This window comes from Cryptomeria japonica, chromosome 7 (genome assembly GCF_030272615.1).
Source record: "Cryptomeria japonica chromosome 7, Sugi_1.0, whole genome shotgun sequence".
Classification (NCBI taxonomy): Eukaryota; Viridiplantae; Streptophyta; class Pinopsida; order Cupressales; family Cupressaceae; genus Cryptomeria; species Cryptomeria japonica.
The window spans coordinates 503,811,560-503,955,738 of record NC_081411.1 but is presented as its reverse complement, the minus strand read 5'-3'; the positions used below and the strand labels follow the sequence as shown (position 1 = coordinate 503,955,738).

The 144,179-nt window shown below is 36.0% G+C and overlaps 1 protein-coding gene and 2 pseudogenes across 1 annotated transcript; all 3 read right to left on the bottom strand.

The window, feature by feature from the left end:
- Window positions 1-57,391: 57,391 nt before the first annotated feature.
- LOC131060166 (mitochondrial adenine nucleotide transporter ADNT1) lies at window positions 57,392-130,811 on the bottom strand. The gene is made up of 8 exons (XM_057993296.2): window positions 130,431-130,811; window positions 107,824-107,872; window positions 106,807-106,970; window positions 88,688-88,725; window positions 73,550-73,662; window positions 73,252-73,365; window positions 70,611-70,955; window positions 57,392-57,865 (listed from the first exon to the last, which is right to left on the bottom strand). The coding sequence occupies exons 1-8, from the start codon at window positions 130,574-130,576 to the stop codon at window positions 57,782-57,784; spliced, it is 1,053 nt and encodes a 350-aa protein (XP_057849279.1). The 5' UTR covers window positions 130,577-130,811; the 3' UTR covers window positions 57,392-57,781.
- Window positions 115,065-116,481, bottom strand: LOC131060165 (ribulose bisphosphate carboxylase large chain-like; annotated as a pseudogene).
- Window positions 117,264-118,929, bottom strand: LOC131060167 (ATP synthase subunit beta, chloroplastic-like; annotated as a pseudogene).
- Window positions 130,812-144,179: the final 13,368 nt, after the last annotated feature.

Genomic DNA, 144,179 nt, shown 5'->3' with positions numbered 1-144,179 from the left:
TGTGTCTACATGAATGGTTCAAATGTTTTGCAATATTTTGTATCGGCTATGCATCTACAAATCCTTTATTAATAAAATATACCTATTGCCGACCCCCAAAAAAAAATATTTAGTATAAAATTTTATATCAAAATTTAATATTACATAGTTGTTATATTTGCATGAATAAATAGTATTTCAATTAAATTTATGTTACGTTCTTAAAAGTGTACCTTATTATTCAACATAAAATAGATTCACCAAATACATAGTTGAATCTAGTATATCTTATATAAGATACACCTAAACTATCTTGGCATAAAAAACTACTAGAAATGATATTATCATGAAAGAACTCGCATGTATCATATCTCATGTAATGCCCCGCCAGGAAACCCCAAAGGGATTAAGCAAAAACACAAGAATAGAGTGCAAATATATATATATTTTTAAAATCAAGCACAAAACAATGTCACGACGAGTTATCATAAGTTCAAATACTACAACGAAAAATTAAATAACACCTAAAGAGTTTCCCAACGTGATTACTTAATTCAACATTTAACTCAACTCACGCTAATTAATTTCATTAAGTTGATTAACTTAATGACAAGATAATACTTAAACAAGGATAATTTATTTCGGTAAGATAAAAATATAGATCGCATGATAAGGTTCATCCATTGAGGTTAAAAGTATAGGTGACATGATTAAGTTCATCCAATAAAATTTAACCAAGCATTACGTACAATCTTACATTAAACATATGCCATGCATCTAATTTCATAACGTACTTTAATTTTATCATAAACTAATGAATAATTTCCATGCATACTTAATTGTATAATCAATAACTAAATACATTTCATTATTCAAATCTACATTCTTCTTGATCCAATTTACTATATTTAATAAGATGACTACATACATACATTTAAGATTAACTTTATCTAATCCACATTATACATACTAACGTAATGCCATCCATACATGCTAAATTAAAAGGAAACATAAGAATGTAAAACACCACATAACACCGAAATGATCTCGGAGTTCACCCCTAATGGGCTACATCTCCGGGTCTGCTCAACTACAAGACCCCTCTGATAATTAAATAATAGAGAAGAATACATAAGGTTCACATCATTTACAATCCTACCATCAAGTCAAACATAACAAATAATACATACGACTCCATTGGTCAAATAAATACATGAATGATCCCTCAATAGGAAAGGATCCAACTGAACATAATAAGAAGCAATTACAAAAGATCAACTGGAGCATCAGTGAAACTAAATCTTTGCAACCCAAGGTCTAACATGATATCAGGTTCTCATGAGGGCATAAACATCAGGACAACTCCTCAATAATGCTCCTATCAAGACAACAAAACAACACACTAGCGAACATAAGGGACAAGTGTCATCACATAACCTGGTATGGTTACCATGGCAGGTCTTCATAGGTTCCTACCCCATCCACTGGTTTACCCTGACAACCTATTCCAAACCTCTTGCCCATCCAAGCCTCATGTGGACCCAACACAACCTTTCGTGAAGACTAGGATGATGGTTTGCCATTTCAGTCCTTCTCACTGCATGCTGAGTCTGTGCTAGCACTCATCCCATGCGTGAGGCACAAATATATTACTTAGTGATTCGTTAACTAACTCTCTAATATTCTATTAGATTATCACTTATTTAGACACACTTTCGATGGGTTACCCAGCAACCACTTTGGGTGTGGCCCCCAATCGAAATCCACTTTCCCAAATGACACTAGACTATACTCAAACGAACTTCTAAACCAAGGAATACACAAGGTCAAGTAAACAGAGTTCAACATGGTAGGAATACCTACTTGGTCAAACAAGACTTCATACGAGGTGTACTGGTTGACGGTACTCTAACTAGAGACCTGACCAGCTAAGGGACATGACCGGTTACAACACCACCACAAGACAACAGTCAAAACTCAAGATCGAGGACAGAAACAGGTACCCAATTCAAACTTACGACAGGATCCAACAAACAAAATCAAAGACTTGCCATTTCTTAAGCAAATGTGAATACAAAAAATTAAACATGCATAGGCATAGATTGAAAAAGACAATCTTCTTTCCTATTGTTTTCACACAACAATCGATCCAATTTTCTAAAGGATCTAAGTTTTCAAAAAATAATAACAGAAAATCAAGATACAAGATAAATTCAATACCACAATTGGAATAGTACAATTTTGCCTATTTCCCAATACAAAGAGAAATATAAATTAAATAATTTATTTTACTAGATGAAAATATCATTTACTTGCCAATTTTCCAAACAACACATTACTAAATTTCCAATGTTTCCAAATAATACATTATTTTATCCTTTTCCAAAAAAAAAGATACTACCTGCGTACATAAAGACAAATACCAAAATTAAATATTAATTAATAAATATTTATTAACCCGCGATTAATAAAATATAAACAATTAATAATTAATAATAAAAATTTACCAATTAAATATTAATTTATATATATATATTAATTCTCATTAATAAAATGTATATTAAATAATTATTAATAAATAAATAAAAACTTTTTAATAAAATAAAATTAAAAAACCTTTTTTTTTTTAACAAAAATTTCACTTCCCAGTACACAAAGCAAAACTCAGAAATTTATGAGTTTTCCAGCAAACTCATAAATTTCTTGACTTAATATTTTAAAAGTCAATTTGATTTTTTTTTATTTTTTTATTTTTTTGTATATATTTTCACGAATTTCTTGACTTAATATGTTAAAAGTCAATTTGATTTTTTTATTTTTACTTTTTTATATATATTTTCACCGGTTATGATTTTTTTATTTCTTTTTCTTTTTGTGAAAATCAAACTCCCATTGCCAAGTTTATTTGGAAAATTTTCTGAGTGAAATAAGCAGGAAATGATTTTTTTTATTATTATTATTTTAAATTAATTAAAACTAATAAATTCAATACCCAAACTCTAGGTATACACAGACCCAACAAAACATATCTTTTATTTATTTATTTTAATCAGAGTTTATAAAAATATCTTTTCCCAAAGATTATAAAAAAATCTCTTTTCCCAGCATTTTGAGCAAACAGAGTTCAATAAAATCACAAACAAATTTATTTTTGTTTAAATAAAACTGTTTAATAAACTGCAGCCATCCATAAAATTAGTTTTTGAAAGAGAATTTATACCAGGAACCAAAAAAATGTCTGTGACAGAACAAAGATTTGAGAAAAACATAAAGTTTTCTAAATCTTTCTTTCACAAAGCCTTAAGGGAAATTTATTAAACCAAAAATCTCTAATCTAAAAAACAACCCTCTTCGCATTTTGACAAACTAATTCAGGAAGATTATAACCAACCAATATTTATTCAATTTCTCAAATTTAAACAAATTTTAAAACTCTCCAAACAAAGATCTTTCAGAAAAATCAACACATAGAGAGGTATTTTCCAAAGCTAAATTTAAAACTTTCAAACAAAAAGAAGAGTGAAAAACACCCAACCTGTGATAGCAATCCTGGATGAATACTCTGCAAACTATCTGAATCAAACCTCCAAGCTCCAGTTCTAGTTTCTAATCTGACCTCCAAATATTTCTCCAAAAATATGCTTTTTTTTTTTCCCGTGAACTCACAGGCATAATATAGAAAAACATTCAACCTAAACTTTTAGGTTGAAAAATGTTTTCTAATGAATCATAATATTTAATAATAAAAGAAATTATTTTTCTAATTTCCAAAAAGTAAATGGGAAAGTTATTTGTAAAAATCATTTCTTTTATTTCTCTTTTCTCATGACATTTAATTAACTTTTCTAAAAGTAATTAAGGCAATAGTTTTAACTCTATTTTATTTTATTTTAAAGGGAAAAAAAATTAAATTAATTCTATTTCAAATAAATTTAAATCTTTCCTTTCCAAAAGCATAAACAAAATAAATTTATCATTTAAAATTAACCATTTAATCGAACTTGCTACCAACTTGAATTGAGCAATTCTAATTAACGATTAATCGCATAAAGGGAACCTATTTAATTTAGTCCCTTAATTACTAATGCATAAACACACATTAAATCAATTTAAATATTAAGGATTAATTACTCAATTTAACCACACACAAAACACGCAACCCAAGAAAGCCAAACATGCAGACGACCTGCATACCCCATCAAAGGGGATACCGATGGACGACTGACGACGCTCACTTGAGAACGACTAAGGTCAAACAAAGGTCTCACAACCACCTAATCCAATTTCTAAAGGCCAATGAGGAACACTCAAACCTGTGAATCCAGGTGGAGACAAACCTCGCACCCATGCGGTACTGTACCTGCAATCTCCTGCAACCATGAATCACACACACACACACACACACACACACACACACATATTTAATAAAAGTGTTAGCCCAAGATTAATAACATGAATCATGAGGACTAATAAGCTTACATACAAATTGATGTGAAAACCACATTAACCGGTACCCACAATAATCAAAACATCTGACTATAACATTATAACATGATAAACTAACCAAGGTCAAACTGAAATTAGAATCTGATTAGGGCAGGGGTACTACATCTCACACTTCACTTCAGCTAAAATAAAATCTCATATGACATATCACTTCATCAATAATATTCATATAAATCATTTGAACAATTTTTTTTGATAAGTTAATAGCTGGGTAGGGCCAACACCCATTATAATAAGATAAGATTACAAATAAAGATATACATCAATATTTGGCTTGTAGTTAAAAATATATTCCCTGTAGTGTTTCCAATGATCACACTACATCATATGTCTAGTTGTGACAAAAAAGATGTCACAAGTACTTAACAAAAAAACTTAAAAACCCATAACCCACAATACAAAATTCAAAACAAAATGAAGCAATTGCACCATACTTCAGGACTTGGAGACATTATGAGCCTGTCTTTCCACCTCCACAACTTCACATTTTGCCTTCATTCTATCATTCCTGAATTTATTGGCTTGTAAGATGAGTGGGCAGTCTTGTCCACAATTAGCATGAGTTTCACTTGCTGCAATTTCCTCCATACTATGCCTGCCATCCTTAATCCATTCCTCTTCTCTCCCCAGATCTAACACCCCTACCACCTCATCATATTCATCTTCATCTAGGAACCCATCAGTGGTAAAGTTTTCCCAATGCTAATCGTCCTCCTCAGGTTCCTTGATTTTGGCTACATACATGAAGAAATTGATACTGCATAGTATATCACTCCTTCGAGCCTACGGCAACTCCACATTTTGTGTTTACACAATTGGAAATTTACACACCTCACCCCTCCTAATGTAATAGTTATGTGGGAGGGTAATGAGAAAGTTTTCATCCACATTGTCGATCACTGCATCAATGTCACACAAATATGCATGCTTGAACACCATCTTGGTGAGTTTTTTTGCCCACTTCTTGGAAACCCTCATATACAACACCATGGCAAGAAAAAAGGTCGGAATGTTTAAATTGATCATATGCCTATGATACGCCATCAGAAACTCCAACCCCAATATTGTCTTGACCGCATGCATTATGTACAAGTGGCCATTCGCCAAGACCCCCCTAACCGTTTATCAGTGACTTCACCTACAAATGTTGTCTATGGTTTCCTTGCACTAAGGATAATTGGTGTGTCCATCACTCTCACCTCTACATTTCTAACTCGAACATGTAATGTGGAAATATGGTAATACCCTAATATCCAATATAAAGGCATTTGGTCAACTTCATCATAAATGTCTCATTAAATGCACACTTACCATAAGTTGCCTTGTGCAATATAAATTAATGGTATATATATCTTGTTTTTTATTTTTCTAATTTTTTATACAAGTTCATTAACCCGTTGTAATACGTGTGTAGAAATTTAATATCTTCCTTGAAAAGAGCCCACAAAAAAATTACACTTTTACAAGAGATTTGCAAAGACAAATAACAAAGTCCTTGATATTATTATTCATGTGAGATCAAGAAGTACATTATGGAGACAATATCTGTAGTAATTGTCATGACAGATCATAAACTAATTAATATTGCTGAAGAAATATTTACATTCTTCTTTGTGAAATAATCCACATTCTAACTTAGATACTGCTACTCTACCCTTTTCCAATGAGACCAAGATTCCCTCCAAAAAAACTCTCTTAATTATGGCTTTGGAATTCCTTTTTTTCCATTGAGATCAATATTCCCTCCAAAAAAACTCTCTTAATTATAGCTTTGGAATTCCTTTTACAAGAGTAAGGAATGCAACAAGCTTCAGGTTGTTTACAATTGCCATGTTCTCATTTGACATATGTTTGTTTTATATGCATGGAAATGAAATATTCCCAATATGAAACCTAAAACATAAAAGGATAAATTATCAAACCATATGCACAAAAACTATTATTAAAATGTCATGGACCATGGTGAAGAATAAAATACTGTTGAAATTCAACTTCTTGATCCGCACCACCATCGCATTGTTGATAACTTTATGGATGCAAGATTCTAACTATAAAAACTACAAGGGGAGCTTTACAAATGAAAGATTCTAGCTATAAAAACTAGAGGAGGAGCTCACGGATGCATCTTGTCTTTATAAGAAATAGAGGATCTCGATGGATGAATCAGAATAGGTAGGAAGCCAGGGAAAGGCTATCTACAACTGCAATGGCGTTTCAATACTCCTTTAACTACCTCCTTCAATTTCAATTCCCCTTTAACTACAAAACAATTTGTTGTGCTACTATAAACATGGCCATCCTGAAATATTCTCCACCCAGTGTTATTAAACCTATATCTTATGAACACACATGATACATATACATATGGGTGTTCCATTTCCAATACTGTTCTCAAACAAGTGTAGAGGGAAATATTTATAATTCTCCTTGATCAACTCAACAACTACTGATTTATGAAAAACCTCGAAGCTCTAAATTTAGAAGTTCAAAATATTCCTTTTCGCCTTTCTACCTTTTCAAATAATCAGAACTTATCTGTCATAATCATTTTTAACTACCATTTCAATTTATTATTCGGAAACAAACTAACATTTGTACACATGCTGGCATGCAACTCTTCATGCCATGTATTGAAAGGATTAGAACTTATCAGTATGCTATAATCATTTAACCACCAATTCAATATTTTTTCAAGAAAAAGCTAACATTTGTATCCATGCAACTCTTCATTCCATTGACACACATAAAGTCCTTTTGCAAGAGGAGTGTTTTCCATGCGAAAGGATCGCTTATAATCTTAGATCAAGATTTTATACGAGTGGAAAAGTAAGTTTCTAATTCCAACAGATATGTAGTTTACTTACAACAAAGATGTCACGTGTTTTCTATATTGCTTTTTTTCCCAAAAAATAATGAAAGATTAGCCTTAATTATTCTACATTCAATTGCACTTTGGTTTTGATGTATTTCTTAAACAAAGGAAATCACACTTTGATTTTGATGTATTTCTGAAATAGATCCCAAATAGCTTCAACATATCAGTGCTTATGTCCAGGGTACAAAGTCAAATCTGAGATCAAGAATGCAAACCCAAGCAACAGATCATTTCAAAGTAGTGAGCTACTCGAGCATTAATGCCTAACATTAACACAACTTCATGTGTAGTTGCACAAATTATTCTTATAGATCCATTACATTACTCTAGACTTACTGTAACTTGTAAATAGACTTAAATTCCTTCCTTGAAGGAAACTTGCATACACACTACACAGTCACACTTTGACAAGGAAATTGCCAAGACAAATCAAAATATCCTTAATATTATGATTCATGTAACATTTGAAAGTACAAATGGAGGCAATATTAGCAACAATATAGTAGTCTATTCATAAACTAATTGAAAAACTACTGAGAGAAAGTATACATTTTTTCACCATGAAACCACCCTACACACTAGACAAGACAAAGCCCTACTTCTACTCTCCCCAGAGATAAGAAAGTTTTATAATCCTTCTTTACGGCCTTGGTATTCCTTTTATAAAAATAAGAAATGCAACAAGCTATTGTCTGTTTACATGTGACCCCCTTTTTACCCACCATTGGTCCATTTACAAGAGAATATTCTCTCAACAAAACTTATTGCCTCTATTTTGTCTTGAAGTAAAACTGCCAGGCTAGTATACATGAAAGCTTTGGTATCGAGGCATAGAAAGATTTCATTAATGTTGACTATCTTATGAGCCATGCCACGATTTCACATTTTTTGTTGTTGATGTAGAGAATACCAGGATGAAAGATTCTCATTGCATTTCTTGGTAGAGGAGAACCTTGAGTTTTGATCAAGCAAGGATGCTTGACTCCAAAACAGCATCTCTTGTGTCTTCAGTTAACTTTCTATATGCATTCTACCCATTATAAGGGGGAGATGGTGGTTGACAGAGACATCGAGATTATTTGCAACTGTAGTTGAAGTCTGTAGTTGCACTCAAGCCTTTCAATAACCCTCTGCTTACCTTTGGGAATTTCAATACCCCTCTGGCTACAAGGTAAGTCATCAATCTACTTTACTTCATGGCATCTGCAAGAATTTGGCAACGTAGTCCTCTTTAGCCAAATCTCTTTATGCTAGAATTCAGCTACAACTTCTATGCACTCCATTTTACAACCTCTGCAAGCAAGGCAAGAACACTTGCTAATAGTTTATCTCTACAAATATGTCTATCTTCTAAATTCTAATATGCAACGTACAAGTAATGTAACTAATTTGCTAAGTGTTAATTGGAAATGACTAATGACCATATTTCTTGATTTACAAAGTGGTGACAAGTGGCGGTTAGGTCTATACATTTGGATTATTCCACATACCATATTAATCTGTGTTAGATGTACTTTTTTCCATTTCCTGATATAAAATATACATGACAGTGCTCACCGACCTCGACATCTCTCATATTGGCAGCTTCTCATTGAATGAATGAATGAAGGAATGAAGGAATGAAGGAGTTTTAATAATGTCCACGATACGCATTGAATATTAAATCTGTGATATCCTTCATATTTTTCTTTCTCTGATAGGCAGAGTGTTTTCTATGCGAAAGGATCACTTAGAATCCTAGATCAAGATTTCATATGTGTGAAAAAGATGGTTTCCAATTCAAATAGATATGTAGTATAGTTACAAAAAAGATGTGATGTGTTTTCTATATTGGTTTTTTCTCCAAAACTAATGTAAGATTCATTTTAATTTTTTTACAATTTTAACGCAATAGGTAGATATTTGCCAATGTAATTATTATTTTCCCCAAAAATAATGTAATATTCGCCTTAATTTTTCTTCAATTTTCCTGCAATAAGTAAAAATTTGCCAATGTAATTATTATTTTTCCCCAAAAATAATGAAAGATTTTTTGGCATATGATGAACCAGCATGTTGATATGATGATAATGTTTGTTGTCATTGATGTCAATAAGTGTAAGTGAACCGGTATGCAGATTGGAAGAAGTTAGTGAACCGGTATGAAGAAATGTAGTGAACCAGTGTCGGGGTTTCACTAAGTGTGACTACCGGTTGGTAGTCTCAGCTCTAGGGTTTCCAGTTTGGAAATCTCGCTTGTGCGATGCAACCGATGACATTCTATGTTAAGTTAGCTAAGAGATGAAGATGGGATCATGATGCCACATCATCTTTGTGCACGTGAAGGATTTCCTTGAGGATCTTGCATGAGAAGATCGACTACATTAAATGTCTACCTCGGGAATGAACATTCTTCTTAGCGGTATGAGAAGAAAGCATGATGAGTTACTGATTTCTATGTGTGGTGAAGAATGGACGATGCAGATTGTCTTGTGATCTATTTGAAATTGTATTTCTCTATGCAAAGTGTTTGGACGGTTAGGATTGGACCACTTGTATTGTAAACCTAAAATGATTAGGGTTTAAGGTTTACGCTACCGACCTAATTGTTGTCTATAAGTAAGTTGTTGGAAAATGTTTTGTGTGTATCCAAGTGATGAGATACTTGCCAGACCAGTAAGAGAAAACTGCAGAGTGTGATTGTAGAAGTAGAGGAACTAAAAAGGATCTGCCTTAGCATATAGTGTTATTATCAGATCAAATCTTTACTTGTTGTCTTCTAACTATTTCAACAGAAGAAAAATTCCTTGGCCGGGTAGCTTTAACAGGCTTATTGTAAATCCTCTAACCAGGTGACTCGAGTTCATTGAGTTCTTCAAATCCTCTAGCAAGGTGACCTCTAACACGGTATATAGCCATCCCTTAACTGGGTGATCTTTAACAAGATCGGTTCCTAGCAGAACCTTATTGTAAAGTCTTTAACCGGACTAGGCTCCTAACAGAGTGAGCTTCAAAAGAGTTCAAAGAAAAGCTTGTGGGTATTCATCCCCATCGTGGTTTTTCCCATTTGGGTTTCCACGTGAAAAATCTGTGTGTCATGTGTTGTGCATTTTTCATGTGATGATTAAGTGTTCTTTGTTTAAGTGTTTATGCATGCAGAGCTAATGGTTATGGTATTGGTGACACACCACATGCATATGTTTATGGGTAAAGTAGCTATCAAGTATTAAATGTATTTGAAGTGTTCGACTTATCGGTCTATGTTGTCTAGAGTCTTAATGTGTTTAATCGGTATTGCCATGGTTAAGTTCAGTGATGAAGACAACTGGTTAGTGTTTTTTTAGCTTGAAAAGATTGTCAGAAAGTCTTTGACTATACTGATTCACCCCCCCCCCCCCAGTACCAATTAGGGTATCCGTTGTTCATCATTATTCGTCAATTGGTATGAGAGCAACTCCAGGTCCTCGGTGATATAAGCTTAATCACTTGAGGTAAAAGATCCCGCCTTAATGATGAAGAGGGAAGGTCCTAAGTTCAATAGAGATAACTTCAAAATATGGAAGGACAAAATGAAGATCTATATCAAGAGTTTGGGTGCTCAACACTGAAGCCATGTTGAAAATGTTTATGTAATTCCCACTGGCACTTTAATTGATGATCAGAAAAGAGAGATTCAAGAAAATGGGCAAGTCATGGAAGCCCTTATTAGCAATTTAACTGATATTGAGTTCATTGATGTACAAGATAAGGACACTCTTAAAGATATATGGGACACATTGGAAACTATTTATGGGGGTGATGAGCATGTAAAGAAAGCTAAGGAAGAGAGCCTTAGAGGAAAATTTGAAGACATGAGGATGGTTGAAGGTGAGACCATTCAACAATATGGCATAAGAATCAAGACTATTGTTGGAGATATCAAGAGCACTGGTGGAACAATTGATGATGCCACCGTTGTCAGTAAAATCTTGAGATCATTGTTACCGGTCTATGTAATCAGAGTTGCTGCTATTCAGTAACTAAGGTCTATTGACAAAACCAAGGTATTCTTAGACTCTATCATTGCAAAGTTAACTGCATATGAGTTGAATAGCTATGATGGCAGTGTTCAAAAGATTGAGTCAGCTTTTAGAGCATCCGTTGCACCAACCAAAAAAGGAAAAGAATCAAGTACAAGTTATGAATCCATGCAAAGTAGAGGTATGGATGATGAATAAATTATGATGGAGTTTGAAGCTTTTCTTGCCAAGAGACTTCCAAAAGGTACTAAAAAATACAGAGGTAAGCTTCCTTTAAAATATTTTTCTTGCAATAAGATAGGACATATAGTTGTTAACTATCCTAACAATGAGAATAAGGATAAACCGGAGAGGTTTAGAAAGTATAAAGGAGGAAATAGAAGAAATTGTCTTGTTGCAGTGGATGAAGGTGTTACTGATGAAGAATCTGAGGATGAAGAAAATGAAGACAGAGTATTTGTAGTTGTAAAGGAAGAAGTGTCTAACAAGAAAGAACTTGTCTCTCACATTGACAAATCTAATGAGTGGATAATTGATAGTGGTTGTTCTCACCACATGACTACTGATAGCAGAAAGTTTATGTCTCTAGAAGAATATGATGGAGGTGTTGTCAGATTTGGCAAAGATGCACCATGTTTGGTGAAAGATAAAGGATCTATCTCATTAAATGGAAAGAGCAGTGCAGATGATGTCTACTGCGTAGAAGGTCTTAAGCATAACATGTTGAGTGTTGCTCAGCTAAATGATAAAGGACTTGTTCTGGAGTTTAAAGGTGGAGTCTACAGTATAAATGGTAAAAGTGGTGAACTTATTGCCACCAGTAAGCAGACCAGAGGTAACCTATTTCAGTTGAATGCCAAGATAAGTCGGTGTTTGATGGTGAAGTTTGATGATAGTTGGATATGGCATAGGAGACTTTTTCATACGAACTTTTATAATATTGTAAAGCCTAGTAAGATCAAGGCAGTAAGAGGATTGCCTTTGGTGAACAAACTGGAGAATTCTTTGTGCAGAGAATGTCAACTTGGGAAGATGTCTTCCTCAAATTTCAAAGGTAAGTCTTTTTTAGCAAAAAACTTACTTGATCTTGTGCATACTGATTTGTGTGGTCCTATAAAAACTAGAAGTATTCAGGGAGATAAGTATTTCATGATTCTTACTGATGACTGCTCAAGAATGATGTGGGTCACATTCTTGAAAGACAAGTCTGAGGCGTTTGGAAAGTTCAAAGCCTTTAGAGCATTAGTAGGGAAGGAAAGTGGTCAAAAGATAAAATGCCTAAGAACTGATCAAAGAGGTGAATTCACTTCTGATGAATTCAACAAGTATTGTGAAGATAGCGGTATCAAGAGGCAGTTGTCTGCCCCAAGGACACCACAATAGAATGGCATAGCAGAAAGGAATAATAGGACTGTAGTTGAAGTGGCTAGAACAATGTTGATCCAAGGAAAGGTTGCTCACACTTTTTGGAGAGAAGCGCTGAGCACTGTAGTCTATACTATGAACCTAGTACTCATCAAGAAAGGTAGAGTTAAAACCCCTTATGAGTATTAGACTGGGAAAAATCCCACTATGAGTTATTTTAAAGTGTTTGGTAGTAAGTGTTATATCAAGAGAGGTGAGCATCTGAGCAAGTTTGATGCTAAAAGTGATGAAGGAATATTTATGGGATATTCCACTAAGAGCAAAGCTCTCAAGTGCTACAACAATAAAACACAAAAAATTGTTGAGAGTATCAATGTTAGGGTTGATGAATCCCCTGAGGAACCTGAGGAAACCTGCAATGAAGAAGTGGAAGATGAACTGCGTATAGCCTTTTGGGAACCGGTTAAGAAAGAAACAAGTAAAGATCTCAATGTTCCTGTACCAGTAGAAACTGCAGTAGGAGAAGAAGAAGAGGTCAGTGAAGAAGAAGAGGAAAAACTAGAAGAACAAGCTAGAGTCATTCCTAGGTATGTGAAACTACATCATGATCTAAAGCAAATCATAGGAGATAAAGATGTAGGGATACTCACAAGAAGAAAGGTGAAAGAAAACTCTTGCCCGATTTCTGAATTAGATCCCAAGACTTCCAGAGAAGCACTTACAGATGAAGACTGGATTAAAGCAATGGAAGAGGAGCTAGACCAAATAGAAAAGAATGCAACATGGTCCTTAGTACCCAGACCAGAACACAAGAATGTCATAGGTACCAAATGGGTCTTCAGGATTAAGCTAAATTAAGAAGGCATAGTTGTGAAGAACAGGGCAAGACTTGTATGCAAAGGATATGCTCAAGAGGAGGGAGAAGACTATGGAGAAACCTTTGCTCCTGTGGCTAGACTGGAAGGTGTCTAAATGCTACTTGCATTTGCAGCATTTAAGGGATTTAAGGTTTATCAGATGGATTTGAAGTCTGTGTTTTTTAATGGAATCCTAAAAGAGGAAGTGTATATTGAGCAACCGGAAGGGTTTTCCTTATCAGAAGATAGTAACATGGTGTGTAGATTACACAAAGCCCTGTATGGATTAAAACAAGCATCTAGGACATGGTATGAATGGTTACACTCTCATCTTGTGAATATTGGATTTCAGAGAACAAGTGAGGATAGCAACATCTATCTAAAATCTGAATTTGATCAGATTTTGATCTGTGAAGTATTTGTAGATGACATAATCTTTGGAGGAGATGATAAAATGAGTCATGCTTTTGCAGATGAAATGAAGAAAGAGTTTGAGATGTCTCTGATAGGAGAGATAAAGTTCTTCATTGGTTTATAGATTCAGCAAATGAAAGAGGGTATCTTTATTACCCAGTCCAAGTATGTCAAAGAGGTATTGAAGATCTTTGGCATGGAGGAGAGAAAACCGGTTGGTACACCGATGGTGACCGGCTGTAAACTGACTAAGGAAGATGATTCAGCATTGGTGAATGAGAAGGAGTACTGGTCAATGATTGGTAAGCTACACTATGTGGTGCACAACATACCAGATATTGCTCATGCAGTGGGTATAGTAGCTCATTTTCAGAAAAGTCCAAGAGAATCCCACTTAGTAGTTGTCAAGCGGATTCTTAGATATCTGAAAGGAACAGTTGACTATGGATTGTGGTATCCATATAATAGTGACTTTAACCTCAAATTATATACTGATGCCAATTGGGCAAGTAATGTGGATGACCAAAAGAGAACAACCGGTGGAGCATTCTTTCTTGGTGGAAGACTAGTCTCGTGGATGAGTAAGAAGCAGAGTTGTATTTCTCAGTGTACAGCTAAAGCAGAATATGTGGCAGCATTTATGAACTGCACTCAAGCAATCTGGATGAAACATGTATTGGAAGGTTTCAAAGTAACTATATCTAAACCAGTGAATATATTTTGTGACAACACAAATGCAATAAATATTTCCAAGAATCTGGTATTGCATGCTAGAACTAAGCACATTGAGCTTAAGTATCACTTCTTGAGAGAAAAGGTTCAGAATAAGGAGGTTGTACTAGAACATGTTTCCAGTAAGGAGCGGCTAGCAGATATATTCACTAAGCCCTTACCGATGATTACATTTACCTATTTGAGAGGTGAATTAGGGGTTCTGCCCCTTCATGAAGTCAACTAAAGTTGTGTGCTCCATATCAGTCAGGTACTACAGTGTCAAATATTTCACGATTGATGTGTTGAAGGATGCTACTCCATAGGGGGAGCAACATAGTGGATAATGGAAGCTTGTGCCTCCACTTTGGCATTGTTTTCAAAGGGGGAGAAGATATATGATGTATGGGGATAAGATATATGATGATGCAGAATACACTAGTCTATGATGGCTATAGTTGCAATGCTACACTGAGTATTGCCATCAATGCCAAAGGGGGAGATTGTTCGCATATGATGAACCGACATGTTGATATGATGATAATGTATGTTGTCATTGATGTCTGTAAGTGTAAGTGAGCCGGTATGCAGATTGGAAGAAGTTGGTGAACCAGTATGAAGAAATGAAGTGAACCATTGTCGAGGTTTCACTGAGTGTAACTACCAGTTGGTAGTCTCAGCTCTAGGGTTTTCGGTTTGGCAATCTCACTTGTGCAATGAAACCAATGACATTCTGTGTTAAGTTAGCTAAGAGATGAAGATGAGATCATGATGCCATGTTAGCTTTGTCTGCATGAAGGATTTTCTTGAGGATCTTGCATGAGAAGATCGACTGCATTAAATGTCTACCTCAGGAATGAACATTCTTCTTAGCGGTATGAGAAGAAAGCGTGATGAGTTACTGATTTCTATGTGTGGTGAAGAATGGATGATACAGATTGTCTTGTGATCTATTTGAAATTGTATTGCTCTATGCAAAGTGTTTGGACGGTCAGGATTGGACCGCTTGTATTGTAAACCTAAAATGCTTAGGGTTTAGGGTTTACGCTACCGACCTAATTGTTGTCTATAAGGTCGATGATGTTTGTTATTGTAAGTTGTTGGAAAATGTTGTGTGTGTATCCAAGTGATGAGACACTTTCCAGACCAGTAAGAGAAAACTGCAGAGTGTGATTGTAGAAGTAGAAGAACTGAAAAGGATCTGCATTAGCATATAGTGTTGTTATCAGATCAAAGCTTTACCTGTTGTCTTCTAAACATTTCAACAAAAGGAAAATCCCTTTTCTGGGTAGCTTTAACAGGCTTACTATAAATCCTCTAACCAGGTGACTCAAGTTCATTGAGTTCTTCAAATCCTCTAGCAAGGTAACCTTTAACAGGGTTTCAACTTTTAACAGGGTATATAGCTATCCCTTAACCAGGTGATCTTTAATAGGATTGGTTCCTAGCAGAACCTTATTGTAAAGTCTTTAACCAGACTAGGCTCCTAATAGAGCGAGCTTCAAAAGAGTTCAATTACAAGCTTGTGGGTATTCATCCCCACCGTGGTTTTTCCCATTTGGGTTTCCACATGAAAAACTGTGTGTCATGTGTTGTGCATTTTTCATGTGATGATTAAGTTTTCTTTGTTTAAGTGTTTATGCATGAAAAGCTAATGGTTATGGTATTGGTGACACACCACATGCATATGTTTATGGGTAAAGTAGCTATCAAGTATTAAATGTATTTGAAGTGTTTAGACTTACCGGTCTATGTTGTCTGAAGTCTTACTGTGTTTAACAGGTATTGCCATGGTTAAGTTCAATGATGAAGACAACCGGTTTAGTGTTGTTTTAGCTTGAAAATATTGTCAAAAAGTCTTTGATTGTACTGATTCACACCCCCCCCCCCCCTCTCAGTGCCAGTTAGGGTATCTGCTGCTCATCATTATTCATCAAGATTCACCTTATTTTTCAACAATTCTTATGCAACTGAAAAAAATTCACTAACAAAATTTAATATATTTTCCTTAATAAAAAAAATCACCAAAAAAATTAATATTGCCCCCCCCCCCACAAAATAATAAAAGATTCGCCAGGATTTTACACCTCTACCTAGGGAGGGTTTCTTAAAGTTATCTTGGTATTGGACCTTGATCTCTCTTAAAACATTCTTCTTAGTTGTTAATGGATTCATGTGATGAAATTCATCCCATCCATGTACCACCAATGCTTAAAATTCCTCTAAAATGGAGCTAAAATAAAAATACGAGGTGACCTCATTTCTTTCCAATTTTGTAGTAACATGAAAGAGACTACTGAGTCTCAAGTGCCAATTAATCAAGAAACTTCATCAACCACTACATCTGCCTACATTGGTCCCTCTTCATTATCCAAATCTTCCACTCCATCTACCCCTTTCCTCGATATCAAGGTCTAAGTCAATGATAAGAGGTGTGGCAAATATAGCATAGATGACTAAATTTGAATTGGCAAGTTGCCCACCTCATCTAAGTCTTATTTCAAAAGGACTCTAAAGTCATCATATAGTACCAACATTCTAATACCTTTACAAAATTTTGATAACTAAACAAGGATTACATAGAGAAATACACCTCTCATCGGCTTTACAAGGATGAAGAGGACACAAAAAATTTTAAGTTACCAGTTGAAATATATGGAAAAGGATTTGCAATCATGAAAAAACAAGGTTATGATAGCCACAATGGCCTAGGACTTTAAAAGAAAGGAATCAAGCGACCTATCCAGCCTAAATATTTGCCTAATAAAAAATGGCTTGGGTGTTAACCATTAAGATTGAGTGCTCCTAGTACTAAGTAACTTTTACATAAAGACATTAACTCTACTAACGATTTCAAGACTTTTGATAAAGCTAATGATACTAACTCTAATGATTATCTCCAAACCTTTTATAGGAACAAATATACAAACATCTATACCTATATTGAGTCATGTTGGGATGCTAACGATTCATCTCTATTTAACCTAACCACTAAATACTTAGCCTTCATTCAAATTAATGATAACATTTCCCTAGTCCATCCACAACTTATAGATTGGGACCAAGTTTTAGACCTATTCAAAAATATTGAAGAAATCACTAAGTTAATGAAAATTTGAGAGGGTATACCCTTGGGAGATCATAAAGTTGGATTTTCTATATATCTCAATGCTATTGGCTATTTGGTGAGGGTACTTAACCTTTTAGTCACAAAAATCTAAAATAAAAAAGGAGCCTCTAGATGAAAATTGAAAGTCATCTTTAGACAATAAAATAGTAAAAACAAAGGACGTATCCAAGGGTGAAAACTTTTCTAAGGCGCCCAAGGATGGAATGTTGGATACACCTCCCATAAATCAAGAGAGATCACCACTTTTGGTGGAAAAATTAGAGGAAATCAACCTTGGTATAATTGAGAGTTTGAATATCATATAGTTTGCATCTTTCTTATCAAAGACAAAATATATATATATATATATATATTATCAATTATTTATTCAAATATAGAGCAACTTTGCTTTCTCTTTGTCTATACCATCAAATAACAACCTTCAAGGACATAACAATTGAGTAAAGGTTTGATTTGATTTTTCCAAGCCCACAAATTGACTCTATGCCCAATGGATCATAAAGGCTATAGGTTTTTCATGTTTAGAAAGAAAACACCCCTGGGAGGTTACCAGAATGTTACCTATTTTCTACTCTTTAAGTCAAAAATAACAAAAATAGCCTTAAGTCTTGTATAAAAGAAGAATACGTTGTTAAAATTTTAGACAAAAAGTGAAAGTTTAGTTCAAAAACCTTTTATTTCTCCATATCTATGTTGTATGGAAGATGTAATCCTTATTTGTCAAGATAAAATTATATCTTTAATATGGAAGGAGCCCAAAGTAAAAAAGAGAAAATGTGTCTTTTGTTTCCATGAGAAAAGTTCCAACAAAGCCCTCTTTCAAGTAAACGATATCAAGTTAAAGGAAAAAGTGGTTTCCTCCACCTTGCATGTAAAGTAAAAGTTTTGAAGACATATATGGCACATAGGACTCTTTCTTGTGAAGCTTTTCCACATAACATAGGTTGAGTTAGGGTTTGAGAATAAAGTCTTAAGTTATTACATGAAGAAAGCCCTATCTTTCTACAAGTTCTTGGGCAAATCTAGAAAAGGCGACCAAGCCCTCTATATACCTCTCATATAAAATCCATGCAAAGATATTTTAGTCATCTTTAGGTTTCTTAAGAAGGGGGATCTTTCTATGTATTGTTCCAGTTATCATGGTGACTGGCTAGACGTGAAGCATGCCTATATGGTAGAAGAAAGGATGTGCCAAAGGTTGAACAAACTATGAAAATTATTGTAAGAAAGCCATGCAAAGAATATTCATACAAAGAGATCCAAGAGGTTGGCTTATTTTGAAACCCTCCCCTTACTATACAAGAAAGCTGAGCTCCTTAGATAAGAATATTGCCATAAAGAACCAAATATTTTTATACCTATTGCATGAGAAATGAATAAAGAAATCATGGTTCATAGTCATGAGATATTATTGAATGCATTTTTTTATATATATTATCACTATGTGGGATTCTCTAAATGGAATGATATATATTCTTCACATATTATTGTAGTTTTCCTTGTTAGAGCTCTTGTACTAGTTACACATTTATTTTATTCATGTCCCTGGGTAGCAAGCTACAGTCATAATACCAAAGGTGAATATTGAATTTGAATAGTAATGAGCAAAAAGAAAACATTTGTGTTGATTTTGTTGTCTCCTATCAATAAAGAGCAATGCCTATGAAGAGAAGTGACAAGGATAGAATACATTATGAGGTCAAACGCTTGATCTAAGACAGTGATTCAAGGAACTGTGAAGGTTATATAGGATGATGTATGATGCTATCTATGCCATTGAATAACAACCTTCAAGGACATAACATTCACTTTTCAAAGTTGGCAGCATCTATAGAAATACAGTTGAATGGCATTTGAAAGGTTTTAACCCTGAGTTATCACAACACACCATAGAGCTGGAACCCAATGCAAAACCAATATGACAAAGGCAAAGACCTTTGAATCTAAATCTGGAACATCTCATGAAAGTGGAGTTAACTAAGTTTATCCAAGGTAACATTATTTTTCCTATTAAGCACACATCTTGGGTTTCCAATTTAGTACATGTAAGGAAAAAGACTGGAGAAATTAGACTATGTGTTGATTTCAGTGACCTTAACAGAGCTTAACTGGAGGATAACTATCTGCTACCCTCAATGGAATTAATGTTTCAAGTTGTTTCAAGTTTTGACAGGTTTTCATTGTTCGACTGTTATTCAGGATATAATCAAATTTTGGTGAAGGAAGAAGATCAATACAAGACAACCTTCACAACCAAATGAGGAACTATGGCCTACATGAAGATGCCATTTGGATTGTCAAATGTTGGTGCAACTTTCCAAAGAGTCATGGATATGGCATTTCAGGGTCTCATGAACAAGTTTGTATTGGTTTACCTTGATGATATTACGGTTTTATCTTGAGCACTTAAGGAAAATCTTTGAAAGATGCATAGAATATTATGTATCACTAAATCCTAAGAAATTCATCTTCACTGTCCATGAAGGTAAATTACTTGGTCATATTGTTTCAAAACATGGTATCACCATAGATCCTAAAAGAGTAAGTGCAATTTTGGCCTTACCATTACCTGCTCATAAGAAAGGCTTACAAAGAATTCTAGGTAGAATAAATATTGTTATATGGTTCATTCCTAATATTGCATATCTATTGAAGCCTATCACAGAAAAGCTCAAAAAGGATGTAAGTTTTAGGTCATCAAGAGAAGCCAAGCAAAGTTTTGAAGAGATAAAACAAGCCATGGCAACTACACCTACCCTTTTAAATCCAAATTTTGATAAATATTTCATTCTTTATGCATTTGGTAGTATTGATACAATCTCAACTATGTTGGTGCAGTAGAATGATAAAGTAATAGAATAGCCAATAGCCTTTTTCAGTCAAGGCTTGGAAGGGTATGAGCAAAGGTACACATTTGTTGAAAAGTGTGATTTAGCTGTGATTAGAAGCCTTAACAAATTCAAACATTTATTTTCAAATAATAAGATTAAGCTTATGGTTGCTCACCCAAGTATCAAAGCATTTTTTTCTGAGTATGGATCTAAATTAAAAAAGGGTTGGTTGGATCACCAAAGTCATGGAGTATGGCATAGAAATGAAAGTTACCAAGATGGTAAGAGGTAAAGGATTGTGCGAACAACTGGCTAGAAATGAATATAACAGAAAATAAGTCAAATAAGAAGCTAGCCTAGTGCTTAATGATGAATATAAAGATGTTGAAGCAACCCCTCCTTCAAGTTGTATACAAGATATGATGTATTATCTTGAAACTGGTGAGTGTTCTCAAGACCTAAACAATGCAAATAAAGGTATTTCAGACTTCAAGCAATTCCTTATGTTGTTTTGGATGGATTTTTGTATAGAAAGAATTTTCATGGAGTTTTGTTAAGATGCATTGAAGCTAATTAGATTGATATTCTTTTTTAAGAATTCCATGATGGGATAGTCGGTGGCTATTTTGCACCAAGAATCGTAGCTCTTAAGATCATGAGAGCTGGTTATTATTGGCCTAATTTGTACAAGGATACATATGTATTGGTAATAAAATCCAAACAATGTTCTTTATTTATAGCAAAACAAAATCTTGAAGCCTTACCATTGCATCCTATTCAAGTGGAGCAGCCATTCATGAAGTGGGGTCTTGACTTCATTGGACCTATAAATCCACCTTTCAGTTCAGGACACAAGTGGATATTAACAACCATAAATTATTTCACAAAATGGATAGAGGCAGTAGCATTGAAAGAGGTAAATGAGAGTGTTGTCCTAAACATTTATGAAGATAATGTAGCAAGGTTTGGTACTCCTGATTCCATCATTTCTGATAATGCATTGGCTTTTGTTTGTATGAGAGTAACTGAATGGGCTATTAAGAATGATATATTTTTTAATACTTTGTCCAATTACTATCATCAAGTTAATGGATAAGCTGGGTCTACTAACAAAAATCTGATTAGGATCATCAAAAGAACCATTGAAGACAATTAGAGAACTTGGCATAGCAAGCTGATAGAATTACTCCCAAGAGGTCTATAGGAAATTCTCCTTATGTTATTGTGTATGGAAAAGAAGAAGGGCTACCTATTTTGGCAGAGCATCCAACTCTAAGTCTGATTAAAGAGCTATAAATGATTGAAGAAGAGCCAATGGAAATCAGATTGGTTGAGTTAATGGAGTTGGAAGAAACATTCAATGAAGGAGATTTAGTCCTTAAATGGGATGAGCTCAAAAGTAGACCCAAAAAGCATACCAATTTTGATACTATGTGGAGTGGACCATTTGTGATCGCATCTTGTAAGCCACACAATGCTTTCTAGTTGTCCAATCTTGATGGAGAAGAGCTTCCAATTCCAGTCGATGGGATTCATCTTAACCTTTTCTATTGATGTGATGATCTACTTTGTACATAGTAGAATAGGATTTCTCATTTCAATAAGTGGTGTTGCCCATTTTTTTCTGAGTTTGTTTACCCTCCAAGTGTTGTAGCACATGCTTTTATGTTTTGTTTCACTTTTTGCCCTTCCCTAATTGTTGATTTACACAAGTTTTAGTTTAGTTTTTTAGGTTCATGTTGTTGTTCAACTCAAGACCCCACATGGATAATGCATAAGTCAAGAAGAAGTTTGGGCCTACGTACACTCAATTTTCAATAATTATACCACTTTTCTTGCATGCCTCTTCTCCAAACTCAACCCATCAAGCAAAGATCATGCAAATTTGAAGATAAAGAAAAGAAAAGAAGCTTCAGTTGGCAACTAGCTCCAGGAGGCACAACCAGTCCATCTTCACTTCTTCTCAAGACTTTTCCTATAAGTATTTTATTTTCTTCTTTTTCAGTTCAATTCTTTCTTTTTTGCTTACACATAGCAGTAAAACATTGTAACTCGATTTTTTTATTTTTAGAAGCATTGTAATAGCCTTTTTTAGTATTCAATAAAAATACAACATATTCCTTCTCATTACATCTTGTTTCTTTATTGTCAATTGAATGATTTGATAGAAATATTATGATTTGTTGTCTGAATCCTTTATTTTTCTCTCATTTATGCTTTGTGAATCAAGAATTTCATTTTTAAGTTTAGGTCATATGTTGTGTTTATCAGGTTCTCAATTAGTTTTATCTATGAAAACTTAGTTTTCCTTCTACAAACATTTAAACTTCAAACCTTCATGTGAAATACTTATGAAATTTATAATCTAAACTAAATTGTGAAATAAATTAAGTCATTTGAATCTGATTATAGGTTTAGGGAAGCAAGTAATATCATTCATTTTGGTGCAATCACCTCCTGTTAGATTAGGATTTTCAATTCCAGCAAGCTTCTTTTCCCTTTTCCCAAAGTATCATTAGTTTTAGGAGGTGTTTTCATAGGGAACCAGCCCTTCATCTGAGGTTGATTTCCATTATAGGAAACCCACAAGCCTCAAGATCATCTTATGTTTCACAAGATTGTTGAACTTTCAGCTTAAGCATTATTGGTGCAATCTTCATGACAACAATTTTATGTTGACATGCCTGGGATTGATCCAAACTTATTCCTATATCATCTACCAATACATCTGGGTGCCAAGTATGTAAAGAAAAAACCTAGAAAAATGCACCCCCAAACTACTTTATTGTTCAAAGATGAGTTGAAAAATTTGCTAGATGTTGGCTTCATCCAACCATAGACTATGTTGTGTAGATATCAAATCTAGTCCTAGTCACCAAGCTAGTTGGGGGCATCCAAATTTGCATGAACTTCAAAAATTTAACAAAGAATGTCCTAAGGATGTCTTTCCCTTTCCAAACATTCATATCGTGGTGGAACTAACAATTGGATATAACACATTATCACTAATGAATAGATTTTATAGCTATAACAAAATTAGAACAGCTCTTGAGGATCAACAGAAGATGAATTTCACCTATCCTCGGTGTATATATTATTGGAACGTTATGCCTTTATATCTCAAAAAATTTGGGGCAACATATCAGTGAACTAGGATGACCATCTTTCATGACATGAAGAATACATTGATGGAGGATTATGTAGATAATCTACTAGGTAAATCAATCTCACGAGACATTCACCTTGATATTTTAGCAGTGATCTTCACCATATTGGAACAATACAAAGTTAGATTAAATCCAAAGAAATGTTTTTTTGAAGTCATTTCTGAAAAACTCCTTGGGTACATTGTCTCTCGCAGAGGTATTGAAGAGGACCTAACAAAAGTAAAATAAATCATAGACATGTCTCCACCTACTAATCTAACTCAACTATGTAGTCCCCAAGGTAAATTGCAATCCATCCATAGATTCATTGCACAATTAGTAGACAAACTTCACCATTTTCAGCATCTACTTCAAAAGGGTGTCCTCTTTAAATGAACCAATAAATGTTAGCAACCTTTCAAGAAGCTTAAGGATTATCCACTATCACCACTAGTATTAATGCCACCCATACAAGGAAAACCTTTAATCCAATACATATCATCTACAACATCAACACTAGGGGCTCTCCTAGCACAACACAACATGGAAGGAAAAGAGATAACTATTTACTATATTATATGCACTTTAGTGGGGTATGATCTAAACCACACACCTATTGAGCGTGCATATCTTTCTATCATTTTTTCTTCATAAAATATTTAACTCTACATGCCAAATCATCAAACAAAGCTCATAGTAAAAATAGATCCCCTAAAATATCTCCTGAACAAAGTGGTACTCACTAATAGATTGGAAAAGTGGGTGATGATACTCAATGAATTTGATATTGAATATGTTGATTGAAAAGAAATAGAAGGAAAAGTGATAGTGTATCAACTAGAAGACACTCCTACAATAATAGAGAATCTCTTAGTATTAGACTTTCCTAATGAAGCAGTGTTTGTAGTAACATCAACGACTCAATTGAAACTATATTTTGATGGATTCTTCAAATAGCATGGTTTAGGAGCTAGAATAATTTTTATTACAACACAAGAGAATTGAATCCCTAAATACTATAGAATAGCATTTCCCTATACAAAAAATATTGCCAAATATGAAGCTCTCATCATAGGACTTAAGACAACTATCAAAAGAGAAATTAAGAACCTTCATATCTATAAATATGTTTAGTTGGTTGTGAGGCAAATCAATGATGAGTACTTATCAAAGGATAAAAATATTATGTCCTACAAGAGGATGGTCAATATATTTAAAGAGTATTTTGATGTCATTATATTTGAGAAAATTCCTAGAGTACATAATAAAGCAATTGACACTATGCCTACCATCAACTCTAGAGAACAATTTTTGATACTCGCTTTCGATATTCTCAAATCTGAACTTGTGTGCAAAATTATTGGTCTCGATTTCCCTTGTTACAAGGGCATTTACGATTAACTTCATGACCAAATATTACCACTTGACCTATCAAACAACTAATGCAAGACCTTCATATGACAATCCTCCCCTCATGTTATCATCAGAAACACACCATACCAACAAATTTTGGATAGTACTCTTCTTAGATTTCTCAACTCAATAGAATCGTAAATGGCTTTACACAAAGTACACGATGGTATATGTGGAGCTCATTCCAATGGTCTTACTCTAGCAAAGAAGCTTATCAGAGTTGGATATTACTATCCCACTATGGAATGGAATGCTTAAAGATTTTTCAATAAATATTGTCAATGTCAGAATCAAGGAGATCATATATGTACCAACAAAAGAAATTTAGCCAGATACATCTACATGGCCCTTCTCCCAATGGGGACTCGACCTCGTAGGAAAGATCCTTTCTAATTCCTCTAATGGACATAAATTTATAAACATTGTCACTAAATTTTTCATGAAGTGGATTGAAGCCATTCCCCTTAAATACATCACTGGAAAATAATTATCAAAGTTTATGCTTAAATATATCATATGTTGGTATAGTATGTCGCTTTCCATAGTCATAAACAATGGTAATCCCTTCAGGAATGAGTATGACTATGAGATTTCTAACAAAGTTCATATCTAGCATAATTTCTTCACTCCCACTTTCCACAAAGTAATGGTCAACCTGAGCCATCGAACAAGACCATATTGAAAATCCTAAAAAATGTAATCAATGATGTTGGCCACAATAGTAATATCCAACTCAACCTAGCCTTATGGGCTTATCACACTAGAATTTTCACTCCCACATGTGCAACATCATTACTCCCTAGTCTTTGGATCCAAATAAATCCTTCCTATTGAGGTTGAGTTACCATCTTTGACGAGCTCAATGTAGCACTTTATTGATGATGGAGAATACCATGTGTTTGAACTATATGAGCTAGAATTACTAGATTAGAGATGTTAGATTGCCCTAAACCACTTGCAAGCTTATAAAAACCATCTATATCGCAACTATAATAAAAGAGTCTAAGTTCGAAGCTTTGATATTGGTGACTTAGTCCTAAAAGAGAATTAAAAAAATCATCTTGACAGAGCTAAGCCAAGAAAATTTGAGCCTAACTAGTTGGTTCCTTATATAGTCATAGTGGCATATGGATTTGATGTATATCAACTTGCTACTCTCAATGGTGAACCACTTGTAGAGCCTATCAATATCATGAACCGTTGTAATTTATATACATGGCCCTCAAGGTATCCATTCAAAAAATACAAAAATAAATATGACCTTGATGAAAAGCTGGCAAATAGGCATCTTGTGTGACACCAAAAAAAATAGAAATTTGTCACATGGTGAAAACGACTTTAGTGTTTCCATGGGCAAGTACAAAGCCTCTTACAATCACCATTTATATTAGGTCATGATCTTCCACTTATCATCATTTTATCTGATTTTCCACCCCAACCATTATAAAGTGATCATGCATACTTCTATAATAAAATCCCATATCCATCCATCCATAATAAACTTTTCCACACCTATAATGGCCTAAAGTTTTCTAATATTTAGTGCCTCATTATTTCATCCCATCTCATAATAAAGTGAACCCATCTTACCCTTTTGTAATAAATGATATTATACCTAATCAGGGGCATTCTTTGACGTAGACTCTTAGGATAGGGTCTTTGAAATTACATCAAAGAATACACCACATTTATACCATTACATCACTTTCACAAGACATCTTCCATGATAAATTGTTCACATCCCATAATAAACTTTTACATCCATCACCATCCATCTTCCATAATAAACTATGTGTTGCAAACACACTAACACTTTGAGTAAAAATTTCAAGATATCATATAAAACATTGATCATAACATATCACTAATCAACAAACAAGCTACCATGTTATCTTACACTACCTGTAAGGAGGCTATATCACCTCGAAGTTGATCTCTCTCTCTATCTATTGTTTTTTAGAGAGTAAAAGAATTATGATCATACTTTTTATTCTCTCACTCGTACAATGGATTACATACTTATAGGAGTTTTAGTTCCTACATTATAGGAACAACTCTCTAATTATTACAGTTGTTTCAACAACTCAACAAACAAAAAAATATTAACAAATAATAACACCTATAATAGATACGTGAGTTGTGTTAACAACTCATATTATGTGAACACACAATATATTTTCCAAAACTCTCAGGCAATAACATCTCTCTTAGACAAGACTATAGCAAACTAAATCTAACAAGCCTTCTCCTAATCACCACCTCGACCTTGCCCACCATCATCTTAACCAACCCTAATGTCTTGCATCCCCTCATCTTGTGGTTTCTCCTCACCTCTATCATGTTTTCATTCAACCAATGGCTATCTCTTTATAGCTATGTAAATCACTAGAACCATCAAAATCCCCCTACCTCAACCTCGCCATTACTACAAACAACTGATATCCTTGTTGCACACACCACTTCAACTGCATAATGAAAATCATACAAAGAGAAATAGTTCGTTGCACACCCACAATCTCCATTCTCTCACCAAGATCATTAAGGCACTACACCCTCTTACAACAACAATCAATCTTAGCCCGATGTGCCTCAAGCCAATCCATACCCAACACAACTCCATACAACCACAAAGAAAGAACACGAAGGTCCATAGTGGTGGAACAAACTCCTAAATCCAACACACAACTTTGAACAAAAGAATCCATTGTCACCTTGGAACCTATAGCTAACTCAACCTACCACTTATTGGCTTGCTTTGCAACCGAGATCCCACATCGCTCTACTATAGATGGAGAAATAAAATAATTTGAATCTCCTAAATCAAACAACATTGAGAAATTAATACCACTTACCCCACATGTAGTCTCCAAGATTATGCCCTGGTTCTCAACCTAACAGTTATCAACCACCACAAAGACCCAATCTCCCTACATCACTAACTGTAGGCTCTAAATTTGTTGGCCTCTAATCGTACATCTATGTTTATCTTTGAGGGTAATGCACTATAATAGGACCTTGTTGACCACAAGTGAATCAACCACCTCTGCTAAAACTTGTGCTTGCCGAAGGTGCACTGGACTACGGGAAACTACCTCTACAAGAATTTTGTTGAGAACTTTGTACTGACTGAGTAGTATGATAGCGCTTATGGCATATCCAGTTATGATCCTTTCCTACCTGAGATCCACCACCACGAGCATAATGTTGGCCCCGGAATGTCTTCTTCCAGTGTTGTCCACCCTTGAACGATGGAGGGTGACTCCTAGTAGATCTCACTGCCTACGACTGCATACCTCTCACAACTAAACCTGAAGTTGGTGCACTACCAATCTGCACTCCTATCTATCCACCTAAATCCATAGCCAAATTCTCCTCAACCAATTGCGCCTTCTCCATGGCTACCTCCATAGTCTTGAGTTCAAAAACCCAACTCCTCTTATACGGGCATTAATACCCCTAACAAAGTGCTACACAAGCATGGCCCAATCATCTGCTCTCCCCACACACTGCTTAAGTTAAAAGAACTTATACTCATACTTCTCAGCTAACATAGCCATCTGCCTCATGTCATGAAACTCATCTACCTTCCTATGTTTCTAAAGATTTGATAAGAAATGAACACGAAACCGCTCCAGAAACATCTCCCATGAGATCGATGCAATATCCAAATGAAGTTTTTACTCCTCCATACACCACCAAGTGTAAGCAAATCCATGAATATGCATAGAAAAACACCTACCCAAATCCACGAGCCAAGTATTTGCCTCTATCCCACTGCTAGATCCATCAAAAGAAGGAGGTCGAGACATAAGAAGATCCCTCATATGACCTGGTAGAATTGTATCATGATCTAGAACAACATCATCTCTCCTCTGAGGTGATCACTCCCTATCTCTATCCTAATATGTAGCTCCATCTTGATGACCAAAATGACAAGACTCTTCATACTGATTCTCCTCCTGTCTTGGTCCCAAATGACCAAGAAGCTCTTGAAAAATATTAATCAACTGAGGAACTTCCTCATTACCCTATTGGTTCTCACCCTAGGTTTCCTCTTCTTGGCATTCTTGTTGTTGTTCCTCCTACTGAGTCTCTTTTGAATCGTCCAGATGAGGGTTCCGTGGAGTACCCATATGGTTACCATGCCTGCGGCCTCTACCCCTAATAGGCATCCTATCCAAACAAGGCACAAAGCAACTATAAGATAAAATCTAGGGTAGCTACTACAAAAGAAAAAACTAGCAAGGATAACCTCAAGGTTAACCCAAGTTACTCTATTTCTACACACAATGGACTCAGCTAACTAACTACAACTCAAAGATAAAAGAATATTTAAAAGAGCTAGTGTACAACACATATATCTCAAGAGAAATACATACATACATTCTCTAAACATGATTTCATAACAATATTTCATTAAACATAAATGCACAAGAGGAAATAATTCTCATCATACAACTATACACTTCTTACCATTCCCTGGGGTAACTCAACATCATTGCTTGACATAACATTTACATAAGAACGTCAATAATGACACTAATGCATGCTTTCCTCTCATTAAATTCAATGATAATTTCATCTACAAATACTTAAGAAAATAACCATCTGCCCTATTCATTTCTTATCCATGAATCATAACATTTAGCTCCTCTAATGCAATAGGTTCATATTAAAGCACCAAATCCAAATGTTCCTAATCAATATGTCCATCAATTTAGTATTCCATACAACTCATAATCAAACCATTTCTAAATAGAAGAATCCATATAACATATCATCACATATTACACTTAACTACTCATACAAGATAATCATTACAACATACATCATCTAATCCATCAAGGAAATACAAACTCTATCTACAAGGATAGTTATCCAAATCTCATAACATGTCTTTCACAAAATAATCAACACTTATATACAATATCTACTCAAATAATGAATCATAGTTCCTGGCTACAGATATAATTATCCAAAGTTAGATATACAATGATATTCCTCAATCACAAAGAATAATCCATAATTGCTCCAAGTGTCCATAGCAGGAAGAACTGAAGAGATAAAGAATCATTAATCATGCACACGAGCATCCAACAAAGGAAAATCCCCAATGGAAGAAGGCATCAAACCACTTGACCATGTGGAACCAAAAAGGTCCACCCCCCATGTTCCAGAGAATGGCATAAGGTCCCACACACACTCTAAACCTAGGCTGACACCTAACATCCAAGGAAACATAAAACATAGATAACCACTTCACTAGCAACATAAGATGTACCATAATAGTCCAATACAAGGCTCAACTAAAAAGTACAAAACACAAGAGATTACCATCAACATACATGGCTAAGGTAGTAGGACACATATAGGGAAGAGTGTCATCGCATGCTATCAACAAGGGTTTCATTAGTGGTCTCTAGACTCCAACACCCATCAACAAGGGTTTCACTGACAATATCTCCCTAGACCTCGACACCCAAGTGATACCCATGTAGGCCCATCTCAACCTTTCATGAAGACAAGGGAGTATGGTAGTGCCAACGAGGCCTTTCTCAATCTCATCCTATGCCTGAACTAGCATGCTAGATCATGAGTGGGGCACCATGAAATTATCTTGTTCAATGTAAGAACTAACCAACCCCTAAATTAATTTATTTAAAATTATCACTTGATTACCAAAAACTCCCAATGAGATTCCTTGGTAGCCACTTGAGGGCCCCAACACCCACTTGGAAGCCACCATGAAGCCACTCCCCCTATCATGTTCCTAAAACCTAGGGTACAAATATCATCACAAAAAATCTCAAAATATTCATATAATAGATCATAGTAAGGTTCCATAATAAATTAAACCATAAGCTCATACGATTCACAAAGCCAATATTCCCATATTTTCATGTAATAATCCAAAACATGGAACCAATAATCACAGCATGATACATCCAAAATGTGATCCTAATCTTTCAATCAACAAAATATATCAATCTCTCTCTCAAGCCATATATACAATCATATGCCAAAAATCTCAGAATTAGTCAAATCGAAATCTGGAAATCAACACAGGGGATCACAAAAATCCCCAAAACAAGCCTCTAACCTAACAGACTGCAAAATCGACACAGAAAAATAACTAGAAAAACAAAATGACAAATCAGCGCCTTTATATAATTATCTGGTCCATCTACAGAAAACTCTGGCACTTATACAAAATCTATTAGGGCATATACTATATAGAATAGCGCTTTCGACAAACAGAACAGTGCATATATCACATAAGTTGGCACATACATAGATCAGAGTAGCACTTCTAGTAATAACCAAACTGGTGCATATAGCAAATACAATAGCGCATATGTAAACCAGATTAGTGCATATATAAACCAAAATAGCAAATATATATAAGAGAACAATGCATACGACAATTGGAGTAGCACATTTGTTAATCAGATTAGCGCATTTGCCACAGAGGGCGCAAAAAGACCTGAACACAAGATAAAAATTTATGACTAAGTCCAGAAAAATACTATGAACATAATCTATGTCTTCCATCAAAATAAAAAGGCGATAAACAACAAGTAATAACTTAATCCAAGGTAGGACAAGAAGCCAAAACTCTATAATCATCCAATCTCAACACATGCTCAAAAAAAGAGATTCAAAGATCATAATCCGACAACAGGTAAAAGAATCTCTACATAGGAAAATCAAGGCTAGCACAACCTACAAAATGTAATAGAAATTGATCATTTCCACAACAATAAAATGAAAGGAGAAAAGACATAGATCCTCATTTACAGTCACAGTAAAGTGAAACTCAAAATTCCATAAACTAGTAACCCCAAAACAAGGTAATAAAAATCCTAGCATAACATATGCATAGAAAACATCCTCCCAACACACAGCTATGTAATTCTCCTCTTACAAAAGATTTAAGGAGTATACAATCTTTCTCCAAATTAAAATGCAAAGAATGGGATTCAAACCACCGACCTAGACATTGAAGTAATGGACAAGGAAAAATTAAAAAAGAATTCTGAAGTCACCAATCAATCCAAATTCTAGCAACAATACAAATCCAAAAGCCAAGGATCCAATCCTCAAGCGTTCACAAAAAAATCCATTCCCAAGCCAAATTCAAAAAATGCAATAATTGTTCAACCAAAAGAACCCCACGACAATCTCAAAACTCCATATTTAAAATTACTCCTCAAAAATCATACCTCATCATAGCGAAAAACCAAAATAATGAAAATAATAATAAAATTTACCAACCATTCCCAAAATTGAGATAAAATATTAAAATATTATTCTCCAAATTTAATCAATAGAAGAAAAGGATAAGTAAATAAACAATCAAACAAATAAGTAAAAGACTAAACAATAAAAATAAACCAATAACCAATAAATAAAATCCACAAATAATATTAAAGCTCAACTAAAGATAATGCCACAAACTAAATATTAAATTATTATAACTCTCAATAATTAAATATATTTAATATTTATATTAATACCAACCACTATAATCATTTAACACCAATAAACTATATACATTAATTAATAAATTAATTAATTAATAGTCACAACTCCACAATATAACCCAAAATAGGATTAAATAAAATACCACATAACACCTAGCAAGGCAACTCTAGCCAAGACACTAGAACTGACAAGATACTAGCTAAGCCTAGAGTGCGATAAGACCTCATGTTACCTCTGATCAACTTGCCATTGGGATTACAAATACGCTTAGACCTGTGAAACTAGGTGGAGTCGATGTCTAGTACCTACATCTTGCATAACTCCAACATCTATACAACATATTCATTTGAATATATCATAAATAACCAAACAAGTGAAAGAGAATCATGGCATCGCACCATGCTCATAATGAGTGGTATAACATCCCTTTCACATCCATAGTAGTAGTACAACTATGACAAACACAACATTATCAATAACCTCATCCTATCCAATATAATCATAAAATAAGGTTAGCGCACAACATAATATCAACATGAGCAATATAAACCACCACGTGCATAAAATGAGTGCACATAAATACCCAAACATATGTCCAACCATCATAATAGAGTATATCATCATCCACATAAAACCATAATGTATCGTTTGTTAGTAAGCAAAGTTCAACATCAAACTAAAGCATCAGAAACATAAATAATATCATTAGTATCATAAAAGAGTGCGATATGGAAGGGAACTACAAACCAGATACTATGATAGATGAAATTGGAATAAATTAGATAAAAAGGCTTGCAACACTATTAATTTTTGTTTAACTATTTTTATTCCATTGAATGTTTCAAATGAGATTACTACACATAAATTATGGAATAGAATAGGAGAGGTTTACCAAACTATGAATCTCAATAACATTTTTTTTTTAAAAGAAAGTTATATTCTCTTAAAATGAATGATGGAGACTCAATAGCAAAACACTTGAATTCATTTAGTCTAATCTTGAGTCAATTGAAATCAACTAATATAAAGATAGAGGATGGGGATAAATGTATTTTGTTATTATGAATCTTGAGATAATCTTATTCTTGCAATTAATGGTTCTTTTTAAGATGATTTGAAGTCGGATGCCTTTCTTGCCACTCTACTTCCAGAGGAAAAGAGGAAAAATAATTCAAAGGGGTCTAAAGATGCATTGCATGTATGAAGTAGAAATATGGAGGAAGGTAAGGACATGAAGAAAGATGAAAAGAACAAGTCTAAGGATTGTTCTAAGTCCAAGGGAAGGTCTAAATCATCTGGTAAGAGTATATTGAGGTGTTGGAACTATGGTAAGTGGGGAAATCTCAAAAAAGAATGTAAGAATAAAAAGAAAATTAATGATGATTCTTCTACAAATAAATCCTCTGATGATGAAGTTGTTTATGCTTTTATTATTTCTGCTAAAATGACTTATGATGACTCTTCGTTAGTAAATTCATGTGCATCCTACCACAAGTCCTCATAAGGAGTGGTTTTCAACATATTCACCTTATGATGGTGGGGAAGTTTTCGTCGGGGATAATAGCACATGGAAAATTGTAGGTCGGGGGGACATAAAATTGATTTTTAGTGATGAAAGGGTTAAAACCCTTAAATATGTATTGCACAGTCTTGGTTTAGCTAGAAGCTTAATTTTTAGAAGTAATAATCCTCTGATAATGAAGTTGTTCATGCTTTAATTTTGAAAAGAATGAAGCTTGAAATTAATGATGATTCTTCTACAAATAAATCCTCTACATGTTACTTTTGAAAAGAGTGGTTGCAAGTAAAGCAGAGGGAACTTTATTTTAGCTAAGGGTAATAGGTGGGGCACCCTATTTAGACTTGATGCTTCTACTTTATGTAACTCTATTAATATAATTGATAACTCTATATCATGTAAGCTATGACACCATAGGATGGACCATATTGGTGAAAGGGTCTTAAAACCCTCATAAATAAAATGATGGTTGATGGTTTGTCTAGTTACTATTTTGATTTTGATTTTGATTTATGCAAGCACTATGTATGGAAAACAACATAGAGTATCTTTTAAATTTGGAAGTACTAGAGCTAAACAAGTTTTCGAGGTAATTAATAGTGATGTTTTTTGTCTTGTCAATGTACAATCTATTGGAAAGTCGCACTTATATGTTTCTTTTATTGATGAATATTCCAAATATTCATGGATTTACTCTTTGAAGGAAAAATCTACATTTTTTTCTATATTTAAATAATTTAAAGCACTTGTTCAGAAACAAACAAATAAAAAAGTAAAGGTTTTAAGACCATATTATGGTGGTGAGTTTTGTACTAAAGTTTGTGATGACTATTGTAAGCATGCAAGAATTATTAGGCAAAAAACAACTCTATATACCCCACAACAAAATGGATTAGCAAAGAGGATGAATAGGATTTTAATGGATAGAGATAGAAGCATGTTGAGTAGTGCAAATCTTGAACAACATTTTTGGGATAAAGCAGTTTACAGTGCTTATTATCTGGTTAACAGATCGTCTACTTCTACTCTTGTTGATAAAACTCCCTATGAGGTATGGATAGGTAATTTACCATCGATTTGTCATTTTAGAGTTTTTGGCAATGAGTCATATGTTCATGTTCCTAAAGAAAAACATTTCTAAGCTTGATTTTAGAGCTAACAAGTGTGTTTTTATGGGTTATGGCAAAAACATTAAGCGTTATAAGCTTTGGGATCCTATAGAAATGAAAATGGTATATTATAAGGATGTGATTTTCAGAGAGCTAAAAGAATTTAAAAATGATGAAAAACCACAAGTGAAGCCTGATAAAATACGATATTTTGATATTAAGGTTGAACTACAAAAAGATACACCAGTAGAACAACTTCAAGAAGATGCACATGTAGAACAACTTGATGAACATGAAGGTGAAGAAGAAGGATTAGAAGATAATCTTGAAGATGAATAATCAGAGCATCTTGTGACACCTCAAAGAAGATCCACTAGACAACATAATCTCATTGATATGTATGGATATAGTCCATCTGATTTTCATTGTGTTTTTGCTTTATCTTGTATTGACAATGAGCCTAAATCTATGAAAGAGACCTTATCTTCAAATGAGCATGAGTCTTGGTTAGAGGCAATGAGAAATAAAGGCTTTGAAAAAATGTGACACATAGGATCTAGTTGAGCTACCTAAGGGGAGAAAAGCCATTGGATGCAAATGGGTATTTAAGAAGAAATTTAGAGAAGATGGTAAGTTGGAACGATACAAGGCTTGGTTAGTGGCAAAAGGTTACTCATAGGTTGAGGGAGTATATTTTGGTGAGATTTTTTCTCTTGTAGTTAAACTAACCTCCATTAGATTCATTTTATCTATTGTTGCTTCTTTTGATTTAGAAGTAGAGAAAATGAATGTTAAAACAACTTTCTTACTTGAGGATCTTGATGAGGAAATATTTATGAAATAGCCTGATAATTTTATTGTGAAGGGACAAGAACACTTGGTTTGCAAATTAAAGAGATCTTTGTATAGTTTGAAGCAATCACCAAGAATGTGGTATTAGAAATTTGATTCTTTTGCATTGAATCATGACTTTCTTAGAAGTGATGAAGATCATTGTGTCTATTTTAAATTAACTAATGATTGATTACAAGTCATTGTCCTTTATGTTGATGATATATTTTTTATTATGATAGCAACTTGAACAAAGGCGTTGACCCAAAACATAGCCAAAAGGCTAACAATAAGAATACAATAGCTCATGGGCAGCAAAAGAGAGACAAACTAAACAAGGGTTCAAACCTCAAACAAACAAGGTCAAATAGGCCAAACACAGCAAGGCCAAAGGCCTCAATGAAAACATGTCAAACCAACAACCCAAACCCAACTCAAGGAGTGGTAGAAGAACCTAGGCCTTCACAAGGAGGGGTCTGGGGGAGGGGGGAAGACTTCCCCTTCTTTCTATGGCAAACTATCATCTAGGTGATATTGCCATTAGGACCATCAAGAGAGAGATCAATTGGGAGGGACCCTGCAAGGTTACAATCAATAGTGTTGGCAGAGTGCTATTGCAGAATAGGAGGAGGTTGTTGTAGAATAACAACATGTTGTTGCAGAGGAACAACATCAGGAGTAGAATTTCTAGGAGTAGGTTGTGAAATAGGGGAAATGGGAGTTGCAACCCTAAGGACAGACAAAGTCACAACAACGGCATCGACTACAACATCAGCAGCAATAAGAGGCACCTCATTCTCTTAAGAGCAGTCAATTGATTTTGAATCAAAAGCATAGATAGTTAAATGATCAGCTATACCATCCTTTCATCAGTTATAAGCACCTCTATGATGTGAAATAGATCATTCTGAAGCTAAGTGACCCATAGAGAATCATTTTAGGCAGCGGAAGGAAAGACCCTCAAAATCCAACGGTTGTGTCCAAGGCCTATCCCCAACCATGAGAACCACATCCCCTGGGAGAGATGAAGAGATGTCAATGTTGACTAAGATGCAATAAAAGGTGGAGTGGCTCATTGAATATGTAGCATCATCCACCTTCAAGATACAGCCAATAGAGTTACCAATGGCCTCATAGCAAGAATTATCCCAAAAATGGAGCGGAAGATTCAGAAAGCGAACCCAAATCGGCCACACATTAAGTGGTTCAATAAGAGGGTTAAAGGAAGTTGTCCAAGGCTTAACAGAGAGGGAATTATATGTTATTTATTGGAAATGATAGGGGAATTATTGATGATGTTATTTAGTGAAAATGATAAGGGAATTATTGATGATGTTATTTATTGGAAATGATAAGGCAATTATTAGGGAAATTAAGAGTTAATTATCTGGTACATTTTATATGAAAGATTTAGGGGCTGCAAAATATATAGTGGGTATGAAAATATACAAGGATTGAGTTAACAAAAATAATGGTTAAGTCAAAAGAAGTATGTTAGCTATTTTGCAACGGTTTTCCATGTATGATTGTAAACCAGTTAATATTCCCTTTCCAGTTGGCATTAAGCTATCTCTAGAACAATGTCCTAAAATAGATGATGAACTTGAAGAGATGTGTAAATTTTCATATGCTAGTGTTTTAGGAAGCCTTATGTATGCTATGGTTTGTACAATTTTTACTAAATTTATGACAAATCTTGGTTAAAAACATTAGACTTATGCAAAAAGGGTTTTCGTATGTTTACGTGGGACTTTGAATCATTACATTTGTTGTCATGGATATAATGATATGAGTAGGGTGATTTTTTTGTAGGGCTTTGTTGATTTAGATTTTGTTGTTGATCTAGATTGCAGAAGATCAACAAGTGACTATGTTTTTACTTTGTTTGGAGGAGCAATTAGTTGGACGACCAAAAGATAGCCTACAGTTGCATTGTCCACTATAGAATCAAAGTACATGGCTTCAACACATACTTGTAAAGAGGCAACGTGGTTAGAGAGTTTGTGTTCAAGTATTGTCTTTCAATGTTAAGAAATAAGAATTAGATGTGATAGGGAAAGTGTCATTTGTTTGGCTAAAAACCCATTGTATCATGCTTGCACAAAGAACGTAGATGTTTAGTATCACTTTGTTTGAGATATGGTTGAGGGCAGTAGAGCCATGTTATGTAAAGTAGACACTTCAGATAATGTTGTAGATTCTCTCACTAAACCAGTGAGCACAAAAAAGGTTAGTTGGTGTAGAGAGGCCATTGGTCTTGCCTCTTCTAAAGCTTGATTTGTTCAGTTTTCCTTTATGCTTTCTGCAAAGTGTTCAACAAGTGGGAGAATGTTGAAAAAAGGTCTTAAACTTGTGGCTATTTTAAAATAAATTATTAATCAGAAAATTGTAATTATCTTTTAGTTGTCATGAAAGTTTCTAAATGCAATTGTGACAACTTTTCAGATGTTTTCTAAATGTCAAAATGGTAAAAGCATAAAAAAGGGGAGAGATAAATGAAAGCTTGCTAAGATAAGGGAAAAAGGCAGATAAAAACACAAGTTGAAAGAGGAAGCTTTCAGTTTTTTTGTGATTTGTGCCTAAGTGGTTTTTGAAACCATTTGTGATTTATAGTTTCTCTCATGCCTATTTATTGAGTTGAAAGAAACATATGTTATCCACAAGTTGTTGAAGCAAAGAAGTGTTGTAGAAATTCTGAGAGGGAAGTTGTATTGATGTAACTCGGTTGAAGGATTAATACAAGTCTTGAATCTTTTTTGGTGGATTTTTTTCTTAGAAGGGTTTCTCTATGTAATTTTTGAATTATGGTTTTCATTTATTTTGTTATCCATTTCCATCAATGATTTCTTACTTTTTGTTTATTTGGATGCATGATTATCATCATAATTTTATTGTATATTTTTATCATGTTTTCAACATCTATGAACTTGAAACCAAACATTAAAGTCTAGTGTGGTCCCTGCAATCTCACGACACCCCATTGTCTGGGCTCTAGCAAGTTTAAATGGACAAAATAAAGTAGGAAATCAAAGCAGAGTGTCTAAAATCAATAGATTTTTCCCAAAGAAGGATATGCAATGTTCTTATAGATGGGGTAAAAACTTGTACAAGAGGTCTAAAGCAAAGCAGAGTAACTTGGAAGCCCACACAAACTAGAATAAATAGAAACAAACGAAAAACAAAGGTGAAGCCGAGCATAAAAGACAAGAAAGGTAGTAAAATATGAGTTATAAGCTACAATAAAGGATAAAAGTGCACAAACTAATTATAAACAACAAATAATGAAATAAGCACAATCCAACCTACAAACCACCTATTGACAGAATTGGATCATATTGAAGGAATAAAACCGATGTTGGTCTTCAATGAAACACATTTCTTCAATCGTTAGATGTAATTGGTCCCAAAAATTGATCGTAAGTATGGATAGTTTCTCATATGAGGCAAAAAGGTTGAGCAATGGCTTGTTGGAGTTTATAGACGTAAAATAGTGGAAATGGCAAAATTTTAACATGCTATGTGATGTGACATTTGTGAAAATGATAAAAATTTGTATTTATGAATAGCTAGGTGTCACAGAAATGATTCAAAGAATCTTAAGGTGGAAATGAACCTTACAAACCTTAAAAGTTTAAAGAGAGCTAATTGAATATTTCATTTTCCATCCACATCGAGTGAAATTGTTGTTTGTTGCAAATAGCATGTTTCAAAACTACAATGTTGGTCACAAGATTGTTGTGTTGAAACCAAACCCTCGGGGGAATTCTAAAAGATGCCACGGTGATTTCACAAAGGCCACCTATGGTAAGGTGTAGTTTCGTCACCAACAAAATTTGAAGCAAAAAATTTTATAAATGAACACTCTGAGGTATAAGGGGCTTAGAGGCATTATATGAAGGCTAAAGAGGTGGTCTAGGTGCATAAAAAATTAGGGGAATTAAATGACCAATTTCCACAAGAAGGTGCATATTAGGATTTGTTGGTATTATGGATATGTTGCATTGGTTTTATCATTGATGTCAACACTTATCAACACTTATCCTTCTGGAGATCTTTGATTATGTTCACCGGCAAGTTCAGTGACTTATGCACAGTCACCAGTATTTGGTTCACCGGCAGGTTATATTGTTCACCAGCACTAAGGATGACTTGTTATCATCTGGAGATCACTTGGTTATGTCGAAGACATGGTTTGGACACTTGGTTTTGGAGATTTGTTTATTGTTCTAACTGGGTTGATATATTTGCTATGATCGGAAAATTGGTCTAGGTTATGGATCGGCATGTGTTATCTATTCTAGATCAGCGCTACACATTATGGAGATGGTTTAATCAATTAATATTTTTGTTGATACAACATGATGCATCGCATCTTGACTTGTTGTAATTTATTTTATTGTATTATTGTTAGTAATTCGACCTACACATTTGGTCTTAGGTTTTGGTATATATGTAAGATCTCAATTGTGAGATTTATATAGAGGTGGTATGTAATAAGGTATTATAAGGTTGTGATATTCGGTATATGTGAATATAAGTAGAGCTACTCATGCAGACATCATTTGAAAATTCAAGACAAGTTTGAAGAAGACAATCAGAGCCTAGCCAGTACTAAATCTAGCATTGGAGATGCTACTTTGAGTAGTACATCATCATTGGATTTAATCATCCAACTATAGTCAGTGTGACTCCTATTTTGTGATTGAGCAGTGAGCTCTAGGCAGATGGTCTTTCTGCATGTGCAGACCCCATTTGTAAACACATACTATCTGTAGTAGTATCATCTGATTGTGGGTAAGGTTTCCCACCATGGTTTTTCCCCTTACAGGGTTTCCATGTACAAATATTTGTGTTATGTGTTGTGAATATTGTTTCTCTTTCTGTTTCATGCATTAAGTTTCACTAGTATTGTTATTAATTGTTAATCTGTTTACCGGCATTAAGTTTTGTTTACCGGTATTAAGTATCAAGTTTGGTTAAGTTGTATTTGAGATAAAAAATTATTAGACAACTGATTCACCCCCCCCCCTCACTCTCAGTTGCCTCTAGGTCCTAACAATTGGTATTAGAGCTAAGTCCTCTTTTGCAGAAGTTTAACAACTTGAGGAGATTCTATGGCAACTAACTATTTTAGGAAGGACAGTCTGAATCTTGATGGAACTAACTATGGTATATGGAAGATCAGAATGGAGAAAGAGACATATGGGATGTTACACAAATGGTTATGTTGGTCCTACACCAGGTCAACCTAATCCACCTACATTGGCTAAGGATCAAGAAAATGATTGCAAAGCAAGAGAAGCACTCTTGAGCGCCTTGTCAGATCAACAAATCATGGGATTATCAGACCGATCTACTGCTAAAGCTATTTGGGACAAGTTGGAAACATTGAATGAAGGAGATACCACTGTCAAAATTGCAAAACTAGAATGCTTCCGGGTCAGGTATAAAAATTTGAAAATGGAAGAAGATGAAAGAAATTTTGCTTTTATAGAAAGGGTTAATGAAATTGTTTTGGGAATACAATGTTGTGGAGGTTCCTTAAGTGAAGATGAAATTGTTTCTAAAGTTTTAAGAGCATTGCCACCGGCATACAAAATGAAAGTAACTGCTATAAATGAGTTGAGAACCATGTCTAATACATCAGTGTCTAGAGATACCTTGGTTGGAAAACTTTTAGCATTTGAGCTTGAGGAATTTGGTCTTGTTGCTACAATTAAGATAGATTTAGCTTTCAAAGCATCATCATCTGCAGCGTCTTCATCATCAGCTAATAAATTTGATTGGAAAGCACTTTATGCAAGAGAACTTGAAGACATCAGGAGGGAAAATGAAGAGCTTGAAGAGCTTGAAGCACTATTTGCAAGGAAAATGCCTAAAGGTCCTATTGGAAGTAAGTATGAAGGTAAAACACCTTTTAAATGTTCTAACTGCAATAAAATTGGTCATATGGCATCTAGATGTCCGGACATACATGCAAGATTGAGAGAAGAAGTTAAAAGAACATATAAGCCTAACCCTGAATATCAGAGATACAGATTTAAGAAGAATAGAGACAAATCATGTTACTATGCGGATAAAGGAGTTACTAATGATTCTAATGAAGAACCAGGAGACAATGGATGGGCTTTTGTTGCAATAACAAAAGATAAACCGACACCTACTGTTCCACCGGTAGAGCAGGCCCTGGCGGCTAAAATAGAAGAAAAGGATGAATGGATTATAGATTCCAGATGTTCACATCATATGACTGGTGATAAAAGTAAATTCTTATCTTTTCAGGAATACAATGGAGGTCTAGTAAGATTTGGAGATGACAAAGCTTGTTTGATCAGAGGAAAAGGCACTATACCTTTTGATGGTAAGCACAATGCTGACAATGTTTATTATGTTGAAGGTTTGAAGCACAATCTTTTAACTGTTGGTCAATTAGTTGAAAAAGGATTTCAGTTACAATTCAAGAATGGTAAATGCAAAATCATGAATAGAACTGGTTTGGAAATTGCAACCGGTAATCAGACTAGAGGTAATATCTTTCATTTGAATAACATTGAAAAGACATGTTTGATTGCACACATTGATGAAAGTTGGTTATGGCATAAAAGACTCTGTCATGTGAATTTTGATTGCATTGTGAAGATTAGTTCATTTAAGGTAGTAAGGGATTTACCTAAGGTTGTAAAACCTCATAATCCGGTATGTAAGGAATGTCAAATGGGAAAGCAAGTTAGAACAACTTTCAAAAGTATTTCTGAGAAAACCAATGATGTTCTTAATTTAATTCATACTGACTTACGTGGTCCGACAAGAACAAGAAGTCTATAGGGAGATAAATACTTTATGCTAATCATTGATGATTATTCTAGAATGTGTTGGGTTACTTTTATCAGGGAGAAATCAGAAGCTTTTGGGAAATTCAAATTATTCAAGGCACTTGTAGAGAATGAAACCGGCAAGAAAATCAAATGTTTAAGATCAGATCAAGGAGGTGAATTTACATCTAAGGAGTTCAATACATTTTGTGAAGTGAATGGAATCAGAAGACAACTATCAGCACCCCAGACACCTCAGCAAAATGGAGTTGTGGAAAGGAAGAACAGAACTATTCTGGATGCAGCCAGAAGCATGATATCAGAAGCAAATCTACCTCATGTGTATTGGAGAAAAGTAGTGAATACAGTGGTTTACACTTTCAACAAAGTTCACATCAAAGGTGAAACTGGTAAGACACCCTATGAATTATGGTCTGGTAATATTCCTACTCTTAAGTACTTCAGAATATTTGGAAGCAAATGTTACATTAGGAGAGATGAGTATATTGGTAAATTTGATCCTAGAAGTGATGAAGGAATATTTCTTGGGTATTCATCTAAAAGAAAAGCATATAGATGTTTTAATAAGAGATTACATAAAATCATTAAGAGGGCAAATGTGAAGATTGATGAACACTTTAGAAGAAATTCAAGGTCTATGGATTTTGAACCGGCAATTGAGATAATCACAAATGAACCTATACAGAGTGCACCGATACAGAATGTTGATCCAGTCACACCGGCATCATCAGAGAATTCCACAGTGATTGAAGAATAGCAGCAAGTGAACACACCCAGGTATGTAAGATTGAATCACTCTGAAAGTCAGATAATTGGGAATAAGTATCAAGGAGTTATGACTAGAGGAAGACTGACGAATGAAGAGGTATGTTTAATTTTTCAAATTGAACCAGCATTTGTCATTGAGGCATGTGAAGATAAACATTGGATTAAGGCTATGGAAGATGAATTGGAACAAATTGAAAAGAACAATACATGGACATTGGTTCCCCGGCCTAAAAATAAAAATATAATTGGAACTAAATGGGTATTCAGAAATAAACTTAATGAAGATGGTAAGGTAATCAAAAACAAAGCAAGATTAGTGTGTAAGGGATATTCACATAAAGAAGGAATTTATTACAATGAAACCTTTGCATTGGTAGCTAGAATTGAGGCAGTCGGATTATTTCTTGCATTTGCAGCACACAAAAACTATAAAGTTTATCAAATGGATGTTAAATGTGCATTTCTGAATGGTGATCTTGAAGAGGAAGTTTACGTTGAACAACCTAATGGATTTTCATTAATAAATGATAAAGATATGGTTTGCAGATTAAGGAAAGCTTTATATGGATTGAAGCAAGCTCCTAGAGCTTGGTATACTTGATTGGACAAATATCTTATGAAGTTCGGTTACACTAAAGGTAATGCTGGCAGCAACTTATATTTCAAAGTGACTAATGAAGAAATTTTGGTTATTGAATTTTTTGTTGATGACATCATTTTTGGAGGAGAAGATGGATTGTGTAAAGTCTTTTCTAACAAGATGCAAGAAGAATTTGAAATGTCTATGATTGGGGAGATAAAATTCTATTTAGGATTGCAGATTTCACAAACTGATAAAGGTATATTCTTATGTCAATCAAAGCATTTGAAGGAATTACTGAAGAAATTTGATATGGAAAACTCTAAACTGGTAAGTACTCCTATGACTACAACTGATAAACTATCATTGAAGGATGATTCGGCTCTTGTTAAATTCGACAAGATACAAATCTATGATTGGAGGTTTACTGTATTTGACAAAAACAAAACCTGATATAATGAATGCAGTGTGTATTGTTTCAAGATTTCAGAGTAATCCTAGAGAAAATCATGAATCAGCAATAAAAAGGATTTTCCGGTATTTGCAAGGCACAACAATTCTTGGTTTATGGTATCCTAAAGATGAAAATTTTGAGTTATGTGCATACACCGATGCTAATTGGGCAGGAGATGTAGATGACAGAAAGAGCACCACCGGCGGGGCATTCTTTCTTGGTAGCAAATTGATTTCATGGTTGAGCAAGAAACATAGTTGTACATCATTATCAATAGCAGAATCAAAATATGTTGCAGCAGCAACCAATTGTACTCAGGTATTATGGATTAAGCAAATGTTGAAGGACATAAAGGTAAAATGAAAATAACCTATAATCATCAATTGTGATAATATAGCAGCAATTGATATATCTAAGAATCTGGTATTTCACTCTAAAACTAAACATGTTTCTATCAAATACAATTTTCTGAAAGAGAATGTTGAAGCAAAAGAAGTGAGATTGGTTTATGTGAATACTAAAGAGCAGATTGCAGACAACTTTACTAAGTCTTTGCCTAAGGAAACTTTTGAATATCTCAGAGAGCAGCATGGGGTCATACCCTCACTGGTAGAGACTTAGACAGTTGATGCTTGGCATCAAACCGACGGAATTTACAAAGAAACCTTTTCTAGCCTTGATGGAGGAGAGCTACTTCTCAAGGGGAGTAGTTGGTTGAGTTGGTATTTTGGTTCTATGAACTGATTTTATCTAGTATTTGTATTACTTTGGCATTTGATGTCAAAGGGGGAGAGATATCTATGGATAAACATTAAACACGCTATCATTTGGGGAGAGATTATTCATTGAGGGAGAGATTGTTACTCTCTGCATTTGTATTTTGATTTCTGGTATCGATCTATTCTGGAGATTGTTGGTTTTTAGTCTATTGGCATTTCTACTTTAATGGTTTTTCCATCTTGTGTTGCCATCAATGCCGAAGGGGGAGATTGTTGGTATTATGGATATGTTGCATTGGTTTTGTCTTTGATGTCAACACTTATCAACACTTATCCTTCTGGAGATCTTTGATTATGTTCACCGGCAAGTTCAGTGACTTATGCACAGTCACCAGTATTTGGTTCACCGACAGGTTATATTGTTCACCGACATTGAGGATGACTTGTTATCATCTGGAGATCACTTGGTTATGTCTAACACATGGTTTGGACACTTGGTTTTGGAGATTTGGTTATTGGTTTAACCGTGTTGACATATTTGCTATTACTAGCAAATTGGTCTAGGTTATGGACCGACATGCGTTATCTATTCCAGATCAGCACGACACGTTATGGAGATGGTTTAATCAATTAATATCAATGTTGAGCCGACATGATGCATCGCATCTTGACTTGTTGTAATTGATTTTATTGTATTATTCTTAGTAAGCCGACCTACACATTTGGTCTTAGGTTTTGGTATATATGTAAGATCTCAATCGTGAGATTTATATAGAGGTGGTATGTAATAAGGTATTATAAGGTTGTGATATTTAGTATATGCGAATATAAGCAAAGCTACTCACGCAGACATCATTTGAAGATTCAAGAAAGGTTTGAAGAAGACAATCAGAGCCTAACCGGTACTGAATCCAACATTGAAGATGCTACTTTGAGCAGTACATCATCATTGGATTTAATTATCCAATTGTAGTCAATGTGACTCCTATTTTGTGATTGAGTAGTGAGCTCTAGGTAGCTAGCCTTTATGCATGTGCAGACCCCATTTGTAAACACATACTATCTGCAACAGTATCATCTGATTGTGGGTAAGGTTTCCCACCATGGTTTTTCCCCTTACAGGGTTCAAACGTACAAATCTTTGTGTTATGTGTTGTGGATATTGTTTCTCTTTCTATTTTATGCATTAAGTTTCACCGGTACTATTATTAACTATTAATCTGTTTACCGAGATTAAGTTTGGTTTACTGGTATTAAGTATTAAGTTTGGTTAAGTTGTATTTGAGATAAAAGTTAGATATCGACATGAGCAAAGTCATTCATTGATCGAGCTTAGATAATGTTGAGTATCAAGAGATGTGCCTGAATCATTTACATTCACACACCTATGATGAGTTACAAAGATCGAGCAAGCTAAGGTGGTGCCCAGTCATCACTTATCCAATCACATTTAATCAACATAAGGCATCTAGATTCAATGAACCCTACTTATCCTTCAAAGAAGATAACTACCACATGTGGGCACAAAGTTCAATGTACCTATCATTAGCATCTATTGGTCGAATTTTCAAAGATGGACATTTGTCCCATCAAATGTGAATATATCATTAGTCAAGCATTAAATGCTTTGGAATGGTTGTAGCAAGCCCTAATTAGGGTTTCTATCCTTCAATATTGGCCATTGATTGCAAACCAATCTGAGCCATTGAATTGTAATGAGAGTACTATATAAGGCTCCACTTCTCCATTTGTAAATATAAGAATAGAAAATAGAGGATAAGGAATAGTAATAGTTCAATAGCAATTAGAGTAGAGTACAAATATTATTGCCAAGACATTGTTGTAAGAAGCATGTAAACTTCATTGAAGGTATGGTGAATTATATATGTTGATTCAGCAATTTGCATGGTCTCTACTTCTCAATTTCATTTTCAAGTTATTTAGGTGAATGGAATACTTTGTGTATGATCAATGGTGAAATTTGTATATACATACTACTAATATCTTGTTGATGGTAAAGTGCCCTACATAGTCAATCGGATTTGTCTTAGCCAAAGCTTAATTTCAATTATCATTCCTTCATTGATATGCATAAACTTGATGGTGTCTATGCTTGTAGTGGTGGTTTGAAAATCATAAAGCTATCATTAGAAGATCGCACTAGCTTTGTGGAGATGTTTGTTGTAGGTCAAAGCAAAACATAGTTGAATTTCATCAAAGATTGTCCTTTGCTCTTACATTCTTAGAGTTAGAATAACCTGCTAAATCCTACCCTTTTTCTTTTTTTTTTTTTTTCAAATCAAGTGAAATCTCACGTTCCAGCATCATTCAAGCATTCAAGTATTCAGCGTAAGTCCACCTTGTGATTTCAACAATATCACATCATATACAACTGAGTCTATTTAAGAGCACATCAACACCTAACATTCGAGAACCTTGGAGCCATCCCACTTGATCACGTACCTTAGCATTTGGGAGTCTTTATTCAAGAGAGGATGGAATACTTAGTATTTTATTATGTGTCGCATAGTGCGTAAACCCACCATCAACACGACCCATTCCAATCATGTGCAAAAATGAGTACATATAAAGGCTCCATCTAAAGTTGTATTTGACCATCTTGCTTAACTCCTAAGAGAATTCTTAGGGGCCAATGGCAACATTCAGTGGTTTTCACAAGTTCACTTGGGAAATATCTTGCTTGCCACAAGATAAAGGTAGCATCGACATTATTGACATTTACAAGAATCAATCTCTTTGTACTAATGGGTGCCTCTCAAACCTAAAAGATTTTTCAAAAAGCTCCCCTCATGACTAAGTAGTGTTGAAAGGGTATTGACTTCTATTCTCTTCTCATCACTTTTACTTTAATAGTGAAATCTAAAGACTAATAAGTAGAAGATTTTTTCCACTACAAGTCAAATTATGATATTGTTATTAGGATTCAACTATGTAGTTTTCGAGTCAAACTCGTTGACCCATGTTTTATGAGTAGTGAATTTACAACAACCCATCTCTCATGAAAATGAATGGTCCACTTAGCACTTATTGCATTTAGGTGATGCTCACAGAGGTGAAGCATTGGGCCTTCCTAGGAAATCACCAACTCAAACGTGCTTAATGATAGAGTTTCCTCCAAGGTTAAACCCACTTAGTGCACAAAACTTGATAAAGGTTTTGCAAATGGGGTTGCAAGCTAAGTGGGTTTAACCTTGGAGGAAACTTTGTGCTTGAGCGCGCTTAGGTTGAAGTAGTACTGAGATGGGTGAACTCCCGAGAAGGCCAAATGCTTCACCTCTGTGAGCATCACCTAGAAGCAATGAGTGCAAAATGGACCATTCATTCTCATGAAAAATGGGGTCTCATAAACCACTAGTCATGAAACATGGGTCAATGAGTTTGAATCAAAAACTATGTGATTGAATCTCAATGGCAAAATTAAGGGCAAAAACACACACATATATATATATAACATACAGATATTAAGGAGAGTTAAATGCTTATAGACATATTTATAATGTCATCGACTTGTCAACACATTTTTTCGAGCATAGCCTTTCCATTAGTCAAATTAAATCCTCTTTTTTGGCAGCATACCCAGAGCCGATGATGTGACCTTCCTTGCTGCATGCGCCAGCTATAACTAAGTAGCTTGCTCGACTAACAGCGGTGGTATTAATAACCTGGATCTTGGACATCGTCTATCTATACTTTCCTTGCATCGTGACCCTTTATTCTTGCTCCTCGGACACTCTTAAGCAATCAAATCAGTCCTTTTCCGAGATAGTTGAGTTGCATCTTACGATGCCTTTCAAAACATAATTAGTATAAGTAATGGCTTTGTTTGTAAAGTAGCTGGTTATCTGAGAAAGTTAAGCTCATTATGGATACTCCACTAAGGCTTGTAGGGCTTAAGCGTCAAATGGCTTTTACAGGGGACATCAAAGAAGACAGACTGAAAGGCATTCTGGTCTTCCCAAATGTCCTAGTTATTCGGGCGGTCAAGAAAATTCTTGGGGAGGAGTATATTAAGAATGAGGACCACACTAGGGCCAATTCTGATATAGCGATAATGTTCTTAGCGGTAGCCTTGCACTATGAGAGGGACAAGGAGGTGGTGATGAAATTATGTACAAGCATCTTTAAGAAGGAACTGTTGGGTGAACTGGAGAGGGTGGTCTTCAACGTGGACGAGGAGTTAATTGTTCCTAAGCCTTGCAACTATGGCAGACTCATATGGAAAAACAACCCGATGCCTAGATTTCCAATCCTGGAAATTGAAGACAACGCCGCCTTTGCGGCCTACAATCCGATAAGGCAGAGAATTTTTTCCTTTCTTATGTGGTTTTTGCATGTCAGAAAACCATCGTGTAATAGGTGGTTGGCCAACTATCTAGAGGCAGAAAACATTGAAGTTGTTCCTGATGATATGGAGATCCCTCTCGGCCCTGCCTGTAGCCCAAATGATCTCCCTGCTATCTCAAGAATGGAGGAAAGTAAGGCACAGTTGAGAAGGTGTCGAGCCTCTCCCAAATCCTAAGAAGTGATCCCTAACGACAAGATAGTTGTTGTGTTTCTTTTTGAATGGTTTACCGTGATACTTAAAACTGTTTAAACTTTTATTTCAAACATAAGTTACACAAACTTTTGGGTGAATAGGTTAATATTTATCTAGCTTAGATATGTTATTTCGGTTTCTAGCTCGGTGTCTTCTTTATTTTTCTGTCTGCTTTGGATTGATTGCATCTTTAGAAATCTGCATGATTTAATAGGTCCTACTTGTGGGGAAAACGGATAAATTTGTGAAAACAAAGCCCCTACAGTAATTTTCAAATTTTGGCTTTCTACGGTGAGTCATAGCTCATTTTTGGTATATACTATACATATATGCATACATAATACATATGTATGTATGAATGTATGTATGTATACAAAGGCATAGATGATAGATACAAATGTATCTAAATGTATAGGCAGAGGTAGGCGAGGTTGGCAGCTTCTATCATTAATTCTCTGAGAATGGTTTGAAAAGCTTGGGACTGAAACTCTTTTTTTTTTAAATAGCAGACATATCTCACAATGAATCTATGGCTAATTTTGAATATCAATTCATATAATTATCTTTCCTGTTTTCGATTAAGCTTGGTTCTGGTATAAGGGTGAATAGTTGTTTTATAATTGTTCCTGTTGATTCAAATAGGCTAGTGGGAAGGAAATGGAATCTATTTATGAAAATAAAATAGGATTGGTATTTGTTGTGGGGTATGATATGAATTTAAGCTCTTTTAGGAGGATTGAGTATCCTCTCCTCTTAGATCTATGTGTTGGTTCCCAAAACCACAGATTGGAAAACTTAAGGGTTTGCCAAATCCTCAACTAATCCAACTAGCCTTGGCCAACGAACGGGGATGGTTGAAGACCAAATCCCTCTGCACTTAAGGCTCCACTGAACCTAGGTGGGTATACCTCCTCCTCTCAAGCACAAAAGAGATTGTTTAAAGTGGATTTAAGCCTTTTAGCAAATTACAAAAACTGGCAAATTGTTGTCTGCAGTTATGCTTTATTATGTGCTTTAAATAAATGTCTTTGAAAAGAAATGAAAATGATTATAATAGTATATTGAGAATAAGTATTCTTTCAGGACTTAAAAGGAATATGTAAAGGTCAATCCATATAGAATTCAGGAAGAATGTTTCTTTATCAAGGACCTTGAATGCATGACCAACCAAAAGCTTAACAGATAAATAGCAGACCAGTACCTCTATCCAGGGGTATTTATGATACTTTGTGGACAAAAAATCCTATCAACTCCTGAGACAATATTAATCATCAACTATGATGGTTTCAGTATGTGTTACATAACAGTGAAGAACCCAATATCACAATTGATGTAACAGCATGTGATAGCACATCATAGCAAATCATATGACAGATTTATCAAGAGGACAAAATAACTCATCACCACAGAAGTATGCACAATACTTAGGAAAAGAAACAATGAACCTTCATATATTAATCCTTAAGAGATGATTGTATACACAAGCTGCACTTGAAAATACTCCATTACAGTCTGTTTGCATAAAAAGATACCCCTCTATCTCTATAAATTTATTTACTCTATGCTCAGTAGCTCAGAATATTTTCTCAACGAACACCTGATATCTTTTGCAATAGCTCTGTGTGAAATGTTGTTATGCAATACTGGTTATATATTCCAGGAAGTCCAATCTTGTACTTAATTACCACAATCTTGATGGATTTGCTTCGTGTGGCAACAGACCTACCCAATAGATGCATTTAATGGAAACCATTATGTCAATTTTTCACATCAGGACCTCCAACGGCTAATCGGCGAGACTTTTCCCGATGATTCAATTGCTTGGCGCCATTTGTTATGACTTTACCGCTTTTCACCTTCTGATCGGCACAAGTTATCCCGACCAACTTATTGGGTCTCAGGATAACAATTTTCTTTCTATCCCGATGGTTCACTTTATCCCGATGAGCACTCCTTCAGCTTCGGCTATGCCTTTTGATTTAATACTTCGTCGGCATAACTTTCTCTGATGCTATCGCCTTCAGTTTTATTTTACTTAACCTATCGGGTATCGACATATCTCATCTTATGTCTCTCCGATGCCCCGATGATCTTAGTATACCACTCCGCATTCTGACTAAGGCCCCCGCATTATCAGCATAACTCACTCCGAAGGACTCCTAACAACTCACCATCCGCCTTAACAGTCCTATCGGGACTCGACACAGCATAAAATTTCTTCTTCCGATGTCTCGATGAGTCCCCACTTAATGTTGTTTTATCGGTATAGCCTATGTCGATATCTCCGTAGGCGCTTCTATCTTCATCGGGGGTCATAATAGCCTTTTTCTATTCCTCCTGAAGTCCCGATAAGTCTCTGATGCACCTTTATACTTTATACCTCCAGGTCTTCTTTATCGGTATAGGTAATACCAATAGTTCCGCCCTCTGATTCCTTAAGTCATCGGGGATCGACCTAACCATTTTTGGACTACTCCGATATGGTCCTTTTTTCCAATGGGCCCGCCTTCAGTTCCCTCAGTCATCGAGTATCGGGATAGACTTTTCTCATTACTTCCGATCTCCCGATACTATAAGTCCATGATCTGCTTTGCCTCATCGTCACAAGTTACACTGATGGCTTCATAGGTTATCGGTATAACAATTTCTACATTTTGCCGATAAGCCGACAGAAAACAACCGCCTTCTACTTCATCGGTATAAGTTATGCCGATAATTGAAATTTTGTAATCCAGCACAAATGAGCCATCCACCCTGAATATTGGTGATCCCAACTTTTCCCTTTCGGATTCTTAGTAAATTACTTATACGAGATATACATATATTTATTTTAAAAGGGCAAGCAATAAAAGCTGTAATGATAATAGCATTACCATTACTTTTCTATTTTTTAAATACTCGAACTTTAATTGAAAGAGACAAATCATCATATAATTTGATGAAGATATTTCCATCTGTACAACATTTTGGAGCTAGAAAGAAAAATTTGTTGCTTGCTCCGCATCTTTTTATGTCTTTGCCAAAAGGCAAAAGGAGATATCAACGTTGTTTGCTCAATCCAAAAGAACATGTTTGGATTTTAGGGCCTAATATATACCCAAAGGCAATTCTAGATCATACCACAATGACTTCTTTGGTGACAAACATTTCCATAATGGGTTCCTTGTGCAGTCTATACTTAGTGCATACCTTTAGTGTGCCCAAGTGATACCTTGATACTCATGAGACAGATGATCCTTTTAGAGAACCTTTACCTGTGCTGATAAAGCTCCTGCACATACAAACCAGCAATAAATGCTCATATGATAAAAGAAAAAGGCTTCCATATAGCATAAAATATTTTGTAAAAATGTGTGCTAACACTATGCTTTGTTATTTCTCTGTTTGACTAAATTATATGAAAAGACGATAGCCTGGAGCTTATAGGTTGTGTTAATGACCTGGGTAGGGTTACTTCCCTCAGTGCTATTGTAACGTAGGTAATCTTTTATCTTGTAGTCAACATCAAAAGGTCTTTGGTGTTGTCTCAATATAAAAGATACCATGGTTGTAGCAGGAGTTGTGGAAAATGATAGGCAAGCTAGGTTATCTGAAAATTGTATATTTATTGGCTAACAATTCATGAACTGGTTTTTTGTAGGGCAGTGTTGAGAGTTTCTTGCAAATATCAGAGATAGCAGAAAGTCTGGGTGTCCAGATAACTGAGGACAGGCATCAACGAAAGGGTTGGTAGAATGTTGATAGAAGCAATCCTTCGAGGGAGGGCCATCGCTACAATATGTGTTGAGCATTTGGGCCTGCACGTGTATGCTTAGTTCAGGATGATAGATTCAAATGGCCATGATGTAATCATAAATGCTAAGTTGTCATAATGTAATCATAAATGGTCATTATCTAACTAGACTTAATGTCCCGAGCAAGGTCGGATGTTTCTCATCTCCGCTCTTTCCTATCGACACCCGCACTAAGCGAAGAATGTAATGTAATGTAATTTTGTTTATAATCTAATAAAATATTTTGGCTTCGGCCTTTTACCAATCAAAAAAAAAATATCATAATTAAGGGCTAGTTTGTTGGCATTTGTAAATATTTTGAATGCACGAGATTGTTCCTCAAATCAAATGGTGATGGTTTTAGGATTGGTTTGTCCTTTCAATGATTAAGGTATTTGGTAGTTTACCATTATTAATTTCTATAGCTTGTCTTTGTTTGAAACCTTAGGATCAAAGCCATAACTTTTCAAGAAAACAATTTATATAATAGAATCTAATCTCTTCTAAAGAATGGATTCCTTGCCCAACTTTACAACAAAAAATCATACTCATTAATTCAAATTTACCTCTCAAAAAAATCAAGAACTCAACTCAATGATTGTTGCACAAGCTTGAGTTGTTAACCCCATGAGTTGTTGGGTGAATATTTTGTAATCAAATAATGAATTTAACCACAGTTGTGATGAGATTACATCTCTCCTCACAAAGAGGAGGTTGCCTTCTTATTACTAACTATTACAAGTAGTATCTAAACTAAAACTATATACACTAATCTATTCTTGAGGGTATTGCATTCATCATATTCTCTTCTTTCAAAACATATTTCATTTTTCTTACAATATCACCTTGATCACAACCTTGTGACAATTACAAAAATTATCTCTACAAGATACTAACTGAAGCAATAATAGCCAATAAATAATCAAGTTACACAAAAGAGTAACTAAGAATGTACCAGCGATTCCTAAATAACAAAGAAACTCATGCAAGCCCAAAGCCTTTTGTTGCTTCTCCAAGTTGATCATAAGACTAAAATTATGATATATGAGTAGCTCAAGTCTCTCACATACACCACAATTTAAACTACTCTAAGTAAATAATAGAATATAGCACGAAGTCTATAAACTATTATTATTTCACAGATGCCAAGAACTTCAAATATAATGATGTAGCACAAAGTTTACAAAACCAGATTTGATTACCTTTAAAAAAATTGCCCCTCCAAAATACACAATTGAATCAATATAAGACAATGCAATGAGAAGGACGTAAGAACAGTCTCATCACATAAGCACACTAAATCCATGACAAAAATCGAATGCCAATTTGTTTTCTTTATTGACTGAAACTTGATTTACAACTTAAGCACAAAGTCTTAAAATGCTCTTCAAGCTAGCAAAATTTCAATGCATAAGTTAAAGATCCTATTTACAAAGAAGCCCCTCATATCTATAGAGGAGAGCTTATGAGCAAAAAGTGGGAAAGTTGCAACTAACTTTAACTTATTCATTAGGAGAGTCCTATTTGACTTTGACTTTGTTGTTGTTACATGTACTTACAATTTTACAAATTACATGAAAAATGTCATAAACAAATTACATAATGCATAACTGACAATATGAAAATAAACGAAGTGTCTAGAGACATGTCTTCATTATCATCACTCTTATCCAGAAAATCTTCATATCATTGCACAGTAACTTGTGCTTCAGAGTCATCTGGTCTTAGTGTGTAGGAATGAGCAACTAGAATGAAATTACAGTATTGAGTTTGATCATTTCTTAAAGTTTGGCAAATTTTGTATACGTTACATGTAATGTTGGAGAAATTCTATGTTTTTGCATGACGTGTGCAGTGGCGAAGGAAAACCCCAAAATTGCATGAGAAGAGAAATTGGCTAAATTGCATGAGAGAAATTGGCCAAGTGCAAAGGGAGTTGCGGTTCGGATTGTAAAACCCAAACTTTATGTGAGAATGCAGTGAAGGATATGTCAATCAGGTTTTAAAACTCAAATGACAAGTATGAATGATGCAAGGATAAAAAAGTTGCAAGTCGGGTTTTAAAACCCGACCTATAAAAAAGTTGCAGGTCAGGTTTTAAAACCCGACCTACATGTACGTATGCAACATTATGCAAATCAGTCTTTAAAACTCTACCTACAACTGGGCCTTATGCAATGGAGTTTAACATGTCCATCGAGTTTTGAAACCCAATCAACATGTGTGAAAGGAAATGCAGAGAAGGTGCACATCAGATTTTAAAACTCGAGGTGCATGTGGAACAAGGAAATATGCAAATCAGGGTTTACAACCCAATTCACACTTTGTGGTTTAAAACCCAAACTACATATTTTCAGTTAAGAGACATGCAATGTCGAAGAAAAAACCCGATCCTACGTGAAAAGGAATTTTTCTAACTCCCGAAAAACAAAGACTTGCTAAAAATGACAAGACAAGGGGATCCAATCGAAAGGACTTTTTGAGGGATCGAAATATGTGCGAGGGCACTTGAAAAAGGCCTCGATATATGTATGTGTTTAGAAGGTGTGAGATAAGACAAATTTCGAAGGGTTATCCCTCGATTTGAATGAGCTACTCATGTATCATAATTTTTAATTGTGATGTCAAGACTGTATCAAGCCATGAAAGAGGAGATTTAATTGTAGTGTCAAGACTGTATCAAGCCATGAAAGAGGAGACCAAATCTAAGGACTGTTTCGATGCATTGATGCATGAGGCATTTCTCGAGACAAGAGGGAACAACCAGTATGGTACAGTATGCTTTTTAAAATGCATTAATTTAAAAAACTAAATATAGTTATGCTGAGAACATTGGAATTTATATGTACGCAATGTCTCGTTGCAGATCATAACTAGATCAAAATATCAAGATGTGAACTTCCACAACCCAGTTGTGTGGCCATTGCAAGTTTTTAACATTATAAACCTGAATAAAATTAAAATGGAAAATTTAATACTAAAACAATCAATCAAACGGAGATTTCTGCAACAAAAAATTCACATATCACTTATCAAGAAATAAAAAACAGTGTTATGTGAGATGGGGACTATAATGACCCCTCAGGTCCATGGACTTAATTTTAGCACTAATAACAATTGTGTTAGATTATATTCAAGGATTTTCTTTTGAGTAACTACAAGCTAAGCACACCACCAAGACTGCATATTGTAGACTCATGTATAATACCCGAAAAAATCACCAATTAGCAAAAAAATAGATATTATTCCAGATCCTGACGTATATTCAGTTTCTTAACCAGCAAGTGATACAATTCAGCAATATGTAATCTCCTATACATTTTTTAATATTGTTAAGAAATACCTAGATGCATAGGTATTGGAACAGCACATTGAGAACACATCATAATGGTGTGAGCTACCAATGGAATTGCTTCCGATTAAGATATGAATACCATGAACAGACAGCTACAAAAAAAAAATGATTTACTAATATGCAAAGAGAGAGAGAGAGAGAGTACCACTGTGTAAACATCAGTGAGACATGTGTAGATGGACTAACTCTAGAATAGGCTCGAGGCCCAAACTGAATTGCATTATGATCAATTGAAACATTCTGAATGTAAATTTAAGCAACGGAGCAAATCTTGCCCTCCTTACACATACTGCCTGAAGGCAATATAATTGGCAAATAACCTCAATATTAACTAGATACTTGTTTCCTCAGCTTAACAAAACCGCTGGAATGTGCAAAGTCCAATTTCTCCGTTACAAATTTTATTTGTCTTCAACAGTGGTCACCTGCCTTTAAAGATTTATATCTAGCCATCAAGAAAACATCTGCTCTACATCATGTTGAATACTAGAAAAACCTGAAGAGGATTAATTCCTTCTAATTAAATTGAAGAACTTTCTCCAGATGCTACCAAATAAAAAGTTTGAATTTCTTTAATCGGAAATTCTCATGTCCACACCGAGGAGATCCTTAATAACTTCATATGTCACAAAGGCAATTGCTATAGATGGCACTACCTGCAAGATCAGTACGCACAATGAATTTTTTGTCTATCAGATAACATGAATTTAGCAACGACGAACTACTGATCTCATTCTGCAAATATTCTAATCTAAAAGGACAAGAATATATAGACTTTTGCTTTTAAGATTAAACAGTATTAAAGGGCATAAGCAAATGTATTTAAACAGAAATTTATTTTTCCATAAACACATTAGCACTTGAATGAGGTGCATCAAGTGTTCATAAATGCTGAAAAAAACTGTTACACAACTTCCACCAAGTTACTAGTCCGTGGTGTGGTTTCTCTAGGGCACTTTCCACTATCATTTTGGAATTAATTTCTTAAAAGGTTTGATTAATCTCCGATATTCTATTTATGTTTACATCTTGGATGTCACAGAAGCAAATAATTCCCACCGTCATTGAATCATCCATCTACAACCAGCAGTGTTCTTCAATAAGAATAGAAATCTCAAATTTCTGGGACTGTATTCATACCGTACATTTGCAACTTATAATTTCGGAGTCTAAAAAATTGATGGCTAATACACTATAAATAACACAAACTGTTTGAAGTCAATTGCTGTCTCATATGGGAGTGATCAATCAGTATCTTAAGCTTTAATTACAACAACCTATTATTTCTTTTAGGATATTTTCCTACAGACTAGACATGAATGCATCATTGGCATTTGTGATGTGATGTGAATATCTCATCTAAGAAAATACATAAAATTAAATAAATGCTAATAAAAGGAAAAAATACTGTCGCCAATGGCACAACCCTAGAAATTTATTATATGTAAGTAATTTTTATTCTTAAAGATCCAGCTAAATTTTCAAAACAAAATAAAAACACTAGATAGCTAATTTTTTGTCTTTGAGATGAAAGCTTTCCTTATGTTGGTATACTTCTTGTCTCCAGTATAAAGACGTCTTAACAAAAATTTCAACAGCCATTTAGCATATCTGCATAGCTTTCACAAAGTTGATATAAATGGTGATCTTACTGACTCTACCCAGTTACAAAGATCAAATAGACAAGGTTGTCCTGTTGCTCCTGCTCTTTTTATTTTACCTGCTAATGCTTTTTATCCAGTCAGTCATGTTCATGGAATTAGCCTATCTATTAATGATGAGCAATTACTAAATGCCCAATTTGCAGATGATACAACTCTTTTTGTTGAGACGAGTAAAGCTAATTTTGAAAATGTTATGCATAGACTAGAGATTTTTTGTCTGCAATCTGGTGCAAAAATCTCTAGTGTGAAATCCTCTATCCTTAGTTGGGATAAGGATCGACCTGAGTGGTTGAGAGACCATGGGTGGCAGTGGCTGGGTCCTAACAGGGTTGTGAGGCATCTTAGTTCCTTTTCCTACATCTCCTAATTTGAAGGAAATGTGGGAATGGTTATTTCTAAAAATTGAGAAAAAGCATCACAAATAGCAGATCCGTCTTCATTCTTTGACTGGCAGGAATCAGGTGGTTCAAAAAGTTTTGGCCTCTCATGCTGGTTTTTTCTCTTCCAGTCGCCTGTTTGCTAACTGTCATTTTTTAAAGTTGCAGATGATTCTCTGGTCAGATGATTTGGGCAAGGGTAGGAGACATGCAGTCAATTGGGCTTGGTGATGCTTGCCCAAATGCTTGGGTGGCCCGGGGCTTAAGGACCTTATGATCCAGTGGGTTTCTTTGGCAATTAAGTGGATTGTGAAAGCCTCTGTACGTAAAGAACCCTGGAGGATTCTTATCAGAAATAATTTGGCTCTGTCCAAACCAAAAAGTGGTAACTCCAGAGATGAATTGCATATGAATGATGTTTTGTTTAGTAACTTTGATGTTAAAGTCTTTGGATCGCCAGTGTTTAACAGCATCTGGAAAACTTGGAAAAAAGTCAGACATCTTATTCGAATCATGAGGCCTTCTCCTCTCTAAAATACTATGCTGAACATAGATCTATTTGGTGGAACTTGGTATGGAAGGATAAACTGCTTGCACTCACTTAAGGGTGCTCAGAAAAAGTTTGGGCTAACAAAGGGATTCTTGCTTTTTTGAGATTTTTGTGAATAATGAACCAATAAAATGGGAGCAATTGGGAAGGAAACAATAAACATGACCTCCTTGAGTTTAAAAAAAGGACTTATTCTATGCTGAAAATTGCTTTGATATACATGGGCCTGTTGTGACGTTTTCAAACATTGCCCCATTGCAAATGGGGTCCCCCAACTTTTTTTGCTTTTTAGGGTTTTAAGCTACCAATCTTCACAAGTATAGAGTTAGGGGTTTTCAGAGAGTTTTCTAAAAGTCCTCGGGTCAATTGGACTAATTGTGATCAAATGAGCATTTTAACATCTCAGAAGTGCTAAGGTAAGCCAAAGGACGAAAAACACAACTGCTTAGGGCCAACTCTGACAACTTCCTATTTTTGTGGGACTCTGCTTTTTTGTTTTTTCATTTTCCAAGAAGCAGCTTTTTCGCCTACTTTTTTTATTTTTGCTTTTTGGTTTTTTCAGCTTTTTTGAAAGTTGACCTAGGATTTGGTCATTCAGATCATGACAACAAGGTTCCTGTCTTCAAAATGAAAAGTTTGTATTTCCAAGTATGAAAAGCAAGGGAAAAATCTCCAGACAAAGCGTTGATCCAGAAGTTCCAGACAAACATGACAATGAGCAAGAAAATCCTTTTAAGTGTTTATGACAAAGAGAAATTTTCTAAATGGAGAAGGCAACGTCATGTGCCATGCTCAAGTCCACCGTCATGGAGAAGGAAGTGTCTTGTGCAATACCTAAGTCCGCCTTGACACATAGCAAAAATGGCGTGAGAACAACTAAACTCCTACCAACACAAAACGAAAACGGTGTGACAACAAGCAAACTCCTATCAACACAATGAAAACAGCGTGACAACAAGCAAACTCCTACCAACACAGCGAAAACGGCGTGACAAGAAACAAACTCCTACCAACACATTGTGAAAACAGCATGACAACAAGAAAACTCCTACCAACAAATAGTGAAAACAATGTGACAACAAGCAAACTCCTACCAACACATAGTGAAAATTGCGTGACAACAAGCAAAGTCTGCCCAACACTTGAGGAAATTCCTTGTCCAAGTAGCAAATCCACCCAAGGAGAGGATAAGAAAATTGGTTAAGTGTTGATACCTTGGGGAGAAAAAAATTCAGAATATTGGCTAAGTGTTGATACTTTGGAGAAAATAAAATTTGAAAATTTGGTCAGTGTCGCCCAACACAATGCAAGACATGACTTGCTAATGCATCAACTCCGGCATGGCTAGAAAGGAGATGTTTTAGGACATGCAAAGTCCGCCCAGCACAAAAAAGTCTTGACCACACCTCAACTCTGCCCAAGGTATGATGAGCATGGCATGAAAACACTCCAACTTCGCCTAAACATGATAAAGAAATGACCCAACACTATGAAGTCCACCCTAGGTGGATAAGTGAAAAATTTGGCTTAGTGTGAAATCCAAGGTGAAGTTTGCCCAAGAAGAGAAAAGGTTGGAGAGTTTCTTGGCCACACATGAAGGCATAAACTTCCTCAACCACATGCAAAGTCTGCCCAAGGAATGGATAAAGAAAGTGGTTAAGTGTTGGAAATTTTGAAGGGAAAAGTCAGAATTTTGGCTAAGTATAAAGAGATGAGAAAAATTCTAAGGTCGAGATGAAGTCTGCCTTGGGACATTAAAAAGTTCCTTATCCACCCATGAAGTCTGCCCTAGGTGGATAAATGAGAAGTTTGGCTAAGGGTGAAAGCAAATGTGGAAAGCAAAGAGAAATTCGCCCAAGTTGAGAAGGAAAGATTTGGAAAACAAAGGTTGAAATCAAAAGGGAATTTGCCTAGGTAAAGAAAGGAAAGTGAAAACGGTAAAACAAAATCAAAGGCAAATGATAAAATTCGCCCAACTATTGAAAGGAAAATGGAAAGATGATTAAAACAAAAGTGAAAAGCATGAGGGAATTCACCTATGGGAAAGAATTTGAGAAAAATTTGGTGTTGAAAATGTTCAAAATTGCAAATTATCAAGACATCTTCTAAGAGAGTTTCAAAGCCAATTTCCATACTTGAGGTCAAAATTGGAGTGATTTAATAAAGAATTTTCCCAAACTTACAAAACAGTTTTCACTTCAAATCATCTTGCTTTTTTATGCTTTTTAGGGGCAAATGCTTCAATTTCTAAAATTTTCATTAGTTAAAATTAACCTTTGAAAATTTCTTTAAACTTTACACAAACATCCAACCCCCTTGTTGTTTTTTAACTTAGAAATTTTTCATGATTTTCAGGAGGTAGATGACAGCTCGGAAAGGGATTTCCAGAAAGGTGCAAATGAAGTTTGCTAGCAAGGAAGCACAGCCAAAATCTAAAATCACTTCAAAGTGGAAGAGGGTTGGTGATACCAACCTTGGTTATGTTGACTTCAAAAACCATCAAGGAAAGATTGAAGAGAGAAGTAGAAAATAAAGAAGAATTAAAGAAAGAAAATGAGCAGCTGAGAAATTATCTCCAGCACTTGATCAATCCTATTGCTCTAATAAATGCAGCAGTCCCTCCACCTTTGGTTCTTCCACAGGAAACAGTTGAAGAAATGATGGTGACAGCTAGAGAAACTAAGGAATTGATGGCAAACATCAATAATGAAGTTGTCACGTTCGTGGAAGAATTGACATCAGCATATTGGCAAACTTCTTTGTTCCTATCTAGAATTCAAGACATGGCAGATTGTGGCACTTGATGGAAGGATACTGGCCTACCTCGGAGAAGTTGCTATCAAAGAGACAATTCAAGAAAATGAAATGAACATGGAAAATCTGAAGGTCAAAGCTCAAGAATTTCTTCACCTTCACAGGACCAATCCAAGCAGTACAAGACAAGGACATGGACATAGAAAGCCAAAGTTCAAAGCAACTTCTTCACTTTTACAAATCCAATCTAGAAGTAGCAAGGCATCCTCATTTCCATCCATTTGTTAAGGAATCTAGATCAGAGATAGAGAAACAATAGTCTGAAAATTATATATAGAAGAACAGAATTTTGATGAGATTTCCGATATGAATAAATTATGTCAGTTAATCTTTGATATTATTGACTGCTTACTAGATCACAAGATTTCCACTATAATTGATATCGATCACCAGCAAGCATTGAAGTCAGGTATATGTATGGATGTGAAAAGTCATGTCCACGTAGAGGCATGACTTCTATGTGGCTTATGCCACGTGGAGTCATGACCCTACATGAACATGACTCTTCGTATTGCAAGAGTCACCGTTTTAGTTATGCATTAAAACACTTAACGATGCTCGGGTTTAACGATGCTTAGACTTCGACAATCACTATATGTTGTCTACTTTAATCCGAATGAGGCTACATTCTTAACACTCCCTCTTAGCAAAAGAAGATTGAATTAAGTTTAAGGAACAACACACACACACACACACACACATATATATATATTCATTTGGCATGATCATATACATTCAATCAATAATGTTTACTAGTGAAATTTTTCATATCTTAGAGAGATATGAATTATCTGATATCCAGCACTCTGGGACAACAACTACATGAAGTCTTATCAGATAACATCCTTGATCCTAGTGACAACTGTAAAATTGTCATTATCACAAATGCAATAATTTTAGTTTCATGATATCTGGCACATTCCGGGACAGCAAATTAATGTAGTCAATCATGATATGATTGTTATCATAATTTTCGACACATTTCGGAACAACACTTAATGACAACAAATTAATAACTCAACATAACAAATTTAGTATCAAGATTTCCGGCACATTCCGGGACAGCAACTTAATGTAGTCAATCTTGATAACAGATCAGGCTATTGTGAAGGTCGTCACCTTACAATAGTGATCTAACACATACATCTCATGGAAGATCGTCACCTTTCATGACATAACACATACATGCAATATTGCATACAAAATATTCATGAATATATCAAATTACATATGATTACGACTCAATTTCAATTATAATTTAGTCAAACCAAGTTTACCTCTAAAGTACTCCACTTTCAACTTTGCAAGAGGTTTGGTGAATATGTTGGCACTTTGCTCTTCAGTGCTGATGTAGGTCAATTTGATAACATCTCTTTCTACCATATCTCTTATGTAATGGTAAGGGATTTCTATATGCTTGGATCGATTGTGAAAAACTGGATTTACAGAAAGTTTGATGCAGCTATGATTATCACAATGAATCACAGTGGGGTTCAGGGGCTTCCCAAATAGTCCAACTAGCAATTTCCTTAACCACATTGCTTCACGAGCTCCCATGGAGGCAGCCATATATTCGGCTTCAGTGGAACTCTGAGCAACTGTTGACTGTTTTCTGCTAAACCAAGATATCATAGCTGATCCAAGACTAAAACAACACCCCATTGTACTTTTACGATCAATGGAACTGCCTGCCCAGTCGAAATCAGAGTACCCTTGGAGTTGTATCTCAACATTTTTATACTTTAGCCCAAGTTCAATAGTACCACGCAAGTATCTCAGAATATGCTTAGCAACCATTAGGTGAATCTTCTTGGGTTCGCACATGAATTGACTTAACACATTAGTAGCATAACAAATATCAGGGCGAGTGTTTACCAGGTACATAAGGGATCCAATAATTTGTCTATAGTATGTAGGATCTGTAGATTCTAAATCTACTGCTTCACTTTTGAGCTTATGAAGATTTGTTTCCATTGGAATAGATAGAGGTTTACAATCTATCATACCAAATTTGGTCAGGATATCAGTGGTGTATTTTCCTTGATTTAGGAAAATATAATTCTCTTTTTGCCATACTTCTAGACCCAAAAAAGTGTAGTAGACCTAGATCCTTCATATTGAATTCAGCCACAAGATCTTGTTTGCATTTTGCAATGAGATGATCTTCTCCTGTTATCAACAAGTCATCAACATAGAGAACAAGTATTAACATGTCACCATTCGATATTTTGAAGTATATGTTAGAATCTGCTTCATTTTTGGAATATCCTAGCTTAAAGAGATAACTATCTATCCTTTCGTACCATGCCCTGGGAGCTTGCTTAAGGCCGTAGAGGGTTTTTTTTAGTCTGCACACAGAGATTTCTATTGTGTGTAGCAAAGCCTTCAGGTTGTTCTATATATACTTCTTCCTCAATAACACCATTCAAAAATGCGGTCTTTACATCCATTTGATGTACCTTCCACCCTTTAGACGCTGCAATGGCAATAATGGTTCTTACAGAACTATATCGGGCAACTGGAGCAAATGTCTCTTCGTAGTCAAATCCAGCCTTTTGAGAAAACCCCCTGGCAACGAATCTGGCTTTGTGTTTATCAATACTACCATCTGGTGCATATTTGATTTTGAATAACCACTTTGAAGAGAGAATTGATTTGTCTTTTGGTCTAGGTACAATGTCCTAGACATCATTTTTTAAGATAGACTGGTATTCCTCAATCATTGCATCTTTCCAAGCTTGACATGTTAAAGCCTCTTCAACATTTGATGGTTCAGAATCTCAGATTTTGTAAGCTCGTTCATGAGTGCAAAATAGCATGACTGACTTCTTGTTTTCTTTTTCTCTTTGAAGATTTCATCAGGTTCCACATTATTTTCCTCAATCATCTTTCTAGTGCATAGTGGTCTTTTCTTGTTGTTAGGATTTTCAGCATTCTCAAAATTAGATGATTGAGGTTCGTGATCTTCTATGCTATTCTCCCTCTGATTCTCAATTGTAAGATTTTCATCTGATTTTGTGGTTTGATCATCTTCTGCACTTAGAGAGAGTTTATAAGCAGCATCTTCTTCAAATTTGACATCTCTACTGATTTCAATAGATCTTTGTCCTGGAATATAGACTCTATATCCTTTAGCGTTTCACTGTAGCCAACAAATATGCCTTTCTTCTCGAAGGGTTCTAGTTTGGTTCTCTTTTCTTTAGGAACGTGAATATACACGTGGCAACCAAAGATTCTTAGATGGCTTAAATCTGGTTTATTCCCTGTAAAGGCTTCTTCAGGTGTTATATTCTCTAGGATTGAATTAGGGCATCTGTTTTGAATGTACACAGTTGTATTTGATGCTTCAGCCCAGAATGAGATATGTAGATTTTGATCATGCATCATGGCTTTAGCGGCTTCAATGATGGCTTTGTTTTTCCTTTTTGCAACTCCATTCTGTTGAGGATTATAAGGTACTGTACACTCCCTTTTAATCCCAACAGAACTGCAGAATTCTTTAAAATTTTCAGAGATATATTCACCCCCCTTATCTTATCTTAGAGTTTTTATTTTCTTCCCAGTTTGATTTTCCACTAAGGCTTTAAATTCTTGGAATTTTAATAAAACTTCATTTGATTCTTTGAGTTTTATGAAATAGATCCAAGTTTTCCTAGAGTAGTCATCAACAAATATCACGTAATACAAAAATCCCCCCAGTGATGGTAATGACATTGGACCACACAAATCAGTGTGGACAAGTTCTAGTACAAATTTTGATTTGTGTTCATTTGATGGAAAAGACCCTTTTGAGTTCTTCCCTAGAGCACATCCTTTACAAGTTCCAACATGATCAGATTTTAGATTGGCTAATCCTGTGGTGATCTTTCCTATGGAAGGTAGGGCACTAAATCGAAGATGTCCTAATCTTCTATGCCAAATTTCATTAAAATTAGATACTTCATGATGTAGTGCTTGTTTTTGAGTATTACATAGTTTGTATAAACTACCATCTCTAGATCCTATAGGAATAGCATTCTTTATGTTAGAATTTTTAGGCCAGAGTAGAACTTTATCTTCATGGAAGGTGACACGATATCCTTGATCAGCTAGTCTTGATATAGAGACCAAATTCCTTTTAATACCCGGTACAAAAAGAACATCTTCCAATTGTAATGTACCTCATGTTCTTAATTGAATTGAGCAGGTCCCAATTCCTTTCACTGGATAGGTAGAATTGTCTCGTATTGTAACTTCTTCAGTTGAGTGCCCTTCAAAGCTTTCGAATTGATCTCTAAATCCGGTTATGTGTCGTGACGCTCCACTATCGATTATCCACATGTTTGTTTGAGTTTAGTTCGCTTGATAAGGCTAAGAAGAATAGAGGATTCTCTACTTCCTTGACTTCAGCTATGGTTGCTTGAGCTTTCTTTCTTTCTGGGCAGGTGAGTGTGTCCAAATTTATCACCTGTAGCATTGAATCTTGGAGAAGTCTATGCTTTTCTGATTATTTTCTCTCTTCCGTTTGAAGTTCCTTTTCTTCCCTTTGTTGCTTGAGTTAGCATTTAGTGCTTGAATTTATCCTTCTTTGTTTGGACCCATCCCTCTTGTAATTAGTCAAGATTCTTCTTGAGTGCAATCATTCTTGAGTTGAACGAATTTCGGTAGTGTCGGTCGAGCACTAATGTCTTGAATAAAGGATTCCCAACTGGAAGGTAATCCCTTAAGTGCTATTAGAGATAGCTCCATATCATCTACATTATTACCAATGGTTGACAATTGATCTTTCAACTCTGAAATCCTCATGAAATAGGATGTGATTGTTTCTCCTTTGTTCATGTAGATATGCATTAATTGCTGTTTTAAGGTGAGCAATCTGCTTGCATTATTTATTTCAAATGAATTTTGAATGGTCTTGAACATATCATAAGCTGTAGTTAGTTTTGATATGGTTGGAAGAATGTGAACTTTAATAGCATCGATTATTATTTTCTTAGCCTCCTTGTTGTGTCTTTTCCAAGTTATTTTCTTTGGTTTGTCTTCGGGCATCTTTGTATCTTCTTCTATGTATGCATCTAGTTCGAGTTCTTGAAGAATTGCTATTATTCCGATTCTCCATGAGACAAAGTTGGATGCACCTTCGAGTCTATCCTCCACTCTAACACTGTTCACCATGATTGTTTGTTCTTCCTTTGATTCTGAATGCGAGTCTGAATTTTAATTTAAAAGTGTCACTATCTTTTATTTATTTCTCTACCAACTTGGCTTTGATGCCATGTTAAGGAATCTAGATCAGAGATAGAGAAACAATAGTCTGAAAATTATATATAGAAGAACAGAATTTTGATGAGATTTCCGATATGAATAAATTTTGTCAGTTAATCTTTGATATTATCGACTGCTTACTGGATCACGAGATTTCCACTATAATTAATATCGATCACCAGCAAGCATCGAAGTCGGGTATATGTATGGATTTGAAAGTCATGTCCACGTAGAGGCATGACTTCTACGTGGCTTATGCCACGTAGAGTCATGACCCTACGTGAACATGACTCTTTGTATTGCAAGAGTCACCGTTTTAGTTATGCATTAAAACACTTAACGGTGCTCGGGTTTAATGATGCTTAGACTTCGACAGTCACTATATGTTGTTTGCTTTAATCCGAATGCGGCTACATTCTTAACACCATTGAGGATGGTTTTCAAAAAACTATAAATGATTGGATAACCACTTTTGCCACATGTCAAGATGAGGTGGATATTTTGCCAAATGTCACGATGGAAGAGGTTAATCCTCGTGTCCAAGTTCATTGAATATGCTGTCACGGGAAAGGGGTAAGGATGCATTCTTCTAGAAGAAAGCTCCCTGCACCACATGTCTTTCTTTTGTCTACTCTTATTGGATAACTCTTGTAAACACTATTCAGGGTGTATGTGTTTTGATCTCGGTCATTGAACTCTGTTTGATTTGGGCCTTTCGCTCATTTTCAAAACTCTATATAAACCCCACTACTCTCATTTGTATGGGAGAGATTTGTGAAATTGTTGCTAAGAACTACTTTGATAATAAAAGTTCATTTGCATTGCTTTGAATCCCTATTGTTATCATATGGTTGCATGGTTTCATATTTTCTTCAACTTAGAGTAGAATTTGCTTTACAAAGTTGTTAAATGAATGCAAGATTTGATAGTATTGGATGGTTAAATTGTTGCTCATACTTTTGATGAACAGATGATTTTTGTTCATTGTGTAAAGTTACCCTGAGTGTATTTTGTGGATGTTTAAATCTGCTTTGGATAAATATTGTTCATTTTGATTTTGAGGTGTTTAATCTGATTACTTGGAATAATGGTACAGTTTTTTATGAAATTTCTCTCAATAAAATTTACTATAAGTTAACTGATACGAGTTATGTTCTTGATTGGTTAAATAAATGTTGGAATTTATCTTGGTCTAAGAATGTCTGGTCTACTAGGTTAGGACATATTTGGGCCAAATCGGGGGAGTCAAAAAAAAAGCTAGATTTAGATGGTTGCTACTACTTAAAAAGTTAGCTGTTGGTCATGAGTTAAATGCTGTTGATATCCTTGCTAGATTTTGTGATCTGCATAATGCTACAAAGACTTTTGAGCACTTGTTTTTTGAGTGTCAATAAGCTTTCTCTCTTTGGTTTACATTTTTGGGTCATCTTATTGGTTGGGATTGTAAGGATGGTTTTAATTGGTCTGAAATTCTTGCTAGATATGTTAAACCCTTCTCTGTTGTACTTAATGCTTTTTGGCTAGTCTTGACTAATGAAAGTTTTTGGTTTATTTGAAAAAAGACTCAATTAACTATAAATCAGAGGAGATCTTAGAAGGGACATTACAAACCCAGTTGAACAGCAGCAATTTATACATTGAGGCATATATTTCAAATATACAGATCAGAGGGAACTAGCAAGATAAGTTCTATCTTTAAAACTACTCTTACTATTATAAATTAAATATTACAATAAAATGTCTTTAGAATTGATGAAATTATATTTTACAATTCTCACATTGAGTTAGAATTGTTGCCTCAGGACCAAATTAAGGTAAATCCTAAAAGGGGAGATTACAAGTGGTATCAGAGCAACTTTCCTGCCATCCTGTAGGAGGCAGTTAATGCATATAAGAGGAAGAAAATAATGGAGAAAAGGAATACGCACGAGTCCAAAGGAAAGGTAAACAACTACCAATATTATTTCTAGTATATTCTCTAACCTGCACTTATACGGAAACCACATTTCAAAATACATATTTGATATTGATAACCAAAAACATATATAGAAACTTATTAGTATGCACTTAATATTATCCCAGGGAAGTAAAAGAGATCTGTAGTGGGGAGACGTTGCCCACCCAAGTGAGTCACCTACTGAATGTTAATGAAGCAATAGGCCAGGAGGGCACGTGACTGCTTCCGGGCTTGGGTTTGGCAGAATTCAGCCACCACTCCCATCCACTTACTCCCTGGCATAAGGAAACTGTAATCATGGGACAAAGTATGAGCTAGGGGGACAAGACCCACGCCATAGGGGGCCAGAAGGGCATGTGATTGCTTTTGGTTCAATATGGGACGGTTGGGCAAACCATCAAGCCACCCCCCCTCCCCCAACCCAAAAGGGGTTGATGGATCAATCTCATGTTGATCCTTATTTGAGTATCCCAGACAGCATAAACCTTACCATTAGCTACACTAATATAAACCCAGAACTAAATCATGCTAGTGTAACCTTGAAACCAAGATGCGCGATTGTGTTTTCATACTATATATAGAATCTATTGGAAGAAAAACTGTAATATTGATTTCATGGGAGCCTTATATTTCAACACATAGTTTTAATCAGCACTTAAATTCTACAATCTCTAGTCTAGGTCACCTAACCCCTTCAAACTATTAAAAAATTAGTTTAGTTTGACATAAATAAGAGTGTCTTAGAAGGAAAAGGTTTGAACAGAAAAAAATGGAGAAATATTTTTGGAAGCTCACCTTCACTGAATTTGGGACCAAACCTCTGTATAGTGCACCAAAACCTTCATTCCTCACAGTTTGCCTGAAGGTATCAATCATACCCGAATATTGAAGAGGAGCTTTGCTTCTTCCATCTCCCGTTACAATAGAAGAAGCATCTTTCCACCCAACCATTTGCATTCTCCTCCTTATCACATCAAGTGGATAAGCTACAGTTTGCCCAACAGTTCCTGCAGCAGCTCCACAGGCCAATTTTGTTACAACACTCAGCTCTGAGCCTTCATCTGAACCAAAGGGTCGGGATTTGAGCAACCATTCTTTCAGAGACTCATAAACAGCAAAGTTAAGACCAACGTATGGAATCTGAAAACAGAAACGAAACTTCAGATAACTCAATTGAGTTGCTCAATAAGACACATAAAAAAAAAAGATAAAATATCCCTGTGAGATTAATCCAAGGAAAATGAACACATATCTAAGCTCACATGAAGACAATACTGTATTAGCCAAACACATGTTATTAGTTCATAGAACAGAAAGAGCCATAAGCAAAGGGAAATAGAAAATGAAAGGTTGCACATACAAGAAGACAATTACTGTTGCTTAACGAGTTAGATGCCAACATCCAAAATAATTATCTTTCTGAAGCTCTCTACAACAACCTGGAAAAGGTGGCAATTCAATTTTTCCTCATTAAAAAATCCTGGGGACAAGAGTTTATGAGCATGCAAATAATTAGAAAGCTAATTCAAAATTTGATAAACTGCTATGGTTAAGGCTTGGGCAACAGCAATTGATGTTATTTCCGATGTGCCTCAGATGAGTACTATTGCAACTTCTTGTCTCTTGGGGTGTAAGAAGCACTTACTATGCAGGAAGAAGGTTATTTACTTGAGCTGTTTGAAACAATCATCTAGATATTCATTTGTTACAGAGATAAATAAACTAAAACGCTAGAGTTTTCAGGCTGAAGCCTTTTATTCATGGCCACTGCCAGAGAAATTACTCCCCAACTTGCCATTTGGAGAAAAAATGGAGGTGTAATTTTTTGAATAGCAGATTAACTATTCCCCACAATCATATTCGGAGGTGAAGATACATTTTATGACGAAGCCATGATTTGTATGTTCTCAAAAGTTCTTTTCTTTCTGTGGAAAATGAAAAATAATCATGTTTTTAGGGGGGATATTAAAGCCCCTACTAACTTAAATGGTGATGTCAGGGTTTACTTTCTTGATTTGCAAGTAGAAAAGTTGATTATTGTGCCTGAATCAGAATTTGGGAATTTTATTAATGGGGATGCTTTGAACTACAGGCCATCGTCTATGGTTATCTTCTAAATATTTCCTACGAAAGACCCAGTTCTAGATTGGTCTATCAGTATTAAACACTCATAGAAAGATTAATAGGATTGGTACCTAAGAAGAGAAAAACGGTGGCACAGTTTGGATATAGCAACTAGTGAACAAAGATGACTAACAGGTGAGGAAATGGGGAACAAAATTTTTTAGGGGAATGTGCATAACAGCCAAGGTTTGTAGAAAATGGGAGCAGTGTGAATAAACACATGACAGGCAATGAAGAACTTATGTAAATACAATCATTGAGGCAATAGAGAATATGGAAAGGATGTCGAGGTTATAGTAGGTGGTGGTCGGAGAGGTGTCTTCAAATCAGAGCATTGTCGCAGCTCCTTAAACTAGTTGTTCACTTCATCAGACTCACAGATGGCTCTTGCCAATAGACCCCTTCCTGTCACTAGTTATGGTCTTCCAAGGAAAAAAGAGTTTATGATAGAGAGAAGACTTACAGACATAATTGATGAGGTCACTAGTACCAGCAATAACCTAGAGGAGCCCCAGCCTATGGTGATCCCTCAGAGAGCAGACAGAGAGACCTATTGGAGAGGCACAGGGGCCTGGTAATTTTTATTATCACTGCTATTTTGGATGACAAGGAGGAGGAGTTCAGTCCTCGTCAATGACTTTTCTATTATGCTGTTTTAACACATATTACCCTAGCTCAAGTTTTGTAGTATTTGGTGTGTTCTATGGACCTTAAAAATTCAGTACTATCAGTAGTATCTATTATTTGGTGATATGTTTTGTCTAACTCTGTAATACTTTTGTTAATATCCACATGAGATACTCTCTAAAAAAATTACCTCGATATAAAAAAAAGCAAAAAAAATGCAAGCAAATAATGACTATACTATTAAACAACAAGAATTCCTACTAAAAACTGAAAGAAGCATGTCAGAAGCCTGTCCATGCTTTAAGAAGCTTACTTCCTATGCCCATGTTCCAGTCCAAAATGAGCAAACAATTCTTCATAAAATACATGTTTTGGAATGGAAGCACAAGAAATGCCTGTGAGTGGTTTTCAATTTGCAGCCCAGAAAAATGTGTATAACTCGTCCTTAAATACAACGATGCAATTGGTTAAAAACTTAAATGTACTATACATTTGATAAATCCTTTTGTAATATATGAGTACAGATCAACCGTAAAAGTCCAAAAGAATTCACTTCTTTCACACCAATCATTAGCAAATAAACAATGCTTCATTCATTTTAAAATAATTAGGAGGCAAGTCTCCTTCAAGCAAGAATCCTGTATTAAATGTTCAATGGCAATGAATGCAAAACATTCTCACTCACCACTCCAATTACAGATGGCAACCAGCCTTTATACAACGCTCTTGGACCTTCTTCACGGAATACAGTTGACAATGCATGGAACATTCCTCGGTACTGATAAGGTGACTTTTCTGTCTGCAAATAAAACAACACAATCCAATTTCATAGATGTGCATAAAGATACCAGTAGTAATCTTAACTGTAACAATGCACCTCACATGCACAAAGATGGCCACCAGTCTAGGAAAACAAATTGTAAAAAGATTTAACTAAGATCCATGCAGAGTAACAAGAATATTTAATTTCAGCTGTAGCAAACCTGAACAGTTAACCTTCCCCGAACCATGTCCATTGGGTACGTTGCAGACATTGCAATTATTCCTGCACAAGCTCCTGCTCCTAGACGTAGAACGGGTGTAAGTTGTGCTTCTTCTGCAATATAGTGAACCAAAAGATAAATGTTATTTCATGAAAGTACACGTGCATCTCAATCTTCTAACACCTTTGTGTTGAGTCAAGCAGACTAAGCAGTTATATTGCTATAGTTCCAAGGAAAAATGTCACATGGGGTTGGATTTATACACAATTAATTACAGTGAACCAAGGTAAATCAACTACAAGACTAAAAATAAGGTATCCAGTTAACACCAGAACAATAAAGCAAATTGACAAGCAGAGAGAGGAAATGTGAAACATATCAACCTAAGGACTACAACCCATGGACCTGCTTCCAGGTAAAAGGTCTCCAGCTGACAGAAGAATCATAGACCTATTTTAGCAGCAACGAGAGGAAATGTCTATTAGATCAAACTGAGGACCAGACCTATAGACATGCTTCCAGACTTGTGAAGTCCTAGGCATGCAAATTACAGAAATAATAAGGGCAAATATCTAAAGATACAAGTTCCAGTATGGGTGCAGGTACAGATATAACAATATGGCAAAAACAATTCCTTGGGTACAAAAGGGTTCAGCTATATATGTGCGTCTGTGTGTTCAAAATTATAAATTATGAATTATAAAATATAAAAAGAGTGATACTTATAATTGCAATAAATAGGATATTTATATACCTCATCCATAATTTGCAAAAATTTGAATATTCATAAATTCATAATTCAATCATTTGTCAAATCAAAATCAAAATGTCATTACACAATGAAAATAGCAACCTTCAAATCCCTATATGGTGGCACCCTCCTCGGAAAGGAAAGTATCTCTTTACTATAATGCTTTGGTGACAAAGCAAACACTAAGAGATTAAGGGGGCAGTCATCTTGTTCAAACAAACAATGATGATCTTTTGCACATTTTTGAAAAATGTTTCCATTGGGTCATGTTCCTTGGCTTCTATTATATTTCTTATTTTCTCAACCATGGAGTTCATTTCATTATAAATTTCACCCAAACATAGGTAATATGTATCAGCACACCTGATCATGCTAATGATGGGATCAATGAAACTCAGAACATAATCCACACGAGCCACCACTCATCATATAGGATCAATGCTTTTACTTTTTGGGCTCTTTTTGTGCTTGACTACCTCCATACAACACTCCACAAGCTGTTGATGGCCATAGAACTAAATTCCTCTCACACATTCACAAGTCATCTTAAGATGATCGTGTGAGAGGCAAAACGAGTTTTGAAACCTAACATGGTGTAAAATAATACATGTCACATATTAACAACTCAAATTTAAATTTTAAAAAACTAAAAATAAAATCTAAATTCGTAAAATTACCTTCACCAACTCCAACTTGAAGGTCTTGAAGATGCCTTGTGACATATAATGATTGGTCACAAACATTTGGATCACCTCGCCCTCTATGTAGATTGCAGTGACCCACTCAATTTGTGTGCCCATCTTTTGCAATATTAAATTGAGTGAGTGGACTACACATGTTATCATATGTACCCTCCAATATAGACCCAACTGCCCTAAAAAATTAGCATTGTCTGATACGTGACTTGGACAATGTTTTCAAGGCCAACCATTTCAATGGATTCTAGAAGGATATTGGCAATGAAAGTTGCATCTCTTCCTTGCCCTTCAAAATCCACTACCTTAGAAAACATCCCCCTTTTAGGAGACAATTATAATATTGATCACTGGTCTATTTTTGCAATTTTTGCATCCATCATAAATGATGGACACATTTGTTCTGGGCCATGTACCTTGATTGCTCTCAATGATGCCTCTACGGAAGCTTTCTCCTTCACTGATAAGGTGGTTCACACCTTTTCATATCCAAGACTAACATAATCAAAAAGTGCATTGGAAATGGTCATCAACATATCCCGCCAATAAGGTGATTTAACAAGGTTGAAAGGAAAACCATTGCCATAAAAGCAATGAGCAATGCTTTGATCTACACTCCCCATCACTTCATTCTTGAAGGACTTCTCCAATGGACCTCTTTTACACAAAGCCAAAACATTCTCATCTCCAAAAGATGGTGGCATTGGCATGAAAGGATGAGGGCCAGCTAGTTGTGATAAATCACTAAGGATTTTGCAAACTTTTTTTGCAAGAGGATGTACAAGAGTCTTGAATTTATTACTTGCTACATCAACATCCTCTTGCTCTTTTTAATATATACCAATATTTGATGCTTTAGCAACCCTTTTTTGTTAGGCCCGGGACAAACTCTTATTCCCTATAATGGAATAACGCAAAAGTCAGCTTTCAGTCAAGAGCACAAGCTCTTATACTCTCTTGCGCAATGGCTACAATGCCAAAGATAACCCCCACCACCAAGAAATTCAATCATTGTTGTATGTCCCCAAAGAGGTGACGATGAATCAAATCTAAATGAACTCTACATTTGGGGCAACTGAACTAGATTACCAACCATTTTGTATGAACCCAAAACAAAAACAATTACAAATTAACAACCCTACAACTTCTAAAATAATTAAAGTTGGCATTCTAACCCCTTATTAAGCATAAAATGTTCAAAAAAATATTGAAAACTTAGCAAACAAAAAGAATTTAAATTTGAAAAAAACTTTAGAACTTGAAAAATCTTCCAAACAAGAGTAACTCAAAACTTGAAAAAATGGAAGATTTACTCACCTTTGATGGTTAAATCTTATTTGTGCAACTATTTCTCCCCTTTTGGTGTAGCTCTAACTCTCTCATAGCCCTCACCTTTGAAAAATAAGAATCAACCTTCAAAATCTTCGCTAAGTGGGTCTTTTTTGAAATGAGCGGAGTAGGTTCATCTAAAACCCTAAGCGAGGGCAGCAATGCAAATGATGAGGACAATGGTGGTGGTGATGTTGCAACTAAGGGCTGGTGGGTGAGTTGGCTCTTCTGTGGCTGGCTCTTTTCATCTATTGTGGCCTCTTCGTGGCCACTTTTCCTTGGCAAACCAAGATCTTTCTTGTGCTTTGGGTTGGGGAAGTTGTTCCTCCATTTGGTTCTTGACCTACTTTGCATTGAGTGTATTTTCTTAGTGGTGAGTTCTAGGATCATTGTTCTTCCTTGGCTGGTCCCCTTTCTTTGGTTAGAGGTTGTGGCCACAGGTAGTTCCTCTATCCCCTGTGGTTTCTAGTTTGTTGGTGCCATTTTTGGGAGCGATGTTTGTCCAGGATGTAGTGTTTCGTTTGAAGGGGTCAGTGGCTTTGTGGCGAGCTGCATGGTTGTTGTCTTTTTGATGGCTCCGACTGTGGCTTCCATTGCTATTTCTTGGAGCTTTTTCTCTCAGCCTGTTGCTCTATTTGGTGGTGCTAGGGTTTTATTCCTATCTCGTGGGGTTGAGGCCCTTTCTACCTCCTCTGGGGGTTGTGTTTGGTGTTTCTTGTGGGATTTGTTCTCTCTCTGTGCTTTTATCTTTAGCCCCTATTCTGTTGCTTTTGGAGGCAGCATTTTTGTTTGCCCTCTTTGTGTTTTGTTGGTTTCCATCTCTCTTGGAGCCATTTTTCTGGATTAGCTTTATTTTTGGTTGAAGCTTCTCTCAAATTTTGAGGTGTTGTTTGGCCTTGCGAGCTTTTTTGGAGCCCTATGGTCTCTGGTTTGCAAGTTTCGTTTATGGGGTTGTGTTGTCCTTTCCTTGGTCTTTTTCTTTGTTATTCCTATTGAGGTGGAGTCCTCTCCTATTGAGATGGAGAGTCTTCAGGTGGGAAAGACCAAGGCTTGGTTGTCTCAGCTACTTTCTTCCTAAACTATTGACCCTTCCACGGTGGTGGAGTCTCCTATTGAGGTGGAGATTGGTTACGTGGGAAAGGTTGGAAGCTCTTATTTGGAGGCATTTGCTACCTGGTTTTGAATCTGTGGCTGCGTGGGAGCTAGGGAGGCTTGGTTACGGCTCTTATTGTTGTTGGGTTCTTCCTCTGCTTTCCATGTTGAGGTGGGTCCATCTTCTATGGAGGTGGACATGGTCTATGCTGGAGAGGTGGGGAACTGCTGTAAGGGGGCCTATATTGTTCTTTTGTTGATGGTTATGGAAGCCATTCCAAAACCCATGGTGTTGGTTTGGGGAGCCTACAAAAACCCCTTATTGCTGCCCTTCTTCATGGCCCTTGCTTTTTGGGAGGTGCAAGTGCTATCTATTTCTTATAGGATTATGGGAGCCTTTATAAAACCTACTATTCCAGTATATTTTTTATGTAATATCTTTTTGTTACTGGAAATGAAGGTTATGGGAGTCTTGCCAAAACCCATGTTTCAGGTTATGGGAGCCTTGCAAAACCCTTCGCTAATGTGTATCTGATATCTCTTGTTTGATGGCTTTGGACTTGTGGGTGTATCAGCCAGATCTTTGATGCCTAGTTGCTAATGTTTGGTTGTTAGTAGGTTGCTGGTAGTCTTTGGTGTATATTTTAGCAGTGCTCTGTTTATGGGTTTTGGATTCCCACTAAGTCCACAGGGTTTTGGGTCTCCTCAAAAACCTGTTTGACCTTTAATCAAAACCAGTGGTAGCTTGGAGGGAAAAAAATGCAATTTTGACCTTTTGTGTTTATCAAATGAGGTGAAAAGTTTGTTATGCCCTCATAGGAGTCTTTTTTAAACATTTTTTTAAGTTTTTAAGACACCAAAGGCCATGGGCATGCCTAGGCAGCCAGCTTGAGGCACATGGGCATACTTGAGGGCATACTCGGGCCAAATCAAGACACTTTTCAAACCCATACAAGGATGGCAAAGTAAATACAAGCACCCGGAACACACCCACACAAATATATATATATTTTGGGGATGATAGGCAGGAAATGTCCTCACCCCATCCCCTTTTTTTCTAAAATTTTTGAAACACCCCTAGCAAGTCAAAAAAATTGTTGGGTATGTTAGAGGGCATCAAAACATTCTCCATCTATCTCAAGTATGGCCAACATATCCAGGCACATTAATTATTATTTTTTTTAAACTTACAACCTTTCAATCCATATTTGGTTTAACCGTTTATGACATGCCATCTAAGATTTATAAATAATAACAAAAATAATTTGCGCCATGAAGATTTGTGTGGTTTTTAAAGTCTTCAGCCTCGACCCCCATGAAAGGTCCTGCCCCTCAACCCAATTGGGGACATTGCCCCGAAACCCACACCAAACTATAAGTCTAACCAGGTAATAGACCAATGATTAATCATGATCACAAAATCTACAAAATGAATATAACATGTTGCAAATCTCTACATCTTCATAATTGAAGTCACAATCAAGGATGATCTTGTTTCATACATTGGACAGCCTATCAGTATACAAGGACTATCATAGAGCAAGTTGGCATGCTACAATCATTATATTTCTAAATAAGACTTAATTCATAATTGGTAGGAAATACTACTTTCGTAACGCAAAAACATATCAATCATGCCCCACACAGACAACTCATAGAACAATCCCAAGGTAAGGACAAATTGGAACATAACCAATTACCTTTTTGCTTAACCATTCATCTTTGTTAATGAGTTTAACAACAAAAAGGGCAGTTGTGAAGGCTTCAAGAAAACTTCAATAATAAATCCTTCACCTGAATATACACACCAAGAAAATCATAATTCCTATTCAATTATCCATGGTCACAAAAGTTCTATAGTGTCTATGATGAATGCTTTATCAATGTTTATCATAGGAACAATTGAAATTTCCTTAAATTTTAAAAAATTTCCCTGTTTTTTAATAGCTATCCCTTGTCATCCCCTAAAAAGTGGCCAAAAAGAAACCCATACCAAAAGCAAGGAGAGTAAGTGAGACTAATGCAAAAGCAAAGAATGCTATTTTATGTGGGTTATCTAACTCTGAGTTTGTGAAGATACTGCATTGGAGGACTAAAAGGAGATTTGGGACAAGCCTTATAAAATCTGTGAAGGTGATAATAAAGCGAAGGAAGCAAAACTTCGAATCTATTGAGGACTATTAGAAAGTCTGAAGATGAAGGAGGAACAAAATATTGTTGCATAACTACTTTGGGTTGCTGAAGTTGTCAATACCATCAAAGGACTTGGTGAAGAAGTGAAAGAATCGACGATTTTCAAAAAGGTTCTCAAACCCCTTCCCTCTAAGTTTGATTCAAAAGTCTCTACAATTGAAGAAGCCAAGAATTTGAATAGCTTGACAAAAGATGAGTCACGTGTGATTCTAACCACATATGAGATGAGGATTGTGAATGATATAATCAGACTGTGGAGAAGATTCAAATCCAGAAGAAGCAAATTTTGTGAGGAGAATAAAAAGAGGTTCTGACAAGTATAAAGGTAAGTTACCATTCAAATGTTTCAATTGTGGTAAAATTGGGCACATTACTTCAAATTGTTCCTTTAGAATAGGTAGTGACCAGATGCCACAACATAAGAGGAGAAATGGCTTCTATGCTAGGGAAGATGGCTACTCATCTAATGAGTATGATCAGCCACACCTCCAAAAGTGAAAAAAATGCTCTATTCATGGCAATGGAAACCCTAGATTGTGATGAAGAAAAATTATTTTTCAAAAATGAAGAAGAAGATGCTGAAATAGTTTTTGAAGAACTTCATTGTGCTCACAGAGTGATCAAGAATCTTAAGAAAAGAATTGCGGAGAACAATACAGCTAAAGATAAAATGTCAAGAGTCTTGAGAAATCAGAAAAGTTGATCCTAGATCTAAAAGTTTAGATGGAAGCAAAAAGGAGAGGAGGTCATAACAAATTATTTAAAGGCCAAAAAGAAGGATTGTGAAAGACTTGAAGTAAAAGTGGTATCCTTCAGAAAGGATATGGAGAAAGCAAACACTCAAGTAAGCAAGAATTTAAAGTTTGAAAAGAGTACTGAGATCCTAGATGAGATTATATGCAGTCAGAGAGCATCGCACGTCAAGACCGATATTGGTTTCAATGAAAAGCAAATCAGTAAGAATTCTAAGCATTCCATGAGGGCACGAACAGGCTCCAGAAGTTCAGAATCTGATCAGTCCAAGGTGATTGAGGACAGAAAGAAGATGAAGGGTTCATCCATGTTCACAAACAAACAAGGAAATCCGGAAGACAAAATATAGGACTAGTGTACAATACCAAGTTCAATCATTCTTTCTTTGGTTACTATTTTAACTGCAATCATTATGGGCATAAGGCAATAGATTGTAAAAAGTTTCCTACAAGGAAGAATAATTTTGTGAACAGAAATGCATTTGCTCCTTTAGTTGATTTCAATATTGTATGTTACAAAGGCAACAACTTTGGACACATTGCAAGACATTGTCAAAGTGGTTTTGTAAAGGCTTCTAAACCAAATAAAAAGGAAAGTATTTCCACAAATCAGAGGAATGGATTTGTGAAGTTGTGTTAAAGAGAACAAGTGGAATAGAACCCTGAATGATCAATAATCGCTCATACCGCAATTCATGCACAAACTGATAAGAGTCAAGGATCCAGTGATGAAGGCTATAATGATTCCTCTAGTACAAAGAATATAAAACCATAGAAGAAAGTACCGGCAAGCCTATTGTGCACAGTTGTAGGACAGGATGTGATGACCTCAATGAAATCAAGGAAATAGAATGCCTTTTGGGACAAAAAGATGAAGGTTGGCCATGGTACAAAAAGTGATTCTAAGATTCCAATTTCCAAGTCAATCTTAAGAAAGAACCATCACACTGACGCTATGCCACTCTGATTTCAACAATTTGATTATCATACCCAAATCGCATCTTCCTCTCCAAATCCACACTGAACATAGGAAAATCCCAATTGCTCCAACCTATTGCAACCATCATAGTGTTATAGTCAGAAGTGTAAAGCAATATCCTAGAATGTTGGCATAGATCACTATTCACTATAATGGAGGCAAGAATTTGAATTAAAAATGTAGGATCTCTCACAATTAGCTGCAATAAAGCTACTAATGGTTCAACAACCACTTGATCACAAACTGAGGGCATTAACTTCGAGAAACAAGGGTAGTGGTAATCCTCACGTAACCTCATAGGAGACATGTGCATAGATATAGTTGTAGAGACACCTTTTCTTTCAGCTAAAGCTTAAACATTCAATATTTGGTTGTCAATCGAAAGAGTGAATCCAACTCATTAACCTGTTGTGAATTGCAATCTCTTGCAATTTGTTTGGAGAGTGGTTTGTCGTGCAATCCCCATCTTGACTCAATACTTCACTGATGGAAAATGCACCGGGGTCCCAAGTTTCATGTTCATTTTCAATCTTATCATATGATTCCAGGATAGCTTCTTTATCCAATTCGAAAAGCAGATTATCATAAGTCACATTAGCTTCAATCTCAAACAAGGGATTATTAACAAGCTGAAAGTTATCCTCGTTTCCAAAACCAAACCTATTGTTTACCATTTACCAAACCTTCATTATCTGATTTCTCCGGACAACATTTCGAGTCATAGGGCATCTATGTTGTCCAATTCCTTAATCTCATCATTTCTTCCTTTGCCTTATGGCTCCTTGAGTGTTTAGTTACTACATCTTGAGTTTTTGTTTCTTGTAATGATTGTTGACCATATATTAATTTAATTTTCCTTTGTTTGTATAAATCTAAGGCATCATGACTACAAGCTGCCAATCTCTTCAAACTCGCATCCTTTGGTGATCATCTACTAAGGCCTTCAATGCTATTGGTTGAGATTCTTGACAAGATGAGCATGTGTGTGAAATTCTCGATGCATTATTTGAATCAAAATTCTGAGTTTGGAAACTCATCTCTGGTTCATCTAAAGTGTCCATGCCTTTGCTTGATTATCTGCAAGTTTTTTCTTGCTTGAGAAGCTATCATCTTGGCATGTTCAGCTTTCTCATTCCACCATTCACACAGTCGTAGAGTCCTCTACACATCTTCAGCACTATCAATTAGTTTTATTGGTTCTTTACCTACCATTGCTTCCTCAAAGAGTTTTCTCATTTGCTTGTCTCTATCCTTCTCTGGTTTTGTGCTTTTGTTGATTCATTTCTTTCCATTCTCTCCTGTGACCCATAACTGTCTTTTCTAATCTTCCAATGTCACAATTCCTTGTTTATTTTACTCAAGGTGACTTAAACTGTTGTATAACATCTCTTTTGATTCACTTCCATTAGGAGTACTCTTCTCATCAACAATCACTGACTGATTGGAGGAGACCATGTCCTCCTCAAAAGGTGAGAAAGAACAATGATCAAAATCCTTGTCCCTAAGTGACTGCACACAATCTGTTACATGATCAATGGATTCAATCTCTTCAATGCAAGATTCTTGGAATGAAGAATTAGAATTACAAATGTCAGTCTTATATAGACTTGATCTGAATGTCAAACCAAAAGCCTCTCGCCTCATTGAAATGAATGGATTCATAACCTATAGCGAGTTTGAAGCCATTATCCTTTTTGCTTTCAGCCTGCCCAATATAAAGAGGTGTATTCAATGTTCTTGTTTTAGCTTATTCCTCATGTAGAGTCTCAACATTAGATGCTCCTTGATGCTCAGTCTCATAGCCCTTCTGAAATGAGGTACCTATTTCCTTTGCAGTAGAAAAAGCATATGAAGGTTTGATTATTTCCTTGTTTTTAGAAATGTTAGAAACCATATCCTCCTTTTGAACCTCCTCAAATGAGGGTAAAAGATTTTGAAAAGTAGGCTTATTATTAGCAGAGTCTTCAGTTGTGATGTTTGGATAGGTGTTTGGGCAACCTGTCTATTTCACCTTTCCAATCCACTCCTGTGACTTTTTGTCTTTCTCTTGTGCATAGTTCATTCTTACTACTATCATGATCCCTTGCACTAGAAGATCTTCTTTCATTTTTTTTGCTCTTCTTTTTAGCTCAACACTTAACTCAACCCATTTAGCTAAATTTCTGTAACTCCTTTGGAGTGTTTGTTTTAATTTCAACATCAGTTCCTAAATCGTCTTCATCTTCTACACTCCCACAACTGATTTGAAATCAATTTTGAAGACTCCCCAACAGGCTTGCAGGTTAACTTGGTTCTGATACCACTGTAATGTCCCTTGTGGATTCTCTTAGGGTTTTGGCTATTATTGAAAAGATTCTTTGATCTACTAGTTGGCACCCAAGGGTAAATTGTGTTTATACTCTTTAAGGTCTTGCTTGAAATAGTGTGATTGAGAGATAAATGTGTAAGACTTCTACAATCCTCAGAAGCTTGTGGTAATCCTCATGTAACCATTAAATGTGTAAGACTTCTACAATCCAGAGATAAGGTTGTAGAGACTGACCAAACTGTATTATTCTCTCCAATTATCATCAATGCTATAATCCTTCTAAACACTATTATGACTGAGTTTATGATCTCCTTCTTTCTATAGATTAGTTTTCTAAGTGGTTTACGTAAATGACCTAGTTGCGGTTGTAAGTTCAGAGATTTGGTATGCACAAGTAAGAGGTTGTGTGAATAGAAATTAAAGATGTCATTGTCTATAATGCCAAAAAAAAAATAAGGTTCAAATCTGAGCAAATGTTATGATATAGAAGGGTTAGAACTGAAGGGTTAGAACTGATCCAAATGAGCAAATGCAGACAGATGAATATCAGATTTGATGTTAAGATATTGTTTCAATAATAATGGTGCCAACTCTGCTTATATGTGGAATGATAATGTCTGATATAACTTCTGATGCTCAGTCCCGAAAGATGCCTGATCTAAATTTAGATATAGATTCAGAATACCTGTGTAAGAAAGAATATAATTCTGATTTTTACATTGATCTGATTGCTACCTCTGATTATTGTCTTCATAAGCCATTGAATGAATGGCACTACGCGATCACTGTTACAGAATATAAGCCTGCTGATCAGGCGGTCTGCATATGTCTTCGCATATAAAAGATATGAAATAGATGCTATATAAAATGGACCTGCCAATACATTAATATAAATGTAAATTAGTGGTTTGACAATCCTTGTTTGCTGTCCCAGATTTTATACATTGTATTTTTTGCAGCTTAGAATGCCTTCCCAGTTCACAATTGTCTTTTATTAATGCATCCAAGTTTCCATAGGTCTGTGGCTCTCCTAGCCTTTGAAATCTGAATTCATTATTCAATAATAAATTCCTCTCCATTTGTGGAGTCCCACGTTTACCTTTTAATATCCATTGAATGGATATACACCAAAGGTTGTGCCTCTTCCATGGAGCGGGTTTCTCCAATAGCCATGTCCTTTACCTTGAGCACTCCACTTGGATTTATTCCTTTGCAATGTTTATTTATTATAATTTTAAATTTGACTTACGTTTATTCTCCCTTTGAGCAGACCCTCCCTTCATATTCATTTCATGCAATTAACTAAAACTATAACATGATTTTATTGATTATTCTTTTGAGCAGGGTTATCTTACAATAAGTTATTGTTTATGCATACTGGGAGGGTTTAATACATTGAATTTTTCAGGCAGAAGATAAGGGATACCTCTCTCCTTTTTAATGTTTTAAGAGGAAGTACAGGTTCAGGGAGAGTGTTGACTCCCTACTGTAAGATGGCATTGTGACCTTGCAGTGATGTACATAATGTATCTGTGCATGGATTATTTCAAACACGAGGGATAGTATGTCTCAAAGGAAGGATTCAAGTGTCCCTTTGCCATTGATGTCAAAGGGGGAGGGAGATAGACAAAATGCTTGTAAGACAAAGCTTGTTGACAAAGAAGAGTATAAGTCACAGGGGGAACATTTTTGTAGTTTGCCATCAATGACAAAGGGGTAGATTGTTGAACACTATGTTGTCATTGATGTCAAAAGTGCTGTCAATAATATTATGTTCCCCTTGATGTCAAGGTATCCAAAAAGTTGTAATTTTAATTACTTTTGTCATACCATACCAAGGCATCTGAGTTCCAGGAGGATACAGTCGAGCCATGTTGGACATCTCTCTTGCAGAATGTTATTAGCATCATTATGTAGCAGTCTCAGTTGTTTACTGAGGTCCGGAAATGCCTGTTGTATGTTTTTACGGACTGTTGCTTAGAAAATATATGTGCACTGGCATGATGTTTGGCAACACATTTTACCGCAGTGAGATTTGATGTCTTGCAGCTCGAAAGTAAAGTTGCATATGAAGATTGATATTCCAAAGTTTCAGAGGATTTGGTCGAGCAGACAGAAAGTTAGGAGTGACCGAGTGTTCACTATGCTAGTTGACCGACTGTGTCGATGTTCTTAATGGATGCACCAGAGAAGGATAATGTGTGCCAACTGGAAGCATGTGAAGGTTATTTAAAACCAAATGAGTTCATGTTTGAGAAATTTATGAGGCAAAATAAGGTGAAATTGAGAACTTCCTTGTAAAACAAAGAAATTAAAATCTTCCTTGCGTGGTTCAATTTTCCACTCTTCAAGCAAATTGATGAACCATGCAAATAAAATAGAATAAACTTCCTTGTAAAACAAGGAAATTAAAGCCTTCCTTCCACCTCGCATTTTTTCACTCCTTCCTTGTAAAACAAGGAAATTAAGCCTTCCTTCCACCTCGCATTTTTTCACTCCTTCCTTGTGTGTGTCGATTTTCCACCCTTGTCCAATTTGCATAATGAAAGAAGAAAGTGAAATTTTAATGCAATAGAAGTGGAATCTTCCTTGTGAAGTTCAATTCTCCACCTTTCCTTCTAAATCAAGCATTTAGTGAAATTTGAGAACTTCCTTGTAATACAAGAAAAACAAAACCTTCCTTGTCATGTGCAAATTTCCAATCCAAATTGTAATAAATTTTCAAGAGCTAAACAAAACCTTCCTTGTAAACCAAGGAAATTAAATCTTCCTCTTCCTAGTGGGGTTTGAATTTCCACTCATAAATGACAAGTAAAACATGAGTTAATTATTGAGCGCTTGACATTGATTAATGATTATTCAAATGCAAAATCGCACAAGGAAGAATGAGGTCGACATAACAATCAATTGCAAAATCGAATTTTGTTAGCAAATGAAAACATGTTAAGGCAAAGTCGGCTTGTTAAGGAAGGGTGCAACTCTTTGTTGAAATCTGTATAAAGCAAAGGAGACTTTGGAGAATTGTTCCTATAATGCTGCCTAAATTGATATAAATCATTGAAGTTTGGTAATTTCATATGCTATCTAGGAGTATTTGCATGGTTTTCTATCTTCTCAAGTAATTTAGATTTGTTAAGTTATTTTAGTCAAATGGAAGTTATTGTGGATGATTCATAGTGAAACTCGCATGTTCATACTATTTACAATTTGTTGATTATAAGTTGTAGTGCATGGTTAGCCTGAACTCTTGAAACAGGCTTAACTTTGACTGCTGCTCACTCATTGATATGCATACGTTTGATGGTGTTGATGATTGTTAGTAGTGATTTGAACATCATTTGCTTCCCTTAGAAGATCGCACCATCTTTGCCTAGTTGTTCATTGCATGGCAAAACAAAACATGGTTGAGTTTCACCAAGTCATTCATTGTCTCTTGCATTCTCGCAAGCCCTATTCCTTTTTCACTATTTTTATAAGTCGTTAGTAGTAGTAATCAAAGAACTCTATTGCAAATCATTCAAAATTAGACTCGTTGGGCATTTTCTTTACTTTGAAGTGATCATCTCCTAGAACAATTACGTAAGCCCCCTTGGATAACCAGCATATACATTTCCAACGAAGTCTATCTACACATCAATACCTGACAGTATAAACCTTGGAGTCATCTCAATTGATCACCTAGCTCAGCATTTGAGGAGATTCTGTTCAAGAGAGGATAGAGTACTCAATACTTTATTCTGCATTGTACAGTGTCACAAAGCGCACATCAACAGGAATCAAGTTGCAAATCCTATACACACTGAGAGAGTGTTCTGATGCAGATCACATCAGATTGAAGGTTGAATTGTGAAGGTCCATGTAATATCTCTTGTATCTCTTGCTTGTATATTGGGGTTGGTGCCTCATCATCATTTGAGTTGGTGCTTAATTGGTTACATTAGAAAATTGGTGTCTCCTATAGGTTGGTGCCAGCAAATCCAATTGGGGATTGGTGTCTCCATCTGAGGTTGTAATTCTTGTGGGTTGGTGCCTACAAAATATTGCAAGTTCTTTATTAACATTGTGAGGATTGATTTGGGCAGTAGATCCAAGCAGCTATTCTCACTATGGTTTTTCTCTTCTAGGTTTCCACATATATCTGGTGTTCTCGTGTATTGATATGTGATTGTGTTTGTCATTTGCATACCTGCTTTAATGTTAAAGTGAGATGGAATGAAGATAAATTTGGTACATACTGATTCAACAACCTCCCCCTCCCCCAACTCTCAGTATATCTGTGTCTAACACTTCCCTCCTTTTATTTGACTTCCTATGTCTGCAATCCATTCCTTATACTGCTCTTTTCATCCTGGTGATGAAACATACTGCATGATCCGAAACGTTGATTCTTAAAAAAAAAACAGTTTAATCCAGGAACACTCAGATTCAATGGTAAAAGAGATCCACATATTTTTCAAGATTCCCAACCATTTTTTACTTATTATTCCACTACAAATGTTCTCGGGAAATAGAAAAATATCATAGAAGAAAAGAAAAGTTGAAGTAGTTACACTTAGACCTTTATTATCTCTTACCAATTTATCTTTTAATAACTTTTAATAAGAAATGATAGCTATAAAAACATGATTCCTACCTTCAAACTTTTGAATGCAAGGTTGCATGGTACAACTGAATCAACAGAAATCGGGCAGAACATAAGTCCGAAGTGAATGAAATTTCTATCAAATAACCATTAAAGATGAAATCAACAACGCTTGGAAACTCTTAGATTCAAGTGAAAATAAATAACAGTCAGAATACTCTTATGTGAGAAAGTAAAAGGATGACAAGCATTACTTGAAAGCAGGAAAACCAATGATATTGAAATGCAGAATTTTTTATCATCCATCTCAAAGACTCAACACAATAGACAAAATATGATAAAATCTTTAAAGATCTGATTTCAGAAAGAAAACTTTTAACAAAGAAAATCAACAGCCAACAAAACGAGAGCACGGAGCATTCTCGATGAATTTTTGCTCAGTATAAATTTATCTCACCATTCCCTGTTTGCTGTCTATATAACCAGAGGATTGCACTGCACAAAATAAACAAAGAATGGTCAGAGAGACTTGCCAAATGATTTTGCTTTAAATATTTTCAGAAGGCTATACAAAAGAAATACACAATACTCTGCACAGTATCAAACATAACATAAGCCATAGACTGTAGCAAATTAAAAACGATGTTCAGATATGAAACGCAACACACAACACAAACAAAGAATGAATCATATCCAATAAGCAAGCAAATGATCTAGAGAAAAAAAAGAGTCAGATTTCAGACATGTAATTGAATCATTTTACTCGCACTTAAGATATGTGAGGTCTTTTTTAAAAAAGTAGAATATAAAGTTTGTAGAGAGTCATGTGTAGACTGTACTATTATACCTTGTCCTAAGTATAAATGTTACATGTATACAAAGACTCTTAGTCCCCTTTTTATGTTTTGCAATTTTTTGTCCATTGGGAGTGATGATACACATTGTCCATTGGGAGTGATGATGCACACTTGGACTTCTTGAGCCCATTTTTGGCATTTTGAAATTCTGTCTGAATTCCTCTTAGACACACTTCAGGACCCTTTTGACCACCCTTTTTTTGTTTTGAAATTTAGTCAGAAACGTAGTTAGCATTACTTATGTTTTTCTTTGGATTGTTGTTAATAAATAGTTAAATGATTACCAATGGTCATGGCATAACTGACAACTATTGGACCCTCTAAATAGAATTGTCATAGTCAAGGATGGATTCTGATTTGTCCCTATCTGCTCTATAGTCAATGTAATCAAACACTACCTTCAATAAAGCAATTATTATGTTGTTCATCTACAATCAATCTGATATAAACTTTTCTTAACTATGTATTTGTGATATTGGAAGCGTAACATTGTAGCAGTAATCATTTGGTGTTGTTGCATTGCAAAGTTGGGTCAGATTTAAATAGAATCAAAGTCAAACAATAATAAATATTGACAACAATGTTGGAACGATGGCAACATAAGTGGATCGGCCAATTGAAGAAGCCATTGAAGCAAACCAAGAACAAACAAACAATCTCTAAAAAATTAATGTATCTATGGGTTATGTCTATATGAGAACATATTCAAGAAAAATCCAAAAGAATTCAACCATCACAAAATACAACCTAGAACTATTTGGCAATTACAAAAAGACATGAACGCATTACTTGGTTGCCTACCCTAAAACCTTGCCAAGCACTCTATTATACTACAAAACCTTTGTATCAAACATGACTATGAAGCATATAGACAACAATAGTATAGTAGTGAAAAGAAGGTGTCATTAGGAGGAAGAGGAGTGAGTGAAGTACAATACTGTACCACACAAAATTAATGCTATTAAGCCCAAACAAAGGTAAGAAAAGGTCACAACAAGGTCAAGGGATAGATCAGGAAATCAGCTGATTTCTTCAACTAGTGAAACATCAAGAACAAAGGAGAATGTGAGAAGTGGCCAAGGAAAATTCCACCACCACATTGTTGGAGCTGAAAGGTAAGTCAAAACTGAAGTAGAAGCATAGGTTGATTTCATAGCTATGAGTAAGGAAATCGAGGCATTTAACCGACTTTGAAGAATAAGCTACATCCAATGGAAGAAGAGTGAACAGAGGTTACCAAGCAACCCTTTCTTGAAGAAGGAAGCATTGGTCTTTCCAACCAAGTTATGTCAGATGTACCAATAGAAGATTCAACCGAACCATCAAAAAAGGACGAGCTCCCTCTTAGCAAGGGAGGTTTCAATTCTAAGATGGAATTTGAGAACCAACAAGGTCAAGGGATAGATCAGGAAATCAGCTGATTTCTTCAACTAGTGAAACATCAAGAACAAAGGAGAATGTGAGAAGTGGCCAAGGAAAATTCCACCACCACATTGTTGGAGCTGAAAGGTAAGTCAAAACTGAAGTAGAAGCACAGGTTGATTTCATAGCTATGAGCAAGGAAATCGAGGCATTTAACCGACTTTGAAGAATAAGCTACATCCAATGGAAGAAGAGTGAACAGAGGTTACCAAGCAACCCCTTCTTGAAGAAGGAAGCATTGGTCTTTCCAACCAAGTCATGTCAGATGTACGAATAGAAGATTCAACCGAATCATCAAAAAAGGACGAGCTCCCTCTTAGCAAGGGACGTTTCAATTCTAAGATGGAATTTGAGAACTTCTTTGAAGGAGATGAAAGAGTAACAAACAAAAGTAACATTAAAGGTATTGAAAATTTGTTAATTGAGAACTCTAAGCAGAAGATGGATTGGATTGGAGAGATGGAGTTTGAAGGCAACACTAGAAGTACACAAATCACCAAGGTCTCTAAAAGGGTTGAGGATTCGGATGTGTTGCAGGACCAAAGGAATGTCCATATCAAAACTTCTTGAGAAGGTGTAGATCACCACAGTTGCATCTAGGGCAGCCAACAAAGGTCACTACACCAACCAACCCAAGTGTGGAAAGGCAAAATCTACCTAAATTCATTATCAAAGGATCTGATGAGCCAATGCAGCAATGTAAAACTTGTAAAACCATTTGGGCTGCTAAAGGGAAAACTCACCACATTTCTTGGTTGTATTCATTTCCAACCACATTTAGGGAAGTGGTAATTCTATAGTACACAACAGTCCTGCCAACTAATGTAAACGCATGGAGGAAGCTACACAAAGCCTTTGAGCAAGAACTCAAACTTCTTCATGATGACAATGAGATTGTCATACAAATATACGACACCAAGCAAGGCATGAGAATGTGCAAGCATTAAGTGTAGGCTCAAAGAACTACTGAGGAAATGAGAAAAAGAATTGACAAATCAACCAAAGAAATGCAGATTCATGCCAGTCTGATACCTTCATTCCAAAGAAAAAAGAGGTTCATTCCACCTCTATCACACAAAAGAGGCATATAACAGAGCCACAGATATTTAAAGTGAAGATATAAGATTCCCTCACACTCTAGATGAAAAACTAAAACAGGATGGTGACTCAAAGGAACATAATAATAGTAAAACAAAACTATTTCGAGCATTAAGAAGGGACATGCTTGTATGGATTGTAAGACAAAGGGCTGCACCAAGGCTAACTACTCCAGAAAAGATGTTCTATCAGGTAATGAACCATTTGACCAAGGACTAGTCGTATAATTGAAGCCAGCAAATACTCTTTACCCAAAGAGAGCAATCAACTCGACCCACTACACCTCTAAAGTTGTGGAACGAAAAAAAACACATCTTCAAGCAGCTATTATAAGCAAAGGATAATAATAATAATACAAGACAAAATAATAATAGTGGGGAAGGTCATAGTTGGATAAAAAGCCATTGAAACATAGAAGATTGTACATGACCCAAAATGCCATTAGACTTTTTTAAATTTATGCTCAGGTCGTTGATGGTGAACTATGAACAAACACTTCCTATGATTCGTCCTTGCCATCAACTTTTCGATGTAAATCACTTGGAAAGCAATTCGTTGACATGCAATCAAAATAAAGCTTCAAATGATGGTCATACTACAACAAACAAGAGAAAAACAATAGTTGCAGACCTTCAATTTGAAGAGGAGTTGGCCAATGAAGAGGAAGAGAGTGAATGGGAGAAAGAATTGGAGAAGGCTGAACGAAGTCTAGCACCAATTCTTTCCTATATTCCTGTAAAACTTGTTCTTCAACTTGGAGATTCAAGGCCCACCACATAGAGGGGTAGGTTGATCAATTGCAAGCTCCTATTGATGCATTGGAGATCCCTCCAGTAAGTCTCATGCATTGTGAATCCATATTTCAACCAATAGTTGGATCATTGGAGCTTTCAAAACCAGCTTAGAATAGTCAATTAGTTGTAGAGCAATCCCAATCACAAGAAAGATTTACTTTCATCCTCTACAAATACGCTTTCCAACTACCCACACTGCTTCATTAGGGCACCCAAAGTTGCAATCGATAGAATTTCAATGACCAAACCCTTCTAATCTCGTTGGTATGGTGCAATATTTCATACAAAGTTTGGATCCTATGATATGCTAGAGGTGGCTGATATAGCAAGGAGCCCCACATTCTCTGCAGGTTTTATAGGAGGCTTTGCACATATTTCTAGACCAAAAATGGTCAAAAGATGCAAATTGGAATTGCTACTAGTTCAAGTTCCTCCTTTTGGACAGTTGAATGGATAAATTTTGGCTGGCTTGTGTTCTATTGAGAACCACTTTCAGTATCACCATTTAATGCTCTAGATTGAAATATATGCCCAAAGAAAGGCCTCAAAGGAAGCAGACCAAATGGTTTTCATTACTGCTACTCTAAGTAGAGAATTGGAGGAACAAAAATGAAGTTCTAGACATAGTTGGTCTAGCAAACCGAACTTATTGATGCACTTAAGGTTGAATTGGAGCAGCTGAAGAGGCTGTGGTTCAACTCAAAACAAAGGTCACTGAAATTACTGTGCCACAAGAGCAAGCTCAAAAGAAACTTGTGGAGGTAGCACACACGGTTAAGAGCCCCTAGGAACACGAAATCATAGCCACCCATCACCTGAAACACAGTAATGAAATTCACAAACTTGAGCTGCAGTACAACAATTACAAACTACTAGCAAAGCGTATTCCATTTAAACAAGACCCACTATAATTCCACGGATATTTCATTGGGTTAAGCATTCAGGGGCAGTTGAATGGCAAGCAAATGTGGCAGCACATGAGGAGGTAAAAGGCGAGGGGCAGGTTCCTCACATACACAGCTTGATCCTATCATGGATAGGACACTATTGAGGTTCCCGTTGGTTCCCAAATCAACAGATCCCCAAACCCTAAGGATTTAGCCACATTCCTATCAATAAGTCCAAGGCTAGATTTGGCCAACAAACAAGATTCAGTCATTAAGACTGCAATAATCTGCACTTTTGGCTCTGCAACACCAAGGCGGGTAGACCTTAACAGTGCCTAATGATTTTCAGATCTACTCATGGATTGACACTGTTATATAAAGCAGATATCTCAATGAAAATATACCAAGGAAAGGAAGATAAACCTTCGGCTTTGGCTACAACCTCAGTTTATACCTTAGGTGCTTGCATTGAGATTGGCTATCTAAGCTAAAACTACTCCTATTGCAGAAATATAAAAGGTTAAATAAGAATATAAAAGGTGAAATAAGAATGGTTTTGAAAACTTAAACTTGATCGATGCCTGCCCAGGGTAAACAGAGTCCAATCTACATAATATCATCGCTTGCTATGAAACACGCTTTATGCACATTTGAACATATTATAACTTGCATAATTTGTTCAGAAAACCATAACAGAATGACCAATACTTCCAATCAAACAAATATTGCAGTAGTTCAGAAAATAGATTTTAACTCTCTTCTTGAAAGAGACCCACATTCAAACTACACATTCCTACTGGAGGAAGACAAACTCATATATCATTAATACAGAAGTTCATACAACATGTGTACAGAATGTATAAGGCAATCAAAAAAAATGATCTTCATTTCATTAATCATCAAAAACATCAGTTCACATTTCAAGGGGACATTTGTAGAAAGGAAATATTTGACAGTCTTTGCATTCCTCTTGGCCTATTACATACTACTTAACAAAATTCTTCAGAATCCAATCTCGTCACAATGGCCCTGAATTCCCTTTTATAACACTAAGGGAGCAAAACATGTGTCAGGGCGATTGTGACACTTGTCAAAATCCTAACTACTACATTTTACAAAAAACGCTACCAAGTAGCTCAAAATCTTTTTACGTATAGATCTTCAAAACTCATTTATTGTAGCTATCTGTAAGGATGTCCAGTGGAGCCTGGAGCCGCACCTTTGATGAAATCTATCAGATAACACGCTCTCCACTTGCATTGACCACATTAATGATCTAGATCTCGAAGCTGAATCTGATACACCTTGATTGGTAGGACGTGGTTGGGCATTTATATCAGCTCACCAAAAATACCAATCTGCAAGGGGAGAAACAAAAAGGAGGATACCAAAAAGAGATACAATCCCACCTACTCATCTTCCTCGGGCACATCTTCCTCCAAGGAGCAATATTTTTTATGCCAAATGTCAACATCATTTGTTGGCCAAGCAAAAGATTTCAGGCCCTGTAGTTTATTCATTGCTTCTCTCACCCTTTGAGAGGGCATGGTTACAGTCTCCAATGAAAATTTAAGATTAAGAGAATCCGCATCAATAATTTTATCAATAATCATGTGGTAGGCATTCTCTTGGTTAGGGCATCCAAAACCTTATTAACTGCAGCTGTACAATCCTCTCTCCATCTGGCAAGATCTTTCATCTATCCTTCATCTGTCAAAATTGGGGGAATCTCCCACTTCTGCAGGCCTCTGAATGATCTGATCATCTCTATCAAGGCCTTCTTTTCTTCCTCCACGTAGGGGAGTTCTTTAATCAACAAATTGAAATTCTTCCATGTGGTTCCCACAATTTGGGGTGCTTTGGGGTCATTTTTTATTGCTAAAAGAATTTCTTTTAATTGTTGACCCTTAGTAAACCAAACATTCCTAATTGGTTGAAAAAATGAAAGAATGTTATCAACTTGATCACATAATTGTGATACCAAAGAATAAGAAGCATGGACTTCATCCAAGTGGCCTAGGACACTGTTTGAAATCTGCAATATTGTCGATTTCCTTATGTTCAAATATTTCTTCTCAGCCTCTTCTTTTATCTTTTGTAATTCCTCTTTCATTTTTCAAGCTCCTCAGGCTTGGGACCCACTGCAGATGTTGAGTTCCTTTCAGCCAAGTCGTTCTTTAGCTTAGCATTTTCAATGAAAAGCCTTATATGGTCGACATTCAAGGCCACATGTAAAACTCTAAGCCTCTCATGTTGCTTTTCCTACTCTTCTACGACAAGCTTAGCAAAATGTGTAGCATGCATTGTCACAATGGCTACCTCTAATGTAGTTGTATCAACAAGAGTCCTCACCATTGCATCACCCTTTTTATGCTCCATCCCCCTCAAAACCACAAGCTTGTCTGTGCTAGGAGCCTTAGACCACATAGCAAAGGCCGTTATACTTGGGTTGACTCCAAACCCATGCTCTCTGAATTCTTGTGCATATATGGGGTCTTCTTGCCTCATTACTTGATCAAGAACAAAAATCTCCTCAAGGTCCCATCCTGGTACCAAAAGGATTCCACTCTTCTTAACTAACTCCCTTCCTTCCTCAGGAGTGCACCTAATGCTATTCTTATCAAAAAAAATTAATTTCTTCTTCAGATAAATCTTTAAGCCTCTCTCAACCAAAAAGATTTGAATTCATCTAAATTAACAAAATTGTCATCCGACAAGAAAATTTTAGAGGCAATTACCCTCTCATCAGTGACTTCATCCTCAAGGATGACACTTGGGATGATTGCCCTATCCATATCTGTTAATACTTCAGCAGCCTCATCCTCTTTGAACGCATCATGGGGAGGGGAAGGTGGAGGTACACTAGTGTCAATTTCTTCTATAGTAATGGCAGCAAAGTCCGACATCTTTGCCTTTCCCTTCTCTACCTTACTTACTGCCATGGGACTTGGTTGTCTTGCTCCTTGAGTTTCCTTCCCCTTATACTTTACCAAGGGGTCAAATGTAGGCCTTTCCTCCTCCATCCTACTAGGTTGTTTGGCCTGCCTCCAGGCCAACTCATCTTCAATCAATTTATCAAAACTTCTGACCTTGCAAGACATCCTAGCAAAGTCATTGTGGATATTAGCACAAAATCCCTGGAATTTAGGGTCCTCTTCTTTCCTCTCCCTCTCCAACTTACTCAAGTAATTCCATTTTCTTCTCCTTTGCAAGGGCTCAGAGGGGTATGCATTTCTAATCAGGTCTTCTCTTTCATCAAAATGGTGGATAAAACCCCTCACCCTCAATTTATTTGTTCTAACATCATTTATGTAAACCCTCTGGGTCATAATGCCTTGCTTGGCCCACTTTGAACCTATAGTTATTTACAAAGAATTCTTGTACTTTATCAAGGGTGTCACACCCTACATTGAATTCATTATATTTTACCATTTGGGGAAGATGTTGCCACTTCTTTTTTGTTCTTATTTGGTCCTTTTCTAACCATAGCATCTGCCAAATGAATTCAATGAATGCAAGCCTAGGTGTGAATGTGATGGGCAGCATATGAGGCGCTTGATTGCATCAATACACCCTTATTAATGTACAGTTGGAGTAAAAGAAGAAATCCCCAAAATTATGGGTAAAGGCACCCTCAAGATATTCTGCATTGTCGGCTCTGGTACTTCTAACCCTTAAAACCTGTACTATGTCTTTTGGGAGCCTGGTTAATTTGACTCCCATCATCATCAAAATTCTTATGACAAAGCAATCAAAGAATGCACAATAATCTGAATATTTGGACCTCTTGTCCCACACTTGGGTCCATCTCTGTACTGGCCAGCTCTTATGTGTATTTGGGTCAAAAAGATTCACCTTTAAGGATTCCTCCCACCCAGTCATATGTTTGGATAAAGAATCAAGTGGCACAACAATGAATAATGCTTGAATTTTAGACCCTCCTTGAGGTTCCTTGCATTGATCAAACCCTCGTGCAATTTCTCTTGAATAATCTCAGCAAAGTCATATAATTCGTTTGTATCCGCATGCTGGATTTTTATTGCCATCATCATAAAATCCACTGGCACTACTGTCAGTCCACATTCTCCCAAAATCTGACAAAGAGCATAGTAAGTTTTTGTGAAATAATCTTCAAAAAGGGTCAAATCAAGTGGCTCCACTTCTGAGTTCACAAGGTAGCTCTTTCCTCCTTTGAACAATTTCCTCAAAGAGAGAGGCAAAATCTTCTGCCTATAGAAGTCCCTTTTGGCATAATACTCCTTTAACCGCTCCTCATTTATCCTTATAAGGGCACTCCTATCCAAATTAAAGCACTCTATCATAGCATCTTTTGATATATCTATTAATACATGGCCTGTGGCCATCTTAACTGTCATACTCTGATGATGATAGTTTTTAGCCAATTTCTAATCAGCATTGGCTCCACAAATACATTTGGGACCACTAATTTCCCCAGATTGAGACTCAATAGGTTTGAGACCAGGATAGACTTATCTCTGTTTCTATTAAAATAATAAAATATATCCCATCCCCTGTCATTGGTGTGGGCATCTCTGCACCCAGACTCGTGATCACCAAATGCAGCCTTCATGCCCTCCTGCATGATTGAGCCATGAAACGATTCAAGGATGTCGTGATGAAGACTCCTTCCTTCTCTCTTCTTTCTCTATTCCATTTTTTCAAGCTGCTCCTCTACTTCCTTTGAAATTTTCTCAGATGTCTTGGATGGAGCCAATGGGACAGAGGATTCTGCAAATGGCTCAGATTGAGCAGGAGCTCGCTCCCCTTCTGCAGGAGTCTGCTTTGGCTTCTTAGGAGCCCGGGGTGTGGCTTTCTTTGCAGGGGCTTTCCTCTTCTTAGACTCTGAGGCCTCTCCTTGTGAGTTTTGCTCTTCAATGGGTGGATTCTCGGCAGATGAAGCTTCCACGGATGGCTTTGGGGCAAAGGACTTTGCAGCTACTCTCCTCTTTTTAGTGGGTTTCTTGGCTTTTGGAGGAGGGCTAGGGTGATCTAATGACTCCTATTCAGTAGAAACTACAATTGTTTTGGTTACCCTCTCTCTTTTGGGTTGAGGAGGGTTCTCCTTTGACGGGGCACTAGGTTCAGCTTCAGAGACTACACTAGCAGTAGCAGGAGGGGTAGGGTTAGCAGCAGGTGCATTTGCAATCTTTGGTAGGCGATGGACTATGGTGAGTGGGATAGCATGGATGTTTTCAGGGACAAAAGAGCTTGTCCCTGCAGCTTGTGCCTTTGCAGCAGATGAGGTGGGAGTGCTTTCAAAGGAGGATGCCATTATAATGCTTTTGAAGTGGAGAGAGAAAAAACACAATTCAAACAGACGGGACCTTCCCGCAACTAGGGCAATTAACACAACTTTTCTCCTAAAAACCCTCCCAAATAACAAGACAGTTTACAGAACGAAAATGTATGGTTTTGCAAGTAACTTACTAGTTTTAGGACGCAATTTAGTCGTTCTGGATGCACTGGTTCGCTCTTCAATCGCCTTGGAATTGCTTTGGTTGCTCTTTGAATGTCGTGTGCTTGCAAATGTCTTCGAATTTTTCTTTTATGGCACATACATTGATCACCATTAATTCCTACGTGCATGGCATCCTGGGTTGGTGGCTCCAAAGTTTGAATTCAATTGTTGATTGCACAGATGAACGGTTGAGATCACCCCTTAATTGTCCTTTAATTGCTAACATGGCGCGTAATAAATCGACTTCGGCCACCTTTGAAAACTCTAAAATTTCAAAGCTTCATTGTCTCTCAAGCTTCTCTCCTGCGGGATAGCGGGGAGAACTACATTTCTTCTTCTTCATCACCCCACGTCACCTTTTTGAATTGGATTGCTCTCCCGCAGGGAAAATCTTTCTCATCATCCCCATACATCTCGTTGTCCCGTGATGTGTCGATTTCTTCCTTTAAAGAATCTGTTGCTCTTTGTTCTTCATGTCACGCTCTATCACTACGAGATAGCGGGGGCAGCTATCCCACTCTATTCCTTTTACCCCGCATCACACTTCGCGAGCTTCATTTACCCTCGTGGGATAGCCTTCGTCCACCTTTCATGTCTTCCCTGTTGTCCCGCGAACTGCTTCGTTTAACTTGATCTACTTCGGCTTTTATCTCCTTGTCTTCATCACTGCGAGATGGCAGGAAGTAGTGACCTCCTTAGCTATCTCCCCCCCGCATCGCTTCTCTTATCCATATTTGGACCCTGCAGGATATGAATCTCCATAATTCATCACTGTTCCCGCTAGCCCACACAGGCATCACACCTCAGTGAAGAACCTTTTGGCATTGGTCTTTGTTGTTGTCACAGTAAGGCGGGGATAACTTAGTTAACATTCCCCCCCCCCCCCACATCACTTTTTGCTGACCCTTTTCAATCGTGCGGGGTAGGAAGATTACTAGCACCTCACTCTTCCCACTACCCCGCATGGGGCTCCTACGTTCTCCTTCTTCACTCCTAGCAGAAAATCATTAATGGTCCCATGGAATGGCGGGGACCACCCAGTTTCCTTTAATACTTAACCCGCAACACTTATTCTTTTCTTCTTGAACCCCCGCAAGGTAAAGATGACTTCATCTTTTCTTAAAATCACGCAAGGTAGCGAGGACACTTGTTCCTTGCTTATATCTTTAGCCCACAACGTTAATGAACACAATCTATGAGCTCCGCGGGGCAAAGTCTTCAACACAATTCTTGAATCCCCACTGCCCCACGCGATGACCCGATCATCCTTACAACTACGTTAAGATGACACCATGCGGGGTAAGTATTTCCACTTCCGCCAACTGATTTCTTAGCCTGCATGGGCAATTTTTCAAATATGAAGGTCGCTCGGGGGTAGGATCTCCATCAATAGTAACACTTCCCGCTATCCCGCATGGCTTGAACTATGGCAAGTGACCATTGCGGGGTAAGATTCTTCAACATCTGAACGTTGATCCCACTATCCCATGTGGCTAGAGATATTAAAGTTGATACTGTAAATGATGTTCAATTCTCAATTCAATATGCAAGTTATATTCTAGTGTATATTTTCTTGATCTATGTATTATCTATTTATATGATAAATCTGACTATCTTCTTTTGTATGGCAGGTGAGAGGAGCGTTTATTGATTTCAATATCCTTCTCACAAATGCCAATTGATATGTATATGCAAGCTAGGTACGATCAAGCAATGCCTTGACTGGTCATGTACAAATGCCAATTGATATGTATATGCAAGCTAGGTACGATCAAGCAATGCCTTGACTGGTCATGTCTTTTAGACATGACCGATCAAGACATTACTTGATTGTGCCCCTTGGCTTATCGCAGTAATTACAAACAGTGCATGTTTAACAAACCGATACCAATCGGTGTATGCTTAACTTAACAACCGATACCAATCGGTGTATGCTTAACTTAACAGCCCGATACCAATCGGTGCGTATTTACCTTGCCACCCGATATCAATTGGTGCAAGCTTACATTGCCACCCGATACCAATCAGTGTTTAGTTAATCCAATAATCATTATTGTTCACTGTTAAATATATTAACTGATATAAATCGGAATACATTGGTTAGCCCGATTTATTAATCGGTGAACACAAATAATATAACCGATATTAATCGGGATTCTATGCTATAGGATGTTTATCGATAGTTTAAGCATTTGATCGAACTAAGTAGATTGATCATATACAAATGAAGAATGGTTATCAAATGAAGGATTAATAGCTTGAAGTTTTTCATCATAATTTATCGATAGGATAAATGATTGAATGAGAGACTTCATTTATCTCTCATTCAATCATTTATCTTACCGAAGCTATCATGCATTAACAGATACTCAAGTGAATTTTCCATGCATGTGGAGACTTAAAGAAAGGGTAGAAGGGGTTGCTGCCTAGGGATACACTAGGACATTTTAAACTCGGGACTTAGGCATCGGAGGCAAAATATGAAGCTTTAAGACAGGTCTAGTAAGGTGACCAGCCCGATAAGGAAGCCTAACACGCGGGGCTGGTTAACTTATGACCAAGAACCCTTCAGGAGACAACTTGTAATTTGGACACCGGCTATTAATAGTCAACTGCAAAATATAACAGAGCCTAGGGGATGCGAAGGTAACATAAGCAAAAAAAATTAAAACCCTTCAAAAACCCAAAACCCTAGGCATTAAAGCACACACATAGTCTCCCTAAGAGTGAAATTTTGGCACCTCCAACAATTCCTATTGAGGATATCTACTTTAGCAATACCCACACAGCAGCAACAAACTTTTTAGAGCTTTACTCGTACACAAAATTTAAGACATTATTTTTATTGATACAGAAACTTGAAGTTCATATGTATTCAGAGGTTGAACTTGTTTTTGGTCTATGATATGTATTAAACTCAAATTGTGATTTATATATGATTGACATCAGCAATATGTTCTACAAATTCAATATATATGTGTGTTTAGGAAAAATATTTTAAAAAATTATGTATTTCATGTTTGATAAATTACCTGAGTTTTTCCCCAAGTTTTTGTCAAGTCCCAAGTTTTTTAAAAATTTGGAACTGCTAGGTTATTGCCCAATTGATGTTTTACAACTATGCTACTATGAGTGGAACAAACACAAAATGGCAATCATGGAAGAGTTTGTGAGTCCTAACATCCTTTAGCTTTAATGGATGACCAAGTCTGTCACATTGTGGTTGAAGGTGTGATCTGTAATGTCCCGTTTTCTTCAAGTGATAATTAATTAATTAAATGTTAAATAGTCCTAAGTCCTATGGGATTATTTATATTTAATTAATTAGCAACTAGACATACTTTATTTTATAAAGTGACTTTATAATAATGTCAATGACAAATTATAAAGTAAAGTCACTCTTGAGGGGAAAAGTAAATTAAAAGAGAAATAAAATAAAATATTACTTTCAAAAAGGAAAAGTATTATAAAAGGAGGAAAAAGTGCAATGAGGATTCATTCTTGAGTTGTCATTTTCAAAGAAACTTTTCCTTGAGAGCTTGAGAGATTTAGATTGCAGATTCAGTAAACCCTAGAGGATTTGTCTATTTGGACGGAAACCCAGATCAGCCCACTTGGTGAATTCATCTTAGAATTCACAATTGTGCTTCATCATTCAATTTGGAGAGATTTGTGGAGTTTCAAAGTTATATCTTTGTAGGTTGAAATATTACTAGAAGGGTTTCAAAGTTATATCTTTGCAGGTTGAAATATTACTGGAAGGGTTTTGAGCATCATTCTATATCATTCTGGTATGTACAAACCTATTCATAGATCTGTTGTGTAATGGCAGATTTCTGAGTTGTATTTGGACATGTTTGGCCTATGTATTTGGATGTAATTGCATTTTCACAATTTTTTATTTGTAGCAGCAGACTGAATAATCCTGAAATCAAATTTGTTCCATATATATGTTTGTATCTTTTATGCCATGTATGGTTGTATGAGTTCTTGATTGAAGATATTATCATAAGGGATCATTATTGGCATGTGTTTGCTGTCCACATTTGTTGTAACCAGAAATATAAATCAGAATTCTATGGTTTGGAGCAAAAAACCAAAATGCAGAGAATTAGGGCAGAATTGAGGATATTATTTTCACAATTATAGTGCATATCCTATTCAGGATATTTCAGTGGTATCAAAGCTGGTGATCTTGCTAGCCTGTTAGGGTTTCAGCAGTGCATGTCAGATTTTGCAGTTGCATGTGTGTCGAATGTTATTGCATGGCAATTTGGTGAATACCCAGATGATTGCATATCAGTTTAGGAGCAGTCTATGAAGAGGGTTACCATTGCATGTTATTTCCGAGCAGTCCTAGTTAGTGGATTTGTGTTGCATATCAGTTTGGTGGATAACCAGATGGTTGCATGTTACTTCTGATTAGTTTGGTGGATACCCAAATAGTTGTATGTTGTTGCATGTCAAAATTTATGGTTGCATGTTGCTTCTAATCAGTTGCATGTCAGAATTTATGGTTGCATGTTGCTTCTAATCAGTTGCATGTCAATTTGAAATCAGTTGTTTCAGCCACATACAAGAAGTTTATAAAAGTTCACAACAATGGGTAGAATTATAGATGGAAGATTGCCACCTACTTTCCTTCTGAAATCAACGTCACATACAACAAGTGTAAAAAAAGTTACAGCAGTGGATAAAGACGGAAAAAATTCATCAAGGAAGGATAGAAGGGATAGTATAGGTCCACAAAGAAATGATCGACATATGGACGAGCTTATGAATGGTATGAATGACTTCTTTCAAGCATTTCAAAAATATCAATCAGATATGTCATTATTGTTTGAAAAATTGCTTTTGGAGGAAGAAGCTAAGAAAATGGATAAGAGGCATAACAACGATGAACACATTGAAGTCACTAAAGATGAGCATATAGATCATTCCAATGCTGAGAATCCACTTGAAGAAGAGGCACATGAGACTTGTGGCAGTTATGGTAATGCTGCTGAAAGGGAGGAAGTTAATTCTGATTTGGTTATGCATAATAACAACGGTACATTAATTTTTCATGAACTATTACTTGAACATGCATCTACAAATATGGATGTTGTGACTAATAAGAATGACAAAATAGTAGCCATTGGTACAAATTCAGATTTAAACAATGTTGAAAGAGACATTGTTCATACATACGAAGGTTTCGTGGAACAAAGACTTCTAGCACAGCATGATTTGAATGATCAATCTATGGTTGAGGAAGAATATGTGGAAGAGTGTGTGGAAAAGAACATTATTTCAGATCAGAAAGACCTAACCCATCACGAAGAACTCAAGGAATCCACCTATGTTTCAGCATCACACCATCATGACTCTTGGGTGGGACATAATGCTTCAAAAGAGGAATTTTGTGAAGAGGTCAAGGAGGTAGCTGATTTTGAGAGGCATGACTTTGAATGCAAATCAGGAAAACAATTCTCTAAGGCAGCCACGCCCGTGGGGCAACTTTCACATGATGCAAATTTCAGTCATAAGATAGGTGCTACAATTTATGGATCAATCAACAATGAGGTGCATAAGAAGGAGCTCATAGATCTAAGCTACTTGCAAGGTATGACAGCCCTTAGTAAGTTTGATATTCCTTGTTTTGTACACATGATTACATTGGAGGAATACTTGTTAAGATCACATGAGGTATATTGTCTTAGAGAGCTGATTAAAGAGACTAAGAGATTGCCGAACAAGAAGATCCTACAATTTGATAATGTCTGGTTTGTCATGGATACTTCACCATGGAGTTGGTAGGAGGCAAAAAACATAACAGCTAAGGAGGTGCAGGTATGGATTAGTTTTATGATAGCTAAGGCAGCTAGGAGAACATGTGACTTCTTCCTGAGGGGGTCAAATGGTAATGGATCCTTGTTTGTTGGTGATAGTGGAAGCACTCCCAAAATGATTCTAGGTCTGATTTTTCGTTCCAATAGTGTTGTTGCCTTTTGCACCAGCAACATGGAGAGGATATACATGTCTGATTTTGCCCATATGATGAATACCTTTCAGATTTTCATGAGACTCATCAGTCCTAGAGTGATATTCTCTGATGGAGATTTGATGAGGGACATTTATCCCTTCATTTGCAGCTTATATGATGATGTTCATTCACCCCACTCTTGTATAAGGGTGAATGGAACAGCAGGTTTCTTTTGGACAACGGTTTGTCACCCAATGTTTGTAATGATTCACATGCTTCCGTGGTGTCTAGAGAGAGTCTCTACGAGGATTTTTCAGTTTATATCAGAGTAGAGCAGCATAAACATGGTGGAGCAAGGCAGAACTTTGGTAAATTTGCTAATTACATGAAGAGGATCATTGTTCTTTTCAAAGTTAGAGTCTTCAAGATTCTCTTCACATCTATATTGCCGCATTGTCTACTTCATGTGAGACCATGCAAAGGTCCTAGATTAATTTGGCATCCAGGTATTGGCTGGAACATTTGAGCTTAATGCAGATTTGATGCATGTGATTGCTTGAGGACAAGCAATCTTGAGGTGGGAGGACTGTAATGTCCCCTTTTCTTCAAGTGATAATTAATTAATTAAATGTTAAATAGTCTTGTCTTATGGGATTATTTAAATTTAATTAATTAGCAACCGGACATATTTTATTTTATAAAGTGACTTTATAATAATGTCAATAACAAATGATAAAGTCAAGTCACTTTTGAGGGGAAAAGTAAATTAAAAGAGAAATAAAATAAAGTAATAATTTCGAAAAGGAAAAGTATTATAAAAGAAGGAAAAAGTGCAATGAGGATTCATTCTTGACTTGTTATTTTGAAAGAAACTTTTCCTTGAGAGCTTAGCTTGCAGGTTCAATAAACCCTAGGACGGAAACCCTAGAGGATTTGGCTATTTGGACGCAAACCCAGATCAGCCCACTTGGTGAATTCATCTCTTTGTGCTTCATTAATCAATTTGGAGAGATTTGTAGAGTTTCAGAGTTATATCTTTGCAGGTTGAAATATTACTGGAAGGATTTTGAGCATCATTCTATGTCATTCTGGCATGTACAAACCTATTGATAGGTCTGATGTGTAATAGCAGATTTCTGGGTTGTATTTGGGCATGTTTGGCCTATGTATTTGGATGTAATTGCGTGTTCACAATTTCTGATTTGTAGCAGCAGACTGAATAATCCTGAAATCAGATCTGTTCCATAAATATGTTTGCATTTTTTATGCCATGTATGATTGTATGAGTTCTTGATTGAAGATATTATCATAAGGGATCATTATTGACATATGTGTTTGCTGTCCACATTTGTTGTAACCAGAAATATAAATCAGAATTCTATGGTTTGGAGCAGAAAACCAAAATGCAGAGAATTAGGGCATAATTGAGGATATTATTTTCAGAATTATAGTGCATATCATATTCGGGATATTTCATGATCCCAGCTCTAGTAGATGCACACGTTGAGGTTATGAAGTTGTTGGTCCAATTGGTTTGGCTAATATCAATATTGAGTTGTGTGATATTATGAGGGATGCTTATCTCTCCTGTCATGAATAGTTTGAATGGTTGGCAGGATTGAAACCTTTTTTATGTAGGCTATTTTTTTATTAGTTGGCCATTATAAGGATATTGTTTAATCCAAGGAGATATTTTTTTATGTTTTGTAGCCAGTCTCGTGGGCCTTAGCTGTGGCCTATACAGGCAGGGTTGTAAGCTTTGATGCCAATCTTTTTATCACTAGGCAAGGGTCACTAATAAAACTTCTTTTTATCTATTGAAAAATAGAACAATACCTAAATAACAAATTTTGGATCTTATAAAATATAAATTTATCCACAAAAAATAAAAATTGAAGAACCAACAGATGGCATTTTACATTTCAGAAACTCTATGCAATGAAAAATTTAGTTCTTATCAAATTTGAAATGATATCAGCTATTCCACAACTAACAATGATATTTGTAGACATTGAAAGGACAAATGATGTAATATTTGAAAACAATATTGCAATAATAAATTAAATGTTAATACCTGGAAGCTTGCTCATAGCTGTAAAATTTTACAGCAGAATTTGGTACTATCCTGGCACAATTTGTACCATTTCCTTTAAAAAGACCACGGATTCCTTCTGTATTCCAAATATAACGTATTCCTTGAATCGTACCATTGTACTTGCGGTTAAGAGGGTTTTGAACCTGTAGGGTACAAAACCTGTAAATCGCCTCAAGATAACTAATGGTGCAAGAACACAATTTTACATCAATGAAACAATTAACTTACAATAATATCTTAAAAGAGGTCAAATAGAAACAAATTTAACTTTTTTGAGTGCATTCTACTATTATGAAGAACTAAATGGTGATGCAAAAATGAAAAGATATACACACGCAAATCTCACATCAAAATATCTCAAATAAGGATATCTGTTATGCATTGATTTAGAAGAAGATTAACTCCACCTCAGTTGACTGGTGACCAAAAGATACTGTATACTTGCACCCAGCCACTAGACCTACCTCAATTTAATCATTTCCCTGTCTTCATACTCCACTTAATATGCCACACATATATGTTATCAGATAGGTTTAATCTCTATCCATCAAGACTACTTTTATAAGTGGCATTAACCCAATGGTTTTTATGCTACTTTGATTTTTGGCTAACTTCAACATCCTAGCAGCCGATACTAACTTGCATTAAGGACTACTATTTCAATTGTACAAAACAATAGTTTGTGTATTAGAAATTTAATTTCTACATTCTTCAAACAGGATTTCTACTTCCATAATTCTCTATTCAGGTTAAAGAGATTTAGGAACATGTGACGATGTTGTTTATGATAAATTTGGCAATCCCATTGAACTTTGTTGGTAATCTGTAAACTTGTACAATTTAATTCTTTTATTGTCTAAAATTCTAAATTCATTTTCAGGATTAAATAATCAACTCGGTATGAAAAGAACCAAAGAAGTTAATTATATCATTTTAACAATCTCAAAAGTGGCACTGTGCATGTAATTTCATAAAATAATTAACTAAATGCTTAACCTGAAGCAGGATTTTCAGTCTCTCTAATGGAGCAACAGCAGAGCGGGACCTGCAAATTTAAATGTCTAAGTCAGGCTGATGCAATATACACTAATATTATTTATAAAAAAGCATTTACAGAAAAAGCACTAATTTGAAACCCAAATTCATAAGGAATAGTTAAGAATGAATAGTGTTAGTAGTACTAAATCTAAAGCCAAATCTTTAATAGGAACTATGAACAAATGACAGGATAAATTCTGTTCATAAAGATATAATATAAGCAATGTATTCCCACAAATTGTAGCATGTTTTCTAGCGCCTCATTTAAACAGATTTGTCAAACTATGAATTATCTAGAGATTGGACATTAGTTATCACTATTCTCACAACAGATTTTAACACTGAAAACTCGCACACCATTACAAAATTCACAAATAGTCTATTACTGACTCTTACAAAATTCACAGCAAAAAGTGATGGCACTAGCAACTTCACCATTTCTAGTCCAGACAATGTTACTTGAAGTCCTTCCGTTTTCTTTTCCTGCTGCTCTTTGCTCTTCAGGTTCTTGTTCCCCTTTCTTAGCTACTTGTACCTATTTCTTGACCACTTGTGTTTGTGCTCCCCTAATGGTTTGTATTTTAATCTTTGTCCTTCCCCTTGGTGGGATTGTTTAGCCGCAATTGTTTACCAATACTCTATTGAGTCCCACTGACCTACTTTTGGTCATCCATGAGCATTAATATAATTTCTTTCTTTCTCTCTTAAAATGATAAATTCCCCCTATTACATTTACAATTTTATTAATTAGGTTTCCCAAAACAACTTGAAAGCTTGAATGACAATTTAAAACACAAAATAGATTTGCTTTCCTATTTTTAATCCTACTTACTCCCACTTCTGCTTTTTCTATTGTGATGGAGGGTACCACATAAATTTTTCCATCATTTTTTACAGTTAAATACATATTATAATTATTTGCATGTCCTTGGTGCATAAATTAAATACCTTTGCACACTTCTATAATTTTTTAATTCTAAAAAGAATTAAATAAACTAAATTGCATGCAAAGATAAAAACAATGTTCCAAAGGATCTCTAGGACGGGGAGGACACAGCGACAGGTAGACAAATTGAATAGATGGCAGGGCACAGCAGGGAATGCCTATAAAATAATATACAAAAACCAATATTTGAAAAATTAATTAAAAAATAGTAAAAGAAGTTGCAATTTATCATTTATGCAGATGTATGAGTAAAATTTAATTGAAGCTGAAAGTTATACAAAGTTATACTAATGTACAACGTTTTGTATCAAAGCAGCAAATCTTAATGCCTTCACCTATCTTGACTGAAAATAATAGCATTGGCAAAGATTCCAGGGTCAAAACTGTTGCCATTAAAAATCTGAAAAACGTTTACCAAGCTCCACCATTATTCATCAAATGAACAAAAGCAGATACACCAATGCCAACTAAATTTTAAGTGGGTTAAACCTGATGTCGTAGATTCAAATCCTACAGAGCGTGATCCTGCTTTTTTTCCGATCTTCTTGTCACTTAAACTGAAAAAGCTGATGGGATCTTTTCCTTCAAAATCAGTAGCAGACCCATTCATAATATGGTCTTAAATCAAATATCCAATTGATCACCACGTCGGTACTGTAAATATGCAGTTACAAATAATCCAGCCAAAGTTATATGAATTAGACCTAACAATATTTTGGATAACAAAACTTCAATCATATTTTTAATTATTAAAAAAGAATAGGGAAGGATTAATAGCTAATCTACATAGTACCTCAAATTGACTCGGAATCTCAATTCCTATTGAGGGTTTTCTTTTCTTTTAAATAAGTCGTATACTGCTTAACCCGATGAATAGGGCTGATGCGAAAATAAGCAAAGCTAATAAAAAACCAAAATAACTAATGATAGTAAGCATGGAAAAAATCAACGAAAAAAAGCAATGATTGATATATATTTTTGTCAGGGAATTACCTCAATTTTATCTAGGAGCAGAAAAAATAGTTTAAATAAATACATACAAATTTAGAATGGAATACATAGAGAGAATAGACAATAAAAAGATTCTGTTATCAAAAAAGTGAAAATGAAATCTTCCACTCATAAATAAAATAAATACCAATTGTGTAGTAATTTTACAATTTATCCTACGTAATAGTCTAATACTAAGTATAAGATGAATGAATTTGAAAATGATTCTGATTAAATCACCTTACATTATCTCTACTGGTCTTTAGAATGAAAAAAACTTTTGCTTCAGCCAAGCATAGTAAAAACACCGTACGCTATAAATGTATTCACTTTTTCGGTTTTTCCATATGCCTTTTTAATTTTAAGGGCAGTAATTTTAGTGAAACCTGAAATCCTTTCTTGTAAAAGAACTTCTAAAGGAAAATAGGAAAAGAATAACACAGTTACAATTCGATCAAGATAATTTCCACTATTCATCAATTTCTTTTTATTCATGAGAGGAAAAAAACTTAGGTCGTTCACACTCAAAGTGCTATAGAAGTCATTAAGTTAATGGCATGACTTTATTTATGGTATTGTAAATACACAATATAAATCATAGTAGCAAAAATCATTTGGGGAAAAAATCGGCAAACCAAAAGTTTAAGATTTTGAAAGAATCAGGAAAAAATCAGCAAAAAATTGGGACTTTTTATTCATGAGAGGAAAAACACTTAGGTCGTTCACACTCAAAGTGCTATAGAAGTCATTAAGTTAATGGCATGACTTTATTTATGGTATTGTAAATACACAATATAAATCATAGTAGCAAAAATCATTTGGGGAAAAAATCGGCAAACCAAAAGTTTAAGATTTTTTGAAAGAATCAAGAAAAAACCGGCAAAAATTTGGGAAAAGATCGGATTAAAAAAACATAAAAGATTGGGAAAAGATCGGATTAAAAAAACATTAAAAATTGTAGAAAAAGAGACACAAACTACTTTTAAAAAAACTTAAGGGCATTTCAATAGCATAGAGATGTAAAGAGCAAATAAAATAGAGTTTAATTTCTAATTTTTTGTTGTCTATATTCATATTGCTGATTACATAGGCAAATATTCAGTTAACTTTTTAAGAGGGCAGTCACCAAATACACCAAATAGTTGTCTAAGTCTGAGATCAAATATTAGCTAAGTCTATGAAGTAACTGAGATCACAAGTTAACAGACAAATAGTAAAAGTGGAAGCCATTTTGAAGTGATCCAAGAATTTCATTGTGATTGAGGCAAGGAGTTTTGTAGGGTTAATTCAATATTTTAGAAAGCTTATCAAATCATATTCCACAATTGCAATGCTTTATATCATAGCAACAAAAATGTTTGGGGAAAAAATCAACAAACCGAAAGTACAATATTTTTTGAAAACTGGGTAAAATATTGGATTTTAAAAAATCGTAAAAAATTGTAGAAAAATAGACAGACTGCTTTTTTTTAAAACTTGAGGGCATTTCCATAGCATAGAGATATATAGAGTAAATAAAATAGAGTTTAACCCATGATTGCAGAAAATAGAATTTTGTTGTTTATATTCATACTGCCGATCACATAGGCAAATATTCATTTAACTTTTTAAAAGGGCAGTCACCAAATACACCAAATAGTTGTCTAAGTCTGAGATCAAAGATTAGCTAAGTCTATGAAGTAGCTGAGATCAAAATTTATCAGACAGAGATCCAGCTATTGTTAGTAATTTAGTAAAAGTGGAAGCCATTTTGAAGTGCTCCAAGACTTTCATTGTGATTGAGGCAAGGAGTTTTCTAGGGGTAGTTCAATATTTGAGAAAGCTTTATCAAATCATATTCCACAGTTGCAATGTTTTATATTCCATCATGGCAATTGGTAAGTTTTTTATATGGGGTAGAATAAAACAAAAGGCATTTGTTTAGCTGAAGTAAAAGATTAGCAAGCCACTAGTTTTAGCGATACCTAGCTTGCAACTACTATTTTAGGTAGAGACAAATTTTAATGATTGTGTTGGAGGCTCTTTTATTACAACTACGTAAGCTTGTTTGTTGTCATTCAGATTTATTTCATGGAGCACTTAGAATATATTGCTCACATAATGAATTGTATGTCTTTGTTTGAGCAAAAATATCATATATCTATATCTATATATATTATATATGTCTTCAAATGTTTAGTGAGCGGCCATTGAGCTCGCAATCTTTTTGCCTTTGTTGAGTCGTTTAGCTCGTGGGTTTGAACAAGTGAAGTGTGGGGAATGATGAACCCCCTAAAAATGGACAAAATAACAACTTTTTCAAGGTTGATTCCACATTGACTCTGGTTTTGTCTCCGAACAACCCTATTTCTAAGCAATTTCGTAATTTCACGAATTTTTCTAAGGTTTTGCAAGTTTTTTCAATGATTTTTTTCACTTTTTTTGCCATTTTGGGGGTTTTTTAACATTAATTGAATGTGATTTGAATGCAAAAAATCATTGAAATTTGGGTCAACGATTTTTTCATGAATCGGTATTTTTTCGAGGAATAAATCGACTGGCTCCAGGACTCGGGACTAATCAGGTATGATCATGATTTTTTGTAGACTATTGCTTCTATGATATAAAAAACATAAAAACAAAATAGAAAAAGAAACAATATAATATTTTGGATGAGTTGTATTTATAATGAATGATACTCCTTAATCTTTTTCTTAAAACGACATGAATGTATTCTAGTGATAAAGTAACCTATGGAAGTGAGAGCCATTACAATTATTAATGCTCAAATGAAATTAATTTCCCCATAATCCGTATATCCAATTGTTGCAATATAGAGACAGGGTTCCTTCCGGAAGCTATTATGAAATTGAAATATGCGAGATTCACTTTTGTTCAATGAAAAAAAAAATGAATTAAGTTGATCAAACAGAGCTGGAGTAACTGGCAGCTAGCAGGATGGTTCTATCCTGATGCCTTTTAATATTAAGCAAAATTATATTGCTATGTTAGAAGCAGGCTAGCTATACTTAGTATACTTCAAATATACCCTTGGTATCATATTGACAATCAAGCAAAGATTGTAGAAGATATCAATAGTTTTCCATTTCCTGATCTATTTCTTTCATGGGATCAATTTACCCTTGAGTTTAGAATGATATAGGGAGCTTAGCATGTCTGGGAATACGAGAGAACACGCTTTTGCTAACATTATTACTAGTATTTGATACTAGGTTATCCATAGCATTACTATACCTTCTCTATTCATTGCAGGTTGGTTATTTGTCGATACGGGTTTAGCTTAGGATGTATTCGGGAGCCCTCGACCGAATGAGTATTTCACAGAAAGCCGACAAGAGGTTCCATTAGTAACTGGCCATTTCGATTTATTAGAGCAACTTGATAAGTTTACTAGATCTAGTTTATAGGAGGTATTAATTACTATACATAGAACCTATCCAATTTTTATAGTTAGATGGTTGGTTGTTCACAAGCTAGTTGTACCTACGGTTTTTTTCTTGGGAACAATATCAGCAATTAAGTTCATACAGCAATAAACTTTTTATAAACTAAATCATGGAGCTATTTATGGCACAATCAAACCCAAATGAACAAAATGTTGAATTGAATCGTACCAACCTCTATTGGGGTTTGCTACTTATTTTTGTACTTGTTCTTCTATTCTCTAATTACTTTTTCAATTAGGAACAGTGAGAATATTTTTCCATACCCAATTTCATTTGGTGAGATCTAATATTTCTATGTATTATTGTTTATGTCTTGAGCATGACTACTTAAGAAAATGTGAAAGGAAGTAATAGAAATGGCCAATAGCACCGAAAGGATCCCTCTTTGGTTGATAGGTATTTTTACAGGTATTCTCGTTATTGGTTTAATAGGTATTTTTTTCTACGGTTCTTATTCCTCCTATCTTCCAAATTATTAGCAAGCAAGCTAGAAATTTGCTCATTTTCAAATGCTTTATTTAAAAGTGCAAACCTATGTAATTCATCTTTTATTTTTTGACATATTTCAAAAAATACAAATTTAAATGTAGTATCTTAATAGTTTCTTCCAAATATAAATTCATATATTTTATGAATTTCTTTTCTAGTGCAACCTTTAGGATATTAACAAGAGTATTGTTGTATGCTACTAATCTTCTCAACGCTTTAGTGTCATTTTTATTTTGAAAAAATCCTTTGTAAAAATATTTGTCAAAAATTACTTTGTAGTTTGTACAATAAAATTGAGACTTTTCGAACCATTTTGATGTCAAACGTTGTATGTTTTTTCTCTAAAAGATCTATATTAGAGAAATTCATGTCCATAGGACGCCAAGTGCCATTATCAATTAATATTTCAATTCGCTCTAAACTAGTCATTTGCAGAGTTGCTCCACATTCTGCACAAACACCTTTTGTTCTACTAAAGATTTCTTATACATAAGGGTCTCACAATTCTCGCACAAAAAACACAAATGCTTAAAACATTCTAAATTGAATCTATCTTCTGCGGGGGTTGTTTCAATATATTCAGAATCCTTGTTTTCCTCATGCATTTCCCTACATTTTTTCTACATATTGTTAATGTACAACTTTTAACAAATAAAATACAAATTTTGATTCATTTTTATTCCATTTTTTTCTTATTCGAAAAAAAGAAATTTACCCATTTGACTCACAAACTTAATCGAGAATTAATTCAATCTTATCATCATAGTTCATTTGTCTGTGTGTGTGTTTTTGTGTGCGTGTGTTTCACATATTTGATTCCTTCAATCAAATTTCGCTTCTAATCAAAAAAAAGAAAAGGGAAGTCTCCATCAGGTTCTTTATGATTTGTCCAACGAATTCACGATTATTCATGAAAAATAATGAACAATTGAATAGAATATCTATTTTTACATAATACACTATTGTAGTTTTTTTTACTTTCTTCTTAAAGCTCTGGACAAAGCCAGATCAAAATTAGCTTTTATATAGATTAGAAGAGATTTGACAAATCGGGATTGACTTTGTTAAAGATAACAAATTATCTTTAGCCTCCTTTGGGTGCGTGGCTAGAAGAGATTGAAGGCCCTTGCTCGCCTGGATCTACTGAACCACCAACCCCATTCAATAATCTAGGAAAATATATTTCTATAATAGTAGGTAAGAGGTAAATATCTTTCCTCTAGCCGAATTATCTGTTCCCATCCATTCGACATTTGGCTCAATCTTAAAAGAAAAGATTGGGCCGAGTTCAATTTGATTAAGGGACCAAACAGACCAAAGTCACTCGATTACAAGCGACCAATCGTATCAAATTCAAATTTGATTTCTTTCCATACTTCACAAGCGATAGCTAGTTCAGAGCTCCACTTAGTAGCTTCGCGGATCACTTCATTACCTTCATGTGCAAGATCATGTCCTTCATTACAAGCTTGTACACAAGACTCTAAAGCGACCCGATTAGCCACTGCACCAGGTGCATTTCCCCAAGGGTGCCCCAAAGTCCCTCCACCAAACTGTAATATGGAATCATCCCCAAAGATCTCAATCAGAGCAAGCATATGCCAAACATGAATACCTCCTGAAGCTACAAGCATAACACCTGACATACAGACCCAACCTTGAGTAAAATAAATACAACTTCGATCTTTTTCAATAAAATCATCATGCAATAGATCAACAAAACCCAAAGTGACTTCTCATTGTCCTTCAAGTTTACCTACTATAGTACCAAAGTGAATATGATCTCCACCAAACATACGTGGTGCTTTAGCTAGTATATGGAAGTGCATACCATGATTTCTTTGTCTATCAGTAACTGCATGCATCATGCAGTGAATGTGAAGAAGTAGGCCCTTATTTCGCCAATTATGAGCCAAAAAAGTATTTGTCGTAAAACCTCCAATCAAACTATCATGCATGACCACAGGAACTCCCAATTCTCTGGCAAATACTACTCTTTTCATCATTTTTTCACATGTACTAGCATTCAAGTATTGTCCATTAATCTCACCCATCTCAGCCTGAGCTTTATAAATTGCTTCTGCACAAAAGCAGAAACGATCTCTCCAGTGCATGATTGGTTGGGAATTCACCTTTTCATCATTCTTGGTAAAATCAAGTCCACCCCGGAGACATTCATAAACCACTCTACCATAATTCTTGGCAGATAGACCCAATTTTGGTTTTATAGTACATCCAAACAAAGGACGACCATGTTTGTTTAATTTATCTCTTTCTACTTGAATACCATGTGGTGGCCTCGGAAAGTTTTTGAATAAGCAAGAGGAATTTGTAAATCTTCCAGACGTAGAGCCTGTAAGGCTTTGAATCCAGATACATTACCTACAATAGAAGTGAACAAGTTAGTAACAAAACCTTCTTCAAAAAGATCTAAAGGGTAAGAACATAGGCAATCAATTGATTCTCCTCTCCAGGAACGGGTTCAATATCGTAGCATCACCCCTTGTAACGATCAAGACTCGTAAGTCCATTGATCCAAACAGTCGTCCACATACCAGTGGAAGATTCAACGGCTATTGCTGCTCCCGCTTCTTCGGGGGGCACTCCAGGTTGAGGAGTGACTCGGACTGCTGCTAAGATATCAGTATCTTTGGTCTGATATTCCGGAGTATAATAAGTTAACTTGTAATCTTTAACACCAACTTTGAATCCGACACTTGCTTTAGTCTCTGTTTTTGGTGACATAAATAAGTCCCTCCCAATGATTAATTGGTTAATAGCTCTTACAAGAACGAGATCTACTCGACCTAGGTGTCAAAAGTAAAGAATCACTTTTGTAATACAAAATACTCATTTTGTAGCCTTTACTGTCAAAAAGGCTTTTCTTTCAAGTAATATTGTATCATGTTATCTATGTATGACGCAACCCAATTTCTTATTTCAACTAACTTGAGGACCTTTCCATATTTCTAATTGATTCTATAGAAGTAAATGTGATAGATTTCTTAATTTTAGGCGAAGAAGAAACTGAGAAAAAAATTGCAATAGCTAACTGTATGGGTATAGGTGGAAATGTGCCTAGTTATTGACTCAGCAAGTTGAAGACTTCTTTATGATTGTTATCCATTTACTTCCAATTTCATAGATTAATATCTCTTTATCTCAACAAAATCGCATCAACAACCTCTAGTCGTGTTCTAGCTCTTTTGAGAGCCACATCAGCCTCGATTGCTTGTCTCTTGCCTTCAGCTCGCACACGATCAGCTTTAGCTAGTCTAAAACTTTCCTGAGCCTCTTGAAAATCAATATCAATGCCTCTTTCTGCATTATTTACCAATAATGTGATTTCATGATTGCCTATCTTGGCAAAAACACCCATCATCCTATATCCAACGATGTTACAATTGTAGTATGGTTGGGTAATACACCCATTTGACCACTATTGGTAGTTAGTATTATTTCTTGAACTTCTAAACCCCAAACAACTCGATTGGGAGTGACTACACAAAGATTTAGGTTCATTTTGTTTCTTTAAATTTCTTTTAAGTTCATAGCCTTTGCAGTAGCTTCATCAATGTTACCCACCAAATAAAAAGATTGTTCGGGTAGACCATCTAATTCTCCGGAAAGGATCATTTGAACACCTTTAATTGTCTCTATTAGACTAACATATTTACCAGGGGAACTAGTGAATAACTCTGCTACAAAAAAGGGTTGTGACAAAAACTGTTCAATTTTTCTTGCTCTTGCCACAAATAAACAATCATCTTCTGATAATTCGTCTAATCCAAGAATAGCTATAATATCTTGAAGTTCCTTATAATGTTGCAAAGTTTGTTTAACTCCTTGCGCAGTCCTACGATCGAAGGTTGGAGCATAGTTGACGTGGAATCTAAGGGATCTACTGTTGCATAGATCCCCTTGGTAGCTAATCCTCTCAATAGTACAGTAGTAGCATCTAAATGTGCAAATGTTGTAGCAAGAGCGGGATCAGTCAAGTCATCTACAAATACATAAACTGCTTGAATGGAGGTTATAGATCCTTCTTTGGTAGAAGTTATTCTCTCTTGTAAAGAACCCATTTTCATGCTAAGAGTTGGCTGATAAGCCACTACGGAAGGCATTCTGCCTAATAATGCAGATAGCTCTGATCCTGCTTGGACAAAGAAGAAGATATTATCAATAAATAGGAGTACATCTTGTTTATTGACATCTCAAAAATATTCAGCCCTAGTTAAAGCAATTAAACCTACTCTCATACAAGCTCCTACTGGTTCATTCATCTAACCATACACCAAAGCTACTTTTGATTCTGATATATTTTGTTCATTAATGACTCCCGAATCTTTCATTTCCTTGTAAAGATCATTCCCTACACAAGTACATTCTCCTACTCCACCACCGCCAAATACAGAAATACCTCCATGAGCCTTAGCAATGTTGATGATTAATTCAATAATTAACACTGTTTTACCCACTCCAGCTCCCCCAAATAATCCAATTTTTCCCCCATAGCGGTAAGGAGCTAAAAGATCCACTACTTTAATGCTTGTTTCAAACATTTAAAATTTGGTATCCAATTATGTACAGACGGGAGCAGATCTATGAATAGAAGATGTTGTGAGAGAATCTACAAGACCTAAGTCATCAACGGGTTCCCCAAGAACACTAAAAATTCTCCCAAGAGTAGTTTCACCAACAGGAACACTAAGTGAACCTCCTGTATCAATTACTTCATTCCTCTCATCAAACCGTCTATAGTACTCATAGCTACAGCTCTAACCTTATTATTTCCTAATAATTGTTCTACCTCACAAGTCACACTTATTGGCTGACCAGTTGTATCATTATCCTTAACTATCAAAGAATTGTAAATTCTAGGCATATTACATGGAGGGAAAGATATGTCTAAAACTGGGTCGATTATCCAATCAATACGTCCTGCCTTCTTTTCTACAAGTGCGGAAACCCCAAGAATAAAAGGATTGGTTCTCAACAAAAAAAGGATATTGATTCTAATTGCTAATACTAGCAAAAACCCTAAAAAAGCACACATGCTCCATTATGAGTTGATTAGTCAATAATCATTTAGAGTTATAACTTACATTTACATAGTAATTTCTTTCTCAATTGCTAATACTAGCAAAAAACCTAAAAAAGACAAATGCTCCATTATGAGTTGATCAGTCAATAATCATTTAGAGTTATAACTTACATTTACATAGTAATCTCTTTCTCAATTGCTAATACTAGCAAAAAACCTAGAAAAGCACAAATGCTCCATTATGAGTTGATCAGTCAATAATCATTTAGAGTTATAACTTACATTTACTTAGTAATCTCTTTCTTTGTAAAGTTCAACTTCAATAATGATCTAAAAATGGATTCATTATTTAAATGAATCGAAATAATTGATATTATTAAAATAAAGTAAAACTTATTTGATGTGATTGAGTAATAAATCGCATCAAATAAGTTTTACCTACTATTGGATTTGAACAAATGACTCTCGTCGTATGAAAGCAATACTCTAACCACTAAGTTAAGTGGGTTATTTATTATCATAGATAGAGTCGTACCTAGAAACAATTCTAGGTATAATTAGACATATAAACAATATGCCCTTAACTAGGATTCGAATGGTCAATCAAATATCATCCATCTTGACAAAAAGTGATCTATTTTATTTGTATATCTTCAAGACTAAACTGTGAAGGGCTAGAGCTCAACTAGATAGAGCACCTCATTTACATGTGTGCCAATGGTTTTTAGGAGACTTTATTGATTCATTTGATCCATAAGATAGATTTGAGTCTTACTCTATGAATTGGGAGAACAATACCATGAAAATGATGAAGTTTGCTCTAATTCGAACTATGGATCTAGTTGATATGGTTTAATCTTGTGGACATTCAATGTCAGACATAATGAGTACAATACAAAGATCTCAAAAAAGAATTATTTTCGCCCTATGAACTTTGAGGTGTATGAAGTCTCATATTATTCTATTTTTAGGGTGAGAGAGACTCCATTTGGAGAATCTATGTCTAAACATGACAAACCTACATCAAGGAAACCTTTTGAAGCACTTTGGGAATGCTTCTGAAAAATTTCTGTTTGAAGCAAATGGAGCCATCTTATTATCTTTCTAGAAAGAAGAGAATGGAAGGCTAACTGATTTTTCCATCAGTTACTGAAAGAGCCCAATGCAATAAATGTTGATGATTTATAGCTTCGGTCGAAGTAATCTCATCAAATCATATGTATAAGTAATGCTGATTATACCATCAGCATGATTAATGATTTGTAAATATCTATATATACATATTAATATATGTAATAATAATAAGTGTTCTTATTATATATATATATAACTTATGATTGAAATATTAAATTATTAATCATGTTGTTGATAAATCATTGAGATTAACCATGTTGAATCGATAAGTAATATCGATTATATCAATCACATTGTTATACCAAATTGAATATGAGCACCGAATTACTAAATGATCATAAGTATTGATCAAATGGAATGATCAATATAAATCGATCATCCACATTAAACAGTTCGATATTATTAATCGCTGTTTGAATCAACTATGGTCAATCTTCCTATCAAAACGATTATGTGAATCATTACCTGTAGTTGATAAATAACATACGACTATGTGAATCGTTATCTTGCTAAACAGTTATATGAATCGGTATGCAGAGAGGCATGTCTATTCATTGACATGTCTCCACGTAAGTGGAGGCATGTCTATTCATTGACATGCCTATACCGTTATATATATATATCATGATAGAGTTCCATTCTAAAAGGTAAGTACAGAAATTGAAAGTGCAAGCCAATAAGACATCGATCTCCTTCATTTGCAGTCCAGCAAATACTTTATGAATTAAGTTGTGTTCTCTTCATACATGCAGCAACCTGCGCATAGAGTTCATAGTCATATAGCTTAGTTGTGAACCAAGTAATAGAAATAAACTTAAAACTACTCACATATCAAATCTGATCCAAACTTTAACATGGTATCAGAGCAAGTTTGAAGAAAAGATCCGATCAGATTTGTAAAAGGAAACAACAAAGATCCAATCAGATTTGTAAAAGGAAACAAAAAAGATCCGATCAGAGCAGGTTCCCAGAGATTCCAGCTCAAATTAAAATTGAATTGCTGGAGAAATTGACTGTTTTACATCAAGTCGTGAAGCTGGAATATTGGCTCGGGATCAATATTGTGACCAAAATCGAAGGGTTGTGGAGAGATAAATTTGTGCATTATCTTTCACTGATTCTTATTCATCAACATCCCGTCTTGGAAACATATAAATTAACATGGCGAGTTGAATCGAACGGCATAAGAGAGATATTCCTTGTGGCACGGGTGCATATTGTTATCGTTAAACATTTACGCCAGGCGCCATTTATCTTCATAAGCATGGTTTGGGAAATGATTGTCGATATCCAATATCAATGGGTCTTCTTCTTTTTTTTGGTGGCATATTGATATTCTAAGTGGCGGGTCTCGTCATTTTTTATCGAAGCCACTAATGGAGAGGCATGGCCTTGACTTGTAGACAAGTGGTACGATATAATCTTCTCTTGCCATGAAAAGCATTTATATTGGACAAACTTACTATTGAAGCACATCGAGAATCATACAAAGGATTCAAGAGGGTTGGAGCACAATAAGAATTCCACACAGAGGTGCCGCACATGGGTGTGTGTTGTGTTAATCATTATTAAAATGATTTTGTGCAAAATAAAACATTTTGGAGTTACATAGGAGTCAGACTGTATCGAACAGCCCAGCATATGATTCTCATCAACTTCTCAGGCACTTTCATGTTAAACAGTGGGTGTTTGTTTTTGGTTGGAGCTTGGGGGTCGAAATTTTGGAAGCAAAGATTATTGTTATTATAACGGATATAAAGAAATGTATCTGCACTGGCGTTGTTTTGATTGGTTAATTCGCTGATATTGTGATTATTGGATGGCAGAACTGTTTCGTCCTTTGCGGAGTTAAGTCTTCTTAGCATAGCATAAATATTCATGCCTTAGGTGCGAGTCTTCCCTTCAGACCACAGTGGAAGTGACAATCCACTCATTCTTATTTTAGCATGAACCAGTTTATCCTAGACTTTGCTTTCTAACACTGTGGTGCGAGAGTTTTATTGGAGCCCGACTTTCACATTGCATCGTGGTTGATGGTGACTAGTGAGGCTCATGATAAATGAACATCAATTCTTCTCATATCTGTGCAGCTTCTTTAAAGGTCTCTTAGAAAATTCAAAAGATTTGAATGACTTGTGCGATTTGTTCTTGGCACAGTATTCCTAGTATATGCATGAGCATTCTGGTGAGAGTAATTCTAAAGTTAGTGGGAGGAACCAAATCTCAATTACGACATTGGAAATGGTAATAGTTGGGAGCCATTAATACAGTGTGAGGCCGAGTTTATATACAGCTATTATATTGAAGAGGAGTAGATTGGCAGATTATGAGCAGCTTTCATTACTGTGATTGTGGTCATTATCTATCGGGCCTGTTATGTTTGAGCACATATTATGATGAGACCAAGTCGCACCTGTAGTGTGAATCAAACTCTTCATTGCAGGCCTCTTTGAGGTTTCAGAGTTTATCGTCATCAATAATTCCTGCAGCAGAGGTATTCCATTATCATTCACTTCTCTTACTTTGGCGGTTCCCTTCATTCAGTGTGGCCTGTAGTATCTTGGCATGAGGCTTCTATAGTGGCATTAGTGCTTGGAGGGTTATGGAATTCAGTATAATTGCATCATTGTAAGGTTTACCTAGAAGTTGCTGTGAAAAGCACCTCTGCAAATTCATATGCAACCTCCAATGAACTGTATGAGAATGTGGGAGCACAAACATAGCATGTAAACTGTTCAACATATTGCCTCAATGAGATGTCACCTCATGAAATGCAATTGGCAAGTGTAAAGCCAAATTCTGCATTCTTTACCAACCGCATTATTACAAATGCTTTGAAATAGGTTATGGGTAGCCCTCAAAGCATAATTAAAGGAGGATTCCTGTCAGAGATTACAGCTGGAAATGTTCAGGTAAGGATGTATGCAGGCATGTACGCACAGACATGGCACATGAACTTTTATGACAAAATACCCCAAAGAATTATGCTCTCAGCCAAAGCTGTAGCTGGCAGTCTTTCAAATATACAAACATAAAGAGGAGTATACAGACTGCTGTATGTTAAAGTTTCTATAAGAGTGATGGTTGGCAACTTGGTTAGCCATCACCAAACTCTGCGTAGGGGGCAACCTATTCAATCTCCGTGTATCTTTGAGACCCTTGGTAGGAGTTCCAACACTCAAGAAGGTTGGCGTGTCTCAGGCTTGAAGTACGATGTTCCTGGACTGAGTGTCTCAGTGGATGAAAAGTTTCAGACACAATTTCAAGACTAACTTATAAGAGATAAGTATTTTTATGGTTGAATAATGTTCATGAACTTTTCATGCTGTCATTAATTCTTGCTATTGGGATAGTGAATCATATATGATGGGAACATTGTCTGAATCATGTATGATTCTGGCATTGATGTTTCTCTTCGAGATAGTCTTGAACTATTAGTAATCTCTCTTAATGCTTTCAGGACAGACTAAGTGCATAAGGATGATGAGAGATTGCATTCAAGGAAGGGAAATCTTGATAATTGCTTGCATTTCTTCGAAGAGGAAGAATCATCATTCAGAGGGAGCCTGACAAACCTACAGAAGCAACCTTGGACGAGAAGGTCAGGAGGTTGAGGTTAGTACTTCAAGCTTCAGAGGGAGCGGCTAGAAGATCTTGATCATATTGATTCAGAGGGAGTAGACCATGTCGAGATTGTTTCTCTAGTGATCAGGAAATTGCAGCAGCTAGAGGAATCTATGATTCATGAGATAGAGTTCCATGGATGGATGGATACTTGGCAGGCTTGGGATTCACCAAGGGTGATGCAAACCTTCAAGACAAGCTTGGAGATATGGAAAAATGAAGCTCTAATTAAAAGGGAGGCTCAACATTAGTGATCTTCTGTCATTTGATAATACATTTCTCTTTGAGAGAGACTTGAGGTGAAAGTCCTTATCTCCGCCCTTAGATAGAGTTACATTTCAGAGGTAAGCTTGGTATGATTGAAATGTAACTTCTGAGAATTGAGTCTCAGCATTTTTTATTATTGTACTAACAAATTCTAAAAGAAGTTTATTATAAACTCTTTTGTCATGTGTGTCATTACATGACTTTATGGGCAACTGTGTGCATCTTTAAGAAGTGACGACTTCTGAATGATAATCACTTGTACTTCTAGTAGTTATTGGAAGGTGACGACTTTACAATAACTCTACATTCTATCATGATAGATATCATATGGTTGATATCTGTGAACATGTCATGATAGTTCATATCTCTTAAAACAATTTCAACTGTATATCATAAGGTTGACATCTTGGATTGTTGAGATATGTCATGGTGGATATTAAGTGCTTAATATCTGTGGGTATGCCATGATCTTCTATATCCCTATGGTAGGCATCATATGGTTGATGCTAGTGCACATACCATAATGGATATGGTGAGCTTTTGGTGAGTATCATAAGTGTTGATATTTGTAGACCATTGCTCCTGATATCATATAATGATATATACTACACTATGTGTAGTTCTACTATGAGTACCTTGTGATCCTCCTCCCTAGCTAAGAGGGAGTGTTGATGATTTATAGCTTTGGTAGGAGTAATCTCATCAAATCATATGTATAAGTAATGCTGATTATACCATCAGCATGATTAATGATTTGTAAATATGTATATATACATATTAATATATGTAATAATACTAAGTGTTCTTATTATATATATATATATATATATATATATTATATATATATATATATATATATATATATATATATATATATTACTTATGATTGAAATATTAAATCATTAATCATGTTGTTGATAAATAATTGAGATTAATCATGTTGAATCGATAAGTAATATCGATTATATCAATCACATTGTTATACCAAATTGAATATGAGCACCGAATTACTAAATGATCATAAGTATCGATTATATTGATCAAATGGAATGATCAATATAAATCGATCATCCACAGTAAACAGTTTGATATTATTAATCACTGTTTGAATCAACTATGGTCAATCTTCATATCAAAACGATTTTGTGAATCGTTACCTGCTGTTAATAAATAACAAACGACTATGTGAATCGTTATCTTGCTAAACGGTTATATGAATCGGTATGCAGAGAGGCATCTCAATGAAGAGACATGTCTCCACGTACGTGGAGGCATGTCTATTCATCGACATGTCTCTACGTACGTAGAGGCATGTCTATTCATTGACATGCCTATACCATGATATATATATCATGATAGAGTTCGATTCTAAACGGTAAGTACAGAAATTGAAAGTGCAAGCCAATAAGACATCGATCTCCTTCATTTGCAGTCCAGCAAATACTTTATGAATTAAGTTGTGTTCTCTTCATACATGCAGCAACCTGCACATAGAGTTCATAGTCATATAGCTTAGTTGTGAACCAAGTAATAGAAATAAACTTAAAACTACTCACCTATCAAATCTGATCCAAACTTTAACAATAAAAATGCATGTTGGGTTCTTGAAACAGTTTGAATCATTTTGGTAATAAGAAATTTGATCTGTTCTATCAAGAAGGTCTACAGTTCGAGTCCATACAGCCCTATACAATAAGAAAACTCTTCTATTCTTTCTCTCTCATATTGTCCCTATGATTCGAAGCTAATTTTAAATTAAAAATCAAGCATCTCATTTTTTATTTTTTTTGTTTAAATGCAAAACACAAAAGATAAATTTTTGATGAAAAAGTAAAGAGGAAATACGAATGAAAAGAAAAAAGAATTTAGAATTATAATAAGTAATATAATTTCGACTGCGGCTCAAAGTCTTATTCCCTAATATCTTTGTTATATAGAACAATAGATCGGAAATCATGTCAAAATGTGGGCACATAATAATCTTTTTTTATATGAAAGATTTCATAGGCTCCACGGGTCAATCAGTACCTATCGATTATAATCGATATATAATCAAACTCCATTGTTTTTTTCAATTTGCTAGAAAGATATAGTATCGATTTGATTTCCCCTTGAACATTTTATTCCAATATGTGTGCCTTGAGAAGGACTTGAACCTCCACACTCAGTAGTCACACGTGCTAGGTGTTTACCTCATGCATATCATATGCCTTTTATAGAGCATGTTTGCTCTTGTTGGCCCGCTCAAATATTGTATAAGAGATTTAGCATGTTTCCAAGTAAGGGATTTACTAGAGAATAGAACTTGACAATGAGGCCCACACCAAGTTGTAATGCCAATGTGTAAAATCCCAGCATCTTCAATAAGATCATTATATTTACTTCCTAAATCATTTGATTGTAACCATTGTAGTATTTCTTAGAATCAAGATTGACTTGGCAAACCAAAAGTATAAATGGAATTTAATTTCTACAGATTCACCTTTTTCTACTTTTTCAATTTTTTTCAAATATTATAAGACTTCTTTTTGATTTGCAGACAACTTCTTTTGAATGATTATAATAGAGCATAGACTAGAATCTTCGTGAGTTTTTAAAAGTAGGGGTCTTGGTGGGCCCATTTTTCAATCTAGGGTTTTGTGTCTTTTCCTTTTCTTTCCTGAGTTTTTTTAAAATTGGGCTTTTTTCTATTTATTTTGGGAGGAAGTAGGGGTGCCTCTAGAGAGAAATGTCCCCTTCTCTACAAGGTCCTCCCAAGGAGGATCTTTTGGCAATGGTACCTAGACGGACAATGAGGGGGCATTTCATCCTAATCCTACCACTCCCAGACATTGTTGTGCCATAGAACAATTCATTTATCCCAAGGAATGCCCAATAAAAATAACTTAAAGTGGAACATTAAATTAAAAAAACTTAAGTGGATCCCTTATTATGACAGCAAATTAATGATTTAACTTCCCTAGGCAAACCTAGCAACCTTGATATAGTGATTGACCCCCAATTCCCTAGGCAACCTTGACCAACTTGATTTGACCCTCAAGTTACTTGGCATCAAGATCAACTATTGAAGCCTTACTCCAATCTAGTGTCATGTACATTAGGTACAAAGTGAATAAATGTTGCAATTCATTCAGTTTAACCACTTCAAGATAACATGTATGAACCATGGGGGGAGGTCATTGCAGTGCAACGGTAAAGTTGCAAAGTGGTGTCGATACCACGTTCATGGTTCGAGTCTTGGCATGTTTATGCTTGGTCGAATTGTTTCCTTCGTCTGGTGTGTTTGCAAGAATTTTGTGGTGTGTTGGACGGTGTATGCTGCACGGATTGACTTCGCGGTGGTATTAATGCCAAGGTTTTGGCTGCGTCAGGCCCCCCACAATTGATGGTGGTCCACACACCCTCGTAAGCAACGTAAGCCCAATGGGCAGTGGTTGATGGTGACCGGTCGCTAAGTCAGGCGAAGGACTAGCGGATGGAGAGATAAGAAGGAACGCATGGAGAGATGAGGAGCGGGAGGTCTAAGGAGTAATATGGAGAGATCAAGAGAGAGAGGTATAAGGAGAAATATGGAGAGATAAGGGGGGCAGCAGAGGGATAAGAAGGTGGTTGCACAAATATGAGCCCGGAGGTATCTAACCACAGGGAGGGGGTCCCTCAATTGTGACCCTCACTGGTTAGAAACTCCAGTCCAAAAAAGTCATTACCAATCCAAAAAAAAACATGTATGAACCATGATTGGTGCCACAAGCCCTCATCTAAATACCACTAGGCACTTGAATTTCAAAATGTCAACCCCGAACTTATAAATGATTTATGGTCCCAAAAGAGAACAAGTACAATAAATCAGAAATTGCCTAAGTAACAATTTTTTGATTAAAAAATTCATCATTTCTTTTATAAAGTTGGGGTCAACAATTTTACCCATGAAAATTGAGGTAAATTAGAAAAAATCATATAATGCCATTAAATTAGGAAAATTGGGATTTTGGCAATTTTCCACAATTTTTGGTCAAATAATTAGCATTTTGGGGCTGTTTTTACTACTTTGGTGATTTTTTTCTAAATTTTCCCTAATACTAAGACTAGTACTAATTCAATTTTTAAATAAACCTAATTCTAACCCAAACCTAATTTTTTTCCAACTAAATCTTGATTTTTTTAACACTTTATGTTTTGGCTAGCCAATTCATTCTATGTCGTCACTAGTTCATCCCTATTACCTTGTCAATTTAGGTGCAATTCATTTCAGGTCCAAATACCAGTCCAATGCAAGCGAGGGTACAGCCAAGGTTTCAAGTTTGACCTATGGATTCGTCCTAGACCAACACAATAGAACGCAATAAGAATTTTGATGTTTTTTCAAAATTTGTTGTAAAACCAACAATTTGACCCCTTTTTAGACTATTTTCTGATTTTTAAAGCTATTTATGGAATCACCTTTCCACAATTGTGTTTGTTTGCGATATCCCATCATCTAAGCTTTGCATTTGCATTTTGAGGAAAGGGTTTCAATGACATGTTTTGTATTGAGAATGCTTAAGAACCAACATAACCAACAAGCAAAGAAGCATAATATTAAACCAAGCTCTAGTCGATGGCTCCATCCAATCAAGTGAAATCATACCCGCTTTAGAGAGATAAATGGGATAGGTTGTCCCTTCTCATCACAATTCTCCTTGAATAGCCTAGAAAAGGCATCTAGAGGTGACAAAAGTAACAAAGACCTCCAATTCATGAAAATGGCCTCGCTATTTATCATGGCACTAACAAATTATATTAATACGAACACAAATATTATGAATATAGTATAAGTTATAATTATGATTATATTTATATGCAAATGAATATTATGAATATCAATACAAGTTATAATTATGCACGTATAATATTAATATATATCTATTTATATATTTTATATGATATATCTAATCATATTAATATATTTTTTATTTTTTATTTATATTTATAAAAATGGATATTAGATATATTTTTTATTTTACTATATTTATTTATTATTTATTAAGAAATGGCATTTATGTATGTATTTTTATATGTTTTTGTATGGGCGAACCAAAATGAACCCAACCTCCAAATTTTTTTTGACCAAACCCATGGAACTAGTACCAAGGCAAGTAAGTTAGAATTTATTACCAAGAAAGATTTTTTCTACAAAGAATCATTCTACATGAAGAATTGAATACAAAACCACAATTTTTTTATAACAACCTAGATATGCTATGAAACCAATAGTTATCATGCTACATGACCACAATAAATTTTGGCCCTATAACAAAAAAAAAAGATTCTACGAATATCCTAATACCCATGGCATCAACAAGTGATATTTTTCGTCCAACCTAAGAGAACTTGGCTAGCTGTCTCTCCTTTAAGTTTCTAAAGGGAGTCCAAGCATTCTTTTGCAATTCTCACCAACCAGTAACCAATGGCAAATTTGTATAGCTTACAAATGGTAATTAATAGATACAATTAATTTTAGGATAATGCCCAAGGAAACTGCTTAGATCACAATCACATGAATATTGGCTGACAGCTTTTTCTCCGTTCATATGCCTTTGTGACTGCAGCAAAACAAACCCCTAGAATACAGAAGCCATGTCACTTGCTCAGTCAAGACTGAACATGTATTACAAGAAAATATGGAAGTCAAATCTCCCTAAGCCTTAAAATAAAGCTCTAACCAGCTCCCTTTAGGAACTCTGCTCTAGTAGGTTGATCCTTGTGGAGGTTAGTTGTCCTTTGTCCTTGCATTTGGCTTTTAACTTATATAATGAAAATTTTGGGCCCACTTAACGTGGCCGACCTGCTGCAGGCATTTATGCAGCGATACCTACCTCTTCTCCAGACAAAAAATAATCAATTTCACCCCCAAACAAATGGATAATATGCATCTTTACACTCATTCTGGAATCTATGGTTGCTAACAACTACCCGTTAGTTTAGATTTTAAAATCAGTTAATTGTAACAAAGCATGGTCGTTGAAAGCCACTCGAAAGAATTTTTCAAGGTCAAAGGGCCTAATGCCAATGACGATTGTAATCAACTATAAATTGGAGAACTAACTATTAAACTTTGAAACAATTTACAAGGTCTTCCTGAACACTGGAATTGAAAGCACACTAATTATTATCAATGACATTAGCGCTACTCAAAAAAAGCACAAGCTAACAATTGGAACCTAATGGCCTGCGACTGAACAAAGATTTAATAACGAGGAGATCGATGCTGAACATGGAGCTTTCTATCAAGAATGGGCGAAATAGGGGCTCAAGGCGAATAGAACTTCAAATTCACATATAATCTTATACAGCCCGCACAGTGTTGCTCGCTAATTTGCGGTATCTATCAAAACCCCAAATAACAAACAAGAAGCAGACTCTTTACGTCTAGGCAAAACGGTAAGGCCTCCAGTGTAAGATCAATCTGATTTGACAAACAATAATTGAAAATAAAACAAAGAGGCACGTGGATCACACAAGATTGGGTTTTTCGTGCTGCGTTTGATTGATGTTTAGGGTTTAGACAGAGAAGAGAAAGCGATCACCGTAACATTTGATAGGTAGAAATAGCAATTATAAGATGAAGTGAAGAATGATAACTTACACCCCTCCTGCCACGCCGCCCGCCACGAGAGATTTACAGACAGTGAGAATAGCGTGACTGGGGGCTTTGACCCCTTCGCTCGCTAACTTGGCCTCCTCGGCCAGGTTAACAAACGTTGCCACCGCCGCCTCCTTGCTTTCTGCCATTGATATCGCCCTACTTCACTTTCCTCACTGCTCGCCCGATCGAGCCCTTGCCAACCATAAACCCCTCTCACCAAACCCCACTTCCCTCTAACCTTCCGACTAACTAACAGATTTGTTGCGCACGATGACGGAATTCCACGAATCCGTCACTTTCTGCCCCTCTGATTCAAACGATGTCCGTCTGTTAAATAACGCCACCATAACATTTGTCTCACGTGCATTAAAGAACAAAATCAACTTAAAAAAGGGAAGGAAAAAGTGAACACAATGTATCACAAGGCGTCAGACCAAGCAACTTGAGGTTGAAAATCACCCCGCTCATAAGGAAGGAAGGGACGAGACTAAACTGAAATTTGTCCTACTTGAACCCCGTTATTCTGATCCTCTCAATTATACATTAATGAGTTAATGATCATGAAAAGAGGCTTCAATCTCTAGAAGAAAGGGGTTAGAAAGAAGACATCAAATTGGAAAACTCATCTAGATCAAAGGTCTAGTGTACTTCAATTTTATTGCTTAACTTCTTTTAAAGTTATTCAATTTCTTTTTTTTTATCTTCAAACCAAGGAAGCTTTGTCTTTATGTTTTGAATTTCTCTTTTGATGATTATCATTTGATCAATTGTTTTTTTTGTAATTCATTGTGAAGGTCGTTCATAAATTCCTATATTATGATTTGAACATCATTCACACTAGCATCTTCATTCCAAAATGCATATGAAAGGAATTCTATGAATTCTTCTACACTCTGTAACAAAGCATTTGCATAATTATGTTGCTCTATAATCTTCTTTGCAGCCTTTTTGAACTCCTTGATGACATATTTAATAGCTCTTGTCCATTCCTTAGGCATCTCCCTATTAGAGTCGTCAAGTACTCCTTTTCTTAATAACCTATCTTTACAAGTGGCTTTGATAATATGGAGTATGGGAATATAATCCTCCCACATGAGGACAATTTCATATATACCTATTTTATCTTCTCCCTTCCCTGTTATCATGTCATGTAAAATTTTCAATTAGTCCTTTATTAAATAATATAAACTAGGGACCTTGCTAATAATTTCTTCTCCTTGAGTTTCAATATCCTGGTGCTACTCAAGTGTAGCTGAAACAAAAGCACCTTTACCTTAGAATGCAATGCCTAGTGATAATGCAACTTGTAGGCTAGTAGAAGGAGCACTACAATCCAAAGGTCTTAGGAGGCAACGAAGAGACTTCTTTAGCTCTTCTATCTATGCTTGTTGATCCTCTTTAGTGTTTTCGTCCTTTTGCATTCTCTAGAATATTGTGGTCACTACTTGTTGTAAAGAATGATTTTATCCTTCCCTTGTTTGTACCCCAAGCTCTACCTCTTGCATTTGTTATTCTTGCATATGCATCTCATCCTAGGGCTTGTCCATAAATGGCATTGCTATTTGGGCTCTTTAGTCACTGGCATTAGTGGTCATCATTGATATCTTTCTTGCTTTATTCTTTGCCTTAAGAGTCTGAAATGTTTGCTATAAGGTTGTAAAATCTTCTTCATTTATCTCTTTATACTTCCTTTGTCTTCTCTAGATTATTTGATTCAACCACATGGGAGTTACACCAAGTGTGCTTTTTGATAGGATCTCTACCTCTAATATATCCTTATTTCTATCATCTCCTTTTCTTTGTTTATTTTCCCTTTGACATTGATTGGTGCTCCTTTGTGGCACATCTTGTGTTGATTTCAAAATTTCTTCATCAAGCCTTTGTTCCTAATGTAGGGACATCACCTCCCCTCCTTCATTTATTTATGTTTCGTGATGTTTTGTGTTTAATTCTTCTTCAGTTTCGTTGAAGTGTAAATAAAGTGCTTTATGCCTATGTTTTGTTTGTTAAGTTTGTGTTTGATTTCTCAGGGGTAGTTTTTTGTTCGTAGCCTCCAACCGCCATAGTGACAAGAAGACCAGTATGAACAAACTGATAGGTTTAGAATCTCCTACCCGTTCTTTTGGAGGTAGTTGTTGGAGAACTGACTACCAATCTCTTTGTAGAGGATTGGTTGTAGATCACGAGGGTTGGTTAGACTAGAGGATAATTAGTCGAATCCCTCAAGATGCATGACAAGAGTTAGTTGATTCACACAGAGAAGAGAAGGTCATTGGATACATTGTGAATGAACTAGTCAAGGAATAAAGCAAGCCAAAAGAAAAAAGATCGACAATGTGACCTTGGCATGGAGGATAGATTGAGCATGTAAGGAAATAGGCCAAAGAAGCCAATAAGAAGTTTGTGATTGTAGAAGTTTGACAGGTCGACTTATGTATGAGCCAAAACACTTTGTAATAATTAGTGAATCCAACATGAATAAAGTTTCAAACTATTTTGTTGATGCATATTTAATTGATGTTTGTTTAAACATAATCTGTTTCATGTCGTATTTGAAGCAAATTGATGATAATGTAATTGTTTCTTCCTAATTAATACCTGAATCATTATTGCTCTGTCAATTAGTTGTAAGTTCTTGTGTGTGTTTATTGATTTTGTGATCAGCAAGGCATGCCATCATAGTGGTATCATAGCTTGGAAGAGATTGGGTTGTAGTTGTGTGGATAGAATGCCTCCAGAGTGGGTAGAGGAGGAGCCCAAGGAAGAGGCAGAAGGGAACATGGAGGAGTTCCTAAGATGTTGCAGCATTTGATTGCACGTATGGATGCCTTAGAAAGGGAACAGAGAAGAGGAACCCCTGATGATGATGTCAATGACAATTACGAGGAAGAACAAGTACAGGAAGAGAATGAGGAAGCACATGAATAACCTAAAAGGTTTGAGGAAAGGTTATTGAGGACAGTATTGAATGTGGGTTCTAAACCCAAGGTAGAGGTTCCCACTTATTCAGGAAGCCTCAATGGTGAAGATTTAATTGACTGGATTAATGACTTAGACAAGTACTTCAAGTATGAGGGAGTGGCAGAGCAAAGGAGAGTTAAATTTTGTTGCACTAGATTGAAGGGCCACACTACTATGTGGTGGGACTTTGTCCAATCTAAAAGAAGGAAGAATAAAAAAAGATTATTTTGTGGGATTGAATGGTTACAAAATTGAAGGCCGAGTTCCTTCCTGGAGACTATCAAACAAATATTTTTAAAAGATTGCAGAATTTGAAACAAAAAGACATGACGGTTAAAGATTACACTGAAGAATTCTATAAGTTGGTGATTCGTTATGGCCACAACGAGGAAGATATGGAGAAAATAGCCAGATATATGAATAGTCTGAAGTATAGTTTACAAGATGAATTAAGTCTTGCATCCCCTGGAAGCCTTGAAGAGGCTTATCAACTTGCCTTAAAGGTAGAGGAGAAATTGCAGCGAAAGCAAAGTTTTGCAAGAGAAGAAGAGAGCAAGAGGTTTTAGGGGAAGGGGATAGCCATTTAGTAGAGGATGGAAACACCATCAAGGGGAAGAGGCTAGAAGTAGTAGTGGTACAACCAACAATGATATAGGAGGTTACCAAAACAAAGGTGGAAGATCCTATGGAAGAGGTGGTTCACAGGGTAGAGGAAGAGGGTTCGTTGGAAAATGCTTCAAGTGCAACCAAATTGGGCACAAGAGTTAGGAATGCTTTGAGTCCTCTCAAGGAGTGCATATGAAGTTTAAAAGGAGTAATCAGATTGTTCATGTTGATCAAGAAAGTGTGGGGTCACATGTTCACCACAAGGAGGAACTCAAATCTGGAGAATCTTTGTTGCTTAAGAGGGTATTGTTGAAGCCCCCCCAAAAAAGTCAAGAACCAATCCAAAAGAGAGCCTTGTTCAAAACCAAATTTAATTCCAAACGTAAATGTTGCAAATTAATCATTGACAGTGGTGTCGTGTGTGTGAAGTAGGGTACCTGCAGCTGCAACACAAACACTCAATAGATCATTACAAGCATGGTTAGCAAATTGAAATTAAACGAAATATAAACCATGACAAAGCGACCTATTGCCTCCTAAGAGATGCGAATGTGGATTTGCTCTCAGATCTGGATAAGCAATCCCAGTGACTTGACTACACCTAAACAAAGGATTTAAAATGATTATGCAATTAAGCTAGAATATAGATTGATTAAGCTACATGATTCAACAATTATGCTAGAAAATGATCAAATTAAGCTAGATCTAAGATGCAATTGCATATAATAACAATGCTTAAATGATATGCTAAAATGGATGTGCCTATAGTAACAATGCATAAAATGATATGAGATGGGATCCTTTGTGCTCCAAAATGAGGGATATTTATAGGATTTCGACCTTTGGAAAATCATATATGAGTCGAGACTCGTCATTCATTCATGCATCATCTCTAGAAAAGAGTGCACTAGAATGAAGAGATGGTAGAGTCACATTAAGAAATGTATCAATGATTTAATCCCGTTGTAACAAAATATCCTTTGAAATTGAAGGTATATTATGAGAGGGATCAAAGGCATAGAGTGACATAGGTGAGGTGGCAAGAATCAAAGGTCAAGATTGAGTCTGAAGATATCAAGGGTCAAATTGGAGGAGGTTGGAGAAGAGGTTGGAGGGAGGGACACTTTTCATATCTGTGGTGACAATTGTTAAGGAGCCTTGCTCATAAGAGGGCAAGTGCCCAAGAGAGGAGACGTGGCCAAAGTGCCATGTGTCTCAGAGAGAGGATATCCAACCCACATGAGGTTAGGATGAGGAGGTTAGGATGTGCAAGATAGGATAGGGTTAGTTAAACCCAGGGTTAGGTTAAGGGATGGTTAGGTTAGGTGGTTAGAAGTTAGGAGGCATGTGGGTAATTTGAATTTAAAAATTCAAATAATAGGAAAAGGCTAATTAAGTTTCAACAACTCATAAATTGATTTGTTTTAATTAATTAGGGGATTAGAAGAAATGAATTAAATGGGGGGAGGATTAACTAATTCAGATTAATTAATCAAAGGGGACTATTGAAATGAACCTATTAAATAAATCCTTAGATTTACTAATAAGTATATGAATGGGAGAATTTAATCAAATTACTAATGAATTCAATTAAATTGGGAAGGGGTATTAATTAAATAATTCCTTATTTAATTAATTATCTTCGGACCATTTTTTAGGTGTATACATTTTGCCCCTCTTTGAAGTGAGGTGTGATGACGCGTTGATTCAAAGAATAATCTCATTTTTGATGATGGTGATGTGATATTGGTTCGATAGGATGCCCCAGGAATTGATTGATAAATTGTGGTACGATGATGCCCCCTCGGGAGATCAATTGAGATAATTGACCTTTGGAGTGTTTGGATCGTTGCGAAATTGATTTCCCGATTAAAAATGATTTGACTTCTACAATGTTGATTGATGAAAGTGTGAGTTCTTTGATCAGTATGATGTGGTTCTGGATGTGATGATTGATAAAGCTTGATTGAATTCGCCAAGATTGATGAGATCGAGAGCTAGTCTGGTTTCGGGAATGACACCTCCTGTATAAGACAAAGATGATCAAAGCGTCTAGTTTCATAAATGATATATCATGTATACGACATGATCAAAACAACTAGTTCCAAGAAAGATACATCATGTATAAGGCATGATAGAATGGATCAGATGAGATTGATTGATAGAATTGGTAAGATTGATTGATAAAGAACTGGCATGTTGTTGATATCATGTTGCAGGCAAGTTCAGATGTGCTGATGTTGACATATTTGAGGGAGTAGCATAAGATTCACTTTGGGTCGACAATATCTGTAGAGAGAGGAGCCATTGTTTTGATTGTGTATACACCTATGATGATATATTGATGATTCCTGCAATAGATTTAGCCTTGGATAAGATGAGCTTTTATGATCCCATGCAAGAATGAAATGCAAGCTAAATGCAAATGAAATGCAAAGCTACGATCGGACCAGTCACTGGGTTATTGTGTTTTGTCATCATTGAGCTTTTCAAAATATGGGAAGTGAGTGCAAACATCGATGGTATAATTAAACCATGATAACCTGAGCACTTCTTTCTTGGATTTTGATATTGCAAGTTAGCACAAGCATCAAGGTGTAGTTAAACCAAGATGACCTGAGTGTTGCTTGATAAAACAGACAATATTAATCATTTCTATATGCAAACCGAAAATGTCTTTGATGATACTCCGATGATCATGTCCTGAGACAAATCTGCACATATGAATGATTAATTTACAGACAACACTCAAGAAAAATATCATGTTCCTTCCTTGTTCCTCTAGTCAAAGACATCCTGGAGTCACTCCGAAATCATGATAGCGAAAATCAAGATATAAAAGTTAAACCAAATTGTTAAAAGCATTATCCAAAAGATATCATCCATTGAAAATTGTGTGATGTGCTTAGATTGACATGTGATAGGTTGATGGATGACAATTTGATCTCGTGTGCAACGTTGGATGTGTCTCATTTTTCGCTTGACAAGAGATGCCTAGCTATTGTTCTACTTGTTTGATTAAGCTCAAAACGATCAAAAAAATTTGCCCCCAGCTAGGTGCAGGATTTTGCCCCAAGCCTAGAAACAAAATAATTATGATATACCCAATGATCCAAACCATGGTGAGAAATCAGTTGCGATGTTTGTGTATGTACTGTGTATGGTGAAAATGGATAACAATAATAACAATATTGAAAGACTAAATGGATTCAACCACCAAACCCTAGCCTAACAACAACAAAGATCCACCATAACATATGAAGATTACCTAAGACAATGCAAATAACTAAAAATCACAAAGATTATACCATCACATGTCTAATAGGGTTTTGATCTCCATTCTTCCTATCTCCATTGATCTTGCTTGATATATTTGCTCTCAGATTTTTGTATGCACAAGAGCTCAACAAAGAACGGAATGTGGTTGCAAGTAGGATCGTAGTGTAGCCAAGTACTCCAAAATCAGTCATTAGGGTTTGACAATGAAGAAAGCATCTCCTTAAATAGAAGACACAATATGAAATGGAGGGTTAAGATTAAGAGGTGTAAAAAGAGAGGTCGGCTAGGATTAGAGGGTAGGTATAAGAAATACCAAAATAATGAAAGAGGTAGGTAGTGTATGAATTAAGAGATGAATGACATGTGTCATGTGTAGAAAAAGCTAATGAATTAATTAAATAAATAAAGATTTATTTAATTAATAGAAGAAGTAAGATAATTAAATAAATAAAAATATTTATTTAATTTAGGAAAAGGATAATTTAAATAAATAAATGTATTTATTTAAATGAGAAATAAGGCTAGAAGAGGATAAATGAATTAATTAAATAAATAAAGATTTATTTAATTAATAGAAGAATTAGGCTTAGATAATTAAATAAATAAAATATTTATTTAATTAAACATGACAATTTTAGGTGTCTACATTTTGCCCCTCTTTGAGACAATGCGGCTTGTCGCGTTGTTTCAAAGAAGATAAGATGAACTGATACAGAGTTGCCCCAGAATGTGAATGATATGCCCCCTCGAGAGATTGGATGAAAATGTCTGAAAAGATTGCAGACAATCTCTCGATAAGAAAGAAAGGCTAGAATGGATTGACTGGATAAAGTGACAAGGTCACAGGATAAAGAAGACTGACTCAGGAAACGAAGGCGAGGGCTAGGGTAGGCTATAAGATAGACCACGGGCAAAAGACATCCTCATTGTCATCTACACCCTTACAAAATCATAGTGCAGAGCGAGAAAAGAGTAGCAGCAGTCAGCAGCGATGGCCTTCGTTCATAGGTTCGACCGCGTTCGCCGATTTCAGAGGCCAGCAGATGCAGGAGAGCCGGTAAGTACCAGAAAACCTCCTCGTACTTTCACGCATTTCAAGTTTTGTCATTAATGCTCAATAGGTAGCAATAAATGCGCTAGGAATAGGGTAGTTAAAAAATGCAAAAACGCGCAACCGCGTCTATGTCTGTGCCAGGCGCGTCTGTGTCCAACAGGTGCGTCTGTGTCGGGTCCAGGCGCGTCTATGCCTGGGACCGCGTTTGTGAGTAATGCGAGCGCGTTTGCGAATTCCAGATGCGTTTGTGCTCTTTAGGGGCGTCTGTGTTCCCTGGCCGCGTTTATGAAAGATTTAGGCACGTATGTGTTCAGAAAGCGCATCTGTGTTGCAGAAGCGCGTTTGTGCAGTCTATAAGCGCGTTTATGAGTTTAAAGCGCGTTTGTGTGTCAAAAATGCATAGTTGAAGTCTTTTAGGTCAAATCGGCAGTTCTGTGATGAACATACGCTGTCGATTGGATAAGCTGCCGAGAGGATACACTCAAGCAGGTCCTCTAGGAAGACTAGGATAGATCAAGGCACTTTGTGATGAACAGGGAGCACCAAGATAGGCAACACTTTGTGATGAACAGGGAGTGCGAATGTGAGTAACACTTTGTGATGAACAGGGAATGTCACACACGTAGTACTTTGTGATGAACAGGGAGCACTACTAGGATAGATAGCAACACTTTGTGATGAACAGTGAGTGTCACTAGGATAGGTAAGCGTATGCATTTAGGTAGCAAGTAGCATTTTGTGATGAACAGTGAATGCCATGATAACTGACATGATTGATTTGCTTGACTGCAGGAGTATCTGCCTATGCTGGAGTCACGGGAGAGATTCCCGTCGACTCAGAGATTGCGACCAGAGTTGTCGATTCAAGACAGGATTGCTATTGAGGAGATGGGCCTCAGACATGTGCTATATGTGCCCGAGTTCCGGGCAAACATGGGTTTGCTGACTGCACTGGCGGAGAGATGGCACTCCGAGACTTGCACGTTTCACTTGCTTATGGGGGAGATGACAGTGACCCTCGAGGATGTGTACAGGATACTGTATATACCGATCGATGGAGAGCTGATTCCATATGATCGAGATGGAGACAGGGAGGCGCTTAGACGGGTATTCCAGGATCCCGGTTTGGAGATGAGAGCAGGGCACGTGGCATGGGATACCATGACCGCGACAGGGTTAGCGCTGCCAGCTGTTATTGGAGGAGCCATCAGTGGTTTCTTGTGTCCAGACAGGGCTACACGGGGGTTGGCAGTGGGCTGGGGAGGAGCACTAGAGACACTGGTGACTGAGCACACCAGATATGCATGGGGGCCATGTGTCTTGGCGCATCTGTACTATGAGCTACATCAGTTTGTTTACCATGGATCAGTGGGCTTGGGCTGCAGAGTGACACTGTTACAGGTATGGGCTTATGAGCACCTTCCGATCACACGGCCTATCTACTTCAGAGGCAGAGGGCAGGGACGGATTTTTGTACACCTGTATGATATGATTACATCACAGCCTCGGATTGGTCGACTGGAGCACTGGAGGCGTGTCATAGATGACATTGATATGGTTATCTGGAGGCCGTACCTGGGGTGCGAGGAGTGGGAGGACGATGCCATGGAGCTGCCCTATACGTTCAGGAGCAGGTATCTGATTGGGCGTATGCCCTACATACTGGAGAGGCAGCTGGTTGACAGGGTTGGGAGACAGTTCGGCAGGATCCAGAGGATGCCGCGAGGTTCGGGCATGTATGCCCGTACAGTCAGGGATCAGGCTCAGTTCGGACCACTGTTATCATATGATCAGGCCGTGACACAGATGACAGAGATGCTGCCACTACCTTGGGATATGTGGCCAGAGGTGGAGGATGCAGGGATGGACGCAGAGTATGCTGCGTATTGGGCAGAGCATCCATTTTCGAGGTTGACAGATCCGGGAGAGTTGTTGGAGGGAGAGGCTGGAGGGGATGATGATGATGATGGTGGAGGGGATGGAGGCAGGGGCCGACGGAGGCGGAGAGGAGTAGTGGGGGAGAGGCGAGTGGCACCTCGGAGGGAGGGAGGACAGGAGGGAGCAGCTCAGGTGGTGAGGGGTCGAGGTGGATTGCCCCTACATGTACCAGCAGCACAGGGTCCTAGAGCACATGGACTTAGACAGGTGCAGGGACAGGGACAGGTGCAGAGACAGGTGCAGGCTCCCAAGTAGGGTCAGAGACAGGTACCTATTCAGGCACCTAGATAGGTACAGGGGGAGGCACATGTGCAGGCACCTGCAGAGGAGGAGCCACAGGCAGAGGCTGAGGGTGGTGATCCTGAGGAGGATGAGCTGCTAGAGCTGAGAGAGATCTGCTAGGGCCAGGCAGACGAGATTGCGGATTTGGAGCGGGAGAGGGATCGCCTCAGGATCAGGCTCAGGGACACAGAGCGAGAGAGAGACCAGGCCATCCAGCGATATACTGAGGCCGAGGCAGCTCTAAGGGCAGGGAGGCAGGCGGCAAAGGACGCAGGGGCAGGCTACGCATATGTGCTGCGAGCCGGAGAGGAGATTGGGTATTGGAGGGACCTGTACTATGGTGTCGTGTCAGCGGATCAGCGGGCGAGGAGCTTCCATAGATCGTCGCGCACAGCGACGGCTACGGGAGGGAGTCGTAGGAGGCAGGCATCTAGCGGTGGGGTCATGGGTCCTCCACCACCACCAGACAGGCAGGGGGATCCTGGAGCGGGTCCATCTACAGCTCAGCGTCCGTCGAGGCCAGGCGACTCCGAGGGAGGGAGTTCATCATAGCCATAGAGGGCTCCCCTTGTATCAGTATATGTACCATTTTTGTATTGTAGACACCTGCGGGTGATTTTGTAGCCATATGATTCTTTTGACATCATTGTATCATGACACATTTTGATTATATATGAGAGATGATCCATTTTTTGCGGCAGCTATATGCATGTGTACCTTATGTGATGAAATGTTCTTATGTGATACATGTTTTATGATATGGATGCTTATATGATGCAATGTAATATATTTTTGTTCTTTTATGTTGTATATGCGATGCATGATGCAAATGTGAATATATGTAATGCAAATGAATATGATAATGCAAATGATTATTTACATAATGAAAATGTGAGATGTGCTAACATGTGTTGTATGCAGAATGTGATGCAATTGTGATATCTATATGTATGTATGAAATGCTTATATGTGGTGATGTAGGTGTAACTATATGAAATGCAAATATTTGTGGTGTGTCATTATACTCAGTCATGTGATAGCGGGCTACGCGGACTCGAGAAGGACAATGGAAGTCAATCAAGAAAGGGGGATGGAAGACAGAAGATATGAAATTGAAAGAGCTTCTTGTGCGTTATCATCATTGAGCTTTATTATGGCAAGTAGGTTATGACAATCGAGGCATATGTTCGACCCAGAAAGTCATTGTACCCGTTTGCATGGAGGTAAGACAGTCACAAACAAGGAATGCCCCAGTTCATACTAAACTCTCAGTGTCCTCATATCCTTGGACAAGTCATAGCATTACTAAGAGACAATCCACAGACAGCAAATGCAAATAGGTGACGATACCCCATCCTCGCCTTTCTAGTCAAAGACATCCTGGAAATAGAATCTCTAGTCAAAGACATCCTGGAAAAGCTAAAAGACATGTCACCAAAAAAGATGAAATCAAAAGAAAACCAAGACTCGACACCAACATCCACTGTAGTCCTCAAGTTTAGTGTCTCTTGTCACTTGTATAAGTCTTATTTGATTGTGGTCACAATGTTCACTTTCACAAAAAGGATAGATAGCACTGAACCATATGTTGTCTGAGTCTGTTGAAAGATTTGATTTTATTGAAGCCCATTGTTGCTGCTGTGTCTCGTCTGAAACTGACTGAATCCATGAAACTGATACTTTATTGTGGAGAAGACGAAACTTTATTGCGGATCTGTGATGCAAATGTTGCTTTATTGCGGATTGTGTGCGGATAGACTTGAAGGAAGCTGGAAGAAACTGTACTCCTCGAAACATGTGATGTTCTCAGTTCCACACCCATTACTAGATGTAGGATTTGCCTTAGCCACAGATAGGATCTGATTTATTATGGATGGAAAGGGAGTGAAAAGGGAGGGTTATGGATGGCTAACCAATCTTAGGTAGATCAATAACAAGCCATGATGGGAATGGGTAAGTTTATTGTGAGTGAATAGGTTGTGAGTGTGTGCAAAGTGAAAGATGAAAGAGAATCCTGAAAGAGGGAGGAGCAAAGTCTCTATGCATGGCGCTGGTGACCCAGTTTTCACCATGGTACTTGCCCAGGGCGCCACCGAAGTGGTTTTCACCGTTGGACGAAATTATTTCTCTGTACTTTTTTCGATTTTTCAATTTTTTTGTGTCACAAGGCGCCTGTTTGCCAGGTTTTCACCAAGTGACGATTTTTTTTGTTTTATAATTTATTTATTTATTTTTATTTTTATTTTTTTTGTATTTTTTATTTTATTTTTTATTTTTTGTATTTTTGAATTAAGAGACTCTGAAAAGCTATGTGTAGAACCTGCGAAGGTGCATGCTGTTGATAGGATCCTCCAAAGGTTCACCTTCTGTAGTTGAGAGCTGATATGCCCCAGATCCATATACCGCTGTGATGATGTAAGGACCAAGCCAGTTTGGTTCGAACTTGCCCTTCTTATCTCTGTCTTGCTGATTCTTGGGGTTCTCTCTGAGGACTAAGTCACCTACTTCAAATGTGCGAGGCTTAACTTTGTGATTGTAGCTGCGACTCATTCTTTGTTGGTAAGCCTTGAGATGATTAAAAGCAGTGTGTCTTCATTCCTCCAGCAGTTCTAGTTCTTGTAAGCGAGAGACCCTGTAATCTTCATCGTTGATTATGTTTCTCAAAGAGACCCGTAAAGAAGGTAACTCGACCTCAATAGGCAAGATGGCTTCAGCGTCGTAGACAAGTGAGTAGGGTGTAGCTCCTGTAGGTGTGCGGACACTTGTACGATAGGCCCAAAGTGCAGAATTGAGTTGGATATGCCAGTTACGGCCAGCGTCATCGACTGTCTTTTTAAGGATTTTGAGAATTGTTTTATTAGACGCCTCAGCTTGGCCATTACCTTGGGGGTAATATGGTGTGGAGAAACGGTGAGAGATATGGAAGCGGTCACAGAGTTCACGAACATCTTGATTTTTGAAGGGACGCCCATTATCAGTAATAATGGAAGTAGGAATCCCATATCGGCAAATGATGTAGTTCAAAATGAAGGTAGCGATTTGTTTCCCAATAACTTGTGTGAGAGGCACGGCTTCAATCCACTTTGTGAAATACTCTGTGGCTGTGATAATGAATTTATGTCCATTGGAAGAAGGAGGGTGAATCTTGCCTATGAGATCGAGTCCCCACTGACAAAAGGGCCAAGGAGATGCAAGTGGTTGTAGTTCTTGTGCTGGTGCATGTATGAGGTCTCCATGAATTTGACACTGCTTACACTTCTTGACAAACTGATATGCATCTTTTTCCATAGTAGGCCAGTAATATCCAGTCCTGATGAGCTTCTTGGCCAAGGTAGGACCACTAGTATGCGGGCCACATATCCCTTCATGCACTTCTCGTAACGCAATTTGAGCTTCGTCATTCTCTAAACATCTAAGAAGGGTGCCATCTAGACCTCGTCGGTATAGTATATCAGCTAAAATGACGTATCGAGAGGATTGGCGAATGAAAGTGCGGCGTTGATTGTTTGATAGATCGGGAGGTAAGATATTGTCGCGAAGGTATGTGAATATGGAACCATATAATTGGGATTCAGGACCAACAACACATATCATTTCCGTAGGAGTGATCTCATATGATGGAATCAGCA

Coding starts and splice junctions, on each gene's coding strand:
- LOC131060166 (XM_057993296.2), bottom strand. CDS start 130,576: ATGGCAGAAAGCAAGGAGGCGGCGGTGGCAACGTTTGTTAACCTGGCC. Junction 106,971..107,823: donor GACTGAAAATCCTGCTTCAG/GTTAAGCATTTA, acceptor TGTACCCTACAG/GTTCAAAACCCTCTTAACCG. Junction 57,866..70,610: donor TGGTCCCAAATTCAGTGAAG/GTGAGCTTCCAA, acceptor CTGATCTTGCAG/GTAGTGCCATCTATAGCAAT.